General features: G+C 44.1%; 1 protein-coding gene across 1 annotated transcript; it reads right to left on the reverse strand.

The window, feature by feature from the left end:
- Positions 1-4311: 4311 nt before the first annotated feature.
- Positions 4312-52850, reverse strand: KANK1 (KN motif and ankyrin repeat domains 1). The gene is given in 14 exon segments (XM_033172964.1): positions 4312-4637; positions 4639-4676; positions 5867-5965; positions 7434-7459; positions 7462-7633; positions 8449-8591; positions 11415-11481; positions 11483-11635; positions 14852-14939; positions 18395-18619; positions 20249-20351; positions 21951-22166; positions 25812-28469; positions 52739-52850. Coding segments are annotated over 14 exon segments (4050 nt in total). The 5' UTR covers positions 52776-52850; the 3' UTR covers positions 4312-4612.
- Positions 52851-144179: the final 91329 nt, after the last annotated feature.

Genomic DNA, 144179 nt, shown 5'->3' on the forward strand with positions numbered 1-144179 from the left:
AGTTCAGCCAGTGGGCCGTATCTCTTACATCTGATGACTAGGCAGGCCTGTGGTCAAGTGAGGTCTCTGCCTTATAATCTGCAATAACTATGCTTTTTATATTGCCAGTGGGCTTGAAAATTGCTGCCATGCTAAATAAGCAAACAGGCCACCATATGATTAGCAATTTCCTTATGGCAGGAAGCTCAGCTAAGTGGGTTCTGGCCACAGACCTATTCTAAATAAAACTACTTCCCAGTAAAACAGAAAATAGAAAGCTGGTTCTGTTCCAGATACTCGTTGAGTGCACGATGCACCTGTTTAGCTCGAGGGCAATCAGGAAAGCTACACCTTCAAGTAATCTGAACTGGCTTCGAGGGGCTTGTTTCACATTCTTCTTCCCTTAACACACCATTCCTCCAAGTGTGGGGTGCGAGTCTTTTACCATAGAATAGCTACCATAGTGTTCAGCGACAGCGCTCTATTGCCTTGCCAAAATGACTGTTGAAGAATCTTACCACTTCCTCACATTCCCAATTATGGGGTCACACTCATCGCTTGGCATGTTGGCAACCAACTAAACCGCTAACTGGGTTTCATGCCCTCCAGCTGTCGCTGAGCTGTGACTCCCACAATCTCTGACCGTTGGCCATGTTAGCTGGGGCAGACGAGAGTTGGCTCCCACAATGTCTGGAGGGCCGCAGGTTCCCAGGGTAAAGTGATCCTCACGCATCCCGAGAAAACTTGCTTGCTGCTTTCCTGGACAAAGGAATTTCTCTGGAATTCTTTTTTTGTCGATATTGGCCTTCTTTCCCGCTACTTGCAAGCATTTGCTCCGTCTTCTCTTGTAAACACTCAGTAAAATTACAGAATTGCTTTCATAGCTTAATGCAGGGGTCAGCAAACTTTTTCCGCAGGGGGGGGTCCACTGTCCCTCAGTTCTTGTGGGTGGCAGGACTATATTTTTTTTGGGGGGGTCCCCCCACACCGACTCTCCCCTTCCTTCTCCACAGCACCGGACAATCCCCGGTGGCTGCTTACCTGTGCCTTGTGAGAGGTAGGGGCTAGCGGTGGGGACGATGAGCGGCGCGAAAGGGTGGCTCCGGAGGGGGCTGCTTAAAATGGCGCTCAGCTCAACCAAGCCCAGCCCCTTTCCTCCTCTAGGCGGGCAGGGAGAAGCCAGCAGGAGGGAGGGAAGAGGTGCCGCGGTGTGTGTGTGTGTGTGGAAATGGCACAGCCCATACGGTCAGAATCCCCACACCAATCCACGTGGTGATTCCCGGACTGCCAGTGGCAGATCCAGAAGGCAATTGGGCCGGATCCGGCCCCCAGGCCGTAGTTTGCCAACCCATGGCATAATGCCTGTAAGATTTCTGTGATCAGGTCTCTCCTCTCCTCTTTGCTGCTTAGTTGGGAATTCACTCATTTCTATTTTGCATAAAACGTTACACGGAAGTTTTTCTACCGCAGAAGGAGGGTCTATGTGCTGCCTGCGTCTTGCCTTAAGGGCAGCGCTCGCAATTTTTGTTTTCGACAACTGTTGTGGCATTCCCCCAGTAGCAGCGTCTCCTACCGTCCATGTTCAGGAATGTTTTAACAAACCAGAAATCAGGGAAGCATAAGCAGCACCCGGAGTGTCACACAGCAGCCAGCTTACAAATATGCCTGCCAGTATTGGGGGCTGTTTTATACTCTTCCCAAGGCTCTCTTGTTCTGCTGACATAACTGTAGGCTTGGTGTCCTGTATTTTTAAAAACCGCTGCTGAGTATTTCATATCAGGGTTAGGCATTTTGCCATTATTTTTTAAAACAACCAAACCATGGTACTTATTATATCTGCCTGTTGTCTTTGTCCATGGAGTTTTCTTGGCAGGAGTACTGGGGTGGCTTGCCAGTTCCTTCTCCAGGTGGATCACATTTAGTCAAAACTCTCCGCTATGACCTGTCCGTCTTGGGTGGCCCTGCACGGCACAGCTCATAGCTTCCCTGAGTTATTCAAGCCCCTTCGCCTTGACAAGGCAGTGATCCATGAGTTTGGCCAAACCGCGGGAGGCAGTGAAAGATAGGCGTGACTGGCGTGCTCTGGTCCATGGGGTCACGAAGAGGTGGACACGACGAAACAATTAAACAAAAATATATCTGCATAAGTTTTGGATAAAAGTGTAGCAGCCAATTCTATTACAAGCAAAATGGCTAAGCTGGATATCACCTTTTTAGGACTATTTCTTTTCAATACCCCTCAGTTGACAGATATTTGCTTCAGTATTTTAGGTGGCACTGCTAAACAATACAAAAGCAGCCATCCCTTTTGAGTACCATTTCTGGTGTTTCTTGCCCCCCCCCCCGGCAGTGGTGATGCTCCTCTTTGCTTTGTGTTTAATTTTCACAGAACTGTGAAAACAGAACGGAGTAACTGAAAATATGTTCAGGCTGCTAAAAGCACCTTAACACATTAATTCAAGTTACAGGTGGGTAGCCGTGTTGGTCTGCCATAGTCGAAAGAAATTAGAAAATTCTTTCCAGTAGCACCTTAGACACCAACTGAGTTTGTTCTTGAAGAAGTGTGCATGCACACGAAAGCTCATACCAAGAACAAACTCAGTTGGTCTCTAAGGTGCTACTGGAAAAAAAATCTATTTTGTTTCGACATTAATACAAGATAGTCCAAAGTCAAACTTTTATTTTTAATTCAGTGTTCAATAAGCCCAGTTCTTTCCAGAAGATCAACACTACGTCTTCAAGAAACATTTTTAGAACATAAGTTTTATTTCGTTCAAGTTCCCTTGCGATTCAAGTTTCCAGCTCTCAAAAGGTTAGCAAAGGGAGAGTGAAAAGCAGCCCGAAACTGTTGCTTTTCCAATTCCATAAAACAACAAAAGTCAGGAATAAAATAGCATAAGGAAATTTTATTTTGAAAATATGGCAAGAGTCTAAGGCACTTCAAACATTAAAATGCATATGACTGAAGTGAACATGACAGAGAAACAGCATTCTGTATATACGTGCCAAGAACTACCTTTGATTTCATTAGAGATGAACGTTATCTTCCAATAGATCTCAGGGATCATGTATAAACAGTTAATAAAATCTAGTTAACAACTGTGTAATGTATTATTTTAATTACAGTGGAATAAAAAGTGTCAAAAATACTGACTTAATATTTGATATAAAAGCTATACAAATCGGCAGCAACAGTTTATTTAGCAAGTTTCGGACCCATCTTCCACTGTTAAGCCACCAACCCACCAGCTGAGATTCCAAAGAGCTGACAACAATTGCCACTTTTTAAAAAAATAAGCATTAACACTCAATACCGTTTTGGAATGACATTTATAATAAAAGAGTTCTTGCCAACAATTCCAACAATAGCAAATATAAATATCTGTAAAGAACATACCTTAAAAAAAGCTAACAAGATTTGTCCAGAGGTGCATTAAGGGGAAGTACAGTCATAACTGAACAGATAGCTTAAAAACTGTACGCAAGGTAACAGAAGATAGATTCTGCAGCAAAGACATCATGCCATTTCCTAGAGGCTGAAAAAGGGAGCGCTAGGAGGACCCAAAGGGCTACAGGTGCCACACAAAGGCGGCATGGAAATACCGTTTTTCCATGTATTAACCCCCCCACCCCCGTTTATAAGATGTCCCCTACTTTGGGGGACTCCTAATTAAGAAAATATGGGACGCGGGTGGTGCTGTGGTCTAAGCCACTGAGCCTCTTGGGATTGCCGATCGGAAGGTCGGCGGTTCGAATCCCCGCGACGGGGTGAGCTCCCTTTGCTCTGTCCCTGCTCCTGCCAACCTAGCATTTCGAAAGCACATCAAAGTGCAAGTAGATAAATAGTTACTGCTCCGGTGGGAAGGTAAACAGCATTCCCGTGCGCTGCTCTGGTTCGCCAGAACACCCTTGTCATGTTGACCACATGACCCGGAAACTGTCTGCAGACAAACTTCCTCAGCCTATAGAGCGAGATGAGCGCACAACCCCAGAAGAAGAAGAAGAAGAAGAAGAAGAAGAGTTTGGATTTGATACCCCGCTTTATCACTACCCTGAGGAGTCTCAAAGCGGCTCACATTCTCCTTTCCCTTCTCCCCCACAACAAACACTCTGTGAGGTGAGTGGGGCTGAGAGACTTCAGAGAAGTGTGACTAGCCCAAGGTCAGCCAGCAGCTGCATGTGGAGGAGCGGGATGCGAACCTAGTTCACCAGATTACGAGTCTACCACTCTTAACCACTACACCACACTGGCTCCCACAGAGTCGTCCACGGCTGGACTTAATGGTCAGGGGTCCCTTTACCTTTACCTTTAATTAAGAAAATGGGGATAAATTGACCAGAGTTCTTGACCTTTTTTTGGGGGGGGGGGTTGTTGCCCAGTCCATGTGGCAAGCAGGCACACATGCATGACCACCGTCACATTATGTACACGGATCCTAAGTAACGTTGTTAGGAAAGGTGCTGGCCTGACTTTTCTTCCGGTTGACCCTTCTCTATCTTTAGCTCTAGGCGTTTGCTTTCAGTTTGCTGGTGAGCTCAGGCACAAGGCGATTACATTCATATCTGTCACTGTAAAACAGTAACCGCTAGCAGCTTGGGAGAGGTGATACGAGAGCTTACAGATACATGTGCATTAGCAATCAAATGTGCCTCTATGTGGGACCGGGAGATGGCTTTCGTCCAAGCCTCGGGGTGCCCTAGAAAAGAAAAAGGAGAAGGCTGTTAAAGGTGGGGGGAAATTAAGTGGCCCCAGAACACCACTGACCCTTTAATGCTTACTGGATACTTTTATTGGCTCAAAGATAAGTGCAGCTCCACCAACTTCAGAAGAAGAAGAAGAAGAAGAAGAAGAGGAGGAGGAGTTTGGATTTGATATCCCGCTTTTCACTACCTGAAGGAGTCTGAAAGCGGCTCACATTCTCCGTTCCCTTCCTCCCCAACAACAAACACTCTGTGAGGTGAGTGGGCTGAGAGACTTCAGAGAAGTGTGACTAGCCCAAGGTCACCCAGCAGCTGCAGGTGGAGGAGCGGGGAAGCGAACCCGGTTCACCAGATTACGAGTCTACCACTCTTAACCACAGTTCTGAAGTGTGGGATGTGATACATAAGCAGAGTCAAGTACAACATTCCTTGTTTTCCTAGAGTGGACATGTGGGGTAATGTTTGGTCCAGCCAGTCGAAAACTTCCTGTTTCCTCCTGGGCTGGGACATACTTCCTTTGCATTTGACTAGGGGGGCATGACCTTACCTGTCCAGGTAAAAAAGGACAAGGCACACAGCACTCTCTTTGACTTTCTCCGTCGTTGGAGCAGCTTTTTAGCTAGAGATGCTTTCAGCCAACAGAGGACACTGGGATTATCCCCATATGGGATAGATCCACATGCATATACTTTGTAACTAAGTCTGCCTTCAAGGATCCAACTGTGAACTGAATGTGAGTAAACTTATTTTATACTTTACAAGATTGGGCATGTGTATTCTTTTAAGAAGGATATACACCAGGAATCTAATAGTGAGAGGCTTACACAAACCTGCAACCAGCTATGTTGTGCGTTTAAAGCGCCTACTTTGCTCCCCCCCTTCAGCGGCTTTTTTGGGTCTGGGTGTACTTGCATGCCTGGAAATTCCGGGCATGCGCAGTGCATCCGACGTGCGTCATGATGTCACGACGCACATTGTGACCCCGCCCCCAGGGGTGCGTCTGCGCTGCCGCCCCGGGCAGCAAAGAGGCTTCCTCCGCCACTAGGGAGAGACATACCAAGATCACTACTGGTTAAGTTTCTAAACTTTGAGAGTCACTGACTTGGACGAACACCCAAAAATCCTTTGGCCAACCATGACCACATAAACCAAAGAACTGTGTGTGGAATGGAACCATGTAACTCACCGGGGACTGTGTTTTGGAAAAGTTCACGTGAGCATAGAGAAGAACAGCTATATCCTTGTGCCCTGCCTCGAGGGCTATCGAAAGTGCCGTACTGCCATCCTTAAAAGAGAGAGAGAGAGAGATAATGCAAGTGTCCATCTAGATCTTTCTTAAAAGTGCAACAGCCTTTGAATGTTGAAAGATAGCAAAATGCAAGTCCTGTCATTCAGCCAGCCAAAACCGCATAGAGTAAGTTTCAAAAACATTTATTATACTTGGCAAGATTTGTGTTTCTGTTTTGTGGGGCAATGCAATTGTCAGGGGGTCTTCTCAACGAGGGAGCAGGATTATTACAAGAACACCGGGACCACAAGAACACCAAGTAATTTGGTGACCATTTTAGGAAGCTGAGCATTATATTGCTCAAGGGAAGAGAAATGGGGTGAAAAAGTTCATCAAATCTTACGAATTGGCTGTGATAGTTCCAGTTAACCACATTCTTAAATTTCAGACACTCCCAAAGGGCAGGTTTCTCTTTACGACTTTCCTACACGTGTAATCTTCACACACACACCCCCCCCAACCCCACAGTTGTCAGAATTACAGTCTGCTTATATTGCCTTATAAAGACTTCAAGATATAATGGTTGCAATTTCAGACACAGCCAGAGGTGCCAGTTTGCGAAGGCGATGGAGGGGGTTGACTTCAGGGTGTCGGGAGGAGTTGGGGGTGGAGCTGAACATGGCGGCAGCGCGGCTTCAATGGCTGCTAGCTCCTCCTCCTCCTCCAGCCACCACCAGCTGGGGGCTGCCTTGACCCTCCTTCCCGTCTGAGGCAGGTTTTGGAGTATGGCAACCAGATTTTTTTCAATGAATCCGGGGACACTTTTTTGTTGTTTTTTGAAGCTGAGTAGCAACAGGGAGTCAGCAGCGGGGATGTGAGTCAAAGACCCTGGGCCCAAGCACACATGCATGTTGTATGAAAGGTGCAAAGCCCTTCTTTTGCACCCTGTAAACTTAAATGCGCGGAGCTTTTAACAAACTGGGCAATGGCTGCCTGCCCGCAGCTCCCGAGCCTCCCCTGATCTGTCAAAACAAAGGGGAAGGGGGAAGGAGATGGGGAGGCTCGGAGTCATGGCGGGTGGTGCGCTGTTGCCCAGTTTTTAAAAAGCTCTGCGCATTTATGTTTCACAGGGTGCGAACGAAAAGCTTTGCACCTTGCCCAGCAGTGAAACTGTGCACCTTGCGCCCTTCCTGGGCAACGGCCGCCCACCCGCGACTCCTGAGCCTCCCCCATCAGTCAAAACAAAGGGGGAAGGGGGCAGGAGATCTGTACTGCTGCATGTTCCCGGTTCCCCTTCGGCAGTGGCGGTGGCAGCGGCAGTCGCAGCCCGGAGCCAGCCAGAGCCAACTGCGCTACCAGGCTGGCTCCGGGCGGCTGAGGCTGCTGCTGCTACATTCCCCAGGGACAGATTTGCAAATCTGGGGACATTCCGGGGACAGAATTTGTGCGGGGACAGATTTGCAAATCTGGGGACTGTCCCCAGGAACCGGGGATGTCTGGCAACCCTACTTTGGAGGCAACTCACATTATCCTCCAGCGTGCCGTTGCACCCGGCTGAGCCAGCAGAAGTTTGACTATTTCCACGTGTCCATGTTCGCTAGCGCACATCAAAGCCGTGGAGCCCTCGTCATCCTGGGTGTTGACATCTGCGCCGCAAGCCAGCAGAGCTTTCACCATATCTATTCGCCCGTGGCTCACAGCAAGCATGAGAGCCGTTTGGCCAGCCTGCATGCAGGAGAACAAAAATGATACACATTCCCTGGAGCACAGATTAGCTTAGTGGAGTCAAACTCCAGATCAAACTCTGTCTATCAGGGCCGGATTTCGGTTTGATGAGGCCCTAAGCTACTGAAGGGAATGGGGCCCTTTCTATGTCCAGCTGTCCTTTGTCAACAACAATTGTTCCCTTTTTTTGTTGTTGAATATATGCTATATGTTAATTTACGGACCTCATAGGTATCTCAATGCAGAAATCTGTTGCCCAGGCAGGCAGGCAGACTCTAGCGCCTGGCCAGCAAAATATGCCAGGAAATTGCAGTTTGCATGGGGTAAAGGTAAAGGTAAAGGGACCCCTGACCATTAGGTCCAGTCGCGGATGACTCTGGGGTTGCGGCGCTCATCTCGCTTTATTGGCCAAGGAAGCCGGCATACAGCTTGGGTCATGTGGCCAACATGACTAAGCCGCTTCTGGCGAACCAGAGCAGCGCACCGAAATGCCGTTTACCTTCCCAGCGGAGCGGTACCTATTTATTACTTGCAACTTTGACGTGCTTTCGAACTGCTAGGTTGGCAGGAGCAGGGTCCGAGCAATGGGAGCTCACCCCGTCCATGGGGATTCGAACTGCCGACCTTCTGATCGGCAAGCCCAAGAGGCTCAGTGGTTTAAACCCACACCGCCACCCGTGTCCCAAAGCAAAAACAAGAAGCGGCAGCTTGTTTTAAGTGATCTAGTGAAGTGACGAGGAAAGAAACACTAAGAGGCGGCTTCAGCCTGAACGTCTATCGCTGCGCAATGAAGGCCGAACACACATGACACCAACCTGGCTTGCTTTAGCATTGACATCTCCACAGGCAAAGAGCTCTTCCACTGTTCTCATTTCTTTCTCCGCGTCTACAGCTGCAAGAGCAGCCAACATAATGGGGGTATAGCCAGCCTTGTTCTGGTGATTTACATTGCAGACATCTGCAGAGGGGAAGAAGAGACCGTCTCTTGAGAAAGTTGGGTGCAAATAGAACTGAATCGTCTGTTACTAGAGCAGCGCTTTCAGAAGTTCAGCAATTCCTTACATAATGAAGATGATTCAGAAGGACTTTCCCGAAGAGGCAAGGCTGGTTCTTGAGCAAGTAAAGCAAACAACTCTCGTTTATTGTATGCATTAGAGGGGGGCACAAAGCCACATTTCATGCGACGGCTAAGGCAGTTAGCTTGAAGGCAATTGTTCAAAAATTCTATGAACAGAACTGCAGGAAGACAGTACCAACTTCTGCCAGAGTTCCAGGTATGCAGTGATAGAGCTTCGGATTTATACAGGAAACATCACACAAAACAGTGAAATAGTGGCCGAAATATATCAAAGTGCCTGCGCTGTTCCCCCCGCAACTTTACACGCTGTATAGCCATTAAGTAACTCTTTTTACATTTCCAAAGCTTTCAGACATGACTTGCCAGTTAAATGGCTTTCTTCGCCGAGCAGCATTTGTGTGGGGATCGAATATGCATTCAGGTCCCCCGAGGAACTGCCAAAAGCGAGGAAGCAAATTCCTAGCGCCAAGGAAGCTACTGCTTTTTGTTCAGGCCCAGCACACCAGGTTATTATCTTTGCCCAAGAGTCTCTAAAAGGAGTTCTGCAGGGCCTTCTAACCTGCTATCCAGGAAGTCTCGGATGTGCTCATTCGAATTTAAAAATACGTGGACAGACAGATTGCACACCATTCTATAAGATGTTTCGGGTGTATCTGAAGAAGTGTGCATGCACACGAAAGCTCATACCAAGAACAAACTTAGTTTGGTCTCTAAGGTGCTACTGGAAGGAATTTTTTTTTATTTTGTTTCAAATTTATTGGCTGCTGTTTCCAAGATACATATTCACATGTGACATTGGGACAAGAATGAACACTGAAGCAAAAGCACACATTCGCTGAAGTCGTAGCAGCTGATTAAGCCAATAATTATTTGTAGAGAACCGTAAACTACAGTTTTAAGCCAGTTTCCACTGCAGAGAATATTCTTAAAAAGGTGCAGTTTTCAATAAACATTTAAATGGAAACATTCAAATGCAAACAGTTAAAAATAAAAATCTAATTAACCTTGAGGTTACAAAATAAGCATACGCTATATATTAAAGCAACCCCAATTTAATAATAATAATAATAATAATAATAATAATAATAATAATAATAATAATTTTTTATTATACCCTGCCCATCTGGCTGGTTTCCCCAGCCACTCTGGGTGGCTTCCAACAAAATATTAAAATACAATAAGTCTATTAAACATTAAAAGCTTCCTAAACAGGATAGACTTGAGAGGAACAGGCAACCCAGAAGCCACCAAGGGAGACTGTCTTTCAGGACTTCAGCTCAGCTGGAGAGAATGGGGAAAGCTTCCTGGATGAGAAGAGGGAGCATCTGAATGCCCTTCCACCAAATCGTTGCGTTGTCCTGGGCCATAATGTGGCAGAAGGGCAACAGACCCATGCAGCAGCACAGCCACTCCATCACACGAGACCTTGTATGACTTCAGCTTGCTGAGAATCTCAACTTTTGTTTTTAAAATATGTTAAGCTGCTGAAATTTCAGAAGCAAAAAGGGGTGGTGGAATGAGGTTTCCAGGAACTGGAGAAATGGGAGGGATTCTGTGTCTTGCACGTATGACTAGCGCCCCGCATCTTCATGACTACGAAAACTGGAATTTTTTATTGAATTTTAATTCAATAGGCCTCTTGCCTCTGAAGTGTCCAGGACTCCACAGGTTCAAAATATGGGAAACTTTTGATCCCAGAACTTCCCAACTAAGACCCAGGTCTTTGGCAAGACCCACTTCTGGCAAGTTGTCTTATAAGGCAACCTGGTAACAGAAGGGCCTGAGCTGCCCATATCATTAAAAGCTCATTTAATTGCATGCAGAACGGTGAAAGGCGGTTTTCAATTGCAGCAACATTCATCCACTAATGAGAGCTCTAGTAACCTAGGTCTGAGTTGGAAGGAAGGGGCAGGTGACCGCAGGAAGTGTCTCTCTGCAGCTGCATGCTGGGAATTAAGGTGCTAGAGATCAGTCGGTGCTTAAGGGAGTGGTTGCACAAATTATAGAAATATTAAATGCTGGTGTTGTGTTGCACCGCCATGGTCCCCAGGACTTTTATAATCATCATCATTCTTTATTCGACCAGCAGTCAGAAAAAATACATTTATTCATACAAATTAAAACATCTAGAGGAACTTTAGAATAAAACATAGCCAATACTAACATGAAGCTATACAGATAACCCCTGTCAATGCAATTTTAGTCTTACGACGCTTAAGAGCTAGGAAAAGAAATTTGGCCACCAAGGAATCTGTTTTTTCCCCGTAACATTATTCAACAAATATAAAGCCTGTCTTTCTCTGGATAGAGAGCTAAGTTGAGATAAGAGTGGGGCTATGAGATTTTGCCTGAAATCTGTATAGAAAGGGCAAATCAAGAGAATATGTTCAGTGGACTCTACCTCTCCCAGGGCACAATGACAAACTCTCTGGGCGTATGGGACTCCTCTATACCTTCCCCACAATACCGCAGGTCCGAGGACATTTAATCTAGCCGCTGTGAGGTGTCTACGGTATTCCACATAGTGGATTTCCGCGAGATAAGGCGCTGGTGATAGATCTGCTCCCCCAGGAACATCCCTGGTTCCACAAGGGCTATGTCCTCTTGTCTAGCAATCCCAGGACTTTTATCTAACATTCTGCTGGAGACGGACCCAGTGCTCTGCACGGAGATCACGCAAGCCTTTCAGAACGGCCAACTTACTTGCATCTAAAAGCAGCTTCACAATTTCAAAGTTGGAGTGGGAGACGCTGTAATGGAGAGCTGTGTTTGCCATTGCCGTCGGCCATGTTGATGATGTATCTCAAGACTGCAGGAGAAACCTCCAGAAAAGCAGCTATGTAGTCCCCAACCATTGCAGGAACAGCCGACTTTTGGCTGGACACACGAAACCACTCGTGCTGGATGGTGTTTAAACAAAACCTCTGCCAAAGACAAACACACACACACACACAAGTTTTTCAAAGGGATGCCTGTATCTGCAAGCGGTTTTCTGTCCAGTACTGAAATTACAGGAAAAGTAGCCTTCTCCTTTAAATCAAAACTTAGGCCACCCACATTATATTATATTATTATTATTATTATTATTATTATATTATTATTATTATTCTTTTCCCAGCTTCTGTAGTATTTTAGCCACACAAAACACTTAGAAAAAAAGCACAAAGTGTCAGCCTCTGCTTTAACAGGGCTTGACTTTTACCCGCCTCCTGCAACAATTTTGAAATAAGTTATGTTCATGGACATTTGGAGGATAAAGAGAATGTGTTGTTGGTTGACAAAATAGTGCATGTGCACATGGGCGAGAGAGCATGTCAGACCGAGAATGCATGCAAGAATTGCCAAGAAAAGAGAACCATCCTTGGTGAGATCCACCAATCATTAAATTTATGCAGCATTTGAGAACGGCCCCATTTGCCCAGGCGTCGGGTGGTTGAAAGACATTGTTTCTGCATCTTTGAAACTATTAATTGTGAGGATACTTGGGCTTGCTTTTCTTTCTTAACACTGCATTGCTTTTATTGGTGCTAAAAGCAGCACCAGGGCAATAGACAACCACATGCCGTACGTCTCTAGGGAGTGCTCAACTGCTTCGGAAGAATCTGGTGCCCATGGACAAAAGCCACACTTTCAACATAGAATGAGCAGAAGCTCTGGTGCGCATACAAACTAATACTGAGTGATATGGAAGAAGGGTAGCTGGCAGGGCAGGTGTGTGACTGGCATGTCCTTTAACCCAGAAAATCTGGCTCTTGAGTCAGGACTGACATAAACTGAGCTTTATGGCTACAACACTCCAGAAATACTCATTATCTCAAAGGTGGCATTTGCATACATGTTCATCTGTATGTATACACTCAATGTAATTTTTCACAAAAATGATGCCATCAACCAGGGGTTGGCAAACTAAGGTACGCGGGCCGGATCAGGCCCAATTGCCTTCAGGATCCGGCCCACGGACTGTCTGTGGATCGGCGTGGGGATTCTGTTTGTTCGGGCTGCGCCATTTCCCCCCCCCCTTCGCCATTCCATCCCCCCCTCCCTCACACACACCACGGCGCCGCCTCCCTCCCTCCATCCCTCCCTCCCTCCTGGCTTCTCCCTGCCTGCCTAGAGGAGGAAGGGGGCTGGGCTGAGCGCCATTTTCAGCAGCCCCTCTCCGGAGCCAGCCCTTTCACGCCGCTCATCTTCCCTCTGCTGCCGCCCTGGTACTCCTGTGGGCCAGAGAGCGGAGCGGATGAGCTCACTCTGCCTACCCCCGAAAATCAGCAGCAGAGGCAGTAGTGGTGGTGGCAGCAGCCCTCTGGGAAGGCAAGCACAGCAGCTGGGGCTGGGGCAGAGGACTACTTGCACCCCTCGCCTCTTCTTCCAGCTATGCCCCCCCCGTGCCACTTCTCTGGCCCACCACAAGGTCTGAGGGACAGTTGGTTGGCCCACGGCTAAATTTTTTTGCCAACCCCTGCCATAAACAGTGTGAAGAAAAGCCTCCCAGAAAGCTCAGAGACAATGCAGGTTATCTGGGGGCACCTGTGGCTGAAGGGCAAGTGTTGGCCCGTCTGCTTTGATCTGCTCATCTGCATGGCATACTTCAGCCCAACTTCAGAAATGGAGAGAGGGAAAGAATTTCTTCCTGTGTTTGGCTAGAGTTGGAGTACATTCCACATTGGAGCACAAACGTTATACTTTCATAATCAAGAGGAATGCTAACATCCTATCCTGTGTACTTTCCCCAAACATGTTGGGGCTGCCAAGATCCGAAGCATGACTAAGTGAATGGGAGTTCTGCTTTCAGCAGCTCGAGGGTGCCTTGTGGGGCCTTAAAACAAGCCTTTCAAAAATGCTTTTTTTTTTTTAAAGAAAGTCCTTCAAATATTTATTTCTGAAGGCAGATGCCCATCCACAATAACTCATGGCTGAAGATCCCCAAGATGTGGGGCGGGGGGGGGGGATCCGTGAGCCCAACTCCCACCAAACCATATATTCCCCCCCCCAACCTCCCCAGCTTTCTTAAGGGGGGGGGGAAACTGCAGTGCTACGGGTTCTTGGCCTGGTCACTCACACCACAAGGATCCAGAGGAGCAGAGCTGATCTCCGTCAGGTTGCCTCCCTGAGGGAGGGAGGGAGGGAGGGCCGGCACCTCTGTGCAGCGACCACTGCTCCCCACCCCCAAGTCCCTGCCAAATTGGGCGCCTCCAGCTACTCGGGGAAGCGGAACTAGGCCACCCCATTCCCTGGCCTCAGGTTGACCGGGGGGGGGTGTTCTTCTGGGCTGTTCTCCTCTTTGTCCTTCTATTAATAGCTGCAATTAACGAGCGGCACAATGACGTTTGGGAAGGTAAGTGGCTGAAGTCCTTTTTGGATGGGACTGAAATTAGATACAAGCCTCCATCACTCTTAGCGAAGGGAAGGAACGCTTGGGGTTCAGCATGTCTGATCAACTTAGCGCACAAATGTGGCTACCTTCGCCTCTACCATGGTTCCCGAGTGCTCACAGTAGCTTAAGCAGGGGGGGGGGGGGGGGGCGGGAGGGGGCGGTGGGCCCCGGGCAGCGCCCCTGCTGAGGGTTGACACTTCAGGAGGTGGTCCCGTCCCCTGGACTAAAAAAAAAAATATTTTCGGCACTGTCGGGGTGGAGCCGCAGGGGCGGCCAGCCAGGATGGGTGTCAACCCCCCCCTCGCTGGCCGCCCCTGCGGCTCAGCCCCAGCAGCGCTGAAAATAGTCCCCCTCTTCCAGCGGCGGAGCTCGGCATGGAGGCAAGGGGCGGGCCAACGAGGTGGGGTCGCGTGCGTGATGATGTCATGACGCATGCACGCACCGTGATGCCCCACCCCTAGGGGTGCCTCTTGGCTTCACACCCGGGCACCCAAGGGGCTCAGAACGCCCCTGAGCTTAAGCAGGTGTACACAGATAGCTCTGCTGCAGGAAGCAGGAAGTGCAACCTGAAATTTCCCTTTTATGGGCCTTGCCATTTTTTGCTTCATCTGAGCAGGATCTGGCAAGCTGCAGCAACCAGGCAGTGACGTCTTGGCATATAGCCAGCTCTATGAAACAAGCAGCTAACCACTTCTCTTAGGCAGCTCAGATTTTAATGTGGCAACTAACGAGAGCATATACGATTTCCCCACGGCGCTGGACTTACAATCTCTTTGCTGAGCATAGCCTTTGGGTCATCGATGCTGCCTTTAAGAAGATGGCAGGCAGACAACATCTTTTCACTCAATTCATATCTGAAGGAGGAAAAAAAAAGAGAGGTTCTGTTTAAACGACACACTTTCTGGCATTCATGTTTGGGGCGGGGTGTGTGTGAAAAAGCAGTGTGCTCTTTATCAGCTGTTGCAATATGGAATCTATTCGGACAACAGAAGACAGTGGAGCTTCTCTGAGAAAGAAGAACAGTGGCATGAACTGGCTTTATATCAAGGAAGGTGGTCAGATGCCTTACGCATTTTATCCTAAACTTCCGGAGAAATATCCTCATAGGTCAATGCCTAGAATATCTCCCCACCCTCAGAAAGCCCCTCCAATTAGTCTAAAGGCTTTTTTTGTAAAAAAATAATAATGTTCAGGGGTACTCCTCATTTTCCTACTCATATTGAAACCCTGCCCTCGATAAGGCCAAACTTAAGATTCACAAAATGTTGAGGGGTATGTGTCCCCCTGCGTCTCCCCGGAGAAAAAGCGCTGGTAAAGGCTGTATAGAATCAGCAGTTGGGTACAAAGCCTGCGTACTTGAAAGCCCTTAAGCAGCGTCACCGTCTAGAGGACTGAAGTCAAGCAGGGAGATACAGGAGCTATCGTGCAAGACTTGGGAAGACCCCCTCCTATGCAACAGGAAATCTGGCTGCCTGAACCTATGGGTGGCTTGCTCCAATGTATGTTACTTAAGAACATGGGAAGCTAAGAAGAAGAAGAAGAAGAAGAAGAAGAAGAAGAAGAAGAAGAAGAGGAGGAGGAGGAGGAGGAGGAGGAGGAGGAGTAGGAGTTTGGATTTGATATCCCGCTTTATCACTACCCGAAGGAGTCACAAAGCGGCTAACATTCTCCTTTCCCTTCCTCCCCCACAACAAACACTCTAGTAAATAAGTAAAACTTTAATACGGTCAAAGACCAGCAGAAAAATAATACAATTCAGTTCATAAGTTAGATTTCTCTATCTTGTAGTAATATTGGATATTACACAGTTTTAAAATTGGCTATTAAAAACAGGGCTATTAAAAGCACAACAAACCCTCTGTGAGATGAGTGTGACTAGCCCAAGGTCACCCAGCATCTGCATGTGGAGGAGCGGGGAAGCGAACCCGGTTCACCAGATTATGAGTCCACCGCTCTAAACCACTACACCACACTGGCTCTCTCTACCTTGTACATTGGAACCTTGGTTCCCGAATGGCTTGGTTGCCAAATAAATTGGCTCCCGAGCGCCGTAAACACGGAAGTCAGTGTTCCAGTTTGAGAATGTTTTTCGGAAGCTGAACGTCCGACGCAGCTTCCACCAGAATGCAGGAAGCTCCTACAGCCAATCAGAAGCTGTGCCTTGGTTTTCGAATGGTTTTGGGAGTCAAACGGACTCCCAGAACGGATTAAGTTCAAGAACCGAGGTACCACTGTACTGAGTCAGACCTTTAGTTCATCTAGCTCAATATATCCATCTGGTATGCAGGATGAGACCCTACCTGCCGCAGACTGTCTCACCAGAGTGGTGCATGCTCTAGTTATCTCTTGCTTGGATTACTGCAATGTGCTCTATGTGGGGCTACCTTTGAAGGTGACCCGGAAACTACAACTAATCCAGAATGTGGCAGCTAGACTGGTGACTGGGAGCGGCCACTGAGACCACATAACACCGGTCTTGAAAGACCTACATTGACTCCCGGCACATTTCCGAGCACAATTCAAAGTGTTGGTGCTGACCTTTAAAGCCCTAAACGGCCTCGGTCCTGTATACCTGAAGGAGCGTCTCCACCCCCATCGTTCTTCCCGGACCCTGAGGTCCAGCTCCGAGGGCCTTCTGGCGGTTCCCTCCCTTCAAGAAGCGGACGTTACAGGGAACCAGGCAGAGGGCCTTATCGGTAGTGGCACCCGCCCTGTGGAACGCCCTCCCACCAGATGTCAAAGAGAAAAACAACTACCAGACTTTTAGAAGACATCTGAAGGCAGCCCTGTTTAGGGAGGCTTTTAATGTTTAATAGATTATTGCATTTTAATGTTCTGTTGGAAGCCGCCCAGAGTGGCTGGGGAAACCTAGCCAGATAGGTGGGGTAATAATAATAATAATAATAATAATAATAATAATAATAATAATAAATTATCTTCGCTGACTGGCAACAGCTCTCCATGAACTGAGACAGCCCTACTTGGAGCCGCTGGGGATTGAGGGTGTGGCCTTCTGAATGGCAAACAGCTGCTCTACCCTAGAGCCACGGTCACGCCATGACATATATGCTACATCGCAAGCATCTCTGGCAAGCTACACTTGAAGTCATTTAGGCCCCCATTGTACAATCGTGCCAGAGACTAATTTGCAAAGGGTGTTTGTGTCACGAAGGACAGGACTGCCAATTATACTGGAGCAATCAGCTATTATTTCCAGCCTTACGATTCTAAACTGTGCAATACATTTGAATTATGCCATCTAATCAAGCGGCGGATGTTTAATTAATAGTAATGATGGAAACATTATTGAGTGGCATCTGATTAAACGGCACTCATCACTCAAGAAATAGGCGTTGCTTGAGGGCTACTGAAACATCAACAAGGAGCTTCCATGTTTGATTTCTGCCATTATTGTGCTACCGTTTAAGTCTCTTGACACACTGCTAACTCTACATGTTAGCAATTCCCCGTCACTGCCCCCCCCCCAACTCAAGGGGCGTTTCATTTTGGCTCTCATTTGCAAACCATATTTCTAGCTTTAGTATATTCATTATGTTAAGAAATAATAAAAAAACACACATACAGTACTGCCTACAATGCAAAGCACAGTGCGTGTTTGAATCCTATTTATCAGAGGTACAAACAAATTGTGGGACAGCGACTTAACATTCATATAGTTTGGGTTTAATAGACCACACTCAGCATATTTCTCAGTCTAGAAAGATTAGTAGACATATGCGGACTTCAGAAGGAGGAATTACACAGGAAACCAAGGAGGCAGCGTTAGAAGAGGGAGAATCTTGCGGCTATGAACACAGTTTTGGACGGAGGCAGCTGTGTAGTTCTCCTGCCTGCCCTTTGTCCAATGGCCATGTTGATTAAACATACTTAAAAATTTACATGCTTTTAACAGGTCTATGAAAATTTGGAAGGACTTACAAGGGGGCTCGAGATATCCCTGTTTCGTTCTTTCTTTTTATGGTACTGGGGAACAGGTCTTACGGGGAGGGGGGAATAAGAGAGGCACACCTGGTAGAAAGTGCAGATACAGCAACTTGAAAGTACAGAGAAGTGAAAATAATGCTTTGAAAATTTGGGGTCCTCAGAAATATACAAGGAGATTGCAGAGACGGCTGCTCTGAATATTAAGCAACCCACAAAGCAGGAATTAGCTTCTAGATTCCGAAAATAAGTCTTGCGTTCAACTTGGCCCCCAAAGCTTAGGCTGCAGACAACTACCAAGGGTCAGAATTGGGGTCTAGTTTCCCTGAACACGTAACATTTTTGAATGCGTAAATGGCAACAGTACCTCTCACGGATTTCCACTTTCTCCATCTCAGTCTCTTGAACCTCCACCATTTCTTCCACCCTGGCAGACTTAACATCTCCGGCGTTTCTCTCCTGCTGTCCTTCTACCGCAAGCACACTGCCATTCTCTTCAATTTGAGCATATTCGTTCCCGACACACTCATCATCGGACTCAGACGACGAACTCTCTTCTGAACTAGAATCGTCACTTGAGGTTGTTTCATACCTACACGACAAAATTCTGTTGTCTATCAATGCTGTGTATAAATTCATTTTATTTAATAAGCAGCTTATTAAAAATGTCGCTTATTTCATTTCACTTAAGTATCTGCGAGAGTCCAGTTGTTCACAGATTACATTTATAGAGGAGGAATAAACCATGTCCAGAAAAGTCTGACGGATTCTCTCCAAAGGGTTCAAAAGTTAAGATTTGTAGTAAAACACTTTCTAGGAGAGGAGAAATCAAGCAGGGAAACAGACGTTAGTCAATGCTAACATAACCACAGTACGACAACAAATCTAACTTTCTAAAAACCTGACTGGTTCATGCAAATACCGTGTCACCCCACGAAGATTACAACATTTCAGCATCAATTGCTGTTTTGTATACAAAGACATTTCCAATTGTTCTTGCGAACTGGTCTTGTCAGAGGGAGGAAACGTTGCAGAAAATCCAATTTGTTTTTATGAAAAGGAAGACACGCTGAAAGTGAGGGGGATCTACTAAATGCATGGCAAACTGACAGCTGCGTTCAGTTAATCTGAAAGACCATAAAACTGGATAATTCATGGGCATTTAGTGTAAAAGGTGCTAGCCAATGAGAACCCTGCAGAACAGGAAGTGACCAGGCCAAATATGAGGTCCCTGAATGGGTACTCGCTGGGCGGCAGACTTAAGTCACATCATTAAGTTTGCATGCATTGGAGAGGCACATCTGGTTTAATATCACTACGGCTTTTTGAGAGTGAGTGTTTACTAGTACTAGCTGTGATCCACTATCAGTAGCACAATAATATTATGTTGTCCACTTAATATATTAGAGGGGAAGTTTTGCTGCAAGAGAATATAATATTTTTTGATGTCTTAAAATACACAATGGAAGATCCAGGTTCCACTTCTCTCCCCTGAAGAGAAGCACAAAGCCTTGAAAGAGCTGCATTATTTTATTTTATTTTATTTTTAAAAGGAAAAAGAGAGAAGGCTCGTGAAATGGTGTGGAATTGCTAAAAAGGAACAGGAGATTCTTCTTCCTGACCATAGGGTGGGGGGCACAAATGACGCAGTGGGGGAAAGGAGTAAAGTGCCGGCCACATTCTAGGCAGCTCTCATTCCCGACATCATAAAAAGCTAGTTGTGGAAAGAAGCACGTTGCTATTTGAGGGCTAGAAAAATGGGAATTTGCATGCAGCGGAAACTGTACGCAGCAGAGAAACACATGGAACCCACAAAACAAAGAGGAACTATTGCACAGAAAGCTAGTACTTAGGTTGTCATATTGTGAAGTCTCCTTTTGTTTTCGTAACCAGAAGAATGGGCATTACAGTCGTACCTCAGAAGTTGAACGGAATTCGTTACAGAAGTCCATTCGGCTTCCAAAATGTTCAGAAACCAAGGCGCCGCTTCCGATTGGCCGCAGGAATCTCCTGCAGCCAATCGGAAGCTGCAGAACCCACGTTGGACGTTTGGGTTCCAAAAAACATTCGCAAACCAGAACACTCACTTCTGGGTTTGCAGCGTTTGGGAGCCGAAATGTTCGAGTCGCAAGGCATTCGGCTTCCGATGTACGACTGTAGTCAGTTTTGCATCTGTGACTTTGAAAAGGAAGCAGCTTATTTGAAACCTGGAACTCCTTACCCTCCATTAATCCCGACAAACTGCAGGTTCTTCTTCCCATTCTCTTCCTTTTTCCCATCCTTCTTCTTCATGATGGACTTCAGCATGCCCTCATTTGCACATACTGGGAGGGACAGAGAGAGAGAGAGAGAGAGAGAGAGAGAGAGAGAACCACAATAACACACTTCAGCAAAGGTTTTGCATCCTTATGTGTGCTGCTGTTTCAGAACTTAAAGCACAGGTCAGCAATCTTTTTCAGCCGTGGCTGGCTGGTCCACCGTCCCTCAGACCATGTGGTGGGCCGGACTATATTTTGGGAAGTGGGGGGAATGAATGAATTCCTATGCCCTACAAATAACCCAGAGATGCACTTTAAATAAAAGGACACATTCTACTCATGTAAAAACCCGCTGATTCCAGGACCGTCCGCAGGCCGGATTGAGAAGGTGAGTGGGTCACATCTGGCCCACGGGCCCTAGGTTGCCTACCCCTGTCTTAAAGCCAAGCTGCTCTGGTTCACTTATAGATTTAAAATGTACCGGTGTGGTTATAAGCAAATAAGGTTGTGTCCCAATGAATAATGCAATGGAAATTCGCCCTCCCCTGACCCCTCTTCCTCTTGCTCAGCTGCCTCCTCTCCCAGCCTTTGGATTATTTATTTATTTAAAAAATCTGTATACTGAAATTTAACAAAAAAATAAAACATTTAAGAAAGCAAAGCGGTTTGAAACAATTATAATACAACAAAAACCAAACAAAAATTGAAATAGTTATTACCTAAAACATTTTTCTGAACTGTTTGCATAAGCCTGTTGGCAATCATGTAAAAAGGGGTTCAAAAGGGATTTAGAAGTATGAGTTACAGGTGGGTAGCCGTGTTGGTCTGCCATAGTCAAAACAAAATAAAAAAATCTTTCCAGTAGCACCTTAGAGACCAACTAAGTTTGTTCTTGGTATGAGCTTTCGTGTGCATGCACACTGTATCTGAAGAAGTGTGCATGCACACGAAAGCTCATACCAAGAACAAACTCAGTTGGTGTCTAAGGTGCTACTGGAAAGAATTTTTTATTTTTTTTAGAAGTATGAGACACAAGTGGTTTCAGAGCTTACTTTGAAATACAGTCGTACCTTGGAAGTCCATTCTGGAAGTCCGTTTGACTTCCAAAACGTTGGGAAACCAAAGCACGGCTTCTGATTGGCTGCAGGAAGCTCCTGCAGCCAATCGGAAGCGCCGTTGGACGTTCGGCTTCCCAAAAAACGTTCGGAATCTGGAACGCTCACTTCCAGTTTTCCATCTTTCGGGAGCTGAAATGTTTGGCAACTAAGCCGTTCGAGATCCAAGGTACGACTGTATACATTTCCTTTGTGTTGCAAGAGACAGGGTGTCATTATATTTGGGTTGCTGAGAAATATATATTGTCTGCAACAATCATAGAATCGTACAGTAGCAAGGGACTTTGTGGAACATGCAGCTGCCCCATACTCGGATCAGACCTGCAACCTTGGCATTATCAGCACCAGGCTCTAACCAGATCAGCATGGAGCAAGGGTATAATTCTATTATAAATTACATTTCTCCTGCTTGAATTAATGACATTTTCCCTAAAAGAGTTCCACTTGAGAGTGGTGCACAAAGAAGCCATAACTGGCCAGGTCAGTTTATTTACAAACTAACAACAGCACAAATAACAACAAAGCAAAAAAGCAATAATAAACCAATTACCATAAAGCCCAGAGGCAAGCTGGTCATCTGTAAGATTAATTGGAGACATGCTGCTGTCTTGGGACGGCGGGGCTGTCCGGTCCGGTCCTGCTCCCACAAGGGTGGTCTTCTCCTTGCTTATTGGCCCCATCTCCTGACCCAGTTTCAACACCTGGGAGCTTGAAACTGAATGAGAACTACCAGGGTGGCCACGAGGGACGTGCAACAAATTGTCTGCTGTTAGCAAAGAAAGGAGTGGATTACTGAACCCTTTAAGCTTCTGGCTTAATGTTTCTGTTATACAGTGGTCCCTTGGTTCTCAAACGCCTTGGTACTCAAACAACTTGGAACCCAAACACTGCAAACCCGGAAGTAAGTGTTCCGGTTTGCGAACTATTTTCAGAAGCCGAACGTGCTCCGTTTTGAGTGCCACGCTTCCAATTTGAGTGTTACGCTGAGGTCTGTCTGTTTTTGCTATTTATTTTGCGTTTTTGTGGCTCCTTTTTTGTTTTTGTGACTGTGCGGAACCCAGTTCAGCTACGGATTGATTGACTGTGTGACTGCAGTGCACGGAAGAAGTGTGCATGCACACGAAAGCTCATACCAAGAACAAACTTAGTTGGTCACTAAGGTGCTATGGGAAGGAATTTTTTTATTTTTTGTTTTGTTTTGCAGTACATTATTTATTGTTTTCATTTTATGGATCAATGGTCTCATTACATAGTAAAATTCATGTTAAACTGCTGTTTTAGGGGTTGTTTTTAAAAGTCTGGAACAGATTAATGCATTTTGCATTACTTTCTATGGGAATGCGCGCCTTGGTTTTGGAAGGCTTTGGTTTTGGAACGGACTTCCGTAATGGATTAAGTTTGAGAACCAAGGTCCCACTGTACTCAATTTCTAGTATTTTGTTATATATGGAAATGCCTCAAATATCCACAATGCACAACAGACTGTTTGCTCCTGTTTGGATGCCAGGAATAGACACCCTCCATCCCTTGTATCCTGGTCACAGAGGCTGTGGCAGCAATAGTAATAATATTAATAATTTTACTATTTATACCTTGTCCATCTGGCTGGGTTTCCCCAGCCACTCTGGGCAGCTTACAGCAAAATATTAAAAATAATAAAATGTCAAACACTGAAAACTTCCCAATACAGGGTTGCCTTCAGATGTCTTCTAAAAGATGTGTAAATCTTTATCTCCTTGGCCTCTGAAGGGTGTTCCACAGGGAAGGTGCCACTACTGAGAAGGCCCTGTAACTTCGCTTCTCACAGGGAGGGAACCAGCTGAAGCCCAGCTGATGTAGGTGCTTTCCCCCCCCCATTGGGGGGGGGGAGACATGCCCACACCATTCCCCCATTTTTTCAGTTCTTGAAGTTAAAACAATTTGAACGGATAACATTTGAAGATATTTCACTGGACTTATTTCATTTTCTAAAATTACCATCTTGCTTTTCTTTTCAGAATTCAAGGACATCAGTTTTTACTTGTATAAAAAGGCGCTGCTGTTCAATGACCACAGGCAAAAAGTTAATAATAAACAGTCCCTGCCATGGGATAAATCTAACATCTGGAAATGAAGCTGCTTACTTCTACATCTCACACCTCTGTCTTCCAGAGAAAAAGATGCTCTTGGACGTTTTGCAGCAAGGTAGTTGCCAAAATAAGGGGTGGGAATATTCGTTTATTTTATTTAAAGCATTTATTAGCCAGGACTCAGAGTGCTTACAAAGCGAGACATAAAATATAGCATTATTATTATTGTTGTTATTAAAAGAGACAATGGCCCTTCAGCATATTGAGAATAAATTATTTCTAGTTTCTTCCAATAAATGTGGAGTCTTTGTGGAACACCATTAAAAGCTAAGCTTCGAAAGCCGACTGATTCAGGACAGCAAAACCCATCCAATGAAATGTGGAAGGATACAAATTCAAAGTTTTAAGAGCTCTTCCTGGAAGATGCTGGAGGCAGCTGGGAGAAGCTGGAATGTGTCCCTGAGTCTTTCAAAGTGTGCTTTTCTTTCTGGGAAACTGCGATTTTGTTTTTCTTATTATTATCCTGGTACAACTCCTATACACACATTAAACAACTGCAGACATTTAAAAAGATGTTTCCAAGAAGGAAAGAGGGGGGAAATGTTTTGAAAGATACAGGATTGTTCTTGCAAAACAAGGCTGATTTTCAAAAGGCTCCATGGGAGTCGCCCTGACACATGGAACTACTATTACTCACGCACTAAGAGGCTGAGCTGCCATTCATTTTAAGGCCTCTAAATATTTTAAGTTTGAGGTCTGTGCGGAAAATATTTTCTTTAAAAAAAACAAGTACGGTAGCAATGTAGCTCCCAATAGCCATTAAGCCACTATACGGCACGCTTGACTAAAACAGATAGTGGAAACTTGTGTGACTTCCCACACCAATTTTAAAAGTTACTTTACGTAAGTAAAATGATCGTATCCCTTTTGTAAATCAATAAAGGGCTTCTAAAATCAAACGCAGTGGGAAAAGTCAGCAAATTAAATTATACTATAAATTAAATTAATTAAATTAAATTCTACCCAAGAGTAGATCCAGCGAGAGCAATGAGCCTCGTGTCACTCATGTTCATTAATTTCAGTGGATCTACCTGGAGTATAACTTTGTTGGCTAACACCCAGCAGGTTTAGCTTCTGCTAAAATAAAGGCTTAATTTTATGCAAGTGTCTAGGACCTCGGGAAACCTACATCTATCATAAACAGTCACTTCAAGCTTTAATTTTTGTAAAAAAAAAAAGATTCCTGCAAACTGTGGACAAAGAGAAGATTGTATCTGCGATGGGGATTTTCTGAATGGAAGGGCATTTGAGCCAAGTGAGCCCCTACCTGCTACCTTGATGCTGTAAGGCCCAGGCCTTACAGGGAACTAAGACCAGGGGATTAGGTGCAATGGTGCAAATTCATTGTTAAATAATGGAAGGATGGGATAACGGTCAGCGTATGATGGCTGTTCAGAGAAATCACTTAAAAAAGACCAGACCACCATAGGGAGGTACAAAATCTGGACACTTCCCATTACATCACTAATAATTACAGGTCACACAGATTGTGTATGTAATGCCCAACATCCCTAGGACAAGTTACAGGTAGGTAGCTGTGTTGGTCTGCCGTAGTCGAAACAAAATAAAAAAAATTCCTTCCAGTAGCACCTTAGAGACCAACTAAGTTTGTTATTGGTATGAGCTTTTGTGTGCATGCATCTGAAGAAGTATCTGAAGAAGTTTGCATGCACACAAAAGCTCATACCAATAACAAATTTAGTTGGTCTCTAAGGTGCTACTGGAAGGATTTTTTAAATTTTTTTGTTATCCCTAGGACATGTAGCCCTAGTACAGAGGACAGGGGAAGCAGTATAATGACAGATCTGCATTTATCTGTAGGTAAGCAACGCTGAGAAACAGAATTAGTTGTGACAAATCAAAAGTATAAAGGCAGTGGAAGAAAACATCCCTAGTCTGTAAAATGTTCACAGAAATGAGACAACTGTGGTAATAGCCGTTCTACTCTATAAAATACCCCTGGCCGTAATTTTAGAATCACTTCCTGCCATTAATAAGGGTCTGAGCTCTTAAGATCTTAAACTATATAAAGGTTAAATTCCCAGGAAACAGGACAGACGGTTACCCAATCACTGGGTATTTTTAGGCATTTTAGGTATTCAAGCACTGACTCCGCTTTTATCTATTCACTCACTGCAATCTAAGACTGGCATCTCCTTCCCAATCATTTCAGCCCTGGAAAGGCAAGTCATGACATAAGCAGTTTTGTGAGAGCGACTCATGCCGCTCCTTTTAAGACACCGGCAACCTTGAAGCAAACGAGAAAGCCCGTTCCCGCATACCTGTTGCCGAAGGTCTCTCCGCGCACTGCTGCTTCGATATATCCAAGTTGCGCAGCTCCTCTGTGCTCGCATACTTCATGACGCTGTTAATGGAGGACAGGGTGCTGATGAGCTGAGAATTAAGAGAGCCGATTTGCGAGTGGGGCTCTCCAAACGCATCGGCTAGCTCGGTGTAGTTTTCGGCAAGAAGCATCTGCTGCTCTTGGACGAGCTTCTGGACCCGTTCGATGTAGTGATCCAAGCCGGTCTTCATCTCAGGCTGAGAGAAGGGGCTATCCAACCCGAGGTTCTCCCATTCGGAAACAGGGTCACCCCCCACACCAATGCTTCTCGTGCTGGGCGGCGCCACAGACACCGGAGAAGGACCACAGGCAATATTTCTCATTTTCAGGCCCACTAGATAGTTCTCGTTAATACTGATCTGCCCCACGCCACAGTCTTTGGTCTTTGCTAGGGAGGGTTTGTCAAAGCTCGCCGTGCTAGAGAGCAGCGTCCCCACGCCAATGGATCGAGTTTTAGCCACTGTATTTACATCCTTGACCCTTCCATCTCCTATAGCGACTGTCCTCATCTCAACAATCACAGTGTTTGTCTGTTTATCGCAAGCGCTCAGGAAAGTGTTGGTGCCGGAATCTGTCAAGAGAGCTACGTCCGTGTTGGTGAACTGGTCAGCTTGTTCTAACACTGTGTTGGTTCCCTGGGTTGCCGTACGAGGCACTGCCATGACTCCAGTATCTGCCTTGCAACAGGGCTCCGTGTTGGTGCTGCGGGAAACGGCCTTGCTTCCTGGGCAGACTGTGTGGACGGGGCAGTCTCCGCAGCCTATGGAGCGAACTTCCTTGATTTTCAGCTCCGTCTTGCGCAGGCTTAATCTGTCCACGGATTCCTCCGTATTGACCCCGGTTTCGCAGACGGACCTTTCCGTGCCCACACATTTGTCGCACGTCTCGAGAGAGCTCCCAGTGCACCGATCACACATCTCTTTTCTCTCCTTCACAATCCACCAATTCATAGGCACATCTGGGCCCGCAGCTGAACTGTGCGATTGAGGCCTGCACAATACTCCAACGCTGCTCATCTGCAGATGGCTCCCCACGCATGAATCAACCACATCCACGTGACCTCCCACCATTTGGTCTTTTGTTTGCACGACTGCTTCCACCGCTCTGCTGAAGACAAGGGGCTGCGCCATCAGCGCCTTGTCCATTTTTTTCCTGGATCCAGCTGCCTGGAGCTCATGCTTCAATTTGGTCATCTCCCTGTCGTGAGTCGTTTCCCTCAGCTGAACTTCCAGCCGGTAGATTTTATCTTTGAGGGCTTCAATGGTCTGGTGCTGGAGCTCGAGTTCTCTCTCAGCCTCTGTAGACAGGCCAAGCATCCCCTCCGTCACCCCGACACCAGAATCTTTAGTCTTCTGCTCTGTTCCTACTGCTACATCCCTGCACTTCATCAAAGCTCTGTTGTACACAACAACGTCGTTCATGTTCTCCTCTGTGCCCACGGCAACTGATCTGCTCTCTTTCGTTGTGCTTGCTTGGTTCATTCGCAGGTTAGATGGAACGTCGTAGCTGCTCTCCTGGATCTTCTTCTCCAAGGCTTGCATTTCAGCAGTCAACTGCCTGAACTCTTCCACCCTCTCTGAGCTATGTTCCACACTCCCCATGTCTTCCTCACAGTCTATATAGAGTTCGCCACCCCCTCTGGCGGGAGAGAGGGGCTTCCACTGCTCCGCATTCCCTGCACTGTAAGATCTCTTTCTGAAATGGCCTGCGTCGTTCTGGTTGACTACCCTTTGGCTTTTGAGCTTCTCTACCATCTGCCTCTTCTCCTCCTGCAACACTGAAATCTTAACCTGGAGCACAGGAATAGTCTTAACTTGCTCCTCGAGCTCCTTGAGGCGCTTGAGGGCAATGGCCATTTGTTCCCTGATGTGTTGCAGGTGCACTGGGCTGACATTAGTCACGGGTGTCGATATCCCTGAGCTCAAGGGGCTGTGGCGGATGGAGCTCCCTAGAGAGGATGCAAGATAAAGGTTATATTCCCCATTGGCCTGGTATCCGTTCTGAAACTGCTGAGACATCTGGTTGTGGCCGCTGGACCCCACAAAGGAAGGGAGAGAGCTTGTGGAGCCCATGGCTCCAAAACTGGAAAGCCTCGGCCTCCGGGATTCTCCTGGGATCGCCTGCATTGCCATCTTCTCCTGCTCCAATCTTCTCCGCGTTTCCATGAGAGTTTTGGTAACGCGGAGGTTGTGCCGAGGCAGCTGTGGCGAAGGAGGCCGGAGCTGTTTGTTTTCGGGGATCGTTAGGAAACTCGGAGAGGCTTCAAAGGACAAGGACGGCCTCGGGGCAGCGGCTGCTGGGCTTCGTGCTGCAAAGAGCAAAGACGAATGTTTGTTTTCATCACTGTTGGATGAAGACAGAGATTCATTTGATGTCCACCCGCTGCACTGGCCAGAGGTGTTTTTGCCGGCTGCAAAAGGTGGCGTCACTTTCTGCTTTTTCTGAATGTTCAGTTTCTTAATAGTATTTCCCTTCTGTATATCTTCCACATACTTGAGAAAATCCAAATCAAGCTGGTAGCCGTAAGGTGTTTCCACAAAATAGGGGTCCTTCTGATTTCTGTCATCCTCCCCATTCAGAGCATTTTCATCTTTTTCTAAAAGAAGGAAACACACACATTAAGCATAAAATCCTACATAAAATGGTTGTTTCTTTTCTTTTGTTGCTGTTGTTGGTAAATTATAAGCACTCTACTCAGACAGCAGAATCAGTGTTCCACACTGGAAAATCTATTGCATGTCTCTTGATTAAATTTTTAGCATGCACACATTTTCCTTTGAAGACTGTGTCAGCAGGAATTAAAACCACAAAGCAGGTGGATACATTTCTCATAGGCTTTACATAAAGCTGTATTTTTAAAAAGAAGCAAGACGACCCTGTTAATACCACGAAGCAATACTTTAAAAGGAATTACCGGTACGTATTTCCACGACATCCCCAGTATAGTTTTCATGTGAAGTTCAACTGTTTGATATTCTGCGGTGTTGTGCAAGGGAATTCAATACATCTCAGAGATCTTCCTAAGGGCTACCCCCCCCCCCAAAAAAAAACCAACAACCCCTCTCTTGGTATACAAATGCTAAAAACAGACAAAGTTTTTGGAATTCAAAACAGGACAGTCTAAAGGAGGAGGAGCTCCCTAGAACATTCATCTCCGATTGTTCATGCAACCTATTTTATATTCCTCTACGGTGCAGGGTCGACACACTGAGAACTATGCAGGCAGACCCATTTCCAGTGCAGTCTAAAATATCTCAGATGAAAGAGAAACTGTCAGCTCAGATGTCAGGGCAGCCCAGCTTCCTGGAGACACAGGGGAGGCATGCCGCACCAAAACATTCTAAATAAAACTGCAGCAGATCCGCCGAGCTTCTGCAGGAAGAATATTTATGCCCAGGGGTGGCTCTACAGCCTACTTCCCACTCTCAAACACAGAAACACAACAAGAACTTCGGAGCATTTACATCGACTTGAAGTTTCTCTTTCCGTCCATCCACGCTTCTTCTGTTCCAAGGCTACCCGGCCTCGCTCTCTATTTCCTGCAATCGCGGCTTCGTACGTCACACAAGCTATTTGCCTGTGAAATCCCTGCCTCCCAACTTTCTCATTCTTCAACCCTTAAAGGGAAAAAGTACTCGGCATTTATATAAATACAGCAAAACAGAGCGCGATGTTTCATAGGCTGAGCTTCTTCCAATGAGTTCATCAGCTCACGACTGGGGGGAGCATCTCATTCCTCTACTCCTTTCCAGCACAGATCTCTCTCTCTCTCTCTCCCTCTCTCTCTCTCTCTCTCTCTCTCTCTTATTAAAAAGGCTCACAAGTCCCACTCTTTTTATTAACATTTCTTCAGATTTGAGGTTCTGCTGTTGTTGCGCCTTTTCAGTTTCCCCTTAAGAAATAAGTTTGTGTTCATAATGTTTAGGAAGCTAAGTGTGCCAAGTGTATACTAAGCCATCTGAAATCATGAAACACATGAGCCATTCTTAGATATCTTAATCCGAGCCGTATTAAAAATAAATAAATTACTCTGTACACCAATGATCCTTTCGACACACGCATGGCTGCATCGTATGACATTTCTCCTGTGTGTGTGGAAAGCTTATTTTATTCACAACTTTTGGAAGACATCTGAAGGCAGCCCTGTTAAAGGGAGGTTTTTAATGCTTGGTGTTTTCATTATGTTTTTAGATATGCTGTAAGCCGCCCAGAGTGCCTGGGGAAACCCAGCCAGACGGGTGGGGTATTATTATTATTATTATTATTATTATTTTACACATCACTTGGGAAGACAGGTGAACTAATGCCAGTGTACTGGAAGAAGCAAAGATCACCAGTGTTGAAGCCATGATTGGACTTCGTTGGACTGGTCATGTTGTGTGGATGCCTGATTATCATCTTCCAAAGCAACTACTCTATTCCGAATTAAAAATGGAAAGCGTAATGCTGGTGGTCAACAAAAGAGGTTAAAAACTGTCTCAAGGCAAGTCTAAAAAAATGTAGTATAAACACCAACAACTGGGAAACACTGGCCTGCGAGCGCTCCAGTTGGAGAACAGCCTCTACCAAAGGTGTCATGGGCTTTGAAGACGCTCGAACTCAGGACGCAAGGGAGAAACGTGCTAAGAGGAAGGCACACTTGGCAAATCCACACCGTGATCAACTCAGGGGAACACTCAGGTGTACAGAAGTACGGTAGGGTAGGGTGGAATTAAATTATAAATTTGGACATGCTCGCCTGTGACCTACGAGATAAAGCACAATAATGTTTCTATAAAAGCAGAAATGTTTTGTGAAGATCACAGGAAAGCAAAGCCGGCTGGCCAACTTACGCAAATAGATTTATTTGCATTCTGCAGAGGGTCAAACAGTTGCCCAACCAGCCGTTTCTTTGTTGGTCTAACCAGCAAAACTGCATTCTGGCCAGTAACCAGGACCTTTGCCGCACACCCAGAAAAGGCTTCTAGTTTCCTGCAGCAGCAGCTTCATCTCCTTCCAGGTTTTTGTTGGCCTCTGGATACAAGGCCATCAGTTCCTCCCTACCATCCTAGCACCTGCTGGAGGAGCTGTGGCCTCACAAGGGGTGGGTGAAGGATGGCAAGAATGATAATGAGGATGATTTATTCATTTATTTCTACCCCGTCCATCTAGCTGGGTTTCCCCAGCCACTCTGGACAGCTCCTAACAGAATATTAAAAACACAATAAAACATCAAACATTAAAAACTTCCCTAAACAGAGTTGCCTTCAGATCTTGTCTTTCTAAAAGTCAGGTAGTTGTTTATTTCCTGGGAGGGCGTTCCACAGGAAGGGAGCCACCGCCGAGAAGCCCCTGTGATAAGAGCGTATTAAAAGAAAACAACCCCCACCACATCATCTTTCCAAATCCATCCCTTGAAGATGTTAGCGGAGGAGCTAAGAATTTGAACTCAAGTCACATGCTCAGTATTAAAGAGATATACTCCCTGGACTGGGTTGCCACTTAATCCGATCGCCTCCACCCTCAGCCTTCTTGCCCAAGGATTGCCCACAAGAAGACAGCTTGACCAAGCTAGAGATGTTTGGACTCTGGCCTTGGCTAGGTGGCTTGACTAGAGGGCAATGTCCCCAATGCACCTTGCAAAATTGTGCCTCGTGTCACTGTCAAGTGTCAACATCCACAAACGCAACGCTTTCGGCACGTTGGGGAACAGAAGAGACACGGAAATCTCTTTCCAAATGGCTTCCTTTCTTCAGGAGGGCCACCCCACAGCCTAAGGAGCCTCGTTTTTAATTAACGGAGACACACCCAGGGGCTCTTAAGTGCACGCTTTTCCATTCAAAGGTGATCAAGAGATCAAAGCACTTTGGGGGGGTCCCATCGTTTCATCTAGACATGAGGGCCCCCCAAATGCTTTGGTCTCCTAAGGGACACGCTCTGTCAGATCGCAAGTAATGTGATGTCAACGGTTACATTTCAAAAGATCTAATCTTAAGGAAAGAACCATACTGTACAATTAAGATTGGCAAATTGTAAATTTAATTTTAAATTTATACAGTTTATAACTCCGTCGCATATGCTATACAAAAAGCAGATACTCCTGCAATATTATTCCAGTTCTGGGATTCCCGGGCACTTTTCTTCCCAGGTCCAGAAGGGAATTTCTTCAGCAAAAGTATTTTAGGTTCTCGAACAACCTTCCTTTATGCTTGAACTGCTGGCAACTTCTCCTGAACTGGAGCGATTCTGGTGCAATGATTGTCAAGTTCTATTTCTCTGTTTGCTTTGCTTTGCTTAAGCACTTAAAAGACCATAAAACGGCCTCTTTCTCTCCTACTTAAGGGGTTATTTTTAGCTTCTACCATATTAGGATTAGCTGTACTTGTTATTTTCTTGGAAGGGTGCAAACCTGGGCTCAGAGATTTCAAGTGCTGAAACTGTGACCATAGGTACTGAGAACAAAGAGTTGTGCTGAATGCAGGCGTAATAAGCAGTATACCAACATTATGGGATGGAGGGAGGGAGAGAGGAATAGATTCTGCAGCTCCGATGGGGCTCCCCTCAGTTCTTAATGTGTAGAATTGTTCTCGGAGATATTTGCACAGTCATTTCACTCGTTTGAGTCAGTCAAAAAAGTACTAGTGATAACGATTAAATGAGATGTCATTAAAGGTGTGGAGTGTATTGAGATTTCTTATATATTTATTCTGTAGAACTCTGGGGTAGGATGAAATTTGGGTTTTTGATTTTTAGTTTTAAGCAGATAAGAGATCTTGCTGTTTCTAAATTTACCTTAAATTGTATTTTTGTGCTGCCTGGTTTTTTTTTAAATTTAAATATATTTTTTTATCCTTTGAGTGCCATCTTTGGGGGGGGGGTCCTTTCCGGCCAAAAGGCAGCACAAAATAAATTTATGACTTTTAATACTCGCTTTTCCCCCTTCCCCAAACAAGAAAAATCTTTTGCTTACATGTAGGCAAGGGAACTTGTGAAATAGCCGGTACGGAACTTCCTCCGCGTGGCAAAACCAAAGAGTCACAGGCAGATATTGGACTGATCGTTCTGTGACATTATGGCAGCGGAAAAAGCTATATTGTAACTTTTGAATAAATGGTAACTTTTGTTTTTTTTAAAAAAAGGTGCCCAATCAAATAAGGCATAACTGTAAAAATCAAGCTCATTTGGTTAGTATATCTGAGGCAATAACAATCACCACTCCTCTTTTTTGCATATTCAAACAAAGCACACCCCTTGAGTGTGCAAAAATCTCAAATAAAATGGGTAGGTCTCTTTAGTTAGATGTTTGTCATTGATGCATTCTTATCTGAGAGTGTGTCAGGGCCGTGCCAGTCACAAAATATTGTGTGTGAGTGTGTGTGTAATAACTATGTTGTCTTTGTCCATGGAGTTTTCTTGGCAGCGATACTGGAGTGGCTTGCCAGTTCCTGCTCCATGGGACTTCTTGAGAGTCCCATGGACTGCAAGAAGATCAAACTGATCCATTCTGAAGGAAATCAGCCCTCCTGAGTGCTCACTGGAAGGACAGATCCTGAAGCTGAGGCTCCAAGACTTTGGCTACCTCATGAGAAGAGAAGACTCCCTGGAAAAGACCCTGATGTTGGGAAAGATGGAGGGCATAAGGAGAAGGGGACGACATGGTTGGATAGTGTTCTCGAAGCGACTGGCATGAGTTTGGCCAAACTGCGGGAGGCAGTGAAGGATAGGCATGCCTGGCGTGCTCTGGTCCATGGGGTCACCAAGAGTCGGACACGACTAAACAACAACGATAACAACGTTCTGGGAGCCTTTTGGGATGAAGAGAGGGGTACAAATCCTTTAAATAGATAAATAAATAAAATGGGCCGTGTGGCGTAATGCAAAGAGAGCCATTCCTAAGACACCCTTATGCTTTCTGTAGGAAGTCCGCTATCTCCTGCTTGTCTTGATCACAATACTGATCTTACACACACACAAAAACACACACACTGATGCTACTGCTGTCTATTAACGATGGAGAACATTCCTCAGTTCCAGGAAAGGTAGACACTCCACACTGACTCTCATCAATTGCTTACAAGGTTCCTACCCATTTTGCCCGACAACGTTCTTTCTAGGGGGGCCAGAGTCTCGTTTTTAAAAAAGAGGAAAGAAAGCTCAGAGCCTCAGGCACCTGCCCAGGGGAACACCAGCAAAATCCTCTGCAGGTTCCACAATGCCCCTGGGCACTGGGTTGGCAATCCCTGGTCTAGAGGCACTATTTCGGAGAGGATTAAAGAAAAGAAACACACATTGTTCTCACAGCTCTGCATTGCTGAAGCCTTGAGACCTGCCCAGCCATTCTTACTCAGACAGCTTTGCCTTCTCTGCTTGCGGAAGACAGAAATCTGTGCAGTACCAATTCCTCAAAGTTCTCAAAACTCTGGCTTTGGCTGGGGGGGGGGGGCAATCAAGAATTGAAAACGGCTTGCTCCAAATGAGTGAACCAAGATTCACTGTATACCCAGAGGGGAACCTTGACAGTGAGTAAATTCAACCAGTGTACAAGAGCAGCTCCGAATGAGAATGTAAAACCATCACCTTCCTCCCTCATGGAAAAAAACCCACAGGAATGGAGCAGGCATGGCAAAGGAATACTGTACAACCCTTCCAGAAAACCAAACATTCCCGAAATTACAACAACTTCTTCCTGGGAAATGTGGATGTGTCAAAGACTTCACTCATACACTTTCTATTGGGAGTCCTGTGTTGGTTTTTTTTTTTTAAAGAGAAGTATTCCAAAGAGAGGGGAAAGAATTTTGTATGATTGGGCAGCAAGTTTGTGGTGTGCAACATGCTCACAAATGATAAGGGGCACCTAGGTATTCCAGACATACAATCACATTCAAGCAACCTGCAAGAGTCCTGGCCCACTGCATTTGAGCATGTCAATAACAAGGTCGGTAATTTTTTAATTTCAGAAAATACTCCTCTCCCATCCCTTTCCCCCCTTAAGGTGAACAAAACACTCCTCGCTCAGGTTTAGCTATGTCGAAATGCTTGGTAATTTACAACACAAGCTATTCATTATCGAAGCAAATGCCTGACAACCACTTACATCTTTTTAGAAAAAGGAAAAGAAAATATATCCAGCTTGTTCCCTAGGTTAAGTTAGCTCAACCTGCTCAGTTGAACTTGATTTACAGAACAGACTCCTTACACACTATAATGCCACAGGCAAAGAAAATATGAACTCTTCAGAAGCATTAGATGTTTCGCTCAAGAGATACCCACCATGTCTCACGTACCTTGCTATGTCCAAGCAGGATAGGCATATTAAAGTTGAGAATTAACTCTTTTTTTAAAAAAAAAGTACACGAACACGCAAACATTCATTTAGAGGATGAAAGTTGTGTTAAGCAAGAGGGAAACAAGCTAAAAACAGGGGCACGCTTGGCCGTTGCAGAGGTAAATGAGAAATCGGCACTCTCCCATGGCCATTAGTCTAACAGGGTTACTTTGTCCGAGAGAACAGAGCTATCCTTATGTTAAAAGTCGCAGTGAGAAAAGCAACCAGCCAGCCTAGGTAGGAGCAGATCACTCTTGGGGGGAGGGCAATGAAACAACTGAAGTTACGAACTTACATTCCCTAAAATTAAAGTCGTTCACCCCCCCATTCCCCTCCCCGCCCTGAAACCTGCCAGCGTTACTTACTTATTCCGTGAAGAGCAGAAAGTCGCCGTGTGTTTTGCTTGCAGGAAGTTTGGCTTGAGGCAGACTTTCCTTAGCTTTGCAGGGAATATGTGCTTCTGACACATAAGCAGGCAAGGAGGCGAAGGCTCGCTGCAGAGGACTTATTTATACTCATTTGGAATTTCCTGACCAAATTCCCCCCTGCCTGCCAGGCTGGAGCTCCCCGGCGCAACCTCTCCCCGCCTGCTCAACATCCTTCGCTGCCCCATCAGACGCAGAGAAAAGCAGCTCTATGGCAGGAGGTCGCATCATGTGAACCACGAAAAAGCTGCACTTCTCCGATCGTGTCGAACAAGCCAAATCAGACAAGAGGGGAAGAAAAGGCGGCAGGACGCCTCTCGCCCTCCTCATTCCTTCCCCTTTTGACCCCACCTCCCATCGCAGGCAAAGGAAGGTTTGCGGAAATAATACGGTCAGGATAATTGTCTCTCTTGTAACCACACCACAGCCTGCTTTCAAATAATTCTGGTTTCCTTTGCCACATGCAGTCTGTTTTTGCTCGCTTTTGTCCAGCCCAGCTTGCAATTTGGAGGCTAAAAATAAAAGCTTTATTCTGCTTGGGAGGCAGGCAAAAACATTTTGCTGAAGGAGGTGGCCAAAAATGTGACAAGTGCACTTTCTAAAAGGGGAGGGAAATTTGTCTGAAATGAAAAGACAAGCTCCCCAGAGCTACTCTATCAAAAGGGCTTCCCTGCACATGCATTTTGTTTTTGTTTTTTTGTTTTCAAACAGTAAGTTATCAATCTAACCGTGTGCCCGGGGGGCCCAGATAGCCAACATTCACAGCACCATAACAAATCAATTACTGGAAAATGCCAACTAAATCTCTTCCACCTTTTCGCCGATATTGCAGATTAGGAAAATATTAACCGATTTGTTTTGTTTTTAGTAGATAATTTCCAGCATAAGTCAGCTGTTGAGAGAGTCCAAAGTGTAGGAGCTTCAAGAGATACCCTTATCTCGAGTAAAATATCAGAATTTGGAAAGACATTTTAGTGACTCTGGTTTGAACTGTTTGCAAAGGAACATTGCGCTCTGCACCAAACTCCCACAGTCAGAAAGAGGGTTCAGGTGTGCAGCACAAGTTTCACAAGATCAAGCCAAATGATCTGCCAAGAGCTTTTCAGCAGCAGCAGCAGCAAATTTCTGCACAGACTCTGAGGGTTTAAAGTGGAAATGACCAACAGCGTTGGCATGTTGGCATGGCCCACAGCATTTGCGTCTCTCGGTCTGAATCAACGGTGTAGCTGGCAAACCAGCTGGCGCTGGTAATAAGCCCCTCAGGCCACAATCTGTGACCAGAGGAGAAAGATGGGTCCCTCAGGGCAGAAGCCTGGTCCTCCTTCAGGGAGTGAAGAATTACACCCAGAACCGCCATCTTCCTGGCCAACCCCACTGCTGTGTTTCCTGCCCTAGGCACCTGTTTCTTATCTGGTTTAAGCTTATTTCGCCTTATGCTGTCCATAATTCATTTCAAATAGTTCTTCAAAAATGTTGCTGCTCCACTTGGATCCGATGACAAGGAGAGCACCAGTTCCAAGCTAAACCCCTAGCACAGTTATTATATGGGGCTCAGATTTCGACAGGCACGCTGTCCAATCCAAGTTCTTAAGGCAATTTTTCTCTGTCCCACCCTGTGTCCCAAACGCATCATTGCTCCTAGAGGCTAATCTTCCCTCGGTGGAATGACAGATCTGGCCTAGGACACTTAACTCTTGGCTTCGCCTAAACTCAAATCCCCCCGGTCTAACATCCCTAGTGCTGCAAGATTGTCACAAGAGCGACTGGACTAAAATGGTCTACCAAAATCTTCACTCTTGTGGTTTATCACCACATCAGCTACTCACTTTGGGTTTTAGTAAAGCAAACAGTCTAATTTGTCAGCGCCTAAATGATATCGAGCGTCAGAACAACTTTGCCACAATGAGGAAATTTTGCCTGTGGTATGACTGTTTTCCACCTTCCCATTTCGACTCTCTGGCACCCTATCTGCATAACCTAGCAATTCTAAAATATAGGCGCACTTTTACTCTTGGAAGATCGAATGTCTTGCCCTCAGCTGTACTTTAGGGACGATTCCAACAGATTCCATACGAAAAATGCTTGTGTCCCTGTGGAGATGGCAGTCCTGAATCGGTGGCGCATGCCCTTCTGGCTTGCACTCTTGATAAAGACTTGAGGAATGGGGTTATCACCCCTCTTTTATTGTCCATTCCGGGTCGCCCAGCCACTGCCCCAGTGTCCTTTCTCTTGGCAGATCAAGATGAGCAGGTAACAAGGTTTTTAGCTGGGGCAGTCGGAATAAGGTCCACTATTTGACTACTGATTCATAACCCTAAAATTCATTTTATATAATTGACTTCTTATTTCTGTTCTGTGTATATTGTATTGTTTTTTTCTTGCTATGGCCGATGGCTGGAGCAAATAAGGATCCATTCATTCACAGGCATCACCAGTAAACTCCATGCTCTTAGACTGCAGCTCCCAGTCCTTTTTAATGCAAGTGTTTGTCCATTTCAAATATTTATGAATCATACACAAGGCAGTAAAAATATTGGAAGAGGCCAGATCAAATTATTTTTCCAGAAATATTTACAAAAATAAAAGACACTTCAAAACCTGTACAATATCTGCATTTAAAAGCTTGGAGGACCAAACTCAACTTGAGGAGCTCCTTAGAACGAGTCTGTTGAAAACTGCTTCCCAGAAAAGGCCACAATGGTACAATACTCTGGACTGAAAATGGTACTAAATGATGGATGGTACTGAAAGTACCAAGAATCTTTGTAAGTTTCGCGTGATGGTGCTTTCGAGTAACGGAGCAGGAACCCAAGCTGTCTTTGGGCAGTTTTATTGTGCAAGCTATTTACAGTGCAGAGCTACAAAAAGGATGTCTGTCTCAGTCGCTGGCAGAATCTGGGAGTGGCCCCTTCCGGCTCCTTCCCCAGCATAAGAGCTTCGGCACCCCAAGTCTCCTCCTACCCTCCTTACGTTTCATCCCTCTGCTCAATTGAGTCGGGGGTCTCTGTATGCTAACGGACCCTCCATCCCCGTCAGCGGGCCAGGAGGCAGTTCCCTGACATACGTATTGGCCATCTGGCTGGGCAACCAAAGCAGTTCCTGTACTAAAACAAAAATATTCAAAAAAATATCCACCACATTGCTCTCAATCATCTTTTTAGCCTTCTTTGTTTTATCTGTGTTGTTTTAATTTGTGTAAACCGCCTTGAGTCCTAATCTGGGGGGGGGGGAAGAGGAATGTTGTTTTTGTTGATAGAATGAGAGTAGCAACTATATTTTATATAAAGTTAGGGAGGAAATCAGGTCACTTCTTAGCCAGATGATTATTAAAGTCAATTCATACAGACCACGTTTTTTAATTTTCAGTCTTCTGGGGTCTTGGTTTTGCTCTCAGCCTTTAGGAGTGAGCACTATGCGGCCAAGTAAACACATTCTGATACCGTTCAAAACAAAAGCAAGGGCAGCAAATAGTTCTTTAGGACGGAAAATCTAATATACTTGCAATAAACTGATAGTTCAGTGTACAGAGCGGACCCTGTCAATTCTGCCAAAGGGAGGAGAAGAGGTTTTCCAAAGCAGAAGACAAACACAGCAGTGAAAACACTCTCTTTGCCATCTTCCATAAAGTCTAATAAGGGACACATTTCTGGGAACATGCCCAACGGGAAACAGTTGAGAGAGAGAGATTCACGGCACACTTTTAGTGAGATTTCTTCTTTTGCCCACTCATGGCCCTTGAAACGGAACCCTAAACCTGCATATATGGCAAAGGGCTTTCAAGTGAAATGCAGTGGGACCTTGGTTCTCAAACGCCTTGGTTCCCAAATGCCGAAAACCCAGAAGCAAGTGTTCTGGTTTTTGAACGTTTTTCGGAAGCCGAACGTCCAAAGTGGCTGCCGGCTATTGTTTCTGGGGCACTTGCACCAATCAGAAGCTGTGCCTTGGTTTTTGAACATTTTGGGAGTCAAACGGACTTCCGGAACGGCGCTTTTGTTTTTGCTATTTATTTTGCATTTTCGTTTTTGAGGCTTTTTCGGTTCATTTGTGTGGAACCCAGTTCAGCTACTGATTGATTGATTGATTGATTGATTGTGTGACTGCGGAAATGGATAAAAGCCCCCCATCCAAACAATGACTATCATCAGTGCAGGTAAGGATTTTTTTAAAAATCATCTACAATTCTGTCTTATTTATTTTATAGTACAGTACATTGATTATTGCTTTCATTTTATGGATCAATGTTCTCGTTAGATAGTAAAATTCATGTTAAATTGCTGTTTTAGGGGTCGTTTTTAAAAGCCTGGAACAGATGAATCCATTTTGCATTCCTTTCTATGGGAAAGCGCGCCTTGGTTTTGGGACGCTTTGGTTTTGGAACGGATTAAGTTTGAGAACCAAGGGACCAGTGTACTTTCATTTCACAGGCACCTTCAAAATCCCTACCTGCACGGGACTCTCTCATTCTCCCCCACAAAGGTAAGCTCTGCAGTCACAAAATCTTCTACGCTGACACCCACAGGTGGAATGTCCACGCCAAACAAAGCCACCGGAAGCCTCCAGGGCGGCCTCAGGGACACCAGGTAGCAGCCTCTGAGTTGGGCAGACGCAGTTACGTAATAAGGCTGGACTGGCTTGTTACCTGTTTACTCCACCTTTCCTCTAAGGAACTCAGGGAAGCATTTATGTCCCATTAATCCTTACGACAACCGTGTGAAATTGTGGAGGCTGGAATATAGGGAATAGGCTGTGTACACGTTACATCCAAAGCATGTTCTCCCAAGTCGTGGCCACTGTAGTTAATCAAGCGGTTGCTGGGAACTGTAACTCTGTGGGGGGTAAACTACAGTTCCCAGAATTCTCTGAGGAGGAAGGTGGCATTGGCTTTTAAGGTAGAGGGTGCCTGCAGCCTACATTAATACTCTAGGCACTGCACTTTGTTGTGCTTTTTCAATAATTATTGTTTTTTTTTAAGACCAATTATCTCACTGAAAAATGTTCGGTGTTTTCTTTTCCCACGGAAAATTTTCCATTCCATAAGTGCATTATTAACAATTGCCAATTGCAAGTACAGTATTAGGCAAGCCTGATGGTTTCAAAGCTTTAATTAATGTTTTTTCAGGGGATTATCTCTAGCAGATACACAAGAGAAGCATATTTCAGGTCAAACATCTGTGGTGTACCGGGATAAAAACATTAACGGTGGGCAGTTTTTCTAGCCTGTTTCACTAGATACAAGTAAAATAAATATGTTAAATGATATCGCTTTCACCAGGAAACGTTCCAATGCAAATCGTGTTATGCAAAGGAACCCAGTTCAAAGTTCTCCTGAAAATCTGCAGCCCTAAAGGAGTTTCACAACAAAACAAAATAAAATAAAAAATTCCTTCCAGTAGCACCTTAGAAAGCAACTAAGTTTGTTCTTGGTATGAGCTTTTGTGTGCATGCACACTTCTTCGGAAGTGTGCATGCACACGAAAGCTCATACCAATACCAAACTTAGTTGGTCTCTAAGGTGCTACTGGAAATAATTTTTTATTTTATTTTGTTTTGACTATGGCAGACCAACACGGCTACCTACTTGTAACTTTCACAACAAAGTGCCATCTCACTATTCATTCACAGCCTCAACAACCGAAGCATAACTTAACACACACACAAAAAGGTACAGTGGAACCTCGGTTGCCGAATGCTTCAGAAGTCTAACGTTTCGGCTTCCGAACGCCGAAAACCTGGAAGTGAATACTTCCGTTTTTGAACATGCCTCAGATGTCGAATGGCTTCCGGGGCGTGTTTCCCCATTTTTTCAATGGATTTTGCCGGCCGGCAATTGCGCCTCGGTTGTTGAATGTTTTGGAAGTCGGTCTTCCGGAACGAATTATGTTCGACGAGCGAGGTTCCACTGTACAGATAACTAGGCTGTGACAAGAAACATGAGAACAGAGAGGTGCTAGAATGATCCAGTTGTGCAGTTCACACATCACAGAAGCATGATCTCACACAAAAGCTGTATATTTAAAAGCACAGGTGAGCAGGTTATTCCTGAATCCACTCCCTGCAAGAATAGATGCCAACAAGCAATAGGTGCCAACAAGCAAATGCACCTAACATGCAAAATGTACACGAGAAGATTTCATAAATGGGCAACTGATTTCCACACTTCATCTTCCTCTCCCACACAACATCTACTGATCATCAATTTCACCTCATGATCTAGAGACCTAGAAAAGGGGAGACCAAGAACTCTAGGGCTACCCATTGAAGGGAGCAGAGACTCAAGGCAGGTTGCCTAGAGAAGAGTGTGGGGCGAGGAGAACCTCCATGGAACTTTGTACGACATAGAGGTCAGGGCAGCTGGAACAGAAATGCAAAATTTCCTGAAATTTTGATGTCATGGGGAAAACAGGCTTTTTTCGGGGAGTGAGGTTTCAGGAAAAACCCATAAATTGAGGGGAGGGTGGAATGAAAAGCAGGCAACGCTTTGTTCAGCTCCCTCTACGGCTCAAAAGTCACTGTTACTCGAGTAACGTAGAATGGGTGTATAATTTGGTTTGCCATTAAATCACCATGTTTGGTAAATAAAAAAAAAACCCCACAATTTATTCAGTAAATAATTACAATTTCAGTTTCCTTTTATTTGTTTTGTTAAATGTTACAAATGGAGCTATAAGACGCTGAACTGTTTTGCCGGTTTATGAGGATCAGGCAAACGATTATAAAAACAGGAGAAACCATGACCTTTGTAGCAAAAATAAATAAATTGCTATGCATTCTGAAATTATGGACTGTGGAGAACTAAGTCTTACTTAGACCAGACCCATTGAAATTAATGAACCCAAGTTAGTCGGAGTAGGACTTGTGTTGAATCCCACCCAGTGTCTCCCTCCGTCCTCCATAAAAAGAGCTGTGAAAAGAAGAGGGCAGAGAGCCAAAACTCAGTTAATATTTCAGAAAATAAGACTGATTAAATGTCATGTACTATCTGTTTCCACTTTTTCTATATCTTCGTATTTATCATCATATTTATCACGGCTTTCTAAAAACTGAAGGTTTGCCCGAATTGAAAAAAGCTTCTCTACCTTTTCAGATTTCATAGTCCCAACATTTTTCAGTTTTGGGGGAGGGGGCAATTTGGATCCCCCCCCCGGGCCATCGCATCTCTGAGACCTGGGGGGATAGGGTGGTATCCAAATTTAATAAATAATCATGATGATGATGATGATCTCTAAGTCGGAGAAGCTTGCTTTGAATATAGTGCATCTTCACAGAGCTGAGATCATCAGTGAGGAACCTCTAGACAATTTGTGGGGCAATGAGTTCATGCTTATTGCAGCAAAAGGCACAGAGACCAGACTTTGTTCTGCTCCTCCAACGGACAGCCTCAGACGCCGCAATTAATTTTGCAACGCCTGTCATATGCTGGGAGGTGCAAAAGAGAATGTACCCCATTACAGCATCCTCTGAAATGCACCTATTCACCGTTTCCATTCTGCTTTATCTGCAAAACATCAATCTTCAAATATTGGGTCAATCTCATCCTCAGGTTAATTTTTAAATGACCTCCTAAAATGGGGGGAAATGATGCAACACAGAGAAACATAAAGGAAAGGAGGAAGGACGCAGGTTCCTTTTAGGGCATTCATCAGTCCATGACTCATGTGGTATAAGGAAGCCTACATTGCAAACCTAACAGGAGAACTGCATCTGAAGGCACAGAGATTTCTGGAACATCAGCATGAGAATAACTCTGAAAGTTAAGAACAACTTTGCTTATGAGAGGAACTTTTAAAATATAGTCTAAATGCACATGAACTTCAAGTAGCAAGGGGTGAAGGAAGCAAATAATTATTAGCTGAGCTAGGATTTTTCGCCTGTTAATTTTAGTTCCGTGAGATGACACTGGATTAAAACTCAACTCAACTCCCGCTGGGTTCAAAACACAACATCCTAAAGTTTATACGTTACTGAGCTTATGGAGACTTTCCAGGGGGAGAGGAGACAGCTTTAAAATACCATGCCCATCTCAGACAATATTGTTTCAGTATTTACTGTACAGTTGAGCTGAGCCCCCAGTTGCTATCAACCGATGTTACTTCTAAGAAGCATTTGCACCTAAAACACTGCCAAATGAAAGCTTCAAGGCAGTCACTTGTGTGGATCCAAAGGTGACCTGTTGGTAGTCAAGATAACCCCACAATTAATTGCTAGTTGGTATAGCAATGAACTCATATATTTGCTTTGATGCAACCTAATTGGTTTGGTTTGCAGGTACCCTTATTTGTGGGTCTGAGCTCAGAGAGGGGAAAACAGCTGTGATGTGTTGGGCATCGGCCACCTGTGCTCCCATCTAGTTAGGCAATGTGACGTATTCTGTTCCACTGTATGAAAAATTCATAAATTTTGGGCTGGGTGCCGACAAACCACCTCCTTGCTGCGGTACCTGCTTGCTGCAGTCCTGCGCCTGTAAGAGCAAGGGGAACCAACAGGCCGCTTTGGCTGTAAGTCTATACTGTACTCTTCTTTAATAAAGCATTAGAACTGACTATTATCGCATCTTTCGTCTCCTTGCCTGGCACTGCACAGATCTCAAACTCCTAGGACCTCTCCTCTTGCTCTGGGGCCGTGGTGAGCTTACAACATCACTGTACAATGAAGAAGTTCCATCAGCAGCCAGGTGCCCACCCTTAGTTCCATTGCCATCCTGTACACATTTACTTGGGACAGGTGGGTAGCCGTGTTGGTCTGCCATAGTCGAAACAAAATAGAAAATTCTTTCCAGTAGCACCTTAGAGACCAAGGTGCTACTGGAAAGAATTTTCTATTTTGTTACATTTACTTGGGAGTAAGCCTCAATGGACAGGGACGCAGGTGGCGCTGGGGTCTAAACCACTGAGCCTCTTGGGCTTGTGGATCAGAAGGTCAGCGGTTCGAATCCCCGCAAGAGGGTGAGCTCCCGTTGTTCAGTCCCCGCTCCTGCCCACCTAGCAGTTCAAAAGCACATCAAAGTGCAAGTAGATAAATAGGTACCACTCCGGTGGGAAGGTAAACGGCGTTTCCGTGCGCTGCTCTGGTTCTCCAGAAGCGGCTTAGTCATGCTGGCCACATGACCTGGAAGCTGTACGCCGGCTCCCTCGGCCAACAAAGCGAGATGAGCGTCGCAACCCCAGAGTCGGACATGACTGGACCTAATGGTCAGAGGTCCCTTTAAAGGACCCTTTACCTTTAAGCCTCAATGGACTCGGTTGGGGTATGACTCTTCTGCATGTCCCAAAGAATTTCCACAGGATTTGGATAATTCACGGGCTGCGTTCAGATGTTCCATTGTGAACTATTGTTTTAGTGAGACGTCAACAAGCCTAGCCTCTTCTCTCCCGCACGGCTGCAATAAGCCATCGGGAGCCTCCACTTCTGCTTAACCTCTAAACAAGAAGAGCAACATGGAACGCTCAGTGCTTGGAAACACCAGTGGAAGCTCCCTGGGAAAGTTTGCAGCCATCATCCCAGCCCACAGAAAGCTCACTCAGCGCATGAGTCAATTCTTTTTACTAGAGAGCCAAGAGTACAAAGAAAGTAGGAAGATTCTGCAGCGTTCTAATTTAGGGGACGGGTGCATTTTCCCAGGTGCTTCAAACAAGGGTATTTTGAAGTTTCACAGGCCAACATTCTTTTGCGGAACTATGCTGCAGAACAACATTCACTTGGTCCTCATTTTCTTCATGTACCTTAATCCCTCACTGCGAGAAGTGAAGCTACAGGGACCAGGCAGAGGGCCTTCTCGGTGTTAGCACCCAACCTGTGGAACGCCCTCCCGTCAGATATCAAGGAGATGAGTAACTATATAACTTTTAGAAGACATCTGAAGGCAGCCCCATATAGGGAAGCTTCTCAATGTGTAAAGTCTTATTGTGCTTCTATATGCAGTCGTACCTTGGTTTTCAAACAGCTTAGTTCTCCAACGTTTTGGCTCCCAAATACCTCAAACCTAGAAGTGACTGTTCTGGTTTGCGAACTATTTTTGGAAGCCGAACATCCGACAAGGCTTCCGATAGGCTGCAGGAGCTTCCTGCAGCCAATCAGAAGCCGCACTTTAGTTTCCAAACGTTTTGGAAGTCAAACAGACTTCCGGAACTGATTCCATTCGGCTTCCAAGGTACGGCTGTATGTTGGAAGCCGCCCAGAGTAGATGGGGCAACCCAGTCAGTTGGGCGGGGTACAAATAATAAAATCGTCATCATCATCACAATTCACCTCCCCAAATTTAAGATCAATACTACACCTTAATTAGGTAATCAGAATCTTGATAGGAATTGACTGTGCTCTTTAAAAGATTGATAGCTTTCTAAACAAGCTGGACATTTCCAGCCTCTGTGGCTTAAAAAGATAAGATCAGCTGTATATTGATTAGGTTCATAGTGAGCTACAAAACAAGATGCTTGCAACCTTTGGGCAAAGCGGAGTTAAGATGCAATCAAGGCTGCAAAGTTGAATCTGAAGGCTGAAAACTTGTTGCATAATGTTGTGCCCACACACAAAATGGGGCTCTCCACAGGAGTACGAAAATTGCCTTTGCTAGAAGACTCTCATTCCTTAGCTGGTAAAAAGAACCCACCGTGCAGAGTTTTCTGATGGTGGTGAAAAGCACTCGATATTATAGCATACGGTATCTTCAAACGATTTGACAGTCACTGAAGACCATCTTTCGAACAAGTTCTGTATGGAGACAATAAACTAAAAACGCGGATGCCTTTATTCTTTGTTGCTGAGTTTTCACGAAAGAGGCCCCCAAACTATTTTCGAAAGGTGCCTTCTCAGCTCCATTTGGCGAATGATGCTATCAAGTTAATTAATACACCTACATGCTTTTGAAATTCTTGCAAGCAGAAGGGTGTGTCCTCTATAGCTGCTTTTCAGCATCTTTTCCAGGTTCCCAGAGAATGAAGAGCAGCCAGAAAGAGGGAAAGGCATGAGGAGGAAAGACAATTGGGAGGGGGAGAGTTATTTTTGTTAATTCAACCCCTTAAAAAACTAAAAGTGTGAAACTGTAAACATAACTATGGAAGAGTGAAGTGGGAAGACAATGGCTTTTCCATTCTTTAGCATTTTCTTCAGCTTGAAATGTGCCCCTCTGTGCCCTATGCAGACTTCTATATAATGCTTCCAGGTTTAAGAACCCAAGTTACCTTTTTTTAAAAAACAAAAACCAATTTGTATTTAGAAAGGTGATTTCTGAATGCCCCGTTCCAAGGCCTCTCCCCAATACTAACAGCACCTTGCCCCAACTTGCCCACACGTCTCCGTCTCCTCCTCCTCCTCCTCCGGGAACGACTAGCTTTTCAAACAGGGAGCAAACTGTTTGGTTTTCTTGGAAGGAAAAAAAATCCTAACTGACTAGGATACACAGTTAGAAGTGGCAGAAAATAATGCCTAGGCCAAGCACTTCTGTAGTCTCAGTGTGCACACCACTGGGAGCTTCTCTATAAACCTCCACCTCGTAAAACAAAACCATAATTTCTGCAAGCCACATATTGCTGCAAGGCAGTGCAAAAGCTCCACTCCTGAACTGCTCATTCCCAGCCTGTCACAACCAACCATGGATGGTTTCTGCTAGGTGTTCTTCACTTCCAACTGCAGTATCAGGACCCAGGGCACAGTTTCTTCTAACATGAACTCATGGAAGAGGTGGTCACTCCTGCTTCCCAGGTATCCTCAAGGTTATTTCATGAAAAAGCCTTTGGCCTAGTCCAGCCTTTCTCAACCTTGGGTCCCCAGATGTTTTTGGCCTACAACTCCCATCATCCCTAGGTAGCAGGACCAGTGGTCAGGGATGATGGGAGTTGTAGGCCAAAAACATCTGGGGACCCAAGGTTGAGAAAGGCTGGACTAGTCCCTCAGAAAGATACCCTGGGATGCAGAAGGTGATGACATAAATCAAGACTGTACCACTTGAGTCCAAAAATCGGTGCACCACAATTCAGCCCGGACACTGAGGTTGGGCTCTGAGGGTCTTCTGGCAGTTCCCTCAAAGTGTTGGTGTTCACTCACTCACTAAATGGCCTCGCTCCGTTCTACCTGAAGGAGTGTCTCCACCCCTTTTGTTCAGCCTGGACACTGAGGTCCAGCTCCGAGGGCCTTCTGGCGGTTCCCTCCCTGCGAGATGTGAGGTTACAGGGAACCAGGCTGCGGGCCTTCTCGGTAGTGGCACCTGCCCTGTGGAACCCCCTCCCACCAGATCTCAAGGAAATAAAGAACTATACAACTTTTAGAAGACATCCGAAGGCAGCCCTGTATCGGGAACTTTTTTATGTTTGACATTTTATTATTTTTAATATTTTAACAACAACAACAACAACAACAATTTTGACTGGTGGCCCAGCTGCGCCCCTCTTTGGGCAGGGGCAGCCTAACTTCTGTCATCTATGCTCTGATAAGCTCTAGGTTAGATTACTGCAACATGTTCTATGTGGAGCTGCCTCTGGAGACAGTTCGAAAACTCCAGCTGGTGCAGAATTCAACAGCCAAGTTTGTCACTGGGGCAAGATGGTTTGAGTCTATTACACCAATTCTGTCCTGGTTGAACTGGCTGCTGGCTAGTTTCCGGCACCAATTCAAAGCGCTGGTTTTAACCTATAAAGCCTTTAACAGCCAAATGCCTGGTTATGGAGAAACATTTTCACTTTCTTTAATGTGGTATACCACAAGATGGAGCCAGTCCAAGTGGTAAGTAAAGGCATTTGCAGCCTCAAAATTGATTTGAGGAGAGACGTACACGAGTTTTCAGGAGCAATCCGAACAAGCAAAAGAAAGCGTAACTGGGCACAAGATACTAAAACATTTATATTTAGATTTAACTCCACTTTAGAACACATCCAAAATTCAATCAGGATCCTATCACACACAGCAAGAAGTGATATCAGGTACTCCAAGCACGTGCCATAAGTAGTCCAAGTGAACAGGTCCTTCCCACCCACCCCAAATAAGTCCACTTTGGAGATTCCATGAAGGTTTCAGCTGAATTCTGAATAGATGCTCCATTGTAGACCACATTACATGTGTCACTGTCAGGATTAATTGAAATAGATCAAAATAAATCAAAACTGCATCGCACATTAAGATCTTTAAACAAACTCCTACTGCACCATCGATTCTAACTCAACTTACAAAATTTAAGGACACTTTTAAGTGCATTCACGAGACGTGTCCGAAATCATTGCAAATCTTATACAACTGACTTATTAACAGCATGTTCCTCGTTTAGCTTACCTGCCTAATAAAGCGACGGCCCTTAATGCTGCCTCAAAGCAACGGAGACACAGAAACACGCACCATGTTCCTATGTTCTGACACCACCAAGTGCAAAGCACACTGAAGACAAGTGCCAGAATAAAAATTATACACCTGCCTGCATATTCCAGTCAGTATAGTCTTGCTGGGTAAAATAGAAGATCACACATAATGAGAAGGTCTACTCCCCAAACATGCAATTGACGACTCATTACTCACCACCGTATGAAATTAGTTCCCAAACATCTGCAACCCCTCTGGAACCTACCGTCCGAAGGGCTACAACCGTCTTGTTGTACAACACTCTTGACAACGGAATCGGTAAGCCAACGTTCTGGTCTTCGTCCCAATAGATTCAGAGCATGCAGAGGAAAATCCTCCACCTGTCTAGCTTGACTTTCTGCTCTTTGAATACAGGGCAATTAAGAAACCTGTTCCGATGCTCTCAACGCCCAGCTGTGGATTACGAGACCAGACTCCCTCGCCCGGCACAGCGGAGAACCAATACCAGACGTGCCGGGGAGTCCAATGCTGTTATGAAACGCTCATGATTTGAACAAACAAGACACACACAAAACCAAGAACGACACGTTGGAACGGAGAGCTCAAGGGTGCATAATGCAAAGCAAGTCCCGACAGTGTCAGAACGGCAGAACCCTAGCGAGCCTTTGATTTGGGCACTTCTTTCTTTTTTTAAAAAAAGAAGTCACTCTTAATGAGAGGCGGGAGGCAATTTATTTATTTATTTTACGCACTTGTTGTAAGAAATATCAGTGTATGCAACGTGGCTGCGCATGCAGCAAGAATGTTTACCACTCGAAACAGTGGAGCAGCCTTACTGCCGTGTGAATTATTCAAAGCAGAGATATCCGGTTTCCTATGTCCCTGACCAATAAAGAAACACATCGCAGACAACACTCCGGCTGCACTGCAAATCCATCCCCACAAATTCCGTGCATAATCATTATCTCCCAAAGGAAAAATTCCTTCTGTGTTACGTAAAAGAAATAGTTTCTCGGCCTTCTGAACAGAATGCCAAAATTTTAAGCAACTTCTGCCAAGCTAATAGCCCTGAAGGTTTTCCAGTTCCCTTTCAAACACCTCCTCTGACACAAACTGGTGCCCTGACATTATTGCTTAACTGAGTTAAAATCAATTTGGCCTTCTCCATTTGGTTTTATATGTTTTAACCTTATACCTCCCGAACACTGACATAGCTAGATGAACTTGTTATATATATTCGGGGTGTGGGTGTGTGGAAATAAATACTTAAAGAGTTCAAATATCGGTTGAAGTCTATCTTTCATGTTCAAAATAGCCAGGAAAGACACCGTAAGTGGAATTCAATATCACATTATTACAAATGCTCTGTCTGGGCAAGCATGCTAAGCTTGCCAGAAGATTGATCCTCCCATTCTGCTGTGGGTTCTGAGGATTCTCCCACCCCCGCCTCCACCCCCCAAAAAGGCCAATTATTTTGGGGCGGAGGCTGCAGAGGGAGGAAAGGAGAGGAAGCCCCATTGCATTGCAGAAGTCCTTCCACTAGACTTCTACTTGACATGATTTGTTAGGTGATTCTCACCAAAATGCACTGCAGGTTGGTATCTTTCCCGAGTGGCTGAGATACCACAACTAGAATTGGTATGTTTGTTTACTAATTATAAATTAAAAGTTGCATCCTACACATTCATTTTTAGAGAAAGGAGAGGAAAAAGCACAAGCTACATTATACAGTAAGGTAGAAGAAGAAGAAGAAGAAGAAGAAGAAGAAGAAGAAGAAGAAGAAGAAGAAGAAGAGGAGGAGGAGGAGGAGGAGGAGGAGGAGGAGGAGAAGGAGAAGGAGAAGGAGAAGTTTGGATTTGATATCCCGCTTTATCACTACCTGAAGGAGTCTCAAAGCAGCTAACATTCTCCTTTCTCCTTTCCCTTCCTCCCCCACAACAAACACTCTGTGAGGTGAGAGAGGCTGAGAGACTTCAAGGAAGTGTGAGTAGCCCAAGGTCACCCAGCAGCTGCATGGGGAGGAGCGGGGAAGCGAACCCGGTTCACCAGATTAACCACTACACGCTCTTAACCACTACACCACACTGGCTCAAGAAGGGCTTCTTAAACATCATGGTTGCCTAATTCTACCCTAGTAAGCTTTCCTGCAGCAATTGAAGGAAGGAGGGTTTGACACATAATATAATAAAATCAGGCAATTCAGCTAGCGGTGCTTAATTCTCTCTCAGATTTGGTGCACCCAGATGGAAGAAAAAAGCACAAATGTACGGCTTCAGACTTTTGTAGAGTCGCGAATGAGGTGCACAAGGAAGCTGCTGTATAAACCAGTTCTGCAACAGGAGGGGCACACAAACTATTGGCGTGTACACACTGCATGACAGTTTGTGTTCAGTGCTGGATGCAGGTGCCTTTATGGGGTGCTGTATAGACATCATGCCCATGTCACACACCATTTGTCAATCTAAAGCTCATTCTGCTGGAACGGTTATAATCCATTTTGTGCCAAGAATGCACTTCTCAAGCACAAGGGCGTTTTCAAGGGCCACCTTCTGCTGGGACAGGACTGCGCCAGCGCCACACCCCAGCACCAGGTCCAACTTGTCTTTGAATGAAGCCAAATAGGAAGCAGTACGGCAGTATCTTAGCTACCTCTATATACAGTGGTACCTTGGTTTACGAACTAAATCCCTTTCCGGAAGTCCGTTCTTAAACCAAAGCGTTCTTAAAGCAAGGCGTGCTTTCCCATAGCAGCAGGGGACGCAATTTACACATGGAACACACGCAACATGTTCTGCTTCCTATATATTCGCTGCATAGAAGCATATCAACACATCATCTTCCAGCGCCTCTCTTCCAAAAGTCTGTGAATATGAGAATGTGTGTCTGTGGAAACAATAACGGAGGGAAGGGGAACAGAGGACACAGCTGCACACTGGTTTGAAAACACGTTGACCTGTGTGTATAGACAATGCAGTTTTCATGCAAAGGTGTTGTGCAACTGCAAACTGCTATGCACAAATGAAAAAATGACCCCTGGGCATTTCAAATGCAATGTTTCTTTGGACCCAGGGTGAGAACCCAGAGGCGCCGGGGGAGGGTATATCAGAGAGAAAATGAATTGGTAACACACTTCTAACTTTGTATTAAAGTAACATTTTTATGTGCAACACTGTGTTTTTCTAGTATATTTGTTGTTTACATTGTCCGTTGATGCTTCAGTTTTCTGTACACCGCTCAGAGATATTTATAAGATAGTAAGCAGGATAGGAATGGTGTAAACAACAACACATTTGTACATAACCTGTACAGACTCCTTCTTCTGGCCCACTTAATGAATTCTGACCCCAGAGGTTGCACCCTCTGCAAAAGGATAATGCCACAAGTGGGAGGGAATCACGACAATGAAAATATTCCAAACCAGTCAAGAGCTTTACTTCCTTTGACAGAAATGTTCTGTTCCTGGCAAGGAAAAAACAAAACCAGGAATGCTCTGTTTAACTCTGCTTACGCAAGTCTTCATAATGGTGCCATAACTTGGGAGTTCTCTAATGATTCCAGGCCATTTGTTGCTTCTTGTTAAAATCAGGAGCCAGTTTGCTGCTATCAGTTATGCAACTTACACACCGGATTACTTGGATGCAGACATCATGCATGAGCCATTCAGACATGGCAAACCCGACACAGAAATAACCACATGGCAGGGAGATATTTCATGATGCTATTTCAATACTTGGGGGAATAAACATGTACGCAGCATTTTAAGAACATGACTTTTTTTTTAATGCCCTGAACAATGGGCTTAATATAGTTTTGCTGTACTAGGGAGGTTACTTCTCATAAGGCGGAAAAAGTTACCTGCAGAGCTGCCGTTAATATTTGCTGGCTGGGCCATGCTTGCTCAGTGACAAGTCCAGAAACCGACTGTTAGGAGTCATGCAAATCAAGCATCAAATCCAATCAGGCATGCAACCTGCAACAGAAGAAAAAAGGTCATCAAAATACTGCAATTCCAAAACTAGTTGCCTTTCATTATAAAGATCACCAGGTATAGGCCCATCTCCTCAGGTTTAAGCACAGAAAATGTGATAGGCTGATGCATTAATAATTACTGTATATTCTGGCGTATAAGACTACTTTTTAATCCAGGAAAATCTTCTCAAAAGTCGGGGGTCGTCTTATACACTGGGTGGAGAATCTGCGGTCGAGTATATGCCAAACTCTGTATTTTAACTGGAAAAGTTGGGGGTCGTCTTATACGCCGGAAAATACAGTAATGATAATGCTACAGAACAGTGTGAGTTTCAAAAGTCAAGTGACTTAAAGCATTACTGTCAGGCCCACCATTAACCGAAAGATGGAAATATCTGAGCAAACCGAACACAGATGTTGGTGAACAGCACAGACCACAAATCCTCTACCGCAAATACGAAGTAATACAAGCAAGGCTTTGCCTTTGATTAGAGAGTTCGTATGAGCATAAAGGAGAAAAGAACTTCGATTTGGACTAACAAATATCACTTTTATTTGCCTCTAGGTTGCTTGAAAGGCATTAAGAGTCCAGACCAGAATCTGACGGAAATGTGTTATTTGAAATATAAAAGTAAGTAACTAAGTAAGTAAAGTTTTATTTATACCCCGCCCTCCCCAGCCAAGACCGGGCTCAGGGCAGCTAACGTCAAATAGCAAATAGATTAAAACACAAGCAAACAATTGATTAAAATACAGCTTGAAAATTAGAATCAGGATAAAATTAAATGACTGCCCACAAATGACAACCATAGGGGTCGGGAACCTCAAGTATTCATCAGGGCCAGCTATCCATGTTGGTCCCACATGAGCCGATAAAAGGGCCAAAGTGGTAACCTACAGGGTCCCATAGAGGGGGGTCAAACTGGGCCCGGACCAAAGGCCAGGCGGAACAGCTCCGTCTTGCCGGCCCTGCGGAAGGATGTCAAGTCCTGCAGGGCCCTGGTCTCCTGCAATGGAGCGTTCCACCAGGCTGGGGCCAAACCCGAAAAGGCCCTGGCCCTGGTTGAGGCCAGTTTAACCTCATTGAGGCCCGGGACCTCCAAGATATTATTATTTGCAGACCGTAAGGCCCTCCGTGGGGAATACCAGGAGAGGCGGTCCCGTAAATACGAGGGTCCTAAGCAAAGGGGAGCTAAATTATAGATTGGAAATTTACAGACAGGCCCCAAGGAACCTGGACAGTAGCATGAAAAATGTACTTCGCCAATACTGTTTGTGAGAGAGCAGGATGTTCTGCCACAATGGCTCCAAAGTATGAAAAATGGATTGGATAATCCAGATCTGCTTCTGGGCACAACTGTATTCATGTCACAGGAGCAATACAGCTGAACTGCACGCTAGCAGTATGTTCGGTTCAGAAGCAGCAGACTGCATGGTGCTATCATTTGCACATCCATGATTAAACCGTGTGGGGCTTGTTTTATCATTCAGCAATAGGGGGCTGTAATTCAAACCAATCAAGGGGAATTTAAACCAAGAAGGAAAACTGATCTGCAAAAAAATATAACCTTGCAATTTGCAGGCGATGTTCAGCCTTGTGTATGTATATACTGTACATCTCACACACACAATATATATATATGTTTTTGTGTGTATTGAAGTTTAGAAGTTGTCACACAGAGCATGTATATTAGAAGAAAGTTTGTTTCGCAGAACATAAGGCTTTCTGCCCTAACCAATCCTGTGCTCCTACATGCTTGTCTCATACCTGCCTGAGATTACCGTGTTCTGAATACTTCAGGGCAAATGCAAAAACAAGTAACGACTGGTTATAAGTTCTATTTGCCAATAGAAGTTAGATGCTGTTCTCAAGGCGGGAGAAGGCATTCTTTATTCCGTATTCAAACATTGAATAGTCAAAGTGCCAAGAGTCTTGGTATTGACGTGGCTGCTTGACAGGACGGTCAAAAATTGGAACAAATTTCTTTTCCGCATACAGGCAAAAGCTTATTCATCAAGGCACGTAGCTGATGAAAGTCTTGAGAAAAGGGGGGGAAATCAAAAAAAATCAGGGGACTTACTAGGTCCTTTGTCCACCTACTGCCATTTAAGCCTGTGCTTAAACCACACATTCAGAAGCTGCCACTGACTAGACTTGGGGTCCCTTCATCTTGACTTAGGCTGCTTACCTGTACTGCATTCTGTGCAATAACCATAATTGCATATGTCTAATTCTAAGCGTAGCAAAGCCCAATTTATAATGCACAAACTACAGAAACAAAAAATATAATGCATGTATCCACCGTGCATGCTTCAGGGTGTGCTATGGACATGTGTGGTACATGTTCAGTTTAACCACTACTCTGCGAGTGTGAGCTGTCCGGTGCAAAATTCAGTTTCACTAGATAGCCATTAGCAAGCAGATAGACTTCTTCCTTTCATCTGCAATATGAGGATTAAAAAATGATGTGACCAGGGTAACATGTGACATGCTTTAGAAAAGCTCAGCAAAAGCCAGGGGTAGCATTGTGCACTGCAGAGGCAGGCACCACATGCAATAGCTTTTTGTGAAGAGTAAGAATTAAGGTATGGTAAGTGAAATATTAAGGGACGGGGGTGGCGCTGGGGGTTAAACCACAGAGCCTAGGGCTTGCTGATCGGAAGGTGGCGGTTCGAATCCCCGCAATGACGGGGTGAGCTCCCGTTGCTCGGTCCCAGCTCCTGCCAACCTAGCAGTTCGAAAGCACGTCAAAGTGCAAGTAGATAAATAGGTACCGCTCCGGTGGGAAGGTAAGCGGTGTTTCCGTGCACTGCTCTGGTTCGCCAGAAGCGGCTTTGTCATGCTGGCCACATGACCCGGAAGCTGTACACTGGCTCCCTCAGCCATTAATGTGAGATGAGCGCCACAACCCCAAAGTTGGACACGACTGGACCTAACGGTCAGGGGTCCCTTTACCTTTAAGTGAAATATTAATATTATATAAAGTTGCAAAAGCTTGAGAACTGAAATGGCTCCATTTGCTGGATATAATAAGCTCTAATGTGGGCCATTCATTCATCAGTGGGAACTTTTAGTTAATCTGCAATTTCAGCCTCCCCAAGTTGCCAGTCGCTGCATGAAGATGTTTTTCTGGGCACGTGGCCAGAGTACAGTGTTTAAAATGTAACCCTGAGTGACGATAAAAACAAGACACACCAGTCCCTGGAACTCCCACAGCAGGGCATGAAAGGGACTCCTTCAGACATGGGCTGCAGGGAAGTGGACAGTCACGTCAGGAATAGTTTACCCAAACCACATCAAGATACCACTATAGCTTAATCCAAGACTTCATCGTGTTTAGAGTAGATCCACTGAGTTCAGTGGGTTTACTCAACGTAGGGCTATGTCTAGTTCAAATCCCTTGACTTTATCACATAAGAATATAGTTAGCATTACATGCAGCTGATGGCGGCATCCCTGTGGCCCAGGAGTTCCCTTCTGGGTTCAGGAGCTTAGGAAAGAGGCATTTGAAACAAAGCTGGGGTACGTACGTAGAGTTTAGACAGCAGACTCACATTTTCAGAGCTTCAACAATATGCAACGTTACAAGACTTGAAATGATAATTACACTGTACAGTGGTACCTTGGTTTTCAAACTTAATCCGTTCCAGAAGTCCGTTCCAAAACCAAGGCACGCTTTCCCATAGAAAGTAATGCAAAACGGATTAATCCGTTCCAAACATTTAAAATCAACCCCTAAAACAGCAATTTAACATGAATCTTACTATCTAACGAGACCATTGATCCATAAATTGAAAGCAATAAACAATGTACTGCAGTCACACAATCAATCAATCAATCAATCAATCAGTAGCTGAACTGGGTTCCACACAGTCACAAAAACAAAACAAAAAGCCACAAAAACGCAAAATAAATAGCAAAAACCGACAGTCCTCAGTGTAACACTCAAAGCGGAAGTGTGGCACTCAAAACGGAGCACGTTCAGCTTCCAAAAAAAGTTCACAAACTGGAACATTTCCTTTCGGGTTTGCAGTGTTTGGGTTCTAGGCTGTTTGAGTACCAAGGTGTTTGAGAACCAAGGTGACACTGTAATTATGGAATGCAATTTTTAAGCAACAACTGCTATGGTCTCCATAGACCCTGCTCCATATACTGTACTCAAAACATTTTGATGTATTTGCATTCTTTGTTTATTGTGTCAATAAATGAAGTATCTCACCAAACTTTCATTAGCTATGAGAACAGACTTATAGCACATGAAAATGCTTGCAGAATAGCAGCAAAGACATCACAGAAACCAACGGTAAAAAGCATTGTTTACATCCTTTTAGAAATGAAAGGTGTTTTTTTTTTAACCCAAACACCAACTCTTAAAGCATCATCTGCATTTTAGCTCATGAAATGCAACTGACGAGCCAGAAGACCACTGCGATTTTGGTATTTGTTCCCCGTTAGAATGAAGTAAAATAGCAATTGCCGTTGCGCTCCCTTCCCTCTGCCGCAAATATCAACTTGCAGCTCAGTAATAAGTGACCTGCATTAAAGTGTGCTATTCAAGTTATGATACGGATAACAATTATGTATGATTCCACCGCCACCACCCTCTTATCAAGTGCCAAGCTGGAATTTTCTACATTTCAAAGTTAGAGTACTAGAAAACGTAAAGGTAAAGGGACCCCTGACCATTAGGTCCAGTCTGACTCTGGGGTTGTGGCACTCATCTCACTTAACTGGCCAAGGGAGCCGGCGTTTGTCCGCAGACAGCTCCAGGTCATGTGGCCAGCATGACAAAGCCGCTTCTGGCAAACCAGAGCAGCGCACGGAAACGCCGTTTACCTTCCCGACGGAGCGGTACCTATTTATCTACTTGCACTTTGACGTGCTTTCGAACTGCCAGGTTGGCAGGAGCTGGGATCGAGCAACGGGAGCTCACCCATCACAGGGATTCGAACTGCCAACCTTCTGATCAACAAGCCCTAGGCTCAGTGGTTTAGACCATACAGTTCGGCTAAATGTGGCTTGGCATCTGTCATGTCCATAATATGTAGTTATATTGTGCAGGCTGAATGTGACCTCCGACCTAGGTCATAACACTTGTGACACTTGGCACTGGGCAAATTGCTTATTATTTTTTACACCACTGTCGGTGTGCATCATTTTTAAAAAGTTACTTGTAGACAGAGGCAACACTACAGTTCTGAAGACGGCAATGATAAATCTCTGAGTCGGGACAAAGTGTCCTGCCTTTTCAGCCACACAGGAAGCTCCAGCCAATTGCATTTGGCAAAACTATTTAGGAGCTAAGGCTACAGCTCTGTGCTGATATTAGCTAACACACTATTCAGAGAGCGCCCTGTATATTTGTGTACATTCCAAGCTATAATCAGACACCTATTCCTAACAAAAGTTCAGCTCTAAAGGGCAGATTTAATTGCAATGCAATACTCGCCAAGTCCAATCCAGAAGACTAGCAAACTTTCTTAGTCTGAATACACCACTACTTCCAATATTTGATATCTAGAAAAACATTTTAACAAAAGCTCATTGTACTTAGTGCAGTTCAGAATATTTTTTGTTGCGAAGCTAATTTTTCAGCAGAAAAGGGGTCCAAAGTGTGTGGTTTTACACCCAAACAAATTCATGCTTTCTATGTAAAAACATTGGAACTAAACACTGAAACTAAAATTTCATGGATTTTTCTTGGGTTTTGTTTTTGTTTTTGTATGGTTCACATCTTTACTTCACAGGCACAACTACCCTCCGAGACAGAAATAGCTTTCATGAAGTTGTTCATAAAGATTTTAAATATCAATTTACTCTAAGAAGCATCTATATGTGCTTTATACTTGTGTAGTCCAATAGGGACGCAGGTGGCGCTGGGGTCTAAACCACTGAGCCTCTTGGGCTTGCTGATTGGAAGGTCAGCGGTTCGAATCCCCATGACGGGGTGAGCTCCCGTTTCTCTGCCCCAGCTCCTGCCATCCTAGCAGTTCAAAAGCACGCCAGTCCAAGTAGATAAATAGATACCGCTGTGGTGGGAAGGTAAACGGTGTTTCCATGTGCTCTGGGACTCATCACGGTCCTACGTGCGCCGCTAGCAGTTTACTCATGCTGGCCACATGTCCCAGAAAACTGTCTGTGGACAAACACCGGCTCCCTCAGCCTGAAAGCGAGATGACCGCCGCAACCCCAGAGTCACCTTTGGCTGGACTTATCCGTCCAGGGTAAGTTCAGAATAGAGTAATTCCCCCAAAGCAGTAACATGAATTCAAAATCATGCTTTCTCTAATCATACTGAGTGAAACATGTGTACCAAGTGTTCTTGGCTGATGCTAAAGGGAAGAAGCCTTAATGAAAATCCAACAGGATGCCAGAGGTGATTGGAACAAGAACAATGAAGGGAATAACCTTAGGTTAACAGATGGGGGGAGGAGAGGAATGGGATGGGGGGAGAGAGAGAGAGAGAGAGAGAGAGAGAGAGAGAGAGAGAGAGAGAGAGAGACCAGTGGGCGGCCCCTTGGTACCATGGATGAAGATCTGGTAGGCTGTTGACTAGCATCCGATTTGGCAAGAAATTATCCTAGTTCCCTACATAATATTTACACAGAGTTTGAGGTTTGGCACATACACAACATTTTATCACTTCATTTTTGACAGTCTGTAACTCAATTTCCACAACTGAGTAATTTTGTTGATTTTTTTGTATTTTTTTGTATTTAAAACTAACTCTACATAACTACTAGCCTAATCAGCTGTGGAGACTACAAACAGTCTCCAGGCATTCCAGATAGAGAAAGCTTTGTAAAAATGGCGCCTTTCCTCTTTCAGGTGACAAATGCACACCTGGGCAAGGGCACGTGGGCTAGTTTTTGCAAACTCATTTTGCAAAATTGTATTAAAACCCAAAATGTTAATTCCAATGACAAAAGGCATGGGTCTGACAGACATCTGGGGGCCCTATAAATTGCCATACAACGAAGACATTCTATAGAAGTCCAACCAAGTCAGAGGACTATCATTTTCAGTACAGCAATTTTTTAAAAAACAAACAAACACCAAGGTATAAATGAGGAACAGGTTTTTATTTGCCGAGAACTAATTCATTCCTTTGGAGTGCTTTTTAGGATATAAAAATCCGCAGGGTGACTATTAATATACATCCTATGCAAGTCAGGCATGCTAGTACCTCAAACTAACATAAGCAACCTGTTTTTAATTCTGTGCCTCTTAATTCTATTCCTTTATAAAGGGAAATAAAATGGGGAGCAGGTTTTCAATACCTCCAGGTAATCTATGTGCAGTATAAAGCAGTCTCTTCCTTGGCACCAAACAGTAGTTTGTAATTTTAAATCTTTACTTGCTGAAGTCTATATAGAAAGAGTGCATTTAAAAAAAAATTATATAGTTGATGCAGATTTTAACAGTATTCAGCCATGATCAGAAGTTTCTTACCTGCTGCCATCGTCCTGAAACTTGTTGTTTTTAAAAAATATTTTTTTAAAAAAAAATGCTAGGAAAGAAAGGACAGCAGGTTAACACACCAAAATGAGACTCTCAACTGTTGAGATTGGGAGCCCTAACTCTCTTCTAAGTATAGCTAAAAGTTATCCTAGGAGAGCTAAAGGAAGCTGACCTATTCGGAGGCACCGCTGAGAGCTATTTCCATGAGGTGCTCAGAATTCATTTACCTCATGAGAAACCAAGTTTCAAGCAGCAGATGGCATTGGGAGAAGATCACCGCTATTTAAACATGTCTCCTTCTCCTTGTCAGTAGGAGAAGTTAAGTGGGCTCTTACTTTAGCTTGGGACACGTAGGGCTTAAATTGTAATTTAGACATGGCTGCGATGTGTAGATGCAAGCATAAAGGGGGTTAGTTGTTGCTGTCGGCTTTGGGGACAAAGCTCCACGGTGGAGCAACTGCTTTGCATGCAGAATGTCTCAGGTTCTGTCCAAGTTAAGGCTGGTAAAAGATCTCTGGCCGAAACATTGCCAATTAGTGTTTGCTATGACTCTTCAACACCATCTTCGTTGGACTGGTCATGTTGTGCGGACGCCTGATGGTCGTCTTCCAAAGCAACTACTCTATTCCGAACTTGAAAATGGAAAGCGTAATGCTGGTGGTCAACAAAAGAGGTTTAAAGACTGTCCCAAGGCGAATCTTAAAAAAATGTAGTATAAACACCAACAACTGGGGAACACTGGCCTGCGAGCGCTCCAGTTGGAGAACAGCCTTTACCGGAGGTGTCATGGGCTTTGAAGCCCATGACACTCAAACTCAGGACGCGAGGGAGAAATGCGCTAAGAGGAAGGCACGCCTGGAAAATCCACACCGGGATCAACTCCCGCCCGGAAACCAATGTCCCCAGAATGTGGATCCAGAATTGGCCTCCGTAGTCACTTACAGACTCATTGTTAAAACTGTGTTTATGGAGGACAATCTTACTCAGCTATGAGGGATTGCCAAGGAAAGATGAAAGAAAGAAAAAAAGGAAGGAAGGAAGGAAGGAAGGAAGGAAGGAAGGAAGGAAGAAGAAGAAGAAGAAGAAGAAGAAGAAGAAGAAATACTGAGGTAGATGAAGAAATAGTCTGCATGTACGACAGCTTTCTTATGTTCTTAATCGGAGGTACAATTTAAAAAGTTGTAGTTAGCAAAACACTAGCAACTATTACTCCTTTCCTTCTGTTTTTCTTTCTATAGCTGTTTAGTTTCAAGCAGCTCAGGTACACCAGGTGCAATTTGCCTAATGAGTTCCGACAGTGGAAGCTTGGCATAAAAGTTTCCCCTTTGCACAACGGGGCTCCCCCATTCCTATCACCCAGGTGCCTCCCATGCGTGACAAGACTGGCTTGAGGGCAGGTCAAGGGAACCCCCAGAAAAGGATCATAGTCAGACACTGCACTGGAGAGACCTGTCAGCGGTTAGCATGGACCAATGGTATCAAAGAGTATGGGAAACAGCCTCAATGGAAAAACTAACCAACAAACTGAAACTGACACGGGGACAAATGGAAGAAGACGCCTTCACCCCAGTGTGGTTCCCCTTTATCACATGCACAGCCCAACAAGACAATGACAAGAACCTTCTCGGTGGTGGCGCCCGCCTTGTGGAACGCCCTCCCATCAGATGTCAAGGAAATAAGCAACTATCCTACTTTTAAAAGACACCAGAAGGCAGTCCTGTTTTTAATGTTTAATGCTGTATTGTGTTTTTAATATTCAATTGGGAGCAACGCAGAGTGGCTGGGGAAACCCAGCCAGATGGGTGGGCTATGTATGTATGTATGTATGTATGTATAAATATTACCTGCATTTGAATCAATCTGGCTAACCTGATCCAAAAACACCCACCCACCCCACTCACACATGAAAACAAATTTCACTACAAGCAGTTTTTTCCTGGGGGAGACGCAGGGGTACGCATACCCCTAAACATTTTGTGAATCTAACTTTGGCCTCATTGAGGGGCAGTATTTCAATATGAGTAGGAAAATGAGAGCACCCCTAAACATTTTTTAAGGGGGAAAAAGCACTGACTACAGCCAAGCGAAGACAACCAACCACATCCTAGGCCAACCCCCCAAGTTCTCTCGCCACCAAAGAAATACAAGCGAATAGTAAATAGAACCCACACAAGCGGCGCCGGCACAAAACCCCACACATACGCTAAGTAGAAGAACAGAAGCACAGCCACCCCACCCCACCCACCTTTCTCCCCTCCACCTCTTCCCCCCTTTTTCTTCCTGAGGTAACAATAATGTCTCAAGCAATGAAACTGATTTGCAGAAAAGGCAACTTGAAAAAAGTGACATTGCACATACTTTTGTAAACTAAAAAATCTGTAATATTTTTTTTAAGAAGATGAGAGAGAATCCCCAGAACAGCTTGGAACTAAATAGCTAAGGAAAGGGAAAGCGGAAGGGGAGGCGTGATAGGCTTGTTCCGCCCCAAGTCATAATGGTAGGTAACAAGGGATGGGGAATTCAAGGAGGTAACCCCATAGAACATGGTACAAGGTGGAAGGAATCGACAGAAGAGAGACTTCATACGCAGGACAGAACAAAATGATAACAGTTAAGAGTTCCTCACTTGAAGTTCTGCAAGTTAAATAATATAACAAGAAGAAGAAGAAGAGTTTGGATTTGATATCCCGCTTTTCACTACCCGAAGGAGTCTCAAAGTGGCTCACAATCTCCTTTCCCTCCCTCCCTCATAACAAACACTCTGTGAGGCGAGTGGGGCTGAGAGACTTCAGAGAAGTGTGACTAGCCCAAGGTCACCCAGCAGCTGCATGTGGAGGAGTGGGAAAGCGAACCCGGTTCACCAGATTATGAGTCTACCGCTCTTTTTTTTTTTTTTATAAGATTTTATTATTTTCCAATAGAAAAAAGAGAACAAAATACAGCAACAACACCTAGCATAAACATCAATAAAAAACACAATAAACATTGAACATAATCAACAATAAACAATAAACATAATCAACATTGAAAACAATAACAACAATAAAGACATAAAGATAACATATACAAACCTTAACCAATATCTTTCTTTGAATATTTCTTGTTTCTAACTTCTCTATTGGGGGACTTCCCCCGTTCCCTCCACTGTCTTCAAACAACATATACTTCTTCAAGGTAGCTTTATATATTATTCAAATCACTTTTACCCAAATTTTAATATACTTAGCTTTCACTTAGTCAAATATCTCAGTCACTATGTATCTTATCTTAACAGCCTATCTTAACATATTTTGACACATACATCTTTCACATATCAACAATTCCTCTTACCATTCATATCTAATAGATATCTACCAAAGCCGATGTTCTGTTTAATTCTGCTCAAATATTCAGTTTAACTGATTTAACCAAATAGTCTTTGAATTTTTTCCACTCCTGCGACGCCTTCCCCTCCCTCTGGTCTCGGATTCTGACGGTCAGTTCTGCGAGTTCCATATATTCCATCATCTTCATCTGCCATTCCTCCACCGTTGGTATCTCTTCACCTTTCCATGTTCTTGCCAATAAAATTCTAGCTGCTGTTGTGGCATACATAAAAAACACTCTATCCTGACTGGGTATCTCTTCATTGGTTATGCTCAGGAGAAATGCCTCTGGTTTCTTACAAAAGGTAACTTTCATTACCTTCTTAAGCTCATTATAAATCTTGTCCCAGAAGGCACTTACCACTGGGCACAACCACCACATATGAAAAAAGGTACCTTTCGCATGTTTACATTTCCAACATACATCTGACATTTTGGTGTTCATCTTAGCAATCTTAACTGGTGTCAAGTACCATCTATAAACCATTTTCATTATATTTTCTCTTAAACCATGACAAGCAGTAAATTTAATACCTTTTTGCCACAATCTCTCCCAGTCATCCATCATAATATTATGTCCGACATCTTTTGCCCAATCTATCATTGACGATTTAACCAGTTCATCTTTTGTATGCCACTCTAGCAAAAGATTATACATTTTGGAAAGGTTTTTAAAGTTCGATTCTATCAGTTCTGTTTCCAGTTTTGATTTTTCTACTTGAAAACCAATGTTTTTGTCCATTTTAAATGTTTCGTAAACCTGATAATAGTGCAGCCAGTCGGGGACCTGACTTTTTACTTGATCATAGCTTTTTAGCTTAAAGGAGTCCCCTTCCTGCTGCAATATGTCCATATATCTTAACCAGTTTGCAGACATATTCGGTCTCTTATATGCCTTGGCCTCCACTGGAGAGATCCATCTAGGAGTCTTTCTCTCAAACAAGTCTTTGTATCTAGTCCAAACCTGATATAGGGATTTTCTCACAATATGAGACTTAAAAGTTCTGTGGATTTTAGCCTTGTCATACCAAAGGTATGCATGCCAACCAAACATATTATCGTGTCCCTCCAAGTCCAACACATCAACGTTCTCTAGTTTAAACCAATCCTTTAACCAGCAAAAGGCCGCAGCTTCAAAATAAAGCCTTAAGTCCGGCAGGGCAAAGCCTCCTCTGTCTTTAGAGTCTGTTAAAATCTTAAATTTTATTCTTGGCTTTTTGCCCTGCCATATAAATTTCGATAGGTCCTTTTGCCATTTTCTAAAACAGTCTAATTTGTCCAAAATTGGTATGGCTTGGAATAAAAACAGCATCCTTGGTAGGACATTCATTTTGACCACTGCTATTCTTCCCATTAACGACAGTTTAAGTCTTGTCCAGATCTCCATGTCTTTTTTTATCTCCGTCCACAGTTTTTCATAATTGTCCTTATACAGGTTCAGGTTCTTACTTGTGAGATTGATACCTAGATATTTTACAGATTTAACAAAATTGAGGCCTGTGGCTTCTTGAATTCTTTGAATCTGTTCTGCACTCATATTTTTACCTAAAACTTTGGTTTTCTGCTTATTTAGTTTAAAGCCAGCTACAAGTCCAAATTGTTCAATTAATTCCAAGGCTCTGGGGACACTGCCTTCTGGTTCTTGCAGGGATAGCATCAGATCGTCCGCGAAGGCACGTAATTTGTATTCCTTCTCTCCCACTTTAATTCCTTTTGTCTGTTTATCTTTCCGAATCATATTCAGAAGGACTTCCAGGACCGTAATAAAGAGTAAAGGGGAGATAGGGCACCCTTGTCTTGTTCCTTTCTCTACTTCGATCTCCTCCGATATCACACTGTTTACAATAACTTTTGCTCTTTGTTCTGTGTAAATGGCCTTTATGCCATTTAAAAAATTTTCTCCAACTCCCATCTTTTCCAAATTCTTTTTCATAAATGTCCAGGATACTTTATCAAAAGCTTTCTCTGCATCAACAAACAATAGTGCTGCATCTGTGTTTATGTCTCTCTCCAGTTTTTCTAAAATGTCCACAATGATCCTCGTATTATTGCTTATTTGCCTTCCTGGCAAGAAACCTGCTTGGTCTCTATGTATATGATCTTTCAACACTCTTTTCAACCTTGTAGCCAAAACATTTGCAAAGATTTTATAATCCACATTCAAAAGGGATATTGGACGATAGTTTTTCATTAGAGTCTTGTCAGTATCTGGTTTTAAGATCAGTGTGATAAAGGCTTCTTTCCACGTCTCTGGTGCCCTATCTCCTTCTAGTATTCTATTGCAGATTTCTCTTAACGGCTGTGATAGCCAGTCTTTCAATGTCTTGTAGTATTTTGCTGTTAATCCATCCGGTCCTGGAGCCTTCCCCAATTGCATGTTGTTTATTGCATCTTCTATTTCTTGTGTCGTTATTGGGTGGTTGAGAGTTATTAGTTTTTCCTCTGGGACCTTTTGCAATCCATTTTTCTCCAGGAATCGGTCTATCTCTGCTTCATCTATCTTCTCCTCCTTGTACAGTTGTTTATAGAATCTCTGGAAACACCATCTGATTTCCTCCGGTTTCTCTACATTTTTTCCATTTACTACCAATTTACTGATGACATTTGCCTTTTGTCTTTTCTTTAATTGCCAAGCTAGTAGTTTTCCACATTTATTTGCAGATTCAAATGTTCTTTGTTTCATCATTTTCACTTTCCATTCGATGTCTTGATTCATGATATTAGCGTATTGGGATTGCAAGTATTTGATTTCTTTTTGAATTTTAACGCATCTGGGATGTCCTCTTAGTTCTTTTTCCTTTTCTTTGATTAATTTCAACAGTCTCTCCATCTCTACACTTTGTTGTTTCTTCTTTTTTGCCTTTTCACTAATGAGGAATCCTCTCATTACCGCCTTACTTGCATCCCAGGCAATCCTTTTCTCCACATCTGAGTTCCAATTGATTTGAAAATATTCTTTCATCTTTTTCGCCGCTCTTTCTACTAGCTTGGTATCTCTCATCAATGCATCATCCATTCTCCACCTAAAAGAATCCTTGGAAATCATTTTTAGGTTTGCCTGTACCGGATTGTGGTCTGAAAGCGTTTTAGGACCGATTTCTGCTTTTTGTAATTTTGGAGCCAATTCATTCGAGATCCAGATATAATCTATCCTCGACCATGACTGCTGAGATTCGCTGAAATACGTTGCCTCTGTTTCTGTGGGGTTTTTTAATCTCCAAGAATCTACCAAGTTCAAATTGTCCACCATTTCAAAAAATGTCTTTGGGAGTTTCCCATCATTTGTTAATTTTGTTCTTTGAGATCTGTCCATTAATGTGGAAACTGCCCCGTTAAAGTCACCAAGGCAAACTACCTTATAGTCCAAATAATCCAACAGCAAGTCATGGATTTTTTTGTAAAAAATCGACTTTCCATCATTTGGTGCATAGAGTCCCAGAGTCTACCGCTCTTAACCACTACACCACACTGGCTCTCAACACGAATAGAAATCATTAAGAATGCAGCTGTTGTACAAGGCATAACTATTTTAATTGGAATGTAACTGGAAATCAGTAAGAGCCCTCTGAGACTACAGTTCCCATCATCCCAGACCACTGGTCCTGTTAGCTAGGGATGATGGGAGTTGTAGTCCCAAAACATCTGGGGGGGCCGAATTTGCCTGTGCCTGAATAAGAGCATGGAATCCAGTAATGTAAGATTATGAATGCATCAAATCCGGCACACGGGGGCCACTTTAACTAAAGTATATAAATCGGGAATTAATTGGTATTGTTATAATTGGGCTATTATTGGGGCAATATTGGAAAACTAATAAAAATTTATTTGACAAAGAAAAAGCTTGCACTGATGGAAAGATCAACTTAGCCCAACACTGAATTCCTCCCACTGACTGGTTAAACAAAAGTTATCACACACATACACACGGCTCTGGCCCAAGTTGGGGTTTTCAGCTCTGCAAAGACCAGAGTGTTAAAAGTTTATTGTATCCAACATGCTCTAGTTTTATCTTAAAACAACCGCTGAGGCATCTCGCATAACAAAGTGCAGTTCCACCGTCAAAATAGGAAACACATGTGTCTGAATACGCACAGCTGGCAGAATGCAAGTGTAGAAATAGCAGAGTGTTAAAACAACAGGACTGCAGGAGATTGTGCGATGCTATTGTGCAAGTTGCGGGAAGTAGCACATGCCTTCCAAACTGCAGAAGAGAAATTGCAGAAGGGAGCGTATACAAGGGCTTGGTTCAGGCTTTGAATCTATTTATTTATAGATAAGCTCACCCACCACATGAAGAGGTCATGCAAAAGCCAAGGTGTTCTCTCTCCAGTGTGGCAAGCATTCCTGAGCTTTGCCAACCGTACGTCCCAGATCTAAGTCCCACCACTCCCAGGATCTTTCTAAGACCTTCCTGACCCATCAAGAGATGATAAATACAGGCTGAAGGCTCTGCGATTCTGCACTGCAACCAAAGTGTTGTGTTTGAGTTTTTAAAAAAATTGTTTGATTGGGTTTGTTTTGTTTTTTAACTGGGCTACGCATAGACCGTTCACTGTGTAATGGAAAAATTCTAAATGAAGTTTTTAGAATTCTTTTTGGAGCAACATTAAGGGAAAAGCAAATCACATCTCCTATAGCAGCCTCCAACAACCTGGTTCCTTTCATATGTTTTGGACTACAAACCATAGCAGTTCAAGACAGCGGGAGAGTTGCAGTCCAAAATGTATGCTGGACATCAGTTTGGTAATATGGGTCTTCCAGAAACACAAACTTCAAAGGCACAATTCTAATTATACCCCAAATACATATAAGGAATTTAACTACGTCGCTAAAACGGAGACCAAAAGTGAAGCAACAGGCCAGATAGCCTGCTGAAAGATGAGCTTTAATCCACTTCTAGAAGACAGAAAACAGCTCCCACCCAAAGGAGGATATAGTTTCAGATGTCACCACACCTAATTATTATCATTATTTATTAAATTTCTATACCGCCCTACATCCATAGATCTCATGGCAGTTCACAACACAAAACATACAACAAAAACAAAATACAAAGGCAATCCAATAAGCGCCCCCCCTTCCACAACACATTTTAAAAGAGCTTTAGATCTAAATCTGCCAAAGGCCTGGTTAAAGAGGAATGTTTTCGCCTGCCACCCGTTATGTAAGAATACATAATGGAGGTGCCAGGAGAACCTCACTGGGGAGAGAATTTCACAAATGGGGAGCCACTGCAGCGAAGGCCCCGTTCTCGCGTTGCCACCCTCCGGACCTCACACGGAGGAAGCACGTGAAAAAGGACCTCAGAGGCAGCGTTTGAAATTCGCTAGGTGCCTTTGGTAGGAGTGTTTAAAATTATAGAATTGCTTTATTTTAGTAGTTAATCAACCACCTTTTTAAATTTAGGTCCTTATTGCCAGCAATCTGTTTTTTCCTACTACATTCAAGAACTATAATGTCAGATAACTGAAACAATGTCATTTTATAACCTCTGTGTCCCCTGTCCCATCTATCTGCTCAAGACAGCTCCAAGACTCTCTGAAGGGTCAGGAGATAACATAAACCTTGCAGGATGGCAGGACTACTGAAGCAGCTGGGAAATTGCTCAAAATCTGGCTGGGTTTTTGGTGGTCTCCTCTCCCCCAGCAAAGCAGACCCTTGCTCCTTATACCACGTTGCTCAGGAGATGCTCCTTAAATTTCAGAGGGAGTTTTCAGGGGTAACAGGCAACTTGGTTGGGTGGTGGGGAGAAGGTCAACTTGGCTTCCATGAAACTCCTTCCACTGACTTAACAACAGCTTGAATCTTATGGCAATTCTGACCTCTGAGACGTGGCAAAACCTCATAATCTTCTCAGGTGTGTGACTAGAAGCCTTTTGGGAAAACTGGAAGTGGGCACTCAGTTGTTTCCTACAAAAGCCACCCTCCAATTAAAGTCCATTGCAGAATTACAATACAATGAAGGGCTGGGCTCTGCAAGGCAGAAGTAGTCCCAAATCTGTTGATTAATTGCTTCCTGTCAACGCATCTTAATTGAAGGCATAACAAAACCTTTGCCTATTCAGTTGTCATTCCACAGGAGGATTAATATTGTTTAAATCTTCCCATGTCAATTGCTTCCTCCATTAGTTCCTCACACAGTTCTCTCGGGGAAACAACGCAGGACGAGTGCAATAGACTTTGACGGCATTGCTATAGCATACCGAGCAATTTGTACAGCCTTAGATTTTAATAAGCTGCATCGAGGAAACTGAAATATCATGAACAGGACAATCAGCCCAGATGCATGGGATTGCTTTATGGGGGCCTTTGCTGTTTTTACTCTCATATGTTGTATAGCACCTTGAATTTATTTAGTTGTGTTGTTTTTTCTTTTACAAAAGTGTGGATTATAAACACATGCATCCATAAATAAACTTTATGGAGTAAACATGTCGATTACTGTTTTGTTAGAAGTGAAAAGTTTTGTTGTTGTTTTAAGTCACTAAAACAACTATATTTGGATTATTCTACCCAGACACTGAGGTCCAGTGCCGAGGGCCTTCTGGCGGTTCCCTCGCTGAGAGAAGTGAGATTACAGGGAACCAGGCAGAGGGCCTTCTCGGTAGTGGCACCCACCCTGTGGAACGCCCTTCCATCAGATGTCAAAGAGAAAAACAACTACCCCACTTTTAGAAGACATCTGAAGGCAGCCCTGTTTAGGGAAGCTTTTAATGTTTGGTTGATTATTGTATTTTAATGTTTTGTTGGAAGCCGCCCAGAGTGGCTGGGGAAACCCAGCCAGATGGGCGGGGTATAAATTATTATTATTATTATTATTATTACCTTTTACAAGAAAGCAAACATCTCCATGTAACCACCTTATAAAACACATATTGTTCAATAGAAAGTAATTCCTCTGGTGGGACAACTGATCGAAAGTGTCAGGTGGAACAATGGATCTGTGCATCTGGCCATTAACAAGAAGGTTGGTGGTTCAAGCCCATGCAGGGGCAGATGTGGGCAGGATTCCTGCATGGCAGGGGGTTGGACTAGATGGCCCCCGGAGTCCCTTCCAACTGTATGAGTCTATGAATCATGGATGAAATGTGACCCTTTATCTTCTGTTGCATTCTGCATTTTCCCTCCACTGCGCTTCACATGTCTTTGCATATGATAAAAACTTGCATTGCATTTTTTTAATTAATTAATTAATTAAAATCTGTGTTTAAGGCTGTCCCCCACATTAAAAAATAAACTGCATAGTCTGCTGGAATGAAATTATAAGTCAGGGGTCCCCAAACTAAGGCCCAGGGGCAGGATGCGGCCCAATCATCTTCTAAATGCGGCCTGCGGACGGTCCAGGAATCAGCGTGTTTTTACATGAGCAGAATGTGTGCTTTTATTTAAAATGCATCTCTGGGTTATTTGTGGGGCATAGGAATTCGTTCATTTTTTTTAATTTTCAAAATAGGGTCCGGCCCCCCACAAGGTCTGAGGGACAGTGGACCGGCCCCCTGCTGAAAAAGTTTGCTGGCCCCTGTTCTAATTCCTAGTCTTAAAGCCAGAGGTATCTATGTAACAGACTTCCTTCAAACAAACAAATAAATATGTATCAGCTTGGCAAGTCCACTCTCTTCCCCAAAGCTCAGCAGGAAAATGCCAACTCATAATGCCCAGATACTAACACCAAAGAAATATCTTTCAGAGACTATATTTAATACCAGGCAAGTTCCGGATGTAGGAACACCCTGGTTTCCTGCGGCTTAACAGTGAAAATCAAAACACCAACACCTGCCAGCTGATAAGCAATGCTCAGGAAATTGCTTTTTCACACACGTACGCATTGAGCACAATGTTCAGCTGTTCAGAACTGGGGCACGGCCGACATCTTTCCATTATCTAAATAAATAACTCCCAAACACAGATTCTGCTCTTTTACCTTTTGCAGATAAAAGGTTACACGTTGTTAAGTGTCTCCTCGACACAGGTACTCTTTGGGAAACAGTAATCAATTTGCAGTGAAAGGAGGTGGAAATATTTTCCCATATGGGCCCGACGCGCGGTCTCTTGGTGGTAACAACCCTGCCTTTCGATTTCGTGGTTTTCGTTTCAATTACGGAATCAAGGAAATGGCAGAGAGGAGGTGGAGAGGCATGGACCCATTTTTCCTTGGCCGCACAAGAGAAGGGATCGCAATGCGCCACTTTGTTCCTGGCACCCTGAGAATCATCCGTGGGACTTCACATGGGAAGAATCATAGAATCGTAAAGTTAGAAGGGAACCAGAGGATCCTCTATTTTTTTAAAATAATAATTTGTATTAGTTTTACATATACAGTAGACCCTCGGGTTACGTTACTCTCAAGTAACGTAAATTTCGGGTTGCGAAAGAGGCAAACCCGGAAGTGTTTTTCTGGGTTTCGCCGCTCGCGCATGCGCATGCCTCTGGATACAGATTTTTCAGGGTGCGCACGGACCCCCGGAACGAATCAAATATACACACCAGGGAGACTTGCTAGTCATGCAGCCTTGGTGCTTTAAATGTGGCATAGGGGGGACAGAACAGATAAGCGAACGGCTACTTTTAAAACTAACCAAGGAGCTGGCTCTCCTTTTATTGTCTAAGAAGCCGTCTTGTGGTTTACAATCTCTGCTCTTCTGAAATGAGCAGCGACGGTGAGTCACAGCCCTGAAACCTGTTTCCTCCTCACGATTTGTCCATACATGTGTGTCATTTTCTAAAGGAAAGATGTATACTCTCTAACAGTTAATGAAAGCTGCCGTCCCGTAGACCCAGGTAGTACATATCTCAGTGAGTCCCCCCGAAGCCCTTAGAGTTTACTTCCGAGTAGAGATGTATAGGATTCTACTGCAGATTAATTGCATCTGAGTCCCAGGGGCTTTATTACAGAAGGAAAGTGAAAGCAATAAATCTAGTGCACAACCACAGCCTCTTGTGTCCTGAGCCGGGAAGATAACACAACTGTTCTGCGTTGGGAGAGGAAAGCAGGAGTGAAGGCCTGACTAAAGCCATGGCCAGACGTTATTGTTATTTATTAAATTTACTGGTCACTTTTTCTCGGCAAAGGCATCTCAAAGCAACTTACAAAGGAAAAACCCCACACGGGAACACTATAAGAAAACCAAAAACCAACATTAGAATGATTAAAAATACATTAATATGATACTCCAGCACCTATAAAACATGCCACAAACTCCTGGGACATGCCATGTTCAAGCGCGGTAATGTGGCAAGGGCCGATTAGTGCCGCGGATGCAAACAGGACAAAACAAAACTTATCTGCAAGCAACCGAGTTCAAATTATTTAGTAATTATTGCTGCTTTATACACTGTAAATCAGGCAAACTCCAGACCTCCAGATGTTTGGGACTACAACTCCCATCATCCCCGACCACTGGTCCTGTTAGCTAGGGATGATGGGAATTGTAGTCCCAAAACATCTGGAGGGCCGAGTTTGCCTACGCCTGCTCTAAGTCCTCAGTGTTAAGCAAGTGTTAGTTTCTAGTAAGATTCCCTCCTCCCAAAAGCTCTGTAACAACTAATTAAGTACAAATTTCTCTAAGTCTTTATCTAAGTTTGTAACTTTTCCAATTTGGAAAGGAATACCCAGGGTTTTGTTGCTGTTGAATGACAAGCTGTTTTGAAATAGCAGCTTTCTGGTCTGCAAGCGGCGACATGCACAAGGCGTTCAGGTTGCACCTGCAGGACGGAGTGTCAAGAGCATCAGTGAGCGCATACATTCGATTCTTAGCCACTGTGCTTCTTGGAAAACATTTTTAGAAAGGTGAATGGGGTCTTCCTTCCTGGCTCTGCTGAAGAAGAGGCGAGGAGGGAGGCCGTGCCCCAGATCTCGCCTGCCATCTTCGCAGGGCTGCCTCTTGGAACAGGGCTATTACGCGTGTGATTTCACTTCTCACACCAGCCTTCCTAAAGTCACAAACGGAGAAAGGATTTGGGGCTTTCTATATTATTAGGTACAAACTACTAGTTTTCCAAAGGGAGAAAGTGGTTGCAAGTTGCGTTCTTTTAAATCAGGAGATTCGCTCAAATAAGAAAAAGGAACTGAAGTGAGATGGCAAGTTTGTAGTGCTGTCCGATTTAAATGATCATAAAGTAAATTAAACCATCACCACTCAGGGCAGCTTCCATATAGGAATTAACATGAAGTCTGTGGATAAATCACATTCAGCATTTTACGCATGGAGCTAAACCTAACACCAAAACCTGGTCAGATTTTGCATTTCACAGTATAGGAAGGATAACACATTCTTCCTAGACAGTGACAGAATAAAACATTCTAGGACAGAAACTGACAAAGGGGGAAATTTCACTCCACCTGTAATGATCCCTGCACAATAAACCATGGTTTACTGACCTAAGAACAAGCTGTGTGGGCTAGATATTCCCTCCTCTCGTCCCGCCAGGACACCAAGCTTCAGCAAAGCTTTCTTTCTCAAAACCAGCATTTCATGATGCGCAAACCGGGCAACTGTGGCTCAAGGGATCCCTGCAGACCAGGAAATAAGACCAGAAATCCAATCCTAGTTTCCTATCCTCCCGTTTCGAAGGACTCCCTTATACCATAGGGACCTGGGTTAGGACGTCACAGGAAAGCGTGGCTTAAGAAATCTTTGCCGAAGCCAAGTATATGCAAGGGAGAAGCGAGGGAGAGAGCCCTTTTCGGAGCCATGCCATGCCTACCAGACTGGGATTTTTCCATTTGAACTGGGCCTTCTTCTTTTTTTAACGATCTTTATTGTTATTATACATAAATTTACACAGAACAAATACAATACAAATACAGTACATATAATGCATACCCTACCTATCCGACGCATACACCACAGATATTTGACTTCCAACTTTTCTCTTTCTACTTTGCTTCCAAACTTTATACGCATCTCATACCAGTTATTCTACTTTTCCTTTATGTTTATCTAATCAGATTTACTATTCCTTCCCTCTATTTTCAAGATTTAGTCTGTATCTGCCAGGAGACTTGTTCGTATAATTTTTTTTAATCATTGATTTTTATTGATTTTAATATACACATATAATTACCGGTACATATAATTACATATAGTAATTACATAAATTAGCTAATATTCTGTTTCTAATATTCGTATAATTTTTAAGGTATTCTTTGAAGATTGACCATTCTTTATTAACTTTTTGAATGGTATTTCCTTTTGTTCTCCCTGTTAATTTTGCAAGATGTAAATATTCAATCACTTTTGCTAACCAGTCAGATTTTGTGGGGTTGCTGTTACTTTTCCAATTTTTGGCTGTCAAAATTCTCGCCGCTGTGGTGGCGTACATAAATAAAGGTCTGCAAGTTTTCTTGATTTCCATGAACGGGGCCTTCTGCTCATAGGACTTGCGGTTCCCAGGTCCATTCACATTGCCAGAGTGTGTGTTATAGTCAAGAGTTTCACTACAATTCTCATTCGCAACATGTGAAGTGGTCTTAAGCATGCCCTGCATGTGGGTTTTTTTGTATTTATTTTAAATATAGAGGACAAGAGACCTGGTTCTAATTCAGAAGAGAATTTAGGAACCTTATTTGCTTAGTATTCTTTGGAACAGCAGTCAGCTTTTATTCTCATTTTAAGATGATGTTTAAATATCCATACTGCCATCTAGTGAATAAAATTGTTCTTTAAAAAAGTGCACTGTACAACCCACATTTTTTTTTTAAAAAGTTGAAGTTCCCATTTACAAGCTCTTACCATGGAATTCTGCCCCTTCCCCAGCTTATACAAAATTTGCATTAGTATTTATATAAATATTTGGGGGAACGGGGGGTGGGGGAGCCTGAGAGCAAGTTTTTCATCTTAAAAACTACAAAAGCCCTTTTATTATATGCTCTAATTAGAATGGAGGAAAAGGTGTGTCTGGGAACAAAACGCAACTCTTCAAAACATACAGGAAAAACAAGGAGCCTCACCCTTGAAGGGCTGAAAATGCAAAGTTCAAACTATTATTATGTGTTACATCAGTAATCATGATTATTCTGAAGGCAGAGTACCCCTGGCAGGGATTGCTGCAGAGATAAAGCAAACATAAGCATGTGCAGACAGTTAAACAAGTTCGGTGCATGAGGAAAGGACAGAGAGCTTTGTAGCAGAAAGAATATTGGTAGTTTTGTGGCTCACTTCAGGCATTCACAACGAACAAGGATTTGTGCTAGCTGGAGTTTCTAAAACCAGTTCTGTCTCTCAAATAGATTTCCCAGGGAGATGGAGCAATGGTAGACACAATGGTTTGTCAATGCAAGCTGCGTAAACCATGGTCTGCAAACCTGTTTCAAACCATTATTTCATCTGCTGGCTTGTCAAATTTAGACATCGTACAGTACCAGGCTCCATGATCACTGCAGATGGTGACAGCAGTCACGAAATTAGAAGACACCTGCTTCTTGGGAGAAAAGCAATGACAAACCTAGACAGCATCTTAAAAAGCAGAGACATCACCTTGCCGACAAAGGTCCGTATAGTTAAAGCTATGGTTTTCCCAGTAGTAATGTATGGAAGTGAGCTGGACCATAAAGAAGACTGATCGCCGAAGAATTGATGCTATTGAATTGTGGTGCTGGAGGAGACTCTTGAGAGTCCCATGGACTGCAAGAAGATCAAACTTATCCATCCTTAAAGAAGTCAGGCCTGAGTGCTCACTGGAAGGGCAGATCCTGAAGCTGAGGCTCCAGTACTTTGGCCACCTCATGAGAAGAGAAGACTCCCTGGAAAAGACTCTGATGTTGGGAAAGATGGAGGGCACAAGGAGAAGGGGACGACAGAGGATGAGATGGTTGGACAGTGTTCTCGAAGCGACTGGCATGAGTTTGGCCAAACTGCGGGAGGCAGTGGAGGATAGGGGTGCCTGGCGTGCTCTGGTCCATGGGGTCACGAATAGTCAGACACGACTGAACGACTGAACAACAACAACAACAGTACCAGGCTAAGCTTTGCTAACTATGGATTGGTGTGTTATCTCAGGTGTCCTATTAAGGTTCCAATCTTCAAGGTCCCTTGCAAAGTTTGCAAAGCGGGGGCAATTAGAATAAGATCTATTATTTCATTATTGACGTAAACCTCCAAAATGTACTTCACATAGTTAAGTTTTTTACCTCTATCTTCAGTACATTTTTTTGTTTTTGTTTTATTGTTATGGCTAGTGGCTGATGCAAATAAAGATTAATATGATCTGATCTTCACAGTCCCAGTTACTTTTTAAAGGAGAGTACACACTTAAATCCCTGTTTAATTTTCAAAAGTTTTCAAGTGGGACAGGTTAAAATGTTGTACTATTTGCATTTTTTATAGTAAGTAGGGAGCAGCAACAGCAGCAGCGCATGAAGGGAGAAAGCACATCAGAAGTGCCCTCCTAGTGTTACACTGGATTCACCAGGATGGGGATGAATGGTCAGGAGAACTTTATACAGTGGACCCTCCAGATACGGATTAAATTCATTCTGGGGGTCCGTCCGCAACCCGAAAAGTCCGTAGGCAGAGGTGCCGCTTCTGCGCACGCATGCACGCGACGCAATTGAGCGCTTCTGCACATGCAGCGAAACCCGGAACTATATGTATCCAGAGCGGTACATAACTAGAGGGTCCACTGTACAAATAAGAAGGGGGGAACACATCTAGCTTGTGCCTATGAAGACAACAAAAGCAACCCTTTTCTGAGGATGTGAGGGCGATCTGGCTGTGACATCTGTCACCCCATTGATCGCCAGGGTTGATTCGGCCATTTTAATTATTTTCAAAAAACGTTTTCCTCAATTCATGCTATGAGCTTTAAGTGTTATTCCTCCAAACAAAATCAATTTGGTGCATGAATTCTGACTTTCGCTAAATTAATTTACTATAGCCTATATTATGTTCTCTTTTAAGTAGAATTACGTGTAACCTAGTGGGACGTGGGTGGCGCTGTGGGTTAAACCACAGAGCCTAGGGCTTGCTGATCAGAAGGTTGGCGGTTCGAATCCCCGTGACGGGGTGAGCTCCCGTTGCTTGGTCCCTGCTCCTGCCAACCTAGCAGTTCGAAAGCACGTCAAAGTGCAAGTAGATAAATAGGTACCGCTCCGGCGGGAAGGTAAACGGCGTTACCGTGCGCTGCTCCGGTTCGCCAGAAGAGGCTTAGTCCTGCTGGCGACATGACCCAGAAGCTGTCTGTGGACAAACGCCAGCTCCCTCGGCCTATAGAGTGAGGTGAGCGCCACAACCCCAGAGTCATCCACAACTGGACCTACCAGTCAGGGGTTCCTTTACCCTTTACCTTTACATGTAACCTAACTGGTTTGAGGTTATGCTAACTTATATGGGAATAAGCCCCATATAATAGGGTTTACTTCTGGGTAGACACGTACAAGAGTGCACTGTGAACAGTTCTCAGCCCAAATGTCACGTTCCACAGGTATGCAAATAAAATACGCTGCCAGCTTGAATGATGCGTCTCAGCTGTGCCCTCTTGTGGGTGCTCCTATTGTTTGAATTTGATTGAAATGAGCCATGCAATCTCTGGTAGCAATTCTACAGGCAGACAGTCTGTGCACTCCAAACCCTATAGATCTTGATTTGACTTACACACTAACACAGGCATGTCCGTTTCAGGGGACTAATCTGGCCCGCTGGTTGAATTAATCTGGCCCCCAGGGCAGTATATATCCTGTGGTAAAATCCTTAAAAAAGCTCAGAAACTTGAATCCTATAAAAAGCTCAACAACTCACGCATGTTGTTCACTTCATCAAATCTGGCCCTCTTTGAAAAAAGCCTGGGCACCCCTGCCCTAACAGCTTTGGAAACAGCAGTGCCTATCTCATAGTCCCTACGCAACTTGCTTAAGCGAATCCTTGAGCGCTGATTAAATATGATGAGCTAGAGATGCAGGCCTCCCGCCCGCTTGGGGTGTGGCCCCAAGACGATGCTCGAGTTTAGGGGGAAACATGCTTCTACACCTGAGTAATTTCGTGCATGGCAAAATGCCCAAATTGAGACAAATGTGTCTTGAGCAATCCTGAACAAAACCTGGAGATGAATGCATTATGAAGCTAATATCATGTTTACATATTAAGGGGGGGGGTGGAGGAGGTAGTGACAAGACTCAGTAACCTTTTATTTGTATGACTTAGAAAAACATTGCATGCCAAGAAAAGAATAGGCACACACTTAAATAGAATGTAGCTGATGGGAAGAACAGATAAACACATTTTTGGGTCTCTTCCTAGTTTCATCAGGGAGGTGGGAACCAATAGCAGGGCTTTGAGGGTTAACACTATGTTAACTGCTTTTTAAAAAAATTAAGTTTCCCCAGCATTGATAATAACAATACATTGAACATTGACTTCCCTTCCATCTTCCCATGGTTTCCTTCAAATACCAATTGCTGCTGCATACTATAATCAAACCATACATTCTTTCACTCATTCCGCTCTCAGTGTAACTTTTAATGCGGGTGGCGCTGGGGTCTAAACCAATGAGCAACTTGAGCTTGCCGATCGGAAGGTCAGCAGTTCGAATCCCCCCGACGGAGTGAGCTCCCGTTGCTCTGTCCCAGCTCCTGCCAACCTAGCAGTTGGAAAGCACACCAGTGCGAGTAGATAAATAGGCACCGCTCCGGCGGGGAGGTAAATGGCATTTCCATACACTCTGGTTTCCGTCACAGTGTCCCAATGTGCCAGAAGCGGTTTAGTCCTGCTGTCCACATGACCCAGAAAGCTGTCTGTGGACAAATGCTGGCTCCCTTGGCCTGAAAGTCAGATGAGCGCCACGACCCCATAGTCACCTTTTACTGGATTTAAGCGTCCTTTACCTTCACCTTACTGCTGGATTTACTCTGAACCTACTAGTGATTTAACCTGTTTACAACAATTCTTCATATTATCTACACTATGCTAACTGCTGGCCATCAAGTCAAGGTCTCTGAGACGACACCCGGGAGCACAGAGGCTGCAATACTAACCCTCTTTCTAAGCCATGGAATGACGTAAAAATATTCCTGCATGTACTTCATAGTACTAAACAGAATGAGAGGGGCTTAAAGGTTCCCTTTTAGTGCCTGTTGTGAGCAATCCTATAGAACGAATCACCAAAACCAAATCCACTAGTCAGTTTGCATCCAAATGCCTCCCAAGCTAGCCTTGATGCTATCTCACAAGACTGATTATCTTGGGAGCTCTCTGTGTTTTCAAGGAACTTACCTTAAAATTTGGGATAGTAGCCTTAGCCTTAAGAAGAGCTGCCAGAATTCCAGAAGACTCCACCCAGCTTTAAGAGACTTGACTTATGCAGTAAACATCTCAATTTCATACGCGTTTGGAATTTTTATGGACAGGTGACACTCCACCCAACCAGCGAGGAGGATGTTAAGATAAATTATGACAAGAAAATTGAGGTGTGCATGGAACAGCTTAAGGGAAAATTCACTAATTAGCCGCATTGGGTGTAGCAGCGTATATGTAATGAGCCAAATACCTGTGCGTATGGAACAAACAAAGGGGGGGGGACACATGTTTTACTTGCCTGCCCACTGGCACAGAGGGTATGCCTCATAACTTGCAATACTTTAAAAGTTGAGGCTAACTTAATAATACTCTCACGGAAACACTGTGTCATATTTGGATAAGGACAGGGCAGAGGCCAGGAACTTGGACCCAATAATCACAGCTGCATCACTAGGGAAAAGGAAGAAAGGGGGCTAGGATTCCTGCACCTGAATAGTTGTATAGAAGAGGAATTTATAGAGACGTCGCTTCTGAATTTGCTGAAATTCCCTCTTGCACACAGCTATTCACAAAGCCATCGTGCTGGTGTTGGTACATAAGGGAAAAACAAAAAGCCAAGAAAAGTTATGTAAGAAGTTGAAGGCTAGCTAGAAACCAGCTTTCGGACACAAAATTCATGTTGTTGTTGTTCAGTCGTTCAGTCGTGTCCGACTCTTCGTGACCCCATGGACCAGAGCATGCCAGGCACGCCTATCCTTCACTGCCTCCCGCAGTTTGGTCAGACTCATGTTGGTCGCTTCGAGAACACTGTCCAACCATCTCATCCTCTGTCGTCCCCTTCTCCTTGTGCCCTCCATCTTTCCCAACATTAGGGTCTTTTCCAGGGAGTCTTCTCTTCTCATGAAGTGGCCAAAGTACTGGAGCCTCAACTTCAGGATCTGTCCTTCCAGTGAGCACTCAGGGCTGATTTCCTTCAGAATGGATAAGTTTGATCTTTTTGCAGTCCATGGGACTCTCAAGAGTCTCCTCCAGCACCAGAATTCAAAAGCATCAATTCTTCGGCAATCAAAATTCTAGGGTAGCTTAATTGTGGTACAAATCTACCAAAACATTGCAGCAAGAATTCTTTTAGCCCAAAAATGGAAACAGCAAGAAGTACCAACGAAAGAGTGGCAGGTGAAGGTGATGGACTTTGCAGAACTGGCGACGCTGACGGGAATAATCCGAAACCAGCAAGATCAAGTATTCCAAAAAGACTGGAGTAAATTCATATGATATCTGAAAGATCACTGTAAGCTGTCTGAAGACTTGTAATGAGAAATTTTCCATCTTTCTATATTTATTTAAATTTTGAGCCTTTCTGTAATGAGTGTAATTAGAATTGGAATATGTATAAATTGCAATGATATAAAGGTCAATTTTGAAAGCCGTGAGGCAGGAGGGAAAGAAATTGATAGGCTCTGAAGAGCGAGGGCGGTAACGTGAATAATGACGATGTGAATGTATAATATTAAATGGAAAATAAATAAAAATTATATATATATATAAAAAGAGAATCTACCAAAACGTTGCATTAATTTAACTAATTCCTTATAGCTTTCATTCACATGATAAAGTGTTTCCTAGTTTACATTATTTCAGACCGCAGGTGACTCATGCCAGTATGTTTCCTCGTAACGAAATATCCTGTTTGTTAAGCTGGGTCAAGCACACGGAATCTTGCCAAGTCTTATAGGATTCTCTTCTTCCCCACCCCCCAGCAGTTAAAAAGCTGTTAAAACTTGCAAAATTCAACTACACCTAAATCCAAGGCACCCCCCCCCCCCAATGCACTTATCACAGTTTTGCAAATGGGCGTTAATTTCACGTACTTTGCCGAAGGTATGGTGCTCAAAAATGACACTGGGTGGTAATTTTCAAAAGTTGTCCCATCCAAAATAAAAACATCAGCTTAAAATTTAAAAAGCATTACCCTAAGAAGCCTGATTCTCTGCCTCACTGAGAGCAGCAAGGATAACCGTTCCCACTTTTCGTCTCTGAGATTTTGGATATCACAGCACAGTATCATAGCATTCTGCTTCCAGCTATTTTCCACCTTTTCAGCTGCCAGTTACGTTTTGCCACAGTTCTTCTGGATAAATTCTATTTCCGTGATAAGAAGGCTGATGAAGTTTATGCAAATCCCCCCCACACTCCCATCTCCCTTTGATATACAATCCCCTGATGATGTTCTTGCTTTCTCCAAAACACACACACACACACACACACACACACACACACACACACACAACGTGCCTCCAGGCAAAGCAAACATGTCTGAATTAGACCCCGATCACACCTGCCTCGTAGCGTGGAATTCCTTCTCTGAAGAATCACCCCACGTTATTAAAAACGATGCTTCTCTTTTCTATTTAAGGCACAACGTGAATGAACAAACAAGGCTTCACTTTCCCATTTTTCAAATCCATCTCTGCCTTGATTGACAGAAGGTGGTTCCAGTTAGATCGCTTGCGGGCATCCTGAGTCAGCACACCCCAGACGCTCAGCAGAACTTTTAAGGAAGCCGCAAGCCAAGATCGAGGCAGACACACTTGGCTACTCTTTGTCCTGACTCTTCCATTAACAGCAGGGTTGAGCACCTCCTATTCCTTTTTTAAAATTATATATTTATTTGAATTTATTTTACGACACACATACACACATAAACATAATAATAATAATATATCAGGGCTTCCTGATCAGAAGGTCGGCGGTTCGAATCCCCGCAACAGGGTGAGCGCCCGTCGCTCGGTCCCAGCTCCTGCCCACCTAGCAGTTCAAAAGCACGTCAAAAGTGCAAGTAGATAAATACAGTGGTACCCCGCAAGACGAATGCCTCGCACAACGAAAAACTCGCAAAACGAAAGGGTTTTGCGAGTTTTTAGTTGACTCGCGAGACGAATTCGTCTATGGCTCTTTTTCGCAAGACAAATTCGTCTGGCGAGGTACCACTGTAAGCACCGGATCCTCGCCCCGCCGTGTTTTAAAGCTGCAGGGAGTGCTGCTGTTCGCTCCTTGCAGCTTTAAAACGCTGCGCGACGCGGATCCGGTGCGCGGGGGCGGCGTCGGATCGCGCACGGCCATCCAAAATGGCGGCGCGATCCCACTCCGCCCCCCCGCGCACCGGAGCCTCGCCGCGCCGTGTTTTAAAGCTACAGGGAGCGAACAGCAGCACTCCTGTTCGCTCCCTGCAGCTTTAAAACGCGGTGCCGCGCCATTACAGGGAGCTGTAAAGGCTTACCTTTTTCTCCGGTCGGGAGGGGTGTTGTGCATCGCGTCCATCTTGGATCGACTGTGCATGCCTGCGATCTCCAGACATGCACAGTCGATCCAAGATGGATGCGATGCACAACACCCCTCCCGACCAGAGAAAAAGGTAAGCCTTTACAGCTCCCTGTAATGGCGCGGCACCGCGTTTTAAAGCTGCAGGGAGCGAACAGCAATGCTTCTGTTCGCTCCCTCTAGCTTTAAAACACGGCGCGGCGAGGCTCCGGTGACGGTCGGAAGGGGCCCCCGGACTTTTTCCCCCATAGGAACGCATTAATTAAATTAATTTCGTCTTGCGGGGTACCACTGTAGGTACCGCTCCGGTGGGGAGGTAAATAGCGTTTCCGTGTTCTGCTCTGGTTCACCAGAAGTGGCTTAGTCATGCTGGCCACATGACCCGGAAGCTGTACGCCGGCTCCCTCGGCCAGTAAAGTGAGATGAGCGCCGCAAGCCCAAAGTCATCCGCGACTGGACCTAATGATTGTCCCTTTACCTTTACAGAAGCCTAAATAGGCTACAGCTATCTATAAGACAAAGGTTTCAATTTGCTGCAGAGTATTGCAGATTATATCCTAAAACTTTTACCAAAGACAGGAAAGAATTTCTGAAGAAAGCTTAATCAGTCCGGCCAGTTGCACTTTTTCTGGCTTCCTTTATCGTTCACACTAAGCACTGTTTTGCACTGTGTGATGTATACAGCTGCTCTTTAGAATATGCCGAACTTTTGCAATGCCAACTGTTATTTTGAACAACATAGTTTGCAATAAGGGGCACGTGACACATTCTGTATCAGAAAAGGCTTGGGGGGGGGAAGTTGTGATAAATCACGGCTCCTGCAGAGCATGTCCCCATAACAAACATAGAATATTTATTCAAAAACAATGTGTAAGGTACTCCTGGGCATCTTAGAATTGAGTGACCATAAAGCTAGTTATTCCAGAGTGAGAGAGGAAAAGGAGGAAACAATGAATCTTTCAAGCAAACACATTCTACAGTTCCTTCAAGCATCTCCTCCCCATGTAGACTTGATACCGTTTCTCCGAAAATTTTTACACATCACTTGGGAAGACAGGCGAACCAATGTCAGTGTATTTGAAGAAGCAAAGATCACCAGTGTGAAGGCAATGATTCTTCAACATCAACTTTGTTGGACTGGTCATGTTGTGCAGATGCCTGATGATTGTCTTTCAAAGCAACTACTCTATTCTGAACTTAAAAATGGAAAGCGTAATGCTGGTGGTCAACAAAAGAGGTTTAAAGACTCTCTCAAGGAAAATCTTAAAAAATGTAGTATAAACACCAACAATTGGGAAACACTGGCCTGCGAGCGCTCCAGTTGGAGAACAGCCTCTACCAAAGGTGTCATGGGCTTTGAAGACACTCGAACTCAGGACGCAAGGGAGAAACGTGCCAAGAGGAAGGCACACTTGGCAAATCCACACCGGGATCAATTCCCGCCTGGAAACGAATGTCCCCACTGTGGAAGGAAGGACGTGTGGATCCAGAATTGGCCTCCACAGTCACCTACGGACTCACTGTTAAGACCATATTCATGGAAGACAATCTTACTCGGCTACAAGGGATCGCCAAAGAAGAATAAAGAAATATGGATTTGAAAGTGAAAACCCCAGGTTCAAACCTACACTCAAGTATGGAGTTTACTCTACATTACTCTTGAGTCTAAACTCATTATTTATTTTATTTATCAGATAGATAATTACCCAGTATAAGACCTCAGGGCAGTTCACAGAATTCCAAACAAGCAGAACTCAGACATCAAGGGAGTCCATGCTGGAAAGCAAAACTATATGATATGATATGATGATGATGATGATGATGATAATAATAATGATAATAATAATAATAATAATTAATATCCCCATCTGGCTCTGTGTTGCGTACGATGAACGTATGGACCACCGCAACCAAGAAGTCCTCCCCAGAGCGTGCGTTCTGCGCACTTCACACATGCACAGAAGCGCAAAAACACACGAACTTCCGGGTTTTTTTGTTTGGGGGGGGCGTTTGTGTTAAGCATGCCCGTGTTACGTAGCGCAATCTGGAACGGATCGCGTGCATAACACGGGGTACCACTGTAATAAAAAAGTGGTGTTTGTGACACCTGACACCCTGAACATAGGAGCAGCAGAACTTTGAGAGCTTAAGAATTTTGAAATATTATCAGACCTGCAACAAGGATAATCAATTTACCTTCCAGTGTCCAAGAAGCTTAGATATTTAGGAATAATTATAACAAGAAACCTGAGCAAACTCTATTCACAAAACTACCCTCTGTAGAGCGGATGGTTCTATAAAATTTGAAGGAAAAAAATGGAGCAAAACCCATTTTACCCTCCCCGACAGATTAGCAATGATAAAAATGATTATCCTTCCAACATTGCTGTGTCCATTCCAATCCCTCTCAATTTGGATCCCCCTCAACCAGATACAAAAGTGGGGGGGGGGGATTCATTCATTCATTCATTCATTCATTCATTCATATTCTTTTCCTGCAAAAAAGACCCAGAATAAATGCCAGTCAGGTTGTTTATCCACAGCAGAAGAATAACTGTTGGGAGGAGTGCAGAGAATAGAAACATCCCTTTGTCTTCCCCACCTGCAATAAAACTTGTCTCTCCCATCTTGGTCTCTCTCCATATCAGGTGTTGTTAACTTCGAAAGACTTTGTTCCTGTACTTAAGAGTGGACCGCAGGCCAAGACCAGCCAGCCCCTACAGAAGGAAGACGCCTGGCCAAATAAGATAAAGAAGATTGGCAAAATAAACCATTGAACAATGCAGGACAAATCAGTTAATTTGAAACCCAAGAAAGAAAGAGGACATTCATATATTTTTTTAAAAGGGGGTTTAATGCCTATCTTTTAAGCTTTGTGTATAGATTTTTACATTAGTATAACTTTTCAAAGTCACTTGTAATAAGATGAAGGAGGTTTAAAATTGGATAATTAAGAATATAAGGCTTTAAGGACGTTCATGAACGAGTATTAAGCAATGGAACCAAGAGGGGGAATGGAGGGAAGTCAAGCAAAAATTGTGGTTTAAAAATTTGTTGATTTTTGTTGTTACTTTGGGAAAATTAAGACAATGTTATCTCCCCCCCCCCAAAAAAAACCTTATCAGTTGTTGTAACTCTACCATGTTACAGGTTGGTAGCTGTGTTGGTCTGCCATAGTCAAAACAAAATAAAAAAATTCTTAAGGTGCTACTGGAAAGAATTTTTTATTTTGTTTTAACTCTACCATGGTTTGACTTTATCCCAGAAGGCACATTCTTCCATTGTCTCCGGAGACAGAGAGATGCCAACAATGGATAACATAAGAGAGAGATAAATGACTATTACTCATACTTATAGAATCACAGAATTGTGGAGTTTGAAGAGATCACAATTCTGTGATTCTGCAATCTTAATCTACTTGAATCTGAGAACAATCGCAAGGCTCCTGATTAGATACTTAGCGATGTGATGTTGAATGTTATCTGTTCTATCCTGTTTGCCCTTTGTTTAATTTAAACCCCTGCTGCAGTTTATTTATTGGGGTCAAATCCTAAAAAAAAAACCTCAACAACTTCAACCCTAAAAAAAGGTCAACAACTTTCTTTGGCCCTCACGCATGTTCACTTCATCAAATCTGGCCCTCTTTGAAAAAAGTTTGGGCACCCCTGGAAGCCAACTCAGAAACCCATCACTTGCACACCGGCCACTGATAATGCACCTTTGGTTGTCGATATCACCACAAATTTATTGTGCTGGTTCTGTGATTTACAAACGATATGGAAAGACTCGGTTCTGTTTATTTGTATCGTTTTGTTGTTCCTATGATCCTCGTTTATAAAACCCAATAAAAAGTTATTCCAAAAAAGCCAAAATGTATATATTATGAGAAACTGATACAGAACTGTCGTTTGAATTTATAACATGGGATTCCTCACATAATAAATTGATTTTAATTTCCGATGGGGTGAACTTGTCCAACATTAGTCCTAATCAATTAGCCCAATCCATTTCACTGTAAACTTCCATCATATCTACACTTTTCTAAACTAAAAAATATACAGTACGGACAAGGCGGGGAGAGAGAAGAACAATATAAGGAAGGTACTTGGAATGTGTCAACCGTATTCTTCGTTGCTGCAACAATTTTGATGCCTATCGCTACTTACAGTGCTACGAAAATTGCCGTGTCTTTCAGGTGCTTCATTAAAAACGATTCCATTGAAGATAAAAACCAGCGAAGTTTTTGCCAAGGACAACAGAGAGGATCCTGTGACACATGCAAGATAACCCAAGTTTTCCCAGACTTTGTTCTCCTAAACTGCTTCCCCCCTTCCATAATCTCACTTTCCTCCTCCAAAACTCTTTCGCCACAATGTGTGTTTTAAAAAAACAAACCCCTAAAACGAATAAATTACTTCTTTGTGGACTTATTCGTGAAAAATATAGATAAGCTGGAAGCGAGCTATTTGTTTTCTTCCATTAGTGAGGTGTGCCATAACTCTGAAACTAACGCTGCAGAAATCCATTCACCTTGAACGTTTTAATCATCTCAGACCTACAGCCAGTTGACTAAAGGCCAAGAACGAAGTCACACTTTATGTTGCCTACATATATATTTAATTATAAAAGCCAATGAAAAGGGCATTATTTTGTTTAAAAGTCCACACACACAGTGCCTTTAGTTATTTTATGTGAAAGGTAGAGAACCCATGCAAAAATCAACCAGCATTATCGTTTTTGAAAGAATCTTATCTATTAGAAAACAAATTGGAATCTGTGCTTTCCAGATTCACCTCAACAAGGACAGACAGCCTAGACTAGAGACTGAACCTTAGAGTCCAGAGCTTGAAAGTTTGCTTCCTCTTATTTCACATCCTAACATGGACTCTCCCTGTTCAAATATTTCAATTCCTAGCGCAGCCTTGAGGGATGCATCTCATTATCTTCTGTCATCACAGACACACAGTCAAATGCTACAAAGATTGGCAAAGTACCCAATTGTTAGTTGATTTATTAAATAGTTGTTCTTAGTTCAGTGTTATGGAGCGAAGGAGTCGGTGTGAATAACCCATGAGTACCACAGAGTTTGAGGGAGAGCTGCAACAGCAAGATGATGGATGAAGCAATCCCATTTCTTTCCCCACAAAGTGTAAGCCCTGCAAAGATACTCTTGAATATGTTCCTTACCGACAACAGTGAGTATCAGCGCTAGGGCTTGGCAATAAATATATCCATCAAGATATTGTCTGAAACCGGTTTGAAGTCCATATTGTGATACCGGTTTCGTAATTTCTGACCTGGCAAGATACGCGAATCATGGTGTGTGTGTGTGTGTGTGTGTGTGTGTGCATGCGCTATGCAAAAATCACAATGTGGGGGAAACCATGAAGTCAGCCAATGCTGCATCTTTTTTTTCTTTTTCTTTTTTTAAATTCAACCTTTATTATACAGAAAACTTAAAATACATACAATATAAAACATTACATTTCAGACATTACAAATTATAATTATACCAAAGAATATAGAAGAAAAAGAAATAGAAAAAGAGATAGATGGTTTTATTTACAATAAAAAAGAACCTTTCAACTGTACCCGCTGTACTATTTTGAAAAAAAAAATTTTTTTACACATGCTTCTCTCGATTCCTGCAGTCCTTGTTAACTGTCGGCTTAGCTTTTCCCTGCAGAGAATCACAAGAGCCTGGCGCCAGGGAAAACCGTGAAGCCAGCCAATGACTCTCCATAGCTCCATTGTATACCGTGATGTTGAAAACCAGGTATCGCCCATCCCTGATTAGCACTAGATCAGGAAGGCAGGAGAACCAGCCAGCTTTATACGGGAAGAGATGGGCATGAAGGCACTTTAAAAGTGCATTTTTGTCATGAGTAAGAACTATAAAAATGTTGATTTTACACCATTCACAGAATGCCAGTTAGCCACTCACCCATTTTTCACAAAGTTTCAAAAACCACATTTTTGTTGTTATAACTTTGTCTTTAAAGTACCTAAACACAGTAGTGGGAGAGAGGACCCTCGGCCCAGAAATATCATTCTACTTGATCCCTGGTGTCAAGCACTGGATTCCAAATCTTGCCTTTGCAAGCGCCACAGAATCAAGCAGTGCTATGGTTTCCTGATTCCTTGATGCCTTAAAAAGATGCACTTGTCAAAAGATGTTTAAAATAACTTTTGTTAAAAGCCCAGAAGCTTCTTTACTAGGCATTATAGGTCAAGAAAACTTTCATGTATGCGACAACGGCGGCTAGAATACTGCTAGCCCAAAAGTGGAAAAGCGGCAAGATACCAACCAAAGAAGAAGGGCAAGACAAACTTATGGACTATTGATTGAGAGACTAAGAGACAAGGACAAGAAAGACTTTAAAAAAGAATGGAACCATTTATGGTGTATTTATAGAAATACAGTGGTACCCCGGGTTGCGTACGTAATTGGTTCCGGGTTACAGTTCGTAACCAGAAAAGTACGCAACCCGAACAAGCGCGCGGAAAACCCAGAAGTAGCAGTTTGCGCATGCGCGAACTGCGCAGAACGCTTCTGCGCATCCGGGATGCGCTTCCAGGTTACCGGAGTTCGTAACCCAAAAAGTACGTAACCCGGAGCGTACGTAACCCGAGGTACAACTGTATTGTAAAGAAATGAACTCACTAGCAGGATTTGACTGAACACTTACAATTACAAAGCAGAAAATATAAAGGATTCAATTTAGAATATACAGTGTTATATTCTAAAGCAGGACAACTATAATACAAGAAACCAGAAAAGGAAGCTGCGGGAAGTCGTAGAGGGGAGGGGGCTAATTGGGTTTGTGTTCATATTTGAGATGATGCGATTGTGATGAAGATAAAAATGTAAAAACCAATAAAAGCTATTTTTTTATATAAAAAAAAAAGGATGCAATGGTTCAGTCGTGGTCCATCATCCACTATATTCTCCATCAAGAAGTAGAAGGACAGCTATCGAGATGAACACCCCAATCTATTTTTCGGAGCAAAGTTTTAGTTTGCAATGCCCTTTTCACACATCCCATTTCCACCACCACACACACCAAACTGTTACCTGGTGCAAAAACAAGCTCTTTTAAGTCGTACTGTAATGTTTGTTTCAGGAAACATCTAACCCTAATTACAGGCTATCTAAGAACTGGCCAAGTTGGGGCCAGTCAAGATCTGGATAAAAGAATACGGGATTTATTTTTCAGACATGAAAAAGGTCTCATGAAGTTTCATAACTCCTAGTGGCAAAGGCAGGTCTCTCGGTAATTTTGGCCTCTGCAGAAGCAGGGACAGATTTATTCTGCATTTTGCCCTCTAAATAAAGTTACCTGCACCAATATAAAGAAAGGCATAGAGTTTGCGGAAGGAGGTAGGGAAAGGAGCAGAGAACGCCCACAAGTTTCATTTGTCCCAATTTTTCTTAACTTTCTCCTTATATGTTTCTACTAAATTCAGAGTCTTTGTTTAAAGAAGTGAACTTCAAATAATTTAATACTTTATCTAACCCCCTGTACCTTAAGCGTTATATATCATAAGGTAAAGGTAAACCTGGTAAGAGATTTACAAAGTCAATAAGAAATCATAACTTCTGCATTTTAATCATACATAGCCAGTATATTTGATTTACCCTCACAACTCCCAGTTGAAAATGGAAGAAAAAAGTCTGAAGAATGAGTTATTCTTAATGTAAATCTCCAGCAAGCCTCTGTCAATCATATTAGCTAACTGAGGAAAGAGCTATTCCTGACAGAAACTACACAGCCAGTTTAATTGCTTTGTGACTTATATTAAAAGTCAGCAAGAAATGAAATGCTAAGAATTGCTTCCTCCTTGTAGGTCCTTCAGCCAGGGCAGAAGAAAGAATTCCACGATGGATACCACACACACACCCTCCTCACATTTATGCATATCAGGTTTGTGATGGCTTATCCTCAAAGCATAAAAAATGCTAAGAAGGAACTGTTTTCCATAAAACATTTTAAAAATTAATGGAAAGAATTGGATTTTGGGGGTCCCACGATGGATACCACACACACACACACCCCTCACATTTATGCATATCAGGTTTGTGATGGCTTATCCTCAAAGCATAAAAAAATGCTAAGAAGGAACTGTTTTCCATAAAACATTTTAAAAATTAATGGAAAGAATTGGATTTTGGGGGTCCCTTGGGGGGGGGAGAGACCACCAAAATAACGGATAAATTGGCTGCTATCGGAATGGTAAGAGGAACCAGTTATAATTTCTCCCTCATGAAATCCAGTTCTTTAAAATACCAAGCCAAAGATAATGTCCAATTGTGGTGTTTCGCTCAGGCAAATAAAACGGTTACCTTCTTGCCTAAACAGGCCCCCGTTTGTTAATAGCCTAAAAGATTATCCCCACCCCACCTGAATGATCAGCTGAGAACGGTTCCTTGAAAGTAGGAGCACTTGAGGAATCCAGTATTTGCGATTTCCAGTACAAACTGGCCAGATATACACAATCCAGACTTAAGGTAGTGATCAGGACTTAGTTGTTCGCAGACTTCGTGTTTTCTGAATGTTAACACAGAACCACATCAATGCAAGTTTTAAAATGCACATGGACATTATTAGGTAGCTCTGTTGAAAAATCAATAAAATGTGTTGTTGTTGTTGTTTTGAATGCATAGATTAGGTGGTGGTTAATGTGATTTACTCAGAGTACACCTACTGAAATTAATGAATGCGACTAAGGTAGGTGCATACATTTCAGTGGGTGGAATTCAACATCGCACTATGCTGAATGTTTATAGTCTGCACAAATCAGCATGAAGGACAGAACGAACTCAACCCCACTTTGCCTGCACACTGTTCTGGGGGTTCTCCCCCCCCCCAAAAAAAACCTGAACCAATTTCAGGAAGCATGGGAAGAAAGGGCCACTGCACAAGCAGAAGTCCTTGTTCATAACAGTAGCAACATTTTGTTATTTGTACCCCGTCCATGTGACTGGGTTGCCCCAGTCACTCTGGGCAGATTCCAACATACATAAAAGCATAATAATTCATCAAATATTAAAAACTTCCCTAAACAGGGCTGCCTTCAGATGTCTTCTAAAAGTCAGATAGTTGTTTATTTCCTTGACATCGATGGGGGTGGAAGAAGTGTCTGAAGAAGTGTGCATGCACACGAAAGCTCCTACCAATAACTAACTTAGTTGGTCTCTAAGGTGCTACTGGAAGGAAATTTTAATTTTGTTTCGATGGGGTTGGAGATGCTCCTTTAAGTATACTGGGCCATGGCCATTTAGGGCTTTCAAGGTCAGCACCAACTTTGAATTGTGCTCGGAAACATCCTGGGAGCCAATGCAGGTCTTTCAAGACTGGTGTTATATGGTCCCGGCGGCCACTCCCAGTCACCAGTCCAGCTGCCGCATTCTGGATTAATTGCAGTTTCCAGGTCACCTTCAAAGGGAGCCCCACGTAGAGCACATTGCAGTAGTCCAAGTGGGAGATAACCAGAGCATGTACCACTCTGGCGAGACAGTCTGTGGGCAGGTAGGGTCTCAGCCTGCGTACCAGATGGAGCTGGTAAACAGCTGCCCTGGACACAGAATTGACCTGCGCCTCCATGGACAGCTGTGGGTCCAAAATGACTCCCAGGCTGCGCACCTGGTCTTTTTGGGGCAAAGTGTCTGCTGCTGTGCTCGGAGCACCCTACTGCAACGTTCGGAGCACCCACCTCACGTTTGTAGGATATTGACTGTGGAAAAGCCTTCTGCCTCCATTTCAGTGGTCTTTGACAGTGACTTACCACTCCTGCCATTCCTGTTCATGGAGCGTTTATTTGATGTGTATCAGTTTGTGACTCCATGCACATATTGTTTATCTTCTGCTTATGGATTTTGAAACAGTATAGTGCTATAAAAATATTGTCAGTACAGTGATACCCCGGGTTAGGCACGCGATCCGTTCTGGGTCGCGGTACGTAATGCGGGTGGGCATATCACGAACGCATGAAAAAAAAAAAAACGGAAGTAGCATGATTTGAGCACTTCTGCATATGCACGAAGTGCGCAGAACGCATCTGCGCATCCAGGGGTGGGGCGCACTCTGGAAACACTTCCAGGTTGCGGGTGTTCGCAACTCGAACGTCCACAACACACGGTGTGCATAACCCAGGGTACTACTGTGTATTATTAGCCGACGTGTTGCTTGTTGTTCAGAGTATTCTGTTTTGCAACAAAGCGGATTTTCTTTGGTGTATGAGAGCATGATGTTTGGCTGGCGATACATCGCGATGCTGAAAACCTACGGTAACATCGCCCAGCCCTAGTATCTCTCATTTGCCCACCATTGACGCAAGTCACTCTGCAGAACTGTGAAACTTCGGAGATCTTTCTAGGTCTGATTCTGAGCTAGGGCTCTTTTGACTTCTGCAGAAACACTTCAGGCAACAGCACAATCACTCCTAAAGCTCCAGTATTCATTCAGGGAGTGGGAAAGGGATTCGCTCTTTTTTTTTCTTTTAAGTGACGTTTACTATTTTCATTTTTGAAACGAACCAGGAACAAAATCTGCATCCGGGATCATTTATGCTTACTGAGTTGGGGAGGAGGGGGAGAGAAGTGAAGAGCAAGGAAAAATGGGGGGGGGGGGATAGTCAGCCAGCTGTTGTGCTGACAACATGAAATAAAGAAATTGTGGAGTTTTATTCTACCCTTTATCAATAATGCATGGTTGCACACAGACAATTTATAGCTGTTTTCCATCACTGGGTTCTGTGCGGCGATAAATTAAGTCCACAAAATTCAAGGACAATCCACCCACACAGCTACTGTTAACTGGGGGAAAGCACTTTGAAATTAACATTTTAAAGGCCCTTTTGGTTTTATTGGCATCTTGAGACACACAGCTAATTGGGTATGTGTTTTTATCTTTAAAAAGAGCATTCATCCACTACCACTGAACAGAGAAAAAGAAAACAATCCGATATTCTTCCTGCCCTCCTTCCCTCCTTCTCCCACCAATCGTGTTTAGCAACTGAAATTACATGTAGGCGACAAAGTAGAGGCTTACTCCATCCAGCAGAATTAACTGCAAAAATAGGTCCAATGCAGTAAAATGACTGAGGCATAAAAACATTGCCTTGACAAAACTTTGTTTTTTTAAGTTTCCTTATGACTAAATTAATAATGATTTAAAAAAAACCTCCCTATTTTAACTGCGTTCTACAGATTCTCCTTTTCCATTGAGAAAAAAATACATTATCCCACATATGCGAGACTCTTTTGCAAAACCACAGCAAGGCTAAGTTGGTACTTCCAGAACCCACAGCTTACCAGTAAAATGAGCAAGTGTCTCTCAGAAGGATAATGATTAATGAAACAAACCATTTTCCCTACATGATTTCTTTACCCAGAGGGCATGTCTATAGCGATATTACATTACTATAATTAAATTTTAATTGTAGCTAGTAGGATATGATTTGTTGCCGTTCAGTTAAGTTCCAACTTATTCGTTCCTTAAACATTGAGAAAACTTGTTTTCAAGCTTTCATGTGAGGTCTTACACACACTTGAGAACAGAAAACATTCTGCGCTTCTGTTGCACTGAATCTTCAAACATTGTTGCTACATTTGATAGTTTGATTTGCCATACTAACTCCAAGGTGTTATAATTGTTGGTAACTAACGTGCAAGCAATAAGTAGGGGAAAGGCAGACTTTGAGCTCATGCCCTCCTCCCTAAACCTGCCAGCCGGCCCCCCAACTTGTTAAAGGAACCATTAAAATGCATCTGCAGTCATAAAATTAACTTAAATTCAATTTTTCCTTTACTGACCAGGAATGCATCTCTCCAAAATTTGCTACTACATCATGATTTTTTTTGGGGGGGGAAACCAACAACTTTAAAACCATCTTCAAAACGGATGATTCAAGGTAATTTGAAAACATGCTTAATGTATTGAAGCAGAAGTAGATTTTGTGATTTACCAGTAGTTGAAATGTTAAGGGGAATTTTCTGTACTTCGGTTTTGGTGTTTTTGTGGACTTGTGAAATGAGCACAATTGCCACGGAATCAGGTTCTTTTCACATCGGATCACACACAGAATTGCATTTGTCAACTTGTTTGCAAGTACTTACGTTGAAACGTATTTGCCATTTTATTGCCAATATGAACATTTGTTATATAGATACCTAGCAGATTCCTGTACAATTACAAATGTTTCTAGTGAATACTTTGACTAAGACTGGGACAAATACTTATGGATGTTGTGGATTTAAACCAGGGGTCAGTAAACTTTTTCGGCAGGGGGCCGGTCCACTGTCCCTCAGACCTTGTGGGGGGCCAGAATATATTTTGGGAAAAAAATGAACGAATTCCTGTGCCCCACAAATAACCCAGAGATGCATTTTAAATAAAAGGACACATTCTACTCATGTAAAAACACGCTGATTCCCGGACCGTCTGCGGGCCGGATCTGGCCCCCGGGCCTTAGTTTGCCTACCCATGGATTTAAATGGCCAGGGTTCCCATTTATCTGCTTTAATACAGGAGAATATATAATCCACAGACACCATTGAAGCACTGTTAAATTCTGAAAGTGATCTAAATATTCACTTCTATATTTTCAGTGTTGCTCCGTGTGGGCAACACAACATATTTCTCTAATAGTAATGCATTTAAATGTTCAAAGTCAGAACAGCCAGGGTAATATAATAAGATTCCCTGTTTGTTCTCCAGGTGGAAAGGTATTCTGCAAAGCCCTTTCCCCACTCAGGCAGGGGAGTCTTTTAGCGGGATGTGTTGTGTTCATAGCAAAGAACAGAGGAAACAAAACAATGGGGGTAGTTTCGAATTCAAATCATCAGAATACAAATTATGAAGAAAGGAGGTTTAAGAATGTCTGATCAACCAAGTAATTTAATCGGTAATAATCCACTGCAGAATCTTCATAAACAGTTACCATTAACTAGTGTAACAAAGGGATGTGACCTAGCAATAATGGAATGCAAGCAAGATTAAAATTCTTAACAAGCCAGTGGACACTGAAATTAAGCCACATTCTGGTGCTCCCAATTGCTGCCCTTATCTTGCTGTTAAAGCGCCTGTTTTAATTTAACGCTGCAAAGCTTCACATATATCCAGCCTCTAAAGAGATGGCAAGCTAAATGCATGGTGTGTGAATGTTTCTTCCTTTTGTAAACATCCAGAGAAATGTGGGCATATTTGAAGTGTGTGGGGGGCAAGGAATTCCTCTGCAGAGTCAGGAGGCAGTGGAACAAAAGACTAATAATTCAAGATTTCATAAGAGGAAGCTTCAGTGCTTTTTGAAGTTGGAACAATTATTAGAGGACATTTAGTGTCAACGATATGAAACCAATATTCCTTCCAGTTACAGGTAGGTAGCCGTGTTGGTCTGCCATAGTCAAAACAAAATAAAATAAAAAATTCCTTCCAGTAGCACCTTAGAGACCAACTAAGTTTGTTCTTGGTATGAGCTTTCGTGTGCATGCACACTTCTTCAGATACCTTCGTAAATGTGCAATCTGTTAATTAGTATGTTTAGCATCTCTCTTAAATAGCCTCACCTCTTTAGGAGGAATTTTTGAATTGTACATCTGGTATCTTGGAAAATATCGTGGAATGGTAAAATGCAGGGCTGGGTTCTATCAGAAGCTTGTCATACAGACAAGATAGCATCCTATGAGGATGTGAAAAAGCTTTAAGAGGCACAAGATCTCTCTTAACTGCTCAAGGCCTGATTCTCAAGCAATGCTTCCGGGACCCTGAACCCAACCCAACAGCCAGAAGAGAGAAAATAGGGGCCCACGTCATCAGAGAGTAGTTTTCTCTCTGTATAACTCATTGTTCAAACATAACCTAGAAATGGTCCTTATACTTTAATCACAAATTGAATAAATCACAAGGAGCAGTCTCTACTGAAAAGGCAGATGGGTAGAATTTAGCATATCACAAAATGCAAATCACACTGTTTAATTAAGGGGGGGCAACTGAATGACGGGGTGGGGGAACACAACTCAGAAGTCAGAGGTTCAAAATTTGGCTATGGCTTATACACGAGTTGACACATCTCGTTGCAATTTCTTGTTCTTAGCGGTGAAAAATCGTGTTTTTTAACACACACACACACACTCAGACTTGGCAGGCATTTCCAATATAAATGAAAGTCCACATTAGCACTATCAAAAAACAAACCACCTCCAGTTTTTTATCCCAACCACCACCTGATGCAACTCATTTGACTGGAAGTGCCAGGAACTCGCCTTAAAAAGACAAAATATCCACTGGCCATATGATACATAAGGGGAGGGCGAAAGTTGTTTAGTTTGAACAATAAAATAGGGTTGGGTCCCCATTCGAAGTAGCTCGCCATTCTGTGGATCACCCAAAGCAAGAACAAGTATGTTGACGTGATCATATATCATTGATGGCCATTGCCTTGGTAACACCCTCTTTTTCTGAGTGGAGGAACAAGATAGCTGGCTCATCCCATATAATGAAACCACTACTCAACTTACCATTTGCTTAAAATAAGTTGCACGGTAATTAAGATCAGCCTGTTAATAATGGTGTAAATTATGTCAATTGAGTACAGGCGAGACACCCCAAACAAATAACGACAAATGAAGCATTAGTAACAGAGGGCGCGATAATTTGCATTTCACACTGTACACAGGATGTGTGAGGCGAGGAAACATGAATTATAGTCTTCCTCTGCCAATTGCTTATAATATCCGAAGTCAATTTCATAACACTTCCAAGATGAACTAAGTGTGATGTCATGAGTATTCCATCTCACTTGAGGCTGTCAAGTTTCCTTAGAACAGGGGTAGGCAAACTTAAGGCCCATGGGCCGGATGCGGCCCAATCACCTTCTCAATCCGGCCCGGGAATCAGCGTGTTTTTACATGAGTAGAATGTGTCCTTTTATTTAAAATGCATCTCTGGGTTATTTGTGGGGCATAGGAATTCATTCATTATTATTTTTCAAAATATAGTCTGCCCCCCCCCCGCATGGTCTGAGGGCCCCCTGCTGAAAAAGGTTGCTGACCCCTGCCTTAGAACCTAGAGGAGCTGCATAGTATTTTGAAGTCTTAAGTTTCCTCAGAGTTAAAGCTTGATTCTACGCTGTGCCGGCGCTAGAAACTCCAATATATAACCTTGGTGCCAAACAAACAGCTCCTTAAACCAGGGTTACGGTTGCCAAAATGGAATGCCTAGGTGCCACTTGGGGGCCAGACAGCTCAAAAGTTGTATTTTCCAGTAAGACCTCATTCTGATTGTGCAGATAAAATACAATGGATAGAATTCAACAGGATGTGTTGCTCATGTGTGAAAACAGTTCAGATCCAAGGATCCCCAGGCAGGCACCTCCAGGTGGTGGAGATGTCAGGGCACCATCCTGGCTCCCGGACATCTTCACTTGGTCGCTAGTGGCCGGTAGACAGCTGCAAAATGCACCTGGCGAATTTCGAACGCTGCTCTGTCCCAGCCGTTGTGCTTGCTCTACCCCCGTGGAACATGGCCGCTGTTGATAGCCTCATCCGCCATGAAATCTGTCTAATCCTCTCCTAAAGCCATCCAAGTTGGTGGCCGTCCAAGTCCCCAGCGGGTCCTTCTCAGAATCTGCTGCAGCTGGGTCAGCAGAAAACAGCCCACTCTGACGGGTTCTGGCAGGTGGCTACTTGGGAATCCACTGGATTTTCAGGGCTCACACCGCCACAATGCGAGGCACAGTGATGCGCTCAGTTGAGATCATAAAATGCTCTAGGACAGGCACCCCCAAACTCGGCCCTCCAGATGTTTTGGGACTACAATTCCCATCATCCCTGACCACTGGGTCCTGTTAGCTAGGGATGATGGGAGTTGTAGTCCCAAAACATCTGGAGGGCCAGGTTTGGGGGGCCTGCTCTGGGCCACCATCCAGCCTGTTTTGCTGCCCAGAGCTCCCTGGCTGAAAGCCAACAATGGCTTATAAACAAGCCGAACTTCCATTAAAAACACCAAACACAACCAGGAGAAACATCTCAACGTGCACCCCCACCCCTGTTACCAAACGCCCCGTAATAAAGCCATAGCAGCATGCATTAGTCACTCAGCAGCACAGATTTATTCATTTTTAACCAGTCTGATCCCTGAAGGCTCAGGGTGAGTAATGTATAATATATTCTCTCTTAAAAAACAAACGCATGTTCCTCTGGCTTAAAGCCAGTTCCACACTGGCAAACATATAGAAAAGCCTCACCTAACCCCACATTAGCTACCAACCACAGACACACAAAATAAGAGCTCAAAACAACATGCAAAAGTTAGCAATGAAGATAAAAACAGAATTGCTCGAGTCAGATCATTAAGCAAATGGACTGTGAGCACCTAGAAAGGAACGCTAAAAGTCAGCATGGGTTTCTGAAAAGTAAGTCATGTCAGACCAATCTGATCTCATTTTTTGACAGAATTACAAGCCTGGTAGATGAAGGGAACGCTGTGGATGTAGTCTATCTTGATTTCAGCAAGGCCTCTGACAAGGTGCCCCATGATATTCATGTAAAGAAGCTGGTAAAATGTGGGCTAGACAATGCTACCATTCAGTGGATTTGTAACTGGCTGACTGACCGAACCCAAAGGGTGCTCATCAATGGCTCCTCTTCATCCTGGAGAGAAGTGACTAGTGGGGTGCCACAGGGTTCTGTCTTGGGCCCAGTCTTATTCAACATCTTCATCAATGACATGGATGATGGGCTTGAGGGCATCCTGATAAAGTTTGCAGATGACACCAAATTGGGAGGGGTGGCTAATACCCCAGAGGACAGGATCACACTTCAACATGACCTTAACAGATTAGACAACTGGGCCAAAGCAAACAAGATGAATTTTAACAAGGAGAAATGTAAAGTACTACACTTGGGCAAAAAAACTGAAAGACACAAATACAGGATGGGTGACACCTGGCTTGAGAGCAGTACATGTGAAAAGGATCTAGGAGTCTTGGTAGACCACAAACTTGACATTGTGATGCAGCAGCTAAAAAAGCCAATGCAATTCTGGGCTGCATCAATAGGAGTATAGCATCTAGATCAAGGGAAGTAATAGTACCACTGTATTCCACTCTGGTCAGACCTCACCTGGAATACTGTGTCCAGTTCTGGGCACCACAGTTCAAGAAGGATACTGACAAGCTGGAACGTGTCCAGAGGAGGGCAACCAAAATGGTCAAAGGCCTGGAAACGATGCCATATGAGGAACGGCTTAGGGAGCTGGGTATGTTTAGCCTGGAGAAGAGAAGGTTAAGGGGTGATATGATAGCCATGTTCAAATATATAAAAGGATGTCATATAGAGGAGGGAGAAAGGTTGTTTTCTGCTGCTCCAGAGAAGCGGACACGGGGCAATGGATTCAAACTCCAAGAAAGAAGATTCCACCTAAACATTAGGAAGAACTTCCTGACAGTGAGAGCTGTCCGACAGTGGAATTTGCTGCCAAGGAGTGTGGTGGAGTCTCCTTCTTTGGAGGTCTTGAAGCGGAGGCTTGACAGCCATCTGTCAGGAATGCTTTGATGGTGTTTCCTGCTTGGCAGGGGGTTGGACTGGATGGCCCTTGGGGTCTCTTCCAACTCTAGGATTCTAGGATTCTAAGTCACTTAAGGCATGAGGAACATTCATGAAACCTGCCATTTCATTAGTGTTAATGCAAAATAAGTCTTCATTCCACCAGTTTTCATTGGCTCTTTGATCGGAGGGGGGGGGGGGAATACTACATGCATATGTAACTATGCATTTAAAAATACTAAACACCTTTACAGAAAACGGGCTTATTCGGAAACTCGTAATGTCAAGCATCTGTTATCTCACACACAAAGCAGGCCTTGACTTCAAAATGCACAATAGGGCATGCCATACCTTTATTCGATCAAGCAAAGCGCCACAAAATAGCATCTCGGGGGAGGGGGGATGTGGGGCAAAGGAAGAGGGGCAAAGGCTGCGTAACATGAAACTTGCACAGCATATTGGGGAGCTTCCTGGCCTGCTATGAATATAGCCTCTCCGTTTCAGGGACAGGGTTGTAGCCCTGAGAAGTACAATACAGGGTACCAATAAGGATTATGCGCTGGCTTCGGGCAGATCCCCGATCCCAAACCAAATCAAGCCAATTTGGGTTTTGTTTGAGGTTGGCCCCAGTTTGGGTCCAACTGGAAGGATCTGGGGCTGTTGAAAGGGGGGGGAGACAGTTGGACAGCCACAAGTTTAATCAGGGTTAATTGAACATGCTTTTTGGTGGGGAAGAGGAGGAGGAGGAGATACGGACTGAGGCTCTCTCAAGTGTCCAACCGCCAACCATGATTAATTAGGCATTAAACGTTTTGTGGAGCAATTAGGGCTGTGCAAGGCCTCAAATTCAGTTCAAGGTCTGGATTTGGCCAGTTCACTTCCTCCTCCAGCAAGGCTAGGCATTTTAGGGGCAGACCCCTAAAGAGAGAGATGGAACAGCTTCAGTTCCTTGTGTAAGCAGGTCCTCCACCTCTGTTTTGAATAACGGAACAGGAAGGAAGGAAGGAAGGAAGGAAGGGGAAGAAGAAGAAGAAGAAGAAGAGGAAGAGGAAGCAGAGGAAGAGGAAGAAGAAGAAGAATTTATTATTTATACCCCGCCCATCTGGTTGGGTTTCCCCAGCCACTCTGGGCAGCTCCCAAAAGAATATTAAAAACATGATAAATACATCAAACATTAAAAACTTCCCTGTACACGGCTGCCTTCAGATATTTTCTAAAATCAGATAGTTGTTTATTTCCTTGACATCTGAAGGGAGGGCGTTCCACAGGGCGGGTGCCACCACCGAAAAGGCCCTGTAACCTCACTTCTCGCAGGGAGGGAACCGCCAGAAGGCCCTCAGAATTGGACCTCAAGAAACAGGAAGCCAACTTCAGACTCATTCAGCATTAGCCCCCTTCGCCCACACTGCACAGTAATTGCCATGTTGGACATGGATCGTGGCTTTAGAGGGACCTGCTACATTGAGTAGTAGTAGTAGTAGTAGTAGTAGTAGTAACAGTAACAGTAATTTATTATTTATACCCCGCCCATCTTATGCTTTGGCGGAATTGAGACCCCAAACTGCCTGATCTGTGCTGCAAAATACAGTCTCTGCCTCTAACACGCAACACACATTGCTTTATTGTGTTCCCTGGAAGTTGACCTCTCTGGGAAGACGGGTGGCATTTTATAGACTGAAACAGTAGAAAGTCAACTTCTAATGAGTTGACATTTCCTATGTCCTTTGATCCACGGACAAAGTATAATTAAAGTCTGAACAGAAAGTTACTCAGATGTTTAAAGCTGCGCATTCAACATTCAAATGAAAGCGAGTGTTCCTTTCAGAAGATGTTTCATACTTGACATTTTTCCCGAGAAGTAATGGTCAGCAACACTCAAATAAGATTTCAAAATCTGGAAGGCTGCACGTATTTTAACACACCTGCCGTGCTTCAGCAATCTTTTTAAAGTTATTGTGCTGCATGAGGCCGTGTCCTGGAAGCATTTCCGAAGGGCAATATGTAAACCTTCTAAAATAAATAAAGTAGATCCGTAATGAGAATATTTGCAACACTTTTTTTACAATTTGGGGGGCATTAATGAGAAAAAAAATGTTTTTGACAATCTTTTGGCAATAGAAACAGCATGCAATATGTAACTGAATCGCAAGAAGAAAATCAAATTCTCCAGTAAAAACCATCCATTTACTATCCCATTGATCAGAAGCGGAGTTGCCAGCACAGGGTACAGAACGAGAAATAAATGTATAAATGTTGCCCTTTAAAGAATGGATCAAAACTATGTAGAAAACTGCAAGGCTGAAGTCCTCTGTGCCTGCAGATGCCTTTGCATGAAGCAAAGAATGCTAAGCTCTCGGCTTCTGAATGGAATTCCTTTCCTTCTGCTGTTGTTGTTGTTCTTCAGAGAAATACCTAACGCTTTCCTTGCATGGCGCCTTGGGGCTTGTAGAAATATTCTGTAGTCCGGTGCAAGCCTAGGCAATGTCATATTAACATCTGCCATACACTGGAGCTGCAAAAGCAACCAGTCTGAGTAGTTACACCCTCAGTCCTTGTTTTATAACATCACTGGCTTATAGAAAGTGGCGGAGACACAAGCCAAAACAGGTGGCACCACGATGGCACAAGCAAGTTCTCAGGTTAAGACTTCTCAGCGCCATAAATGTGTTAAGAATGGCAATTAAGTTTAATGGGAAACACAAACATTTCCCACCTCGCATGTTCAACCTTCCTACACCCTCAAATTAATTGCTGGCACGTATCATACGAGCCTTATAAGCCACGCCTTGCTCTCCACTGTTGCAGAGTTCCCACCAGAAATTCACCCTGGGCATCTTGCAGGAATTATCTCCCACCCACCCAGATTCAAGTGCAACGCTCTTCACAACTTTTTCCTCTTTTATGGGACTCCCTTAGACAGGTCCAATTTCATGGGGTGATTTGTCTAGAACAGTGGTGGCCAAACGCGGCCCTCCAGCTGTTGTGGCACTACAACCCCCATCATCCCTGACCACTGGTCCTGTTAGCTAGGGATGATGGGAGTTGTAGTCCCAAAACAGCTGGAGGGCCAAGTTTGGCCACCACTGGTCTAGAACCCTTCTGCCTGTCCTGAAACAATGATTTAGCAGCAGCAGCACCCCCCAAAAAAACCCTTTGTATTGAAAGAGCTGCTTTTAAAAGCAAACCCCAAAGGCTGAATTCACAACCCATTTAGCATTCAATTGGTTTACTGTGAAAGTGGAACAGGCACCCACTTCATTTGTTCCCCTTATCAGACTGGGAGGGGCCGCCAAGACTGCGTATAACACCGGTCTTGAAAGACCTACAATGGCTCCCAGTACGTTTCCGAGCACAATTCAAAGTGTCGGTGCTGACTTTTAAAGCCCTAAATGGCCTCGGTCCTGTATACCTGAAGGAACATCTCCACCTCCATCGTTCAGCCTGGACACTGAGGTCCAGCTCCGAGGGCCTTCTGGCGGTTCCCTCCCTGTTAGAAGTGAAGTTACAGGGAACCAGGCAGAGGGCCTTCTCGGTGGTGGCACCTGCCCTGTGGAACGCCCTCACACCAGATGTCAAGGAAATAAACAACTACCTGACTTTTAGAAGACATCTGAAGGCAGCCCTGTACAGGGAGGTTTTTAAAGTTTGAGGTTTTACCATTTTTTATGTGGTGTAAACCACCCTGGAGAAACCCAGCCAGATGTACATCCTCACCAGGGCCGTCTTACCCACAGGTGCTAGGGGTGCGGGGCGCCCGGACACTGAGCTCTCAGGGGCACCAGGCCGTGTCCAGAGCATGAGAGTTGAGTCCGGGGAGGAACCCACCCGTCGGTCGGAGCACCGCGACCGGCTCTTCTGCTGCGAGCGGCTCTGCGCCACGAGTTTGGGGGGTGACTGAGCCAGTGAGATGCTGAGGCAGCCGGCCGGCTCCGCCCTCCTGTGCGCCTGGGACTGGGCAACCTGGGGGGGGGGTGCCGGGTGGATCTTTGCACCCCAGCGCCGCACATGCTTAAGGCAGCCCTGATCATCATCATCATCAAGCAGGAATAACAAACCACTCTCCCTGGCTTAGCATTATGTACAAACTATGTTTGTTGCCTACAAACCATGACTGGGTTGATGATCATAAGATTGCAATACATATATACACTGATGAAGGACGTATTTGTAAACGGGTGAATTCGGAAGCAGGTGCTTTATGCTAGCTACTCCATATGTTTTTGCTTGTTAGCATCTGATGCTGAATACACCACTATTCACATAAATTGAATTTTCAAATCAGCCTTTTCATGCAAGTTTTTTTTTGAAGAAGAAGAAGAAGAGAAGAAGAAGAGTTTGGATTTGATATCCCGCTTTTCACTACCCGAAGGAGTCTCAAAGCGGCTCACATTCCCCTTTCCCTTCCTCCCCCCACAACAAACACTGAGGTGAGTGGGGCTGAGAGACTTCAAAAAAGTGTGACTAGCCCAAGGTCACCCATGTGGAGGAGCGGGGACACGAACCCGGTACACCAGATTACGAGTCTACCACTCTTAACCACTACACCACACTGGCTCTAGCTTTTTTTTTTTTTTTTTGCTTTAGCCTACACGTGCCCACCTTGTTTTTTGTGCAAAATGTTAGCTAAGATTCCTGCATTGCAGGGGGTTAGACTAGATGACCCATGGGGTCCCTTCCAGCTCTACGATTCTAAGTTTCCTCAAAGCAGTTTGGGCAAAGTAATAGTAGTGAAACGTAAGCTGCATTTATTTGACAAGCTAACTAAGTATACCCCCATTTATGGAGACAGTATTCCATTAAAGGAATCACATAAGCCTGTGTCCTACATAATCTTGTAATCAATAAGCATTAATATCGTTGTTAAAAATAGTACCAGCATCTGGATGGCATTGTACCAGGCCTTTATCCACAGATACCAGGGTTATTAGTGAGTTAAAGGCGTAATGCATTTTAGTGATATGAAATGGTATCAGCAGTACAGACTTAGGAAGTTGGTTTAGCTAATAATATGCATAAGGAAATACCTCTTTTCTCTCTAAAAAACAAATGCAATAAAATTTAAACAAAATTATTTGCACCTGTAACACAGGAAGAAGGCAAGAATAGGAGGAGTAGAATACAGCATGACTCTTAATCTCAGGGTTGTGGGTTCGAGTCCAGCATTGGGGAAAAGCCCCCGCATCGCAGGGGGCCCCTTCCTGCTCTCCGAGTCTATGATTTGTTGGGTGTCTAAATTACGATAGCTTCCAAATCATTTATTTCGACAAACCCCTGCCTCATCTACCAACATGTGCACTGCTCTGTTCACTTTCTTCCAGAGGACTAGAAGGGGACTTGAAAATAATCATATGAAGAAAGTCCATACCCCTAGAACGGGGCTCTAATTTTTCTACTTCTGAAATAAGCCATCCGTCTCCTGCCATTCCACGCTTCACCTCCTCCCTCAAGTACAAGCCTGATTAGCCCTATGGGCACCATATGAAATTAGACACGTCAGATTTGTGCGAAAGACAGAGACCGTCCATGTGTCAAGAGCTTTGACGGGCCTCGTAAATATGTCAGGCAATATTTACATCCAGGCCAAACTTGTGGTTTGGCAAAATGGTTAATTCGCCCCCACCAGGGCTTTGATCTCCTGACAAATCATTTCCTGATGCAAGTTTAAACAACAGCCAAGGACTTTGGACACCGACCAGCTGTCACGGTTGCCCTGGGAATTGGCACCGGAAGGCCGAAGGGAAAACAGAAAGTGAAAAGAGGCTGAGTCCACTCACACCTTGCAAGCAGGACGGCCAAAACGGGAGCAAACCATTTGTCAGTTTCCAAAAACGGGAAGCACAGACACCGCTCTCTCTGTATCCTTCTGATGGTGATATGGGATACAGGTCTCAGAGGAAATGGGTTAATATTTTCTCCTCCAAGAGTTACAGGCAGCATGCCAGAAATGTTTTTGGTTTTTTTTAAAGGACCCTTGGACAGTTAAGTCCAGTCAAAGGCAACTATGGGGTTGCGGCGCTCATCTCGCTTTCAGGCTGAGGGAGCCGGCGTTTGTCCACAGACAGTTTTCTGGGACATGTGGCCGGCAGGACTAAACTGCTAGTGTTACACGTAGGACCGTGATGAATGCCAGAGCACATGGGAACGCCGTTTACCTTCCCGCTGGAGCGGTACCTATTTATCTACTTGCACTTTGACGTGCTTTCAAACTGCTAGGTTGGCAGGAGCTGGGACTGAGCAACGGAAGCTCACCCTGTCATGGGGATTCGAACCACCGACCTTCTTTTTTTTTTTTTATAAGATTTTATTATTTTCCAATAAAAAAAGGAGAACAAAATACAAAAACAACACATAACATAAACATCAATAAAAACACAATAAACATTAAACCTAATCAACAATAAACATAATCAACATTCAAAACAATAACAACAATAAAAACATAAAAATGAACATATACAAACCCTAACCATTATCTTTCTTTATATATTTCTTGTTTCTAACTTCTCTGTTTGGGGACTTCCCCCATTCCCTCCACTGTCTTCAAAAAACATATACTTCTTCAAGGTAGCTTTATATATTGTTCAATTCACTTTTACCCAAATTTTAATATACTTAGCTTTCTTTTAGTCAAATATCTCAATAGCTATGTATCTTATCTTAACGTCCTATCTTAACATATTTTGACACATACATCTTTCACATAACAACAATTCCTCTTACCATCCATATCTAATACATATCTACCAAAGCCGACATTCTATTTAATTCTGCTCAAATATTCAGTTTAACTGGTTTAACCAAATAGTCTTTGAATTTTTTCCACTCCTGCGACGCCTTCCCCTCCCTCTGGTCTCGGACTCTGACGGTCAGTTCAGCGAGTTCCATATATTCCATCATCTTCATCTGCCATTCCTCCACCGTTGGTATCTCTTCACCTTTCCATGTTCTTGCCAATAAAATTCTAGCTGCTGTTGTGGCATACATAAAGAACACTCTATCCTGACTGGGTATCTCTTCATTGGTTATGCTCAGGAGAAATGCCTCTGGTTTCTTACAAAAGGTAACTTTCATTACCTTCTTAAGCTCATTATAAATCTTGTCCCAGAAGGCACTTACCACTGGGCACAACCACCACATATGAAAAAAGGTACCTTTCGCATGTTTACATTTCCAACATACATCTGACATTTTGGTATTCATCTTGGCAATCTTAACTGGTGTCAAGTACCATCTATAAACCATTTTCATTATATTTTCTCTTAATCCATGACAAGCAGTAAATTTAATACCTTTTTGCCACAATCTCTCCCAGTCATCCATCATGATATTATGTCCGACGTCTTTTGCCCAATCTATCATTGAAGATTTAACCAGTTCATCTTTTGTATGCCACTCTAGCAAAAGATTATACATTTTGGAAAGGTTTTTAAAGTTCGATTCTATCAGTTCTGTTTCCAGTTTTGATTTTTCTACTTGAAAACCAATTTTTTTGTCCATTTTAAATGTTTCATAAACCTGATAATAGTGCAGCCAGTCGGGGACCTGGCTTTTTACTTGATCATAGCTTTTTAGCTTTAAAGAGTCCCCTTCCTGCTGCAGTATGTCCATATATCTTAACCAGTTGCAGACATGTTCGGTCTCTTATATGCCTTGGCCTCCACTGGGGAGATCCATCTAGGAGTCTTTCTCTCAAACAGGTCTTTGTATCTAGTCCAAACCTGATATAAGGATTTTCTCACAATATGCGACTTAAAAGTTCTGTGGATTTTAGCTTTGTCATACCAAAGGTATGCGTGCCAACCAAACATATTATCGTGTCCCTCCAAGTCCAACACATCAACATTGTCTAGTTTAAACCAATCCTTTAACCAGCAAAAGGCCGCAGCTTCAAAGTAAAGCCTTAAGTCCGGCAGGGCAAAGCCTCCTCTGTCTTTAGAGTCTGTTAAAATCTTAAATTTTATTCTAGGCTTTTTGCCCTGCCATATAAATTTCGATAGGTCCTTTTGCCATTTTTTGAAACAGTCTAATTTATCCAAAATTGGTATGGCTTGGAATAAGAACAGCATCCTTGGTAGGACATTCATTTTAACCACTGCTATTCTTCCCATTAACGACAGTTTGAGTCTTGTCCAAATCTCCATGTCTTTTTTATCTCCATCCACAGTTTTTCATAATTGTCCCTATACAGGTTCAAGTTCTTACTTGTGAGATTGATACCTAGATATTTTACGGATTTAACAAAATTGAGGCCAGTGGCTTCTTGAATTCTTTGGATCTGTTCTGCACTCATATTTTTACCTAGAACTTTGGTTTTCTGCTTATTTAATTTGAAGCCAGCTACAAGTCCGAATTGTTCAATTAGTTCCAAGGCTCTGGGGACACTGCCTTCTGGTTCTTGCAGGGATAGCATCAAATCATCCGCGAAGGCACGTAATTTGTATTCCTTCTCTCCCACTTTGATTCCTTTTGTCTGTTTATCTTTCCGAATCATATTTAGAAGGACTTCCAGGACCGTGATAAAAAGTAAAGGGGAGATAGGGCACCCTTGTCTTGTTCCTTTCTCTACTTCAATCTCCTCCGATATCACACTGTTTACAATAACTTTAGCTCTTTGTTCTGTATAAATGGCCTTTATGCCATTTAAAAATTTTTCTCCAACTCCCATCTTTTCCAGATTCTTTTTCATGAATGTCCAAGATACTTTGTCAAAAGCTTTCTCTGCATCAACAAACAATAGTGCTGCATCTATGTTTATGTCTCTCTCCAGTTTTTCTAGAATGTCCACAATAATTCTCGTATTATTACTTATTTGCCTTCCTGGCAAGAAACCTGCTTGGTCTCTGTGTATATAATCTTTCAACACTCTTTTCAACCTTGTAGCTAAAACATTTGCAAAGATTTTATAATCCACATTCAAGAGGGATATTGGACGATAGTTTTTCATTAAAGTCTTATCAGTATCTGGTTTTAAGATCAGTGTGATAAAGGCTTCTTTCCACGTCTCTGGTGCCCTATCTCCTTCTAGTATTCTATTGCAAGTTTCTCTTAACGGCTGTGATAGCCAGTCTTTCAATGTCTTGTAATATTTTGCTGTTAATCCGTCCGGTCCTGGAGCCTTCCCCAGTTGCATGTTGTTTATTGCATCTTCTATTTCTTGTGTCGTTATTGGGTGGTTGAGAGTTGTTAGTTTTTCCTCTGGGACCTTTTGCAATCCATTCTTCTCCAGGAATCGGTCTATCTCTGCGTCATCTATCTTCTCCTCCTTGTACAGTTGTTTATAGAATCTCTGAAAACACCATCTGATTTCCTCCGGTTTCTCTACATTTTTTCCATTTACTACCAATTTGCTGATGACATTTGCCTTTTGTCTTTTCTTTAATTGCCAAGCTAGTAGTTTTCCGCATTTATTTGCAGATTCAAATGTTCTTTGTTTCATCATTTTCACTTTCCATTCGATATCTTGATTCATAATATTGGCATATTGGGATTGCAAATATTTGATTTCTTTTTGAATTTTAACACATCTAGGATGTCCTCTTAGTTCTTTTTCCTTTTCTTTGATTAATTTCAACAATCTCTCCATCTCTACACTTTGTTGTTTCTTCTTTTTTACCTTTTCACTAATGAGGAATCCTCTCATTACCGCCTTACTTGCATCCCAGGCAATCCTTTTCTCCACATCTGAGTTCCAATTAATTTGAAAATATTCTTTCATCTTTTTCGCCGCTCTTTCTACTAGCTTGGTATCTCTCATCAAAGCATCATCCATTCTCCACCTAAAAGAGTCCTTGGAAATCATTTTTAGGTTTACCTGTACCGGATTGTGATCTGAAAGCGTTTTAGGACCGATTTCTGCTTTTTGTAATTTTGGAGCCAATTCATTCGAGATCCAGACGTAGTCTATCCTCGACCATGACTGCTGAGATTCACTAAAGTACGTTGCCTCTGTTTCTGTGGGGTTTTTTAATCTCCAAGCATCTAACAGATTCAAATTGTCCACCATTTCAAAAAAAGTCTTTGGGAGTTTCCCATCATTTGTTAATTTTGTTCTTTGAGATCTGTCCATTAATGTGGAAACTGCCCCATTAAAGTCTCCAAGGCAAACTACCTTATAGTCCAAATAATCCAACAGCAAGTCATGGATTTTTTTGTAAAAAATTGACTTTCCATCATTTGGTGCATAGAGTCCCAGAATTAAAAATTTTTCGCCTTGTACGTTAATTTCAATTGCGATATATCTCCCTTCTTCATCTTTAAATAGCTGTCTTGGGCTATATTTCTCCTTTGCATAAATCACTACTCCTCTCTTCTTGACCTTGTCCGATGATATAAATTCTTGGCCTAATTTTTTGTTCTGTAACAATCTTCTGTGACGCCGAACTATGTGGGTTTCCTGTAAACATATTATGTCCAAATTCTTCTTTTCTATGCTATAAAACACTCTGCGTCTCTTTGGTCTCTGGTTCAATCCCCGGACATTCCATGTCATCAACTTGAGCGCCATTTTCCTTTCTCTAATCTTCTCCTCCAGTTGCTTCTCCTTTCTTGCCTTCCTCTGGATCCTTGCCTGGACTTGGTAGACTTGGTGGTGGTCCCGGCGGTGGTGGGAGTACCTCTGGGAACCTGTAGAATTGTGCTGGGTCGAGTGGTGTGCCTTTAAATTGTTCCAGGTGCTTGTCCAAAAACTTCTGTTTCTCCGCCAGGGACCTTATTCTTATCTTTTTTCCTTCAAACGTGAATGCCAGGCCTTCTGGGAATTCCCAACTGAAGGGGATTTTCCTTTTTCTAAGCTCAGTTGTCAAGTCGTTGTAAGGAATTCTTTTGTCGAGGAAAAATCTGGGGATGTCCTTATAAAAAATTACTTTATTCTGCTCTACCACCAGGTTATTTCTGTAATGGCAATCCAGAAAGAAATCTCTATCGTGTCGATCGTGGCACACAATCAAACAGTCACTGACTGTTTTGTTACTTTTCTTTCCTCTGGAACCTCTTGGACCAAATCTGAAGGCCTTCACTATGCGCGCTGAGACGTTAATTTCTTCTATCTCCCAAAATCCTGAGAATAGCTTCACTATGTAGTCTTTTAAGTCTTCCCCTTCCACTTCTGGAAGATTTCTTAGGCGGATGTTGCCCTCTCTTTGATGTAGTTGCAGAAACGCAAGGGACTCTTCCACAGACCTCTGTCGTGTTCCAATATTCTCTATCTGTTCCAAATCTAAGTTGTCTAGTTTTTCCTCCACCTTTTTTATTTTTTCCTTGACCACTTTAATTTCCTCTGAGTCCTTTTTCAGGGTGGCCACCTCTTGCCCAATCCTATTAATCTCTTCTCTGTTCTTCCTTACGTTCTCCTCAATTTGTCCAATAGATTTTTCTAGGGTCTGCGTAGAATTTTTAATATCAGCTTTTATATCAGCTTGTAATTTTTCTATTGCTGAATTCACTGCTGTATTTCCTGAAGAAACTTGGTCTTGTGTTTGCTTCAATCCATCAGTCACGCTTTTCAATCCTGCTGCAATCTCTGCAACGCTGACAACTAGTTTCTCCATTTGTTCCTGTAGAGTAAGGGAAACAGAGCCTTTTCTTTTTTCAGAGCCAGTTCCTTTAGATCTAAGTTCCATTCCTTGTGGGCTCTGCAGCTGTAATCTCAAGGTCACTCCAGTTTCTGTAGTAACAATCTCAGACATTCACAGCAGAAGGCCAACAGTCCCAAAGATAAACACCAGGTGGCCAGCAGCTCAGTCCTGAGAACAAAGAGGCTGCTGAGCCAGGAGCCCACACCAGTCCTGAAAGTCCAACTTTTAGGCAAAGAGTTTTGATTTTCCAAAATATAAATTCCTTAAAGCCAAGAAGAGTCTATTTTCAGATAGCCCAAGCCAGTCACAGTTCCTAACTTGCAGTGTTACCACCAAAGTCCACAAAGTAGCTTGTAACTGGTTACAAAAAAGTCCAAATGTCTCCACTGGTAAACAGTCACTGAAACACCAACAAAGAAAAAATGGCAACAATGTATTACAGCCCGCTACTGACCCGGAATCCTAATCCAGAGGGTGAGGGGCATCTTCTTTTGCCATATCAACTGTTTTTAAGTCTTTAAGCATCCTTTAAATAACTTTTAATCAACTTTTAAAAAGTTCGCAAAACTTTTCCGTTAGTCGCGGCTTTGATCTTTTAGCGCTACCAAGCTCGCGCAAACAGTTTAAAGGGAACAGGCTTCCTTTCACAATTCCTCTGCAAGCAGGACGGCCAAACAGAAAGTGAAAAGAGGCTGAGTCCACTCACACCTTGCAAGCAGGACGGCCAAAACGGGAGCAAACCATTTGTCAGTTTCCAAAAACGGGAAGCACAGACACCGCTCTCTCTGTATCCTTCTGATGGTGATATGGGATACAGGTCTCAGAGGAAATGGGTTAATATTTTCTCCTCCAAGAGTTACAGGCAGCATGCCAGAAATGTTTTTGGTTTTTTTTAAAGGACCCTTGGACAGTTAAGTCCAGTCAAAGGCAACTATGGGGTTGCGGCGCTCATCTCGCTTTCAGGCTGAGGGAGCCGGCGTTTGTCCACAGACAGTTTTCTGGGACATGTGGCCGGCAGGACTAAACTGCTAGTGTTACACGTAGGACCGTGATGAATGCCAGAGCACATGGGAACGCCGTTTACCTTCCCGCTGGAGCGGTACCTATTTATCTACTTGCACTTTGACGTGCTTTCAAACTGCTAGGTTGGCAGGAGCTGGGACTGAGCAACGGAAGCTCACCCTGTCATGGGGATTCGAACCACCGACCTTCTGATCAGCAAGCCCTAGGCTCTGTGGTTTAGACCACAGCACCACCCGCCTCCTCAGAAATGTTTACAATAATTCAACAACAACAAAAACAATTGTTCCCCAGCCACTCCGGGAGGCTTACAACATGTAAAAAATTATCTTTTGCCGCTGCATATTGTAACTAATCTGTGCCCTTCTTTTCTCAACTTTATTCTCAAAACAAATTTTACTGCTGAACTTACTCCAAACCCACTAGCGTGCTAACCTATTCACAATTAATTTTTAAAAAATAATAACCTACAAACATTTCCCACTCCTCCTTGAAAACTGTTCCATTTTGTTCTCTGGTTTTACTGGTCGAAACTTGTTAATTCCGCATAGTTCATCCATTTCAACAGCCACTCCTCTTTCATGGGTACGCCAGTTTGGGGGCATTTAATGATCTCGTTGCAGCACTCGCAGACATAAATTTGAATAATAATAATAAATTTAATAATAATAATAATAAATTTGAATTTATATACCACTCTATACCCGAAGGTCTCAGAGTGGTTCACAGAACAATATAAAACCACAAGATTTGCTCTTTGGGTAAAGGGGCAATCTGAAATCCTTCAAATAACTACCTATTCCTTATAAGATACAGAAGCTCAGGGAAATATGAAGAGCTTAAATCAGTGATTCCCAACAGGGTGGATTTGATTTAAATCAAACTGATTTAAATCACTAGTCAGTAAGGCTTGATTTAAATCACAGTTTTCTACATAAAGACTAATTCTTGCTGGTATAACTTTAATATGCAAGTAGATGAAGATTTTTAGAATAACAACTTTTCATATTAGTTTTTTTATATCCCCAGTTTCATAGGTTAATCATTCATATTTGGACAACTTTTCTGTTGTACTTAGGAAGGAGAAAAATAATCATTACCTTAATAATAGCAATTTAAATAGATTTATTAGATCCATTCTACTCCAAACAATCAGAAAATATTGTTTCTATTCTACTCACTGAACTTCTTGAAACTTAACACTGAAGGGGTTGATTCTGTATTCATAGGTTTGTAGAACAATAGGATTAAGGTCTTTTTCTCAACTCTGTTCATGTTATAACATTTTTGCTGTGAAGAAGAGGCATGTGATCTCTGCTGAGTCAAATTCAGTTTTGAGAACTGCAAAAGTAAACCAAGCATCTGTGATAATATCTTGTAGGCAGAGAAACTGCCCAATAATCTTACAAAAACCTCTGGAAGAGCATAAATGACATTGTGAATGGATTAATGGAATTTATTTACCAAAAAAATTAAACACATAAAGCCTTATTCTACATAATTAAAAAACTAATCTTTATTTCATGATTGAATAACCTTTGGATGGTAATATATTTTCCTCAAAAAGCATTTATTTTAAAAAATCCAATTTAAATAATCCAATTTGATTATTATTATTATTATTAAAAAAACATTGATTTTTATCCTGGTTCCCAACCTTTTTTTGGCCATGCCCCACCTAAGCATCTCTAAAATCCTGGTGCACCCCCCCCCCCGTGACATATAATTCTTATTATACAAAAAGTAAACTTCTATTCATGTGGAGGAAGCCTAAAAGGCGATTAGCTGTTAATAACTCATTCTCGAATTGCCCCCCTTGAAAATCTAATCCCGCCCCTCCTGGGGGGCACGTGCCCCACGCTGGGAACCACGGGCTTAAATGGACACAGTAAAAAGACATAAAGAATATATGGGGAAGGGGCCAAGAGGGAAAGGGGGTGCGGTCTCCTTCTTCTTCTCCTCTCCTTCCCTGGTCCCGCTTCTCTCTCACACCAGAGAGGAATGAAAGCTGTTTTCCTTCCCTTCTTCCCCTTGTAGCAGCCACTGTTTTGATATTCATAATTTAGAAGCTGGGAGCTGGTGCAGAAGAAAAAGGTAAGAAACTGCTCTTAACAGCATCCCAGCTATTCTGGCAGGTAACAAAGAAAGCAGATTTCACAGTCATCATCCCCAGTTGACCATCCCTACTTGAGCCTGTGCTTTGGGAGGACGGGACTGGCGGTCAAGTGTGTGTGTGTGTGTTAAAAGGCAAAGTCGGAAGACTTTTAATTAACACCAAGAGAAGGATCCTTCTATGAGCTTTGCGGGAGCAAAGCCTCTGTTCACGGTACTCTCCTAACCTCCCCTTGTTGTGGGTGGCGGAAAACAACATTCCTCACTCGCAGGAGCGCTGTCTTTGTTTGCGTACAGCCATTTCTAATTAAAGAAGAGTTTTTTTGCAACTCCAGTGCAAACACTTCTGCGGATATCGCATCAGTTATAGAAGAAAGCATAAGGCCAAACAGATATATTCAGAGGAGAGGCTAGTAAATGACCCTGGGAGATGTCAGAATAAGTAGCAACATGAATAAAGTGAAATCACTCTCTCATAGTTACACACTTATAATAAAGTGTGATGCCTTAAGCATGGACTCTCTCATAGTTACACACTTATAATAAAGTGTGATGCCTTAAGCATGGACCATAGGCAGGGGCGTAGCAAGGGGGGGGCGGGGGCGGGCCGCCTCTAGTTCCAGGGGAGGGGGGGTGACACTTTGGCCGGCCCCTCCCACCCCGCCTCGCGGGCCCCGAATGGGGGCATGTCGCCTTTCCCCCCCTTCCAGCGGCTATTTTTCGGCGGGCAGTGGGCCAGCAAGGAGGGGGTGTCACGCTGGCATGACACCCCCTCCTCGCTGGCCCACCCCCCACCGAAAAAAACCGCTGGGGGGGGAAGGAAGCAGAGCAGACACATTCAAGCACCTGCTCTGCTTCTCTTTTCCCCCTTTCCGCCGCTTTTTTTGGCGGGGGCGGGCCAGCGAGGGGGGGTGTCACGCTTGTCACTGGCATTAGTGCAGCCCCTGGGCACCTGCCCTGGGCACCGGCAACCCATGCTACGCCACTGGGTGCACACACCCCCAAGTGCACTTCCCTGTTTATTGCAGCCTTTTTAGGGACAGAAGTTATAGCTGAGTACAGGGCTTTCCACAAGCCAGAAAGGTACTGGTAAATGAGTTTTCTAGTGCTTTCTAGATGCAATGCTGTTTCCAAGATTGATGTGCGAGGAGGGGCGAGAATCCTCTCCACTTCTACCGGTTAGGCTGTTTCTCCCTGGGTCTTTGTTTAAAGAGCTAATTGCTTGTGGTTTTGAAATGCAACTCCATCGCAGAAAGAGAAGCAAAGACTCGGCTGTTTTCAACCGAGATAAATACACTTCGCCAAGTGGAACCTCAATCCTGAATGACTATCGTGTTTCTCCTAAAATAAGACACCGTCTTATATTTTTTTTCGCTCAACAAAACACAGTATGGCTTATTTTCAGGGGATGTCTTATTTTAACCGCGTCACATCGGTACGCTGCATAGCCACGCCTCCCCAGGCTGTTTTAATGGGAGGTACCACGTCACTATGGCTTATTTTCGGGGTATGGCTTATTTTTGGGGAACGGCTTATATTGCGCAAATGCATAGAAATCCTGCTATGGCTTATTTTATGGCTATGTCTTATTTTAGGAGAAACAGGGTACCAAGGGAACGCTCACAGGTAGGGCTTGAGATGAGAGCAGTAAGGACAAGACCTGGAATGTAGGATGAGTCAAAATGCTGTGACTGTTTTGCATAATTAGCTGCCTAACATTTACAATTTGCACGTCATTTTCACGGACACACAACAAACAGCAAGCCAGTTTGGCAAGATACTGCGCTCGGTTTACAGTGCACTCTGCAACATGATGGAGTGGGAGGAAAGTTCCATGTCAAAAGTTGGAACTTGTTCATATCCTGCTTAGCTTTTCTATAATTCCATCTAAGAAAATATATACACCCAGGCCAATGTTTGTTCTTTATTGGAAAGAACATGCAAGAGTGGTTAACTGATAAGGTGCTGAAATAACAGAGAGATTTTGAAAACGACACACTTTCCTGGACCTTACATGACAGCTTCAGAAGGCACTGTGTTTCTCCACCCAACCTTTAAAAAAATACGAGCCAGTACAAATGGTTCATCATATCGAAGTATGTGTGCAAGCTCTCGTTAAATGCCACTACTTATTTCCATTAACTAAATTAACTAAAGTCCGGTGAGTGGTGCCGGCAGCATAAATTTACAACAGTTCCCAATTACGGTAAGTGATTGTGCTTCTATAAAACCCCACAGTATGGAGGGCAGCCCGTTTCTGACAGCTCCGCCAACCCTATAAGCAGTGAGAAAAAGCAAAAAGAACGAGAGAGAGAAATGCTTGCATCAGTTACTAAGCAAGTCCTTCATTAGAGAGTTTCCATTTCACTTCCTACATCTATTATTTAAGACAGGCCATACATACCCTGCAAGAATGGAAAGGCCAATAGGTAGGAGTTGAGGAAGCAGAAAGGAAAGCTGACGGCAGAGTTGGATTCAGAGGGCATTCGTAAATACAACACAGAAGAGGCACATCTTCAGTTTCCGCCAAGAGCAAAAAACATCTGACTGATCCTGCAATGCCAAGTTTACAGCAGCGCTCTAGGCGTTAAGAGAAACAGTATTTTCAGCTTTAAGAGCAATTAGGTATGCTTGCCCAGGCGCAACAGGGGATCGTGAATACCCAGCAACTCCTCTTAATTATTATCGCTGTGGTTATTTGTTAATTTATATACTACTACTTATGCCAAAACTATGCGGCCGAAGAAGTAATAATCATGGCTATGGATCAATACTGAAAAGCTCTTTCATATTCCAAGGAAGAGTGTTGTTGCTTTTTAATTTGCATGCCCAAGTTCTACAGTATGCAAAGATCTCATACTTTCCTTCATGCCAGCTGCTCACACACACACACACACACACAAACACACACACACCCTTTGTTTTCCGTTCTGACCAAGCCATCTATCTGTCATAAGATGGAGATGTGGAAGGAATTAAGTCAATTCTTCTATTCACATCAATTAAAAATACTAACTTCTGCTTCTTACATATACCGTACCCTCCAACATTTCTCCAATGTAAATAAGAACATCCTATTCCATAAATAATAATAATAATAATAATAATAATGTTTTTTTTACTAATTATACCCGGGACTGGGTTGCCCCAGCCACTCTGAGCAGCTTCCAACATATATAAAAACATATATAAAAACATTAAACATTAAAAACCTCCCTATAGAGGGCTGCCTTCAGGTGGCTTGGGGGTCGCAGAACACCATACCCTCCACCATTTCTCTGATGAAAATTGGGACACCCTAAGGAAAAGCGGGGCATTCCAGGATCAAACCAGAAACTGCCCCTGGGAAATAGGGGCACTTGGAGGGTCTGAGCCACGATCTGTGAAGTTTCTTGCAGTGCAGCCCCAAATCCGGAGCCCCAAACGACAATTGGTTTCTTTGAGGCAGTTCCCATATGGACATAACCAAGTCAAATGTGTGGGGTGGGGACGTGGACGTGGGGAGGGGTCACTTTCCTCCAACTAATATGGGACCTTTTCATTAATTAACCTGATGGTTCCACTCCAATTCACTTGGTTCCAATTGGAGTTCACAGTTCTCTGGCAGTAATTTATAAAGCCAACGTGATTTAGTTACTGTTAGATCAGTGTTTTTCAACCTTTTTTGGGCAAAGGCACACTTGTTTCATGAAAAAAATCACGAGGCACACCACCATTAGAAAATGTTAAAAAATTTAACTCTGTGCCTATATTGACTATATATAAAGTAATTTTCCCACGGCACACCAGGCAACATCTCGCGGCACACTAGTGTGCCGCGGAACAGTGGTTGAAAAACACTGTGTTAGATGATCCAGCCATAATACGAGAATTTCAAGAAAAACTAGTGCTAAAGGAATAACACAGTAGATAGTTCAAAATTCACTCTATTTATTATTATTATTATTATTATTATTATTATTATTATTAATTTCTACGACTGTCATTTCAGAAAAGCAGGGTGTAAGTTACAGCCAAACCTGCTTATAAAACATAAAGGCAACAAACAGTGAAAACAAAGATCTGTGCCGAAATAGCAGCTTACAATAAAATAACCCTTTGAAAAGCCTTTTTTAAAAAAAAGAAAAAAAAGAATGATGTGTGTTTTTTAAAAGAGCCATCTTCAAACAAACAAGTTTTCTAAAATCCATCTAAACACAGGCAGGGACAAAGCCCAGGCCTCCATGTTACCACCCCCAAGGGGCATTCCTGAGTTTCAGTTGCCTGCCATAGGACATGTGAGCTCCCAGACAGTTTTCATATATATATAATATAGTCTCCACCATGGTTACTGCAATGTGATATATACGTAGGGCTGCCTCTGAAGGCGGTTCGGAAACTTCAGCTGGTGCAGAATTCAGCGGCCAGGTTGCTCAATGGAGCAAGACGGTCTGAGCATCTTACACTGGATACCAGTTAGTTTCTGGGCCCAATTCAAAGTGCTGGTTTTGACCTATAAAGCCTTAAGTGGCTCAGGACCGCAATACCTCAAGGATCGCCTCTTCCCATCTGAACCTACCCAGAGGCTGAGATCATCTTCTGAGGCCCTCCTTTGTGTGCCTCCTTCTCGAGAGGTCCGGAGGGTGGCAACACAAGAACGGGGCCTTCTCTGCAGTGGCTCCCTGTCTGTGGAATGCTCTCCCCAGGGATGTTTGCCTGACACCTTAATTCTACACCTTTAGGCGCCAGGCAAAAACATCCCTTTTTAACCAGGCCTCCCCCCGTTTGGACGGTTTGAAACCGCAGCATGGTGGAAGTGTTGGATTCTGTCTCTCTGACATCGACCAAGGGGTGACTGCGGGGGTAGCCGAATTTTTGGCAGCAGTGCTTCAAGGAGCACTTTAACAGGAGGAAATTCTAGATTTTACTAACACACACATACATCAGCCTATGAGTTTAAATGTTGTTTCTTTGTGTATATATATTTTAAAGTTTTTGTACGTGATTCTTGATCTTGCTATTTTATATGTAAATGCCTAATAAAGGTTTGATAAGTAGTAACCAGGCCTTTGGTTGATCTCATTTACATCCCATGTCCTTTTAAAATGTGTTGGAGGCGGAGGCTATTGGGTTATTTTTGTTTCTATTTTGATTATGCATTTTGTGTTCCTATTGTGACTTTATCTTTTGAAGACCTGCGCGTGTAAGGTGGTATATAAATAAATAAATAATAACAACAATAATACAGTGGTACCTCGGTTTCCGAACATACTGTACTCCGTTCCGGAAGATCGTCCGAGTTCCAAAACGTTCGAAAACCGGAAACTCAATACGGAAGACTCAAAACATACGGAAAACTCAAACAGGAAGCCGCCTAAGAAGTTTGACTTCCAAGGCGCGTTCGAAAACGGGAGCATTTGCTTCCGGGTTTACGGCATTCGAGTTCCGAAACGTCCGTCAACGGAGACGCTCAGAACCTTAGGAACGCACGCATTTTCTAGGATATACGAGTGGAGTGATGTCACACACTTCTGACTGTTATTACTGGCGAAGTGCAGGGATCCCTCCCCCCCCCCCAGGTCTGGAGGGGAAATCCAGCACAAACCACTGGAAAGGGCAGGGGCAAGTCTGAAGCAGACAAACAAGACAACATTCACAGCCCACTGGGAAGAGGCTGCCCGTCCACTTTCAGAGGCACTATGCCTCTGGAGAGCAGTGGCTGGAAACCGCAGGGACGAAGACTGCGGTGGCACTCAGGGCTAACTTCATCATCATCACCATCATTTTATTTGGATGCCGCCTTTCCATAGTTTAAACCATGGGTAAGCAACCTAAGGCCTGTGGGCTGGATCTGGCCCAATCGCCTTCTCAATCCGGCCTGCGGGAATAAGCCTGTTTTTACATGAGTGAAATGTGTCCTTTTATTTAAGATGCATCTCTGGGTTGTTTGTGGGGCATAGGAATTCGTTCATTCCCCCCCACCCATATAGTCCGGGACCCCCACAAGGTCTGAGGGACAGTGGACCAGCCCCCTGCTGAAAAAGTTTGCTGACCCCTGGTTTAAACTATGCTCAAGGTGACTTACAACATGACAAGATTTACATAATTACAAACATAACAGAAGTCATAAACAATAAATAAAACACATCAAAAAGTACACAACCACATGGAAACAATTTCCACGTATATCCTAAGATCTAAAACTAAGGATACAACAATAATATTGATAACAGCAACAAGCTCTCTCAACCCCCCCCCCTAAACAATACTCCAGCCCAAGAATCTGTTCAACAGCTTCAGCTTTTGTAGCTGGAGTCAGTCCGCACTCTACTTTCCCAGGCCAATGGGAAAGGGCCAGCAAGGCAGGGCGCAGTTCTTCCAGGGCTCAGGGCCAAGATGTTCTCATTTAAAACAACACAGATAAAAATTTAAAACAATTTAAAAGCAGCTGCGACTTTCAGGCACCTGGTCGGCCACTGTGAGACCAGGATGCTAGAATAGAAGAGCCACTGGCCTGATCCGGCAAACTCTCCTTCTGTCCTTATGTACCACCTCCTGACCAGTGTTAGAAATTAGCCAGGAGCCGGGCGCAATTTGCTACTGGAGTGAGAGGATCCAGTTGCGACTACGTGGAGATTTGTGGGCGCCGGGTTGGCAACCGCAGTTTAAAAACCTCTGCCTTAGTCCACAGTTAATACCAAGTCCACTGTGTTTCTCCTTCTTGCATGCTGGGACAGGTGAATTGTTTGAAGAGCAAGTCAAGCAATGTAGTTGAGATCCTAAAAACATAGATCTTTGGAAGGCCCCCCAGGGCTCATCTAGCCCAGCCCCCTGACAAATAGGGGGTGACCTACCTAACCTAGATTTAAGGTGCCATTGCACCTGAATAGGTCACCCCTATTCGTCACCCAGCTTATATATCTGAGTTTCTGACACTGCACCTGACCTAAAAGAACACAGACACGTTCAGTGCAGAATACAGTATAGGTCTTACACACTTTTAAGAAGCTCCTGGTTTGTATCAGGAGCTCTTCCAGGGAAGAAATGGCAGCGTGATCAACCCAAAATCAGATAACTGGCCCCATAATTAGGTCTGCAGGTGGCACAGCAAGGAACAGGCAAAGCTGCCGGCAGGGGTCTCCTTTCCGCCAGCCCTCCTGCATCTCCCCCTGAAGTATGCACTCAGTGTCTCTCTCCTGGAAATGGGCACAATTGCCATGTTACTGGTATATATATTCACAGAGGTAAGCAGGGGAAATAAACAGCAACCTGACTTTCAGAAGACATCTGTAGGCAGCCCTGTTCAGGGAAGTTTTTAATGTTTGGTGTCAAGTTGTGTTTTGATTCTTTGGAAGCCGCCCAGAGTGGCTGGGGGAACCTGGTCAGATGGGCAGCATATAAATTTGTTGTTGTTGTTGTTTTCAGGAGGGAAGCAGGACCATAAAAGAATGGACCGTAATCCTGCTAAAGAGTAATGTTCCCACTTCAGAGAGACAACAGCAACTGCACACAAGCAAAGTTTAAGTGGTAACCATGGAAGTTATCACAGAAGTAGACCAATAAGTGTTCCCTCCTCAAAGGAAATGAATGAGTGAATGGATGGATGGATGCACCCTTATGACAAGCCTAGGCTTAGAAAAGCATTCAGAAAAGACCATGTGAAGTTTAACCCTCGTCTATACACACACGGGACACGGGTGGCGCTGCTGTGGGTTAAAGCACAGAGCCTAGGGCTTGCTGATCAGAAAATTGATGGGGTGAGCTCCCGTTGCTCGGTCCCTGCTCCTGCCCACCTAGCAGTTCGAAAGCACGTCAAAGTGCAAGTAGATAAATAGGTACCACTCCAGCGGGAAGGTAAACGGCGTTTCCGTGCGTTGCTCCGGTTCGCCAGAAGTGGCTTAGTCCTGCTGGCCACATGACCCGGAAGCTGTATGCTGGCTCCCTCGGCCAGTAACTCGAGATGAGCGCCGCAACCCCAGAGTCAGACACGACTGGACCAAATGGTCAGGGGTCCCTTTACCTTTACTATACACACGCGCTAATACAATTTCATGTTCAACTATTAATCCTTTTGTTTTGTCCCTATTTCCTAGATGCAGCAATCACCATACCTAAGGAAGACTTCTAGCGGTATGAACTTTTTATCCACATAAATGTTCACATTTATACACACCTATTTGCACTGCAACGTAAAAAACTGCGGGTTTTGAAAGGATGTGCAGGAGAATCCAACTTTAAATTCAACAGTATTAAAAGCAGCCAAGCTACGGGGAGGGGGGGAGGATTTTCGATTTTCCTACAGGCTCCCAACAGACTGCTTAAGTAATAACACTGAGCAGCAGATCAATAAACTTCCAGCTCTGCATAAAATGCAGCTTCATTAGCTAATTCACGTGCACAGCAGCCAAGAAGGAGGGAAAGAAAGTTGAATTCTTTTTCTCCCTTCAGCAAAGGGGGGGGGGTGGAGAGGAGGAGAGAGGGGGGGCACCCACAATGAAGCGCTGATAGGCACCATCTTTCTCGCCTTCAAAATGTTGTGTTCCCTTCGACCTCCCCCCCCCCACCTCAAATACCTTTGATGTTTCCAGAACAAAAGCTTCCCTCATTCCTGCTGTTCCAAAGAACGGAGGGAGAGGTGAACCAGCAAAAGGAGGAATGGGGAGGGGAAGAGAAAGAAAGAAAGAGAAGGGCAGAGGAAAGAGAAGCAGCAACCCCTCCGAGCACACCCGCTCCCCCCCCCCAAGGCCCGGGCCATTGCAATGTCAAGTGAAGGGGAGCCCGAAATTCTTCGCAAAAAAAGTATAGAGCGCGGCGCGTTGCTACAGCTCGAGGCTTTGCAGGCAGAGACAGGACGGCGAGGCAGAGACTCGCGCAGGGGGAGCCCCCCTGGCCGCCCCCCGCGCAGGAGATAAGGCACCCAAGAGAAAGGCAAGGGGGCGTCGGGGGAGAGAAGGCAAGAGGGCGCCAGGGGGCAGGAGGAGAGAGCCGCCCTGCCTGCCTGCCCCCCTCCCCAAGGTGGAGAGGGTTGCCACCTGCAAAATGCTACGTCCCGCATGGGATAGATCCGGGGTCCCTCTCTGTGCCAAGTTAGGGACCCTCTCTCTCCGGTCCAAGGGTGCGCGAAAGGCCGTGCATTTAAACCAAGCGCGGGCAAGAGTTACACGCGCGTGCACGTGCGTCCTGTTAGGCTGCAGCAGGAGATCGCTTCGAAGATGCAGCCAGCAACAAAAAAAAAATATCGCCCCCCTCCCCACCGCCCTGTCCTGCGTTTTGCCTGAACAAAGGTGGCCACCCTAGACGGGGAGGGAGGGAGGGAGGAGTGTTCCCATGCTGGGTTTCCCACGACAGAGTTGCACAAACTTTCCCTTTCGAGAGGAACTCCCCCCCCCCTCCCAGCGAACTTGCATGGGGGAGAAGGCGCAACCGCCCCCCCCCCTTCTTGCAAAAAGCAAAACGGAAAAAACCCCTCCGGAGTGGGGAGAAAGACTCACCTCGGGCTCCTTGAACCTGCTGGGAAGCAGGGGGAGGAGGAGGGACTCCGGAGGCGCAAGTCCGAGCGCACGCGGGCGGGGAGGCGGGCGAGGGGTCTCCCGGAGGCGGCAGGCGGAGGACGGGCCAGGGACCGGCTGCTCCGCACAGACGGAGCCCGCCGACCCCGGGAGCTGCGGGGGGAGCAGAAGCCGCCGCCGCCGCCGCCACCTCCGCGACTCAGGACTTGGGCGCTGCAAAAACTCCTCTTGGAAGCAGCTGCAAGCGCGCCGGCTGGGAGGCGAGTGCGCCTGCGCGCGCCGATGCCAGGCTCTTTCCTCCCCCCCCCCGCAGAGGGAGGGGCAGCTGGAAGGAGAAATCCCCCGCCCCCGTGACGTCACGGATTCCACGGGCGAGGAGGTTCCAGTCACGTGGCCCTTTCGCCCGGAGGGGGAGCTTGGCGCGGAGCAGCAGGAGATGGGGCGGCGGGGGCCACGTCGGGGATCTGGTGCCTTTGCAAGACGGGGGGTGGAGGGGGGAGGCGAGGAATTGGAAGGAGGAAGGGAGGAGCTGCGCCTTCTGCCGGGACGAGGAGCTCTGTGGGGCTCGGAAGGCGGCGCGCGCGCGCTCTCTCTTGCGCAAAGGTCGCCCCCGGGAAGCGTCCTCGCCTCCCTCCCAGCTGGAAAGGATTCTTTAGAGCAGGGGTGGCCAACTCCCAGGAGACTGCGATCTACTCACAGAGTTAAAAGCTGGGGGTGATCAACCCCCTTTTGGGGGGTTCGGGTCAAAGTTGTTAAGTTTTTTTTTTTTTTAGGAAGGAGGAAGGCCCATTTTTAAGGGGTTCGGGTCGGAGTTGTTGAGCTTTTCTGAGGCTGGAGGAAAGCCCTGTTTGGGGGGGGGGAATGAAGGGCTAAAATGTTGAGCATTTTTTAGGGAAGCCAAAGTTGTTGAGCTTCTTTGTGGGGAGCAGTGATCTACCACGGACATCCAGTGATCTGCAGGCATGTCCAACAATCTACCTGTTGGACATACCTGATTTAGAGAAAAGCGCGTGCATATGGTGTGGGTGGGACCTAAGAAACGCAAGGAATCAGTGTCAGATTAGCTATACAGTATATGATAGCTTAGGGCCCCATGGGGCTACTCCCAAAAAAATTTAAGGAAAAAAACTGGGTGTACATTTCCAAAATAGAAGACAAAATGCAAATAAAATAAAACCTACATCCAGCAACAGTGTTTTGTGTTGTGTAGGCTCCTATGATGTAAGTCATGGCCCCCGCCTGCTAGCCTGCTCCCTCAAATATCACTGGTTTGCTCCTTTCTATATATAGGGTGCCTACATTCTGCATGGACTGCTTGCATGGCAACATGGGCAAATGGCATTAGATACCAATGAGGTCCATAAATTACCATCTGGAATATATTCAACACAAAAGACGACTATTTTTTGTTGACAGACAGCTGGATATATAAAGGGCCCCATTACTTTCGGTAGCTGAGGGCCTTATCCAACCTTAATCTGCCCCCGTGTGGATGAGACCTAAAAAATGCAGGGAATGCAAATCTGAATCATATTGGGGGGCGGGAATAGGAATATTTTGATGAGGGCAGCCTTGTGTGCAAAGCTTGCATCCTTGAGATGAGCACAAAGTTCCCAATAATCTGCCTTGTGGAGGCATCTCCAGTCTCTGAAGAAAATTACTTTCAGCATTCTACACCAATGAATTAAATACGGCATCAAAGTTTGTGTGTGTGTTTGTGCAGTACACACACACTGAAGCAACGTACATACATGGGTAGAGCCAGGATTTAGTTGGGGGGAGCAGAACCAAGTTATCTGCAACGCGGTTGGTTGGTTAGTTGAGTGTTTTTATTTATTTACTTGATTTAAAGTTGCTCATATTCTGCCGCTAAGGTAGTTTTTGTTGTTGTGTGTGTTGAACAGAAAAGGAATCCCATTTTTCCAAAGGGGAAACTCCCTTTGCTTTGCATGCCTTTCCTTGCTCCTGGGTCTCCGACTGGCACTGACCTCGATAGAAGGTTGCCTGCGTTTCTGTGACAACCTCAACACCATGTTCCCGTTTCCATAGGACACAACAGATGCCTGTGTTTTCCAGCTGTCTCTATAATTGATCGGTGTAAGCAATGATGCGCCCCTGGCTGTTGCTTCCTGAAGCTTTAAAAAAGCAGCACACATTTAGATCAGCGGAGATTGCCTGCCTTGCCTTTTGTTGCCCCTGTTGGTCCCCAGTTCCCGTCTCCAAATATTTGCCCCTTGGCCCACTGGTAAAGCCCTCTGCCACTCAGTTGCTGTAAAGATCCATTTTCCTGGCATAACAAAATATCCAACCAGGCAGAGGGCCTTCTCGGTGGTGGCACCCTCCCATCGACACAACTTTTAGAAGACATCGGAAGGCTGCACTGCATCAGGAATTTTTTAATGTTTAATGTTTTATTATGTTTTTAATATTCTGTTGGGAGCCGCTCAGAGTGGGTGGGGAAATGCAGCCAGCTGGACGGGCCATCATCATCATCATCATCATCAAAAGAGCACTACAACATTTTGGGCCAGAATAAACCCAGCTTCAGACCATACCTACTGCTAATAAGAGAATTATCTTGCTCGTCTTTGAAGCACTGTGCAAGGACTCGTTGTAAGGGTGCTCTGCAGCCCTGACAATGATCACTCGATGTCAGGAGATTGACAGTTGGGTGTGAGGGGTAGGGGAGATAAGAATCATAGACCTGTGGAGTTGGAAGGGACCCTGAGGGTCATCTAGTCCAACCCCCTGCAATGCAGCTGCTCCATAAAGAGATTGAACCTGCAACCTTGGCGTTGTCAGCACCAGGCTCTATCCAACTGAACTACCCCCTGTCAGATCCCTTTCCACACTCCTGAGTTAAAATTCCCATGGGTGGAGAATCTCTTTCAGCCTAAGGGCCGCATTCCCTGTTGGAGAGCCTTCCAGGGGCCACACGCTGCTGGTTGGTGCCTCAAGCAACGGCGAACAGAACAAACCTGACTTCCCCCCTTTGCACACCAGGCTTGTTTCTACACACCAGCCCATTGCACCACCTCAAGCCGGAGCAGTGAGGGGTGCGGCCCCTGGTGAGCTCCAAGGGCCGAATAGAAGCCCGCAGAGCCACATTTGGCCCCTAAGCCTGAAGTTCCAGGGCCCCAAGTTGAGAGTAGAGCATTGTGGGAAAGAGGTATTTTGGGAATCTTATCTTACATGCGGATAGATAGTCCTTTAACCCCTTTGTGCCATCTCAACAAGTGCTCCTGTCCCCCGTTTATTTAAGTGCCGCTGTTCTGAATTCCTTAGGTCTCTCAAGCATAGTTACTTCAGGACCTGAGTGTGCTGGCTAAAAGACCTGACTTTACATTTCAATTCTACAAACTCCTTGTATACTTGCATTAGGAAGTAGTTAACAAGCAAATTCATGGACCCCCAACAAGTGGCTCACAATGGACTCAACACGGTCTTTCTTTTCCGATTTAGATGCACAATGTTGCTGGTTGATCAGGCAAGGTACGTTGTTCCATCGCTGACAAAGCTTCAGCTGTTAAATATTGGGCCTCTCATCTCCCGGTTCCTTTCTCTATTCCGCTGTCAGTCACTGGCGTCTTGTGACTTTCTTCTCTAGCTGTTCCTTGTTTCTCCATTTTATTTCCTTGGCCACCGGAGGCTTCTCCTCCAAATGCCATTGTCCAACTTTTTCTACACCTGCAATAAACTAAAGAAAAACCCACACGCATTCTGTTTTGCCATTTCAGAAGTCACAGCACAAATCAAGCTATTTCGATTTTATGAAATGAAATATAAGAACATTATAAAACGGGGGAGAGAATGGTGTGTTTAACCCAGTATGACCAGTTTAAGGTTAGTGGAGATTAAACGTTTTTGTGATTGGCGCATTTTAGTTCCTGGTTGTTGTTTTTATTATTAAAACGGAGGGTTCCCAAGCCCTAGGGAAAGATGCAAAGTTTCCATCCTCATTTCAAAGTTTGAAAAACATCACCCGGGAAATTCCACTCCATTATTACATCTTTCAGCTAAGCGCTTATGATGCAGTTCCAACACAAGCTATTTCTCCAACCGCTTCAAGCAGCAGCCCAATGCCCCACTACGTGCGTGGATAGCTTTTATTTAGAAACTAAAAATATCGCAGGAAATACATTTTAAAAATCAAGAGCTCGTATTTTTAGAAACGCCTCCAAGCGGCAACTCTTGCTTACCCAAGTAATTATTAGCACTTACCGTGGCGTATTTAAGAAAACGCGTTAATATTTTATGCATGGGTTTTCAACTGCTGAGAAAAGGGTGCGTCACCCCTCTCGCAAATGTAGTCAGAGCAACAGGGAGGCTGCTCAGCTTGAATGATGAACATGCTACAATTCTGTTTCTGTTTCTGTGCAAACGACAAACCCCACGCTCAATTCCAAATTCATTTTCTTGGGCACGAGCCCCTCTACTTCTAAGCAAACTTACTTCTGAGATGAAGAACCCGAAGTAATAATAAATCACAGTCAGTGCCAGATTTACGTATACGCTAAACAAGCTATAGCTTACGGCCCCGCTCTCTTGGGGCCCCCCCAAAAAATTAAAGGGGGGGGGGGAAACCTGGATGTACATATCCAAAATATAAGTGTTTTGTGTCGTGTAGGCTCCTATGTTGTAAGTCATGGGCCCCGCCTGCTAGCCTGCTCCCTAAAATATCACTGGTTTGCTCATTCCTATATATAGGGTGCCTACATTCTGCTATTTATAATTATTAGTAGTTTGCATCATATTTTTGCACCTATTATTATTTCATGTTATAGCAAGTTTCTAGAGACTAGATTATGAGTCTTTGTAAATTGTGTTTCTAAATGAACTTTTGTTCTTTGCATTATTAAGTTTGTTATGAATAAGAGAAGACTCCCCGGAAAAGACCCTGATGTTGGAAAAGATGGAGGGTACAAGGAGAAGGGGACGACAGAGGATGAGATGGTTGGACAGTGTTCTTGAAGCGACTGGCATGAGTTTGGCCAAACTGTGGGAGGCAGTGGAGGATAGGGGTGCCTGGCGTGCTCTGGTCCATGGGGTCACAAAGAGTCAGACACGACTAAATGACTGAACAACAACAATGAATAAAAAAATCATTTTAATTTAGAGCTTAATAATTATTTCACTGTTAATATTTATTAACACTATTAATACCGAACAATGGATGCTTTTGAATTCTGGTGCTGGAGGAGACTCTTGAGAGTCCCATGGACTGCAAGAAGATCAAACCTATCCATTCTCAAAGAAATCAGCCCTGAGTGCTCACTGGAAGGACAGATCCTGAACCTGAGGCTCCAGTACTTTGACCACCTCATGAGAAAAGAAGACTCCCTCAAAAACACCCTGATGTTGGGAAAGATGGAGGGCGCAAGGAGAAGGGGACGCCAAAGGATGAGATGGTTGGACAGTATTCTCGAAGCTACTAACATGAGTTTGGCCAAACTGCGGGAGGCAGTGAAGGATAGGCGTGCCTGGCGTGCTCTGGTCCATGGGGTCACGAAGAGTCGGACACGACTGAACAACAACAACAAAAATACTTCTTAATTGTATTTCACTTCAACAATTACTTTGATAAAATACATATTTTGTTATGCGCAAATGACTTTAGATACCTATTAGGTCCATAAATTACCATATAGCATATATTCAACACAAAAAACAGCGGCAATTTGTTGTTGACAAAGGACAGCTGGACATAGAAAAGGTCCCATTACCTTCAGTAGCTTAGGGCCTCATCAAACCGAAATCCGGCCCTGATCACAGTAAAACTCATTGCATTTGACTTCCAAATACATTTGCATGGGACTCCTCTGCTTAGAGGAGTGGGTGTTGTACCATACAAAGGCCACGACTGCAGCTGCCCCCTTGAATAAGGGCTGCCTCTGTGAGTATCAGCTCAAAGGTCGGGTCCCGAGACTAATAAACAGATGAACTTAGTACATCATAAGGAGCCGAGCAAGGCAAACAATGCCCCCTCTTTCTTTCTTTTTTGACTCATTCAAAAGCTTCCAACCAGTGACAGGTCCAGTGGATACAACTGAAAAGGAAATCAATGGTAATCTTCCCTGCATAGAAGCTTCGGGGGTTGGAGACAAGCGGGATTAGATGTCCCTGAGATAGGAAGGGTGTTCAGTTTTGCTGTCCGGCGTGAGCCAAGAAATACACACAACAACAGAGGGATGTTTCACTGCAAAACACAAGCAAGCAGTATTAGGCAGCCACAAGGCTATGATGCAACTAGACCACAGCACTGCCTGCTTCAATTGGCTCCCGGAGATCAATAGTCTTTTAACAGTCCTGGGGGTGGATATAGACCCTTCTGCACGCAGGCAGGCAGGCATTCATTCTGCCACTGAACAATGAGCCTCGCCTGAGATGCAGCCTCTGTGATACAGAGGAGTTCATGACATGATGGGCAATCTAGGATCTGCGTATCCATCCTAAACACAGCGTTCAAAACTCACACATAAGTCAACTCACACAACCCCTCTATAGCACGTTCAGAATCTACATACCCTCCAACATTTCTCTGATTAAAATAGGGACATTTTGTTTCGTAATAATAATAAAAATAATAATACAGAAATACCTTGGAAGTCGAACGGAATCTGTTCCGGAAGTCCGTTCGACTTCCAAAATGTTCGGAAACCAAGGCGCAGCTTCCGATGCCGCAGCCAATCGTAACCCATGGAACCCACGGCAGGCATTCGGGTTCCAAAGAACGTTAGCAAGCTGGAACACTCACTTCCGGATTTGCGGCATTCAGGAGCCAAAACATTTGAGTCACAAGATGTCTGACGTCCGAGGTACAGCTGTATTTAAAATTATGCCCCAGCCACTCTGGGAGGCTTCCAACATATACCAGTATTTAAAAACATAATAAAACATTAAACACTAAAATGCTTCCCTACTGTACAGGGCTCCCTTCAGATATGATCTTCTAAAGTTCTTCTAAAGGTTGTGTAGTTACTTATCTCCTTGGCTCGGGGGTTGCATAACTCCATACCTTCCAGCATTTCTCCAATGAAAATAGAGACATCCTAAGGAAAAGCAGGACATGCCGGGATCAGATCAGAAACCAGACAGTTTCTGTACATCTGGGACTGTCCCTGGAAAATAGGGACACTTGGAGGATCTGAAAGGCATAGGCAAACTCCGGCCCTCCAGATGTTTGGGACTACAATTCCCATCATTAGCTAGAGATGATGGGAATTGTAGTCCCAAACTTCCGGAGGGCCGGAGTTTGCCTACACCTGATCTAGACTATGTGGACCCTTTCAGAGTTTGGTATGCGGTGCCATAGCTGCACAGAGCTGGACTGTGAGATGGGAAGCCAGATCATACTCCGTCATGAAGCCCACTGGGTAACCTTGGGCCAGTCACAGCCTCTTGGTCTAACCTACCTCACAAGGTTGTTGTGAAAAATGTACATCACCTTTAGTTCCTCGGCAGAAAAGGTGATATATAAATGTAAGAAATAGTTAATGATAAAATTGGGCGGTCCCAAGTCTGCGAAACCTGAGTTAACTGGAAATAAAAGTCAAGTTGAGAGTGAAGTAGTCAGATGATCAGCGGGACATGTTCTGGGTTCTGCATTGGCCCATTATAAATATGGATTGAGTAGGCTATATTTAGGGACGTGGGTGGCGCTATGGTCTAAACCACAGAGCCTCTTGGGCTTGCCGATCAGAAGGTCGGCGGTTCGAATCCCCGCGACGGGGTGAGCTCCCGTTGCTCGGTCCCTGCTCCTGCCAACCTAGCAGTTTGAAAGCACGTCAAAGTGCAAGTAGATAAATAGGTACAGATCCAGTGGGAAGGTAAACGGTGTTTCCGTGCGCTGCTCTGGTTTGCCAGAAGCGGCTTAGTCCTGCTGGCCACATGACCTGGAAGCTGTACGCCAGCTCCTTCGGCCAGTAAAGCGAGATGAGCACCGCAACCTCAGAGTCCTCTGCGACTGGACCTAATGGTCAGGGGTCCCTTTACCTTTTAAGGCTATATTTGGTTAAGCGAACTGGTCCTGGCTGAGCCATTAGGGAAGAAGACTCAACAGTAGCATCTCCCACTTCTTTCCTCCCTAGTCTAATCTCTCACCCTCCTTTCCCATGGGTTTGTTGACAGAAAGGACAGTCTCTTTGCTCTAGCAGGTGGGTGGGCAGGGGGGGGCCTGCTGGGGCCAGAAGATTGAGGGAAAACAATGGGGAAAGCTGTTGGCAGCAGCATTTCCTTTCACAGCTGCATCTCTCCTAAATAAACAAATGGTGAGAGCCAGAATTAAGTACTAGAAACAAAAATAGGGTTGTGTATTTGCTGTCTGGCTGCTGAGAATGGGTTTTGCCTGATTTGCAAAAGATGATTGGTACAAATGTCTCTCTTAATGTTCTTACATGGCTGTGGATGGTTCCCAAAAAGGAAGGTGCTTGGGGAATTATGTGTGTGAGAGAAACAGGAGTTTGGGGTTTGAAAGAGAGAGAAAGAGAGGGGGGAAATGGCCAACTGAAGCCCTTTAGAGTGCAGCTTCTGCCACTAGGAATGTGATCCACAGCCTTGTAGGAGTGGCTTCCTTACCTCTGTTGATGCTTTCGTACCAGTAAGCGGTTAGGAAGAAATGCCCCGTAAATCTCAAGTGCTCATGGAAATAAGAGAACTTCTCTAGAACTTCTCACCACCTGGGAGAGGATGCTGCTCACAGTAGCATACAGCAATTTGCAGGTGTCAAGGACTGATTTAGCCTAATCTGTAAGCCAGCCTGTATCAACAGTACAGTAAACTTTTAGGCACCACACCACGGCTCTTAGAAGACATCTGAAGGCAGCCCTGTTTAGGGAAGCTTTTAATGTTTGATAGATTATTGTATTTTAATATTCTGTTGGAAGCTGCCCAGAGTGGCTGGGGAAACCCAGCCAGATGGGCGGGGTATAAATAAATACATTATTATTATTATTATTATTATTATTATTATTATTATTATTATTAATGCATTAGAGCAGCGGCAGAGCAGGCCCCCCCGACACCCAGCTGCCCCTGTGACACCCCACAGCTCCCTGTGACCCCTCCTGGCACCCGGTGCACTACTGAATTAGAGAGTACGAATCAGGTGGGTGGCTATGCTTGTTTTAAAACATCAAAAACCAAGTGTTGTTGTTGAAGCCCCTTGGTGCTACCTGCGCTGTATCCATGGAGCCAGCTCCCAGGTCAGAGCTCTTATCTAGGGTCACAGAGGCATCATCGTCTTGGGAGACAACTGTCTTGATTCATGTCAAGGCTGGTGCTTGGGACCCATTCCTTTCTCACGTTTCCTGCCCTTTAAAAAAAGACCTGTTTCATGATACAAAAAGAAATCAGAGCACAGTCCCTTAATTGTACGGCTGAAAGCATGGGCTGCTTGGGTGTGATTAATTCATTAGACTACCGATGACAGAGGGACAATGCCATCCTAATTATAGTGTGACGTGCCAGAATCATACCAGAGCCCTGGGGGGATGTTTCATGGGGAACATTTTGTGAAAGAGCTCAGCTTTGTTATTGTGCTAAACAATAACATATTGATTTATACCTAAAAAATAAAATAAAAATCCTTCCAGTAGCACCTTAGAGACCAACTACCGGTAAGTTTGTTCTTGGTATGAGCTTTCGTGTGCATGCACACTTCTTCAGATACACTGAAACAGAAGTCACCAGACCCTTATATATACCGGTAGTGAGAGAGTGAGGAGGGGTATTACTCAGAAGGGTGGTGGGAATGGGGGATTGGCTGATGGGTGTGGAAAACTATCTTTAGCCATCTCACCCCTTGCTTTTTCCTTTAGGACTAATTGCAGTCGTTAACAGTCGTCAACAGGTTTTCCACACCCATCAGCCAATCCCCCATTCCCACCACCCTTCTGAGTAACACCCCTCCCCACCCTCTCACTAGATATAAGGGTCTGGTGACTTCTGTTTCAGTGTATCTGAAGAAGTGTGCATGCACACGAAATCTCAGACCAAGAACAAACTTAGTTGGTCTCTAAGGTGTTACTGGAAGGATTTTTTTTATTTTTTATTTTGTTTTGACTATAGCAGACCAACATGGCTACCTACCTGTAACTGATTTATATCTGACTCCCTCCCTCCCATTATTTTTCTTTGTTTTAAAAACTTCCTCACCTATTTTTCAGGGAGAAGCAAACAATCAAATGACACATTCATAGAATCATAGAATTTTAGAGCTGGAAGGGACCCCCCTGGGTCATCTAGTCCAACCCCCTGCAATGTAGGAATCTCATCTGAAGCATCCATGACAGACGGCTGTCCAACCTCTGCTTAAAAACTTCAGCACAGTTCTACAGTATTTGGAAGATGCACCACTGGCTGCGGGGGGCTCTAGGATTAGGCAGAAGCCCTGCTGCAAGAACGAAACCCCTGCTACACACTGTTGCCATGACAGCTGGGGCAATGGACCAGCGGTGCTTAGATAGCATTTCGTGTTAAAATAACGCCCTTGGCATGGACAGACCACTTCCTGCTGACGTCTGGGTGGGCAATGGCAGTTAAGATGGCCCAGATTTGTGAACGATTTAGGAGATTTTCCAGCTGACCTGGCTGGTGCTCCTGTTGAGGTCCTGGTCTTCCAAGTGTAACTCAGTTGCTGCTGTGTCCCACGCAGCCAAGGAATCCAAGCTCATTTCAAACTCTGTGGGTGTTTTAACAGAAAGCACCTTGGCCTGTGTCAAACTGGACAGAGCTGGATTGCAGGTGAAATGGGAAAGCACCGAGGAAAGCATTGCTGCAATTACTCGAGAGGAAGACCAAGCTCTTCTCCCCCTGTTTCAGTCAGACTGTGGGCCAGCTTGCTTTGGCCATTTAAACTATAGCTTGATTTCAGATCTGCGTTGCATAATTGTAAGAGAACTGAGAACCTGGCACTGCATGGTGCCATCCCTTGTGAAGTAATTTCTACCTGTGGATAAAAGGGATATGGCAAACTATTCAATGGTTGTTTGACAGTGCTGCAGGACCAATAGGAAATTTTCTAAAATGCCTAGTTGCATGGCCAGAAGTGACTATTCTGAAAGCTTAACAAGACAGCTTCATTTTCATTTATCCGGCCTCTTTGCTTTGTACAGAAAGATGTGACTTCTAGGAGCCCAGTTAACCTCCTTTTAAAAAATTTTTAGCCACAATGCAGCACTCTGCAAGGTGTATGTTTCTGAATGGGAATGGATGAATCTTTATTTGCGTCAGCCATCTGCCATAGCAAGAAAACAACAATACGATATACAAAGAATAGAAATAAAAAGTCAATTATATAAAATACATTTTAGGGTTTTGAATCAATATTCAAATAGTGGATCTTATAATAATAATAATAATAATAATAATAATAATAATAATAATAATAATAATAATAATAATAATTTATTTGTACCCCGCCCATCTGGCTGGGTCTCCCCAGCCACTCTGGGCGGCTTCCACCAAACATTAAAATACATTTAAAATATCACAGTTTAAAAACTTCCCTAAACAGGGCTGCCTTCAGGTGTTTTCTGAATGTCAGGTAGTTGTTTATTCCCTTGACTTCTGATGGGAGGGCGTTCCACAGGGCGGGCGCCACTACCGAGAAGGCCCTCTGCCTGGTTCCCTGTAGTTTTGCTTCTCGCAGTGAGGGAACCGACAGAAGGCCCTCGGCGCTGGATCTCAGTATCCGGGCTGAATGATGGGGGTTGAGATGCTCCTTCAGGTATACAGGACCAAGGCCATTTAGGGCTTTAAAGGTCAGCACCAACACTTTGAATTGTGCTCTGAAATGTACTGGGAGCCAATGTAGATCTCTCAGGACCGGTGCTATGTGGTCCCGGCGGCCACTCCCAGTCACCAGTCTAGCTGCCGCATTCTGGATTAGTTGTAGTTTCCGGGTCACCTTCAAAGGTAGCCCCACATAGAGCGCACTGCAGTAGTCCAAACGTGAGATAACTAGAGCATGCACCACTCTGGCAAGACAGTCTGCAGGCAGGGAGGGTCTCAGCCTGTCTACCAGATGGAGCTGGTAGACAGCTGCCCTGGATACAGAATTAACCTGCGCTTCCATGGACAGCTGTGAGTCCAGAATGACTCCCAGGCTGCGCACCTGCTCCTTTAGGGGCACAGTTACCCCATTCAGGACCAGGGAGTCCCCCACACCCGCTCGCACCCTGTCCCCCAAAAACAGTACTTCTGTCTTGTCAGGATTCAACCTCAATCTGTTAGCCGCCATCCGTCCTCCAGCCACCTCCAGACACTCACACAGGACCTTCACCGCCTTCACTGGTTCTGATTTGAAAGAGAGGTAGAGCTGGGCATCATCCGCATACTGATGGACACCCAGCCCAAACCCCCTGATGATCTCTCCCAGTGGCTTCATATAGATATTAAAAAGCATGGGGGAGAGGACAGAACCCTGAGGCACCCCACAAGTGAGAGCCCAGGGGTCTGAACACTCATCACCACTTTCTGCACACGACCCAGGAGGAAGGAGTGGAACCACTGTATAACAGTGCCCCCAGCTCCCAACCTCACCTGCTCATCTTGATCTGCCAAGAGAAAGCTGAATGGGAACTTATAGGACACGTTTCACAAACACCAAACATGGCACTGTCTTTGCATCTGTGCTAACTTCAAAGGGCAACATGTGCCAAATGATGTGGACTTAGCCACCAGGTGTCTGGCTTTTCAGGGTCTCCCTTTCCTTTTCTTTGGGCGACTTGTGCCTGCCCGCGAGATCTTATCTGAGATCCCACCAATAGGTTTGCGCATATCTATGCCTCAACAACATGCTCAATTTGTGCATGAATGCACAAGAATGCCATTCTAGAAATAATTTACTAGACAGAATGTAACTCCTTCATTACTATATTTAGCCAAACCTTGTCAAGACTCTGTCCCCACAGGATCCGGCCTCTCTTAATGGTTTTAATGAGTTGTTATTACAGCCATGACTCAGAGTTGCATCTCCGCATAGCTGTTGGAACACATATAATAATTCCTGAGCTATAAAAGGTTAATAGGGATGGAGTCCCGTCCCCCCCAGGTCTCACTGCCTATGTTATTTCCAAAGCTATAATTTGATAGCTATATTCATGGGAATATTTTTATTCTGCTTCACAGAATCTGGTGGGTTGCAGTGGGCAAGAGACTTGAATACTGTCTGCAGCGTTTAGGAGCCCATTTTGCAGAGTCCAGATTTCCACCTTAAGATTAGAAGTGGGGGGCTAAAATTGAGTGCTCCCCCCTCAATACTTTGGTTGGAATGAATTAGTCAAACTGACCAGGTTTGTAAAGCAGGTTTTTTATGGTTTGTTTAGTTTATGCAATTGATTTTGTGAACCATTTGGATCCTCTGAGATATTTTTTTTTAAGGCAGGGAAATCATCAAAACTTGCAAGTGCATGTTAAGGTCAGGGACTGGGACTTTAACAGGATGAATAAACTTACACCACGCTGCAGAACTGACAACCTCCCATCACCGTTAAAATGCTGTTTTGCCGTGTTCGATTAACACAACAAAACGCATGGGTACATGTTAGCCTAGGCTGCGTGTGCATGGCAATTCCACAGCATGAAAATAATCACTTCCTAAGTGCAGTACCAAAAGGGGGCAGATTTCTCAGCCCTCCTTCCGGGTCTGCAGCATTCGGGTTCCGAGTTGTTTGGGAACTAAGCTGTTCGAAAACCGAGGAACCACTGTAAATACATTTTTTTAAAAACCAAAAACTCGACGCCTTTTTCCTGAGCAGAGACTACTGCAAAAGCTGGCGTTTTTGAAGAATGTAAAAGCCCATTTCCTGTCGTCAGCATGTAGGTGGCATCGCTCCAGAGCCGCTGAAAGACCTGCAACCTTTGAAGAAGGCAACATCAGCTTATGCCGATTGTGCCGTCTGTTCTCCTTGCCAATTCCACTCATTCTTCTTGTACTGTCTCTGCTGGGAAAGATGCCATTTTATTTTCAAATGGAGGATTGTGTGTGTTAAACCAATGAAGACATTACATTCGCAGGGAACATTTCCAGGCTGTCTCAGTACCTGAATGAAGATTGTTCCGCTATTATCAAAGGTGACCTGCAACGGAAAATGAAATTGGCTTTCTGCCTTCATGGCTATGTTTTCGCCATTCAAAGGAGTTCAACAAGGTTACGTTTGTTTTGACGTGCTCTTCTAACCTCAGAGCTACTGGGAATTGTAAATTTAATAAGAGAGCCTTTTCCCTTAAAGCAGTGTTTATCATCTTTAACTAAAATTTATTTGGACGTTTTAATTAGTTGTCAAGAAAGCTTAACCAGAGATTAATCAGAGATTATTAATAAAATTTCAGATTTTCACATCAATGCTACTTCTGCTATGTGTCTCATGCAAAAGAGCAACCAAAACTGATACAACCAAAACATAATTTAGTTAAGTGTCACAAGACATACATCACTTTCTCTCTTCTCGGTTCTCTAGCAGTTTCTAGCACTCTTAAGCCTCAACTATTCCTTTCACCCCTCACTTCCAGTACATGCAGCTGGGAATAGATATATAGAGAAGAAATGTACCAGGAAGTCTCTATAGCTTCTGAAAGAGGCTGGATTTTATGGGATCAACTCTTTCAAGAGAACATCTGCCAGTTTTCCTTCATCTACAATCAGGGGCATAGGAAGAGAGGGGGCAGGGGGCGGTGTGCCCCAGGAGTCACCCGGGGTGTGTGTGTAACAAAATGGCGGCTGGCCGAGGGCTACACTCACTGTAGGGTGGCCACGGGCGCATGCGCACCATCGTTATCGGCACTGCTCGAGCGATGTCTGTATCGTCATTGTGCATGCACTGCCAGGCAGTTTGCCCCGCCCCTGTGGGCAGTTTGCCCCGCCCCTTGACACCCCACACCAGATGCCAGAGAGCCTTCCTTCGCCACTGTCTACAGTGGCAAGCACTGAGATTGGCAGCTGCCACTCTAAGGAGTGTATTTGTGCAAGATTTTGCTGAAGTGCAAGAAACAGACAATCCACATTATACAATGCAAAATTATTATTTTTCTGTCAAAGGCCACCATTCCGGGGGGGGGGCAATGTGCTGGGGGCCATAGCGGGTGTTGGAGCCAATAGGGGGCAGGGCCAGAACCAAAAGTGGGTGGGCCTTTTTCTCTCTGCCTCGCCCTCCCCCCATTCTTGCCACCTATTGTGGCCCTTGGGACTCTCGCTAGGCTGGTGAGTGTGGGGTCTGGGTGTGAGAGAGGGATACAGGACTGCGTGTAGAAACTATCCTATTGCAGAAAGGTAAAATTTACAGTTGTTGCTCTGCCCACTTCTTGGACCCTGTGCCCCGTGGACCCAGAAAAGTTGTCTAGATGTGAATTCAGCCCCCAGACTGAAAAAGGTCTCCCATAACACTGCTATACAAGTTAATACTGTTCTAGGTATTCCCATTTGATATTATTTCTTCCTCTGAGTTCTCTGTGTAAAATCATACTTGTTTATAATATTTATTATCAGTTTTCGATTACAATAATAGCCTCCTTATAACAATGCCAAATTATGATACAATTAATAATACCAATCATTCATATGCCAAATCATACAATTTACGCCCCCCCACATGCTAGAATTGATGGTTTAATGATTTACTTTATTTCTGCATTCCAAAATCTTATAAATTCCAATTATGCTCCGGTCAAAATATCAATCCCTTATATCGCAACTGCAGTTTTAATGACTTCCATTCATATCGACACATTAAATGATTCATAGTCCTACAGGTGAAGCATTCAAACTCTCTCCTTGTTCTTCCCGAGCCTGGCAATTATTCCGTCCATAATGTTTCTTCCTGTCCTTGTAATATATTATGTCTATCTTTTGTCAGTTGTTGCTGTTCTCCATCGTGCCTTGGGCGGAGTTGGTACCCCATCGTTGTTCCAGAAATTCTCCATCCTTGCTTCATTGTTTTGCACCTTTAGCAGCAACTGAAAAAAATCACACTGTCCCAATAAATATCTTGCTTTCGCCATTTCCCTCTCAGCCTGGGAAGGAGATTACGTTGTCGAACTTCAAATAACTCAGTAATGAACTTTATCAACTCCTTGGCAAGCTCATAGGTTTCTCCCATCCCTCCATTCAGCCAAAGATAAGCCGATTACTCTGCATCATTCCCTCTGTATTTATTTGTTCTTTACAGGTGGGTAGCCGTGTTGGTCTGCCATAGTCGAAACAAAATAGGAAATTCTTTCCAGTAGCACCTTAGAGACCAACTGAGTTTGTTCTTGGTATGAGCTTTCGTGTGCACACGAAAGCTCATACCAAGAACAAACTCAGTTGGTCTCTAAGGTGCTACTGGAAAGAATTTCCTATTTTATTTGTTCTTTGTTCTATTTACATCCAGGTCTTCCTCCAAGGAGCTTGGAGCAGTGTTTTATCTTCATGGCATCCCGCAAGGCCACAGAAGTGGGAAGTTGCTTTCAGTCTAAAACTCTAGCAGCTACGGCACCATGGTGGCTTTTAGCATAGCTAGCGGCTCAGAAATGGGCTTTTGAACCGCACCAATATTCCACGCTGACTGTTTAGCATGTGAGGCACATCCACGGAACGCCGGACGACACGAATGAATCAATGGCCTTTAGACTTGTAGGCCGTGTACTTCCTGCAATATTGGTTGCCTAAGCTGACAAGAATTGTTGTTAGACTTGTTCAGGCCTCCCTACAATTTGCATGTCTCGTTTCCTATATTAAATAGGAAGCTGAATAGCAAATGTGCCTTTCTTTCTTTCTTTTTCCTTTTTGGGCAGATCGGGCTCCTTATCATCTCAGCAGCGTACTCCGGTGTTCAGGAAGCTGGTGTGTGTTTTGAGGCCAAAATGTCCTTAAAAGCTCTTTGGAGGCTGAAGATGTTCCTCTCGGTTTAAATAGAAAATTCTTTCCAGTAGCACCTTAGAGACCAACTGAGTTTGTTCTTGGTATGAGCTTTCGTGTGCATGCACACTTCTTCAGAGACACTGAAACAGAAGTCACCAGATCCTTAAATATAGTGAGGGAGTGGGGAGGGGTATTACTCAGAAGGGTGGTGGGAATGGGTGATCAGCTGATAGGTGTGGAAAACCTGTTGACGACTCTTAACGGATGCAATTAGTCTTGCAGGGAAAGGCAAGGGGTGAGATGGCTAAAGATAGCTTTGTTCAGTATAATGAGATAAGAATCCTCTCGGTTTGTTCATTTAAGAACCCTACTACGAAGAACCCAAGTAAATGCTGGGAATCTAAAACAAACAGTATTTTATTTTTATTCCTACAATCACTTAAAGCCTGTCCACCTCTGTGTTTCTAATACTTGAAACTGGAAAAGAAGCAGGGCAAGGTCGCTCTCAAATATTTGGCTGCAGTTCCCGCTGAATGTTAAGTATATGCAAGAACTAATGAAGACTTCAGAATGTTCTTTTCCCCTGAGAGGGTCTTATAGGCAGAATGTTCTCCTTCGACAGCACGTTGCATTGCATTTAAAGCTCTGCCTCCAGCTCTTGCTTACTGTGATGGGTCTTGTGCAAGAGGGGCTCCACGTATGAAAAAAAATAAATGTTACTTGGATGCAGGTTCAAATTATATAACATTATGCATGAGGTATGGGACGCGGGTGGCACTGTGGTCTAAACCAATGAGCATAGGGCTTGCCAATCAGAAGGTCGGCGGTTCGAATCCCCACGACGGGGTGAGTTCCCGTTGCTCGGTCCCAGCTCCTGCCAACCTAGCAGTTTGAAAGCACGTCAAAGTGCAAGTAGATAAACAGGTACCACTCCAGTGGGAAGGTAAACAGCGTTTTCCGTGCGCTGCTCTGGTTCGCCAGAAGCGGCGTAGTCATGCTGGCCACATGACCTGGAAGCTGTACGCCGGCTCCTTCGGCCAGTAAAGCGAGATAAGCGCCGCAACCCCAGAGTCGTCTGTGACTGGACTTAACGGTCAGGGGTCCCTTTACCTTTATGCATGAGGTATCTGAAATTTGCAACCAACTTCTCAGCAACGCTAAAATTGCTGATCTCAAAACGGGTGCCCAGGGATCTTTTCGTTGTTTGCAAAACACCTTTTGTCACTGCACCCACCCCACCCTTCACTTCCTTCTCAAGCAGAGCTGGGGAACCTGTGGCCCTCCAGATGTTATTGAACTACATCCTTGACTATTGGGCCATTCTGCCTTGGGCTTATGAAAGTTGTATTTCAGCAACATCTGGAGGGCTACAGGTTCCCCATTTCAGTAATAAGAAGCAGCAAGATCCCTTAGAAATGAACTTCACCAGCCTCCTCCCTCCCTTGGACTGTCATTTGCTGAATGAGGCTGCAGAATTGTATCGGTGCCGGAATTGCTTCCATTTTAGCCAGTCATTCTAAGAAACATAACACAGTTTTCAGAACTTGTGCCTTTGCTTTTTTCCCTTTTCACTCTGTGCCCTCTTTTTCTTTTTGTGTTGTTTCTTTTATACTGTAAGCCTTCGGATTATAAGCCACTTCAGAGGTTTTCTTAAAATCCAGTGGTATTGAAATTTTGTTAAAGAAAGAAAGCCTTCAGACAGGAACTGTGGTGCTTGGAATGGAGATTACACAAACTGCTCTGGCAGCCTTCTTGGCTGGAAAGGGGATAAAAATGCTGAAATAACCAACACCCTTGTTGCATCTTGGAGCTTCTTAGCACTCTGCCCTCGAGGAAGTCATATCCTCTTGGCGTCCAAGGCCTCTAAAGTCTCACTGGTACTTTGTGGCTGTGAACGTTTTGCGGTTTCATTCGCCTTGAGAGTTCAGATTGTTCATATCTGATGGAGGAATACATTACGCACAGCTGAATCTCAGATGCGTTCCAGCATGTACTCTGGGTTGGTTTCCATTTGGTGAAGTCACTGCAGACTTGTGGTGTTTTTGTGATATGGGTAAAGGACCCCTGGATGGTTAAGTCCAGTCACAGGCGACTATGGGGTTGTGGCGCGCATCTCGCTTTCAGGCAGAGGGAGAGGGCGTTTGTCCACAGACCGCTTTCCAGATCGTGTGGCAAAAATGTTTAGGGGCACTCTCATTTTTGGACTCCAGAAAATCAACATTTTAATAGTTCACATCGGTGAAAATGGACAAAAGGCTGCCATCAGGGGTAGCAACGGAAATGAAGATTCACTGTGCTAGAGAAGAAACTAATTTTTTTAAATTCTTTATGGCTCCATCTGCCAAGCCTCCTGCCATCTTGTTCAATTTGATTTT

Source organism: Lacerta agilis, chromosome 16 (genome assembly GCF_009819535.1).
Source record: "Lacerta agilis isolate rLacAgi1 chromosome 16, rLacAgi1.pri, whole genome shotgun sequence".
Classification (NCBI taxonomy): domain Eukaryota; kingdom Metazoa; phylum Chordata; class Lepidosauria; order Squamata; family Lacertidae; genus Lacerta; species Lacerta agilis.